At 35.2% G+C, this 120,996-nt stretch overlaps 1 protein-coding gene across 1 annotated transcript; it reads left to right on the top strand.

The window, feature by feature from the left end:
• Positions 1-31,755: 31,755 nt before the first annotated feature.
• eIF3d1 (eukaryotic translation initiation factor 3 subunit d1) lies at positions 31,756-104,428 on the top strand. The gene is made up of 17 exons (XM_090385693.1): positions 31,756-31,964; positions 44,424-44,469; positions 50,875-51,011; positions 58,566-58,654; positions 59,400-59,588; positions 59,803-59,857; positions 60,777-60,940; positions 61,973-62,105; positions 70,990-71,088; positions 79,813-79,861; positions 82,267-82,397; positions 85,073-85,155; positions 91,717-91,846; positions 94,979-95,121; positions 95,477-95,669; positions 98,243-98,338; positions 104,306-104,428. The coding sequence occupies exons 1-17, from the start codon at positions 31,839-31,841 to the stop codon at positions 104,363-104,365; spliced, it is 1,923 nt and encodes a 640-aa protein (XP_090241819.1). The 5' UTR covers positions 31,756-31,838; the 3' UTR covers positions 104,366-104,428.
• Positions 104,429-120,996: the final 16,568 nt, after the last annotated feature.

The following is a 120,996-nucleotide window of genomic DNA, read 5'->3' on the forward strand; positions in this document are numbered from 1 at the left end:
AATTCAGAGGAGCCAAATATGCTGACCTCAAAATAAGTTCAATTTGAATTCCCTTTCCCTTCTTAACTTCTAAAGCACAGTATAATATATTTTATTTTCTCATTTGTAAAAATATGTGCTCTTTACATTTTGACTACAGTGTAAATAGGAATTTTTTTTGAATAAAATTAATTTAATTCAACCTTAGATATATTGTATTAAATATATCATTGCCTTTACCAATAATGAAATGTCACATGAAAGGCATATGAGTAATAGTTTTTGTTATGGATGCTGTGCAGCTTTCTTGATATTAGTTGATTAAAAACCAAAATGGCTGTTATATCCAAAACGTGGATAAAAAAAGGTTTGTGTAATTATCTGATTTCTCTGTTCCAAAGAGCCTAAGCCCAGAGAAATTCATCAGCAACTGCAAACTGCCTATGATCCACCAGTAAAATTGCAAAGGGGTGTTTTTGTTGCATGACACTGCTTACCACATTAAAGATGGAAGTTGTTTGCTCATCCACATTACAGTCCTGACCTTGGCCCTTCTGACTTTCACCTATTCAGGCATTTAAAAAACATGTTGGGGAACCAGCTGGGTGATGTGGTGAAGTTAAAACAGCACATTGACGCTTGCTTGGTTGGGAATGCCATTGAATTTTATAATGTGTGACAAGGTTGAAAAGTAGTGCACTGATGTGCCTTTATTTATGTGTCTTTTTTTTTTTTTTTTTTCTTTTTTCTTTTTTTTTTGTTTTGTGCTTAAATATCTTTTCACTGTTAACTTATTTTCCAAACAGCCTTCATATCTTTTGTAAGTGGTATTAGAAATGTATCCAGGTCTATAGTATTTAGAAGAGGAAATTATTTATTAAGGAAAAGTTGTTAGAGATAAATGCAGTAAATCTTTCTTATTGACCTTAACTTGGTTAAGAGAATTTGGAGGAAAAGAAATTAAGTAATTTGGAACTAGTTAAAGCAGAAATCTAACTTAAAAATGTCTTTTGTTTTTGTTACTGACATTAAAATGCAATAGTGCAGTATTTCATTCTCCAGTGCATATAGATACAAAAGCATGTGGTTTGGTAAAGATTTCAACTGCTCTTCATATATGTATACAGCATTAAGAGAAGTCTCTGATATTCTTTCTAAATTTCTGTTTTAAACTTTTATTACTTATCTATTATTTATTACTTTACAACCTAAACTTAAATCAGTTTCCCTTTGTCAGTATAATTGCCACTTTTGACTTAAAAACACAATAAACATCATGTTACATATGGTGAAGAAAGCACCTCTGTCTGCTCACATATCTTAATAATGTGCAGTCATCCTGCTATGTCATGCAGCATAAGTTCTAAAAAAATACAACACACGGTAGAAGTGCGAGCTATAGCATGCCTATTTTCACAAAATAGTTGGGGATAGTTTCCATAAAAGTCATAAAATGTCAGTACATATCCCATTTTCGAACCTATTTTTATCAGTATACATTATATTATGATTGGTAAATAACATATTAAAACTAAGGGCTATTAAATAAAAATTTATTGAAATAAACATACATGAGCAATATTGTTTTGTTTTAAATGGCTAATTTTTCCATCGGAGGAGGGGGACAATCTTATACTAGCGTGCTGGTTTTTAAAGTTTTTTTTTTTTTTTTTGTAAAACCATTGTCATCAGTTCCAGATCATCCAATTTTCTCTTGAAAGTGCAGCTTCTTTTGATGGCCAGATCTATGTCAAAAACCCTTTTTGCCCAGACTTTAAAACTTACATTTTTATTTCAAGTTGGTTTTTTTTCTTTGATTGAAATAATGCAAAAAAACACTTTTTTTTTTTCTCTCATTGATTACAGTAAGGGTAGTTACAATATGTATATATAGTAACTGTATATAAATTTTATATACAAAATATGCAACATGCACTTGTGGTGAACAAATTGAAATAATACTGGGAAAGACCTTAATATGGCATGTGTAGATTTTCTGTGTGTAATGCTAAACATTGTCAAATAAATATTCATGTAACTTGAAATGTGTACTGTAAAACAATGCATTATAGTAGGATGAGTTATAATTGCAGCCTGTGTATAATTGCATATGATTGACTTTTCCATATTAATGCAAGGAGAGCTAATAGGTGCACAAAAACTATTTGAGTCATGTTATATCAGGAAAAGGCTAGAAAAATAGTGCAACTTAATTAATGTTCTCCCAACTTTTTTTAAATTAATTATTTATATATATATATATTTTCCAACAAGTGGGTCACAATGAAATGTCAGATGCAAGATGATGACTTCAACTTGAAACTGAAATGTGTGTTGAGGCATGAGACATGCCTTGAAACAAAAATGTGAATATACTTAGTTAACTAATCCAATGACAAGATTAAGAAATTTAATATGATAAATACTATGTTGTGATTTAATTTACTAATCTAAATTAGTGCATTTCTTACAGACATTTCCAAAAATTTGAATAACTTGTGTAGTTTAATTAACAAAAAAAAAAAACACACATATCAGAAGCTTTACCCTTTTTAATGGTGATGATAGTGGTGGTATTCTTACTCTTTTTTGGACAGCACACACATGGGGACGTAAACTTAAATTGAAAAAGAATGGCTGCATGATAGATGTGTGCAAATTTGCTTTCAGCCAAATAGTAATTGAACAGAACCAGTTGTTCTGTTGTAGAAGTGGGTAGTTTGAATAAATTTAAGGAAGAATTAGAAAACATATTATTAGTGGGGATGGACAGATGAAGTAGGTAGTGTTTTTTTGCTCTTAGTCTGCAGGTAAAAGTACCTGTTTGGAAAGGGAGGAGGAGGAAGAGGAGTCATAGCTGCAAATACCTAAGTTATGCAGTAGTATGATTTATCTGAGAGCTGCACAAAACTAGTCTATTTACAGCCACTTAAGAGTCACTCGTGTCTCAGGCCAAATATAAGTGCAAATATAATCCATTGAAAAATGTTGTATCTTTGCCTTTTTGTTTTGTTCTGTTTTGTTCATGCAATTCAAATTAAACTTTGCATTATATGACCAAATGAATTTGCAGTTAAGTTACATTGTTTATATAGTATTGATAATCAAATTATCCAGATTTTGAACTGCCATAGAAGCATTTTAACAGTGATCTCTATAGTTGAAAATGCCACTGATATATGAAACTGACTTTGAAAAGTGAAGAGGAGAAATTATCTAATTTCAAATTAACTAGGTTTTCCTGTATTTAATTTTATTTTAACTTTGAACTTTTACTTACAGAATAAATTTATTAATTAATTAGTTTGCACATATTGGAATGGTTGAGTCACTTGTTCACAGTCCCAGAGGCTGTAGGTTATTATTTATTAATTTTATGAGTTTATGAAAACTCAGATTTGCTTTTTCTGTGGTGTTTCTTGTCCACATTCTTTGGCCAAGAAACACCACAGATGGCCTTGAGATTGAGATGTGGCCACCTTCAAGAACTGGAAGTATCAGAGTAATTTCTAAATAAATTTGTATGTTCTGATGCACTTTCACAGTATTTTGGGAGAATCAAGCTGTGATATATGAAGATGTTTTAAGTAAGAAATACAATTTATATAAGATAGAACCACAAAGTAACGAGGCTGACATTTTAATAAATATTCCTGAACATATGCATCCAAATGAGTATTATCCTCTTCAAAGTAGCCACTTTGGGAGGCTGTATACATATTCTAATAATGCTGCCATTTTTCAAAACATCTTTAAATTTTTTTAAACTCTTTTAGGATTCTTTGATCTGTGGAGTTTTTTGAAACATCCAAAAGTCAGTTTGGAAAGTAAGGAAAGTGGAGCATTTTTGTGGTTAAGGGGCTAGTTCTTGGCTGCAGCTCACTACTTTTTATGTCACACAAAATCTCTCAAACACTTCTGAATATCTGCATAATAAGCTTGATGAAGACTGTTTGACCTTGTTGGACGAATTCTGCCTACAAAAGGCTACTGATGTTAAACAAAATGTCTTCACTTATGATTTTAAAAAGAACACTTTCCTGGGTCTCGGGAACATTGGAGTTATCCACCACAGACTTTGATGCTTTGTTTCTAGATCATATTGGAAATATCATGTTTTCTCACCAGTTACTATTTACTTCAAAACATTAATTTATTTGGCTTCCCTTGAAAGTTCAAAACAAAAGGTAAGTCTTTGATGTTTCTGTTCATCACTAAAAATGCATACCACATCCTTCATAGGAACTTTCCTTGTGTAAAGTTTTCTTTCAGAAGAAGTTTTGAGCCATCTCGGTGAATTTTCTGTTTGAACAAACTAAATCTCTGAACCTTTACAATATTTTTCACTCATTAGTTGTGTGAGTAATTGGACAACTGCTTTGTGCATCGTCATGGACATCTTTCCCACCCACTTTAAGCCTTTTGTAGCAGTTAAAAACCTTGCTCTTGATATTACTTCATCATCAAGCTTCTTTTCTTTTAATAGGTCAAACACATATAGATTTGTTTAATTTTGCACAAAATTTTATGTTTTACTAAATAATGTTAAATAACCACTAGATGTTGTTTAAAAAAATTTTAAACAACATAACACTAGACTGACCTATTGATCTTGAAAGTAAATAAATAAATAAATTTTCTGTTTATACTCCGGCACGACAACCAAGTCAGTAGAGTTTACAATAAATCGTCAATACAAATATTTATCGTATTACTGTTTCTGCAAGTGGAGAAACAGTATGTCACTGTCATCCCCCCTCCCCCACTTCTGTAGGCCACATATGAAAGTCAGCCTTGTTACTTTATAGTCACACCTTATAGATGCTGTTTCATGTTTATTATCATTTCTTTTCCCACTGTATATTAAACTTGTATTCTACCATAAACAGATTTATATTTACAGTTAGTTCTTCTATAAAGCGGTACATGCATTCCTAAAAATCTCTGCGTTATGGTATTTCGCCCATTAAAAACAACAGGGCTTATGGGAAAAATAGGGATGGGGCAGACCGCTCAAAAAAATGTTCAATCTGGTAAGTAAAACACTAAAAAAAAGTTAGAAACCCAATAAAATTTCTAACGTATGTTTAAACATCCTAAATTTCGAATAAATAAATAAATATTACAATAAATACAGGTAGTTCTCAACTTTACGAGTTAATTCGTTCCTAGTGTGTGCTCGTAAAGCAGGAATTTATTTCCCATAGACATAATGTTAAAAATAGGAGTTATGTTATCAACAATGAAATTAGTTAGCTAATTAGTTTGTTTAAACAATGATCGATTTATCCAAAGAAATTAAAACGTAGCCTGTAAAATGAAGCAAATTATAATAATAGAGAAATTATTTATGACTTACAAATGTTAAAGAATGTTTATTCTTCATCATCATCATTGACTAAATGCACACTTGTTGATCACTCATTATTGGCTCGGCACTCATTGGTTTGTTGCACAAGGAGTTGTCTTCTTCAGAAATGCTTCAAGAGGTGTTTATTTCCAAGATAATCTTCTCTTTTCTTTACAAATTTCAATAGCATGCATAAGCATTTTTTAACGGAATGCATAAATTGCAAATAACTAACACGATTTGCGCGGAGTAACAAGTTTACAAAGCAAAAAAAAAAAAAAAAAAGGTGAAGATTCTGAAAATTTATTTGTTTTTTATATGATTGAAGATTTCGGTAAAGGGCAAACACATTTCACCATAATAACATAAAAACCCACACAATTACAGCTATCGGTATTTTCACAAATGCAGTAACATCGAGTTTACTACCTGTTTGTAATTGCTTGCAGTAACAGAAAAGCCCAATAAACTGGAAAGTGCAAATTGTTTTTATTGTTTTATGGTCGTTACTTCCAGAAATGTGCTTTAGAAAAATATCACAAAGCCGTTCAAAATTGGTTCATATAACATATGATAACGTTGAAAGTGTAGTGCATTTAATGATTTGAATTGGTAACTAATACAATTTACACTATAAAAACAACCTTTTAGGGAGTTATATAGTGAAAATTTGAACTTCCGAGGTCGCAGAATGAATTATCAAAAAAAACTGTGTTATTGGGTTCATATTACGATATGATGGTAACAGATCAATATCGTAAAGCACGGTACACTGTATTGTATAATTATGCGCGTGGTTTGGAATTCAGTATTTATGAATGTTTAACATTCATTTTTTGCAATTAATGTTCATATTTTCGATTTTTTTTTGATACTTGATACTTTGAAAAAAAACTCGTAAAGTGAGAACTGCCTGTATAGCACTTTACCTTGACAAGATATGTTTTGCTTGATTGATATTTCTGTTCACTGACATTCTTTTTTTTTTTTTTTCTTTTTTTTTATTGTAAAATTTAAAAAAGTAAAAAAGAAAATCAATCAATAACAATGAACACAGGATGCACAAATTGCACCAGCGAGACAAGTTTACAAAGCTTAAAAAATAAGGAATGAAGAGAAGATTCTGAAAATTTATTTGTTTTTTATATGATTGAAGATTTCATGGAAGGGGAAACACATTTCACCATAATAATGTAAAATCCCCAGAATTCCAGCTATCCGTATTATCGCAAATTCAGTAAGATCGAGTATACTGCCCGTTTATAATTAGATTGTAGTAACAGAAAAGCCCAATAAACTGGGACTTTATTGTATTGACCTCCAGAAATGTGCTCTTCTGCTCACACTATCCCGTCTCACGAAATTTCTGTTCGAACAGAAAAATGTGAGCTCCTGAAATCGTGAGTCGACCTACAATATCACCTGTTATCTTGTGAAAACAGTAAATGGGAAATATAACTCTCACACACATTTGACTTTGACATTTTTTAAGCTTTGTAAAATTGTATGTACTGCTGTGCTAGTCAGTACATTCAGCTTGGTGCCAAGTGTTGCATTCATCTGGCAAACGAAATTTTGCATTATGCTTGCATTGTTCCCTAATATATCAGTCGCATTGGAGCAAATTTGCGTTAAAGCAGAACTGACTGTATATAGTTTTCTGCATACAGGAAATATAGTTTTAATATAGTTTGAGCTTTTTCTTGGATAAGAGGCACAGTGTTATATGGGCTGATAGAGAGAATAGTTTCTTACAGTTTAAGTCAAATACTATAAACTTGCATTAAAAAGTATATAATCAGAAGAGCTGTTGAAAAAGTTTAATAACAGAATTAAAGACATTCAGTTGAAACGGCTTTATTTGTTGCACTATATGGCTGCATTATCAGACTTTCGGGTCACTACCTGTTAATCAATAAAACATCTTGTAACGATAACAGTTATACGATGTCTTATTGAATAATATGTAAATAACCTGGAAGCTTGTTATAATGCAGTGACATACTACTCGAGATTTAGTTAAAACGAATAATGATTAATTAACTTTTGGCCTATCTAAAAAAATCAATCAATGATTATTTGCACCAAGGTGCTGGAGAGCATAGGATGGCCAGCATCACTTTTGTTACCTTGAACTTTCCCAACAGGATGTGATCGTGCAATTAATTTGTTATATGATCATTATCAAAGAAACAAACATCCAGATTTGAACCTGAAATGTCAGGCCCTCACACTACAACTACCTTAACCACTGCTCCATTTTCTACAATCTTACATGTTGCAGAAAACGTTAGGATTTTTAGCTATATAGCTACTTAATAATTTTAGTTTTTTTAGTATTTCATTACAATAAGTGCAAGAATAAGATTATTTCATCCTAAAAATAGGAAAGATATGTACCACCAAAATATGAAATTCAATCTTGACATGAGCTAACATTTTCAAAGACTTCTTTAGATAGAGCTTGAATTGCTGTTTAATTAGTGCTTTTTGCTTTTAAAGCTTTGAAATTCACTTTAAAAAGTTCACTAATTTAGATTTATTTTATTGCAATATTATCAAATTTTATTATTAATAAATGTTAAATCAGTTTTAAAAAGGAGATAACAAGATTTAATTATTCAAAAAATTGAAATTTAAGAGGTTAATTCTCAGATGTGCATTATATAACTGTTATTGAATCTGCAGGTAAATGAAAGAAGTTGCTTTTATGTAGTTAATTCTGAGATATTTATAATGGCACAAATTAATGAAAGTGCATATATTGTGTGTGATTGTGTGTCCTAACTAGAAATAAAATTGATTCCTACTTATAATTATTTGTGAGTCTTACCAGCTTGATACGTAATTTTATAGTATTGAATAAAAGAAATGTGCCATAGTTTTAATATTGTATACAAAAGCAATTAGAAGCAAGCGAAAAATTAACACATTGTGTGTTTCCAGTTTTTCACACTAATAATATATGATCTCGAAAAATTTCAGGAAAGTGAACAGTAAGATAAGTAGGTTGTGTAAATCAGAAAGAATTTTTTTTATGAATTTTTATTATTTAAGAGTGTAGATACTCATATGAAGATTCCCCTTACATTCTTCAAATATTTGTTTGATCAGATATATTGATCTTGAGAACAAATTTTATGATGCACATAGCTAACCTTCAAGAATATACTGTGACTGTGCAGTGCAATGAATATTGCTGGCAGTGCAACAGTTAAAAAAAAAAAAAAAATGCTGTAGTGCAAGGGTTAGCAAAATTAGTAAAGGTTAGTAAAGTTCAGAAAGCAGTTTAATCTTGCTTTTGAGCTTATCTTGAGTCTATTGGGATTTGTAATAATATAATAATAATTAAATTTCTGCTTATTCTATTAGTGGCCTAGGCCAGAAGATATTGAATACATATTGAATTATTAAAGGCAGCTGGATTTTCAGTGCCACAGTCACAACAGGCCATGCATATTTTGTGGCAGCATACAAGCTCAAACCTGCACCCTGCTTGCTTGTGGCCTTACAAGGTTACAGGTCTGTGCACACTAACTGTATACCACAGTCAGACCAGTGGTTAGCACATACACAGTGCTTAGCAGATATTAATGGAAGATATATTATTAATAAATTATATTTGCCAGTTTCTGAGCTGGAGATTGTTGAAATTTGTTTTAAAAAAATAGGCTTCGTATCTCAAGTTTTGTTCCTTTTTCATGTCATATTTCTTTTTAAAAAATATATTCAAATTTCATTTTTCTGAAGACAAGCTCAAAAAATAGGTGGTTACAAAGAAATAAATGTTCAGGTTTGGCTCTTCACAATTTCAGTCATTTGTAGGGTCTAACTGAACCTAAATATTTGTTGCAGATTATCCAAGTAACAGTTAAGTTTTGGGATGCATCGTAACTCTTTGAGGACCTAATTGATATTCCATTTGAATACTGGCAGTTTGACAGTTATATCAGTTTAATTTTATATTAAATGAGGGAAGTTTTTTCTTATTTTGGAATAATCAGAAAATATTTTGTCAGTGTCAATAATTCAGTAGTAGTGACAGTTTTTTTAAACTGTAGAATTTTCCTTATGAGACTCTCAGCCCCTTGTTGCTTTGAAATCTCCCCTTCTGACCTCTTGTATAAAAATAACTCGCTCTCTATTCTAGTTTAAGCTGTACCAGAAGTAAAAAACAAATTGAACAGATTATCCAGGGTACATGAGTAGGTGCAACCCTCATTCAAAATCTTCGAGAGAAATTTATTTTTGTTAATTTAATCCATTAAATTATAGTAAAAGTCTATTGCAACGAAAGTTAATAAAACCTATAGATGTGGGGGTCTCACTTTAAAAAAACAAAAAACAAAACAGGTGTTCCAAAATTGACCATCTGATGAGCTTGTTCTTTCTCTGTGTGCATGAATTTATTTGAGACTCATGTATAGAAGATAATTCTGAAGTACCTAGAGGATATTTCTTTCTCTACCCCTTTCCTTCCTCTCTTGCTAAATTCTCTCCAATGGAAAAAGTGGTTTCGCATTGAAGAAACTGAGTATCCTAAAAAAAGATAGCCAGTTTCTTCAGTGTGAACGGCTTAATGTAAAACATCTTAATATAAAAACAATTTACAGACAAAAAAAGAAACTGCACACATTGTCATTTAGTTGAAGTGTTAATTAATTGACCAGCAACACTAAATCCTTAGCAGAATTTTCGAAGAACTGAAAGGTTAATAACTTGTCCTTTACTCAACTCTTTAACAGTTATTTTTTGATAAATTTTTTTTCTTTGCCCATGATAATCAGCACTGCCTAATATTTTACTTTTCCTGGTATTGTTCTGGAGAATAGCAATATTTTATTATATTGTACTTGTTCTTAAGAATGTTGAAAATTATTGGAGAATACACATTGCCTATTTCACTTTTTGATAAAATTGTTGCTATGTAGTTAGATCTAAAAACATTCTTTTCTCATTCATACTTACATGGCATTTTAACCAAATACTCTGCAAGTTTAGATAAGAAGATATCATTGTCAGCTCAATTAGAAAATATATAATTTCCTAAACAACATTATTTTTAACATCGTCTTTATTATATTTTCCTGAACAACATTAGCTTCATTATATATTTCCATTTACTAATGCCTCCGTGACAGTATAGTGGTTTTACCATTTTTTGCACATTTGGATAAGACCTATCCAATGGGTTTGAGTCCCATTGACAATTGGAGGAAATTTTGAAGTCCTCTTCAATCAAGACTATAGTTAACTAATCTCAGGTGGTGGGAGAAGATGTTCCCCCCCCACGAGTTACTGTGGGTTTTTCAGCCTACACCACATGCAAATCAGCCCATGGACACAGATATAGGTTATGCCCCGTGGACCATTAAAATAATGATTATTATTACCTCCTTTCCCCATTAAATTATCATTGGTTTACACTTCTTTTTAAGCTCTTTATAACAGAATTAATACTTGTTATAATGGACTTTTGCTGTAGTTTATACTCAAAATAAACTTTTAAGGGAGCAATTCTAGATGGTGTAAAAGTTTGATTACTTGTTTCTTTAGCAAGGAATGTTTTATAATTATAGTGAAATATAATTTCATTATGATTATATTGATTAGAGCAGACAAAATTTCTTAATTATAAATTAAGAAATTTGTTCACTATAATCATAATTTAAATGAATCTGTTCAAATTATTATTATATCGTAAAACAGAACTATTAGAGGTATGGATATATATATATATATATATATGTATGTATGTATTGAAATAATATTTAACTGTAATATTCTCATTATATTAATAAATTATTAAAATATTAGCATTCCATTTCTTTGAAACTCCCGAAACATTCAGTGTAGGCTGACTTTATTAGTAAAGTGAAATATTCCAATATTTGCCACTATAATCCCTAAATTGTATTTTATTTAGGAAGTTATATGCTGAATATTTGTAATCTTTGTAGATTAAAAAAATGTACGTTATATCTGTTTGCTTCTTTCTTATGTTAATTTATTTTTTGTATTATACTTTGTGATACTATAAGTAACAGACAGTGCTACAGGGCTTGTGATACTATAGAAAAAACACTTTATTGTATGTTTATTTATTGTTATTATTAACTTGGCATTAATAATGTCAGAATATGCAGTACATTATAAAAATAATTTGATATATAAATTTTAACAAATTATATAAGAATTAGGTATACTTTTATTATCTCATTGGAAACATTAATGGATACACAGTACCTATTGATTTCATTTGAATCTTCATTTGAAATTTTTCTTTTGAGAAATTCTTGATTCATTGAGATTTTCAAAGATTTTCCCTGTCAGAATAATATGAACACCTGAAGTATCTTACGTGTAAATAAGATTTATTAACAGTGATATCCCATTGCAAATCAACTTCCAGTAACTCTCCATTGGCCACACCCTTAAGTTGGAATGCATCCATTCTGTAATGTTTTTCAGACAGATTTTTTAATTATAAAAAATTAATTTTTACATTCCTGTTGAATTGAAAATGGTGTTTTATTAATTATGATTTACATAATTTATCCCTCTTTTCGTGTGAAATTTCTTATGCTGTATGCAATTTTTCACTTGTCTTCTATTATAATTCCCTTTCTGGCTTTATATCTGGAAGTTCCTTTGTGTGTGGGGGGGGGACAAGTAATGGATACAAAGCCAAACTGTAATATGCTACAAATACAAATATATTAACTGTAATTCATTTCCCTCACCCTTAAGATGTAATTGATGAACAGTATTTGTACACTCCAGCTAATTCCAAAAAAGATAGATCCAATCACTCACAACGATTAATTATGATTTTATTAATTATGATTTACATAATTTATCCCTCTTTTCGTGTGAAATTTCTTATGCTGTATGCAATTTTTCACTTGTCTTCTATTATAATTCCCTTTCTGGCTTTATATCTGGAAGTTCCTTTGTGTGTGGGGGGGGCACAAGTAATGGATACAAAGCCAAACTGTAATATGCTACAAATACAAATATATTAACTGTAATTCATTTCCCTCACCCTTAAGATGTAATTGATGAACAGTATTTGTACACTCCAGCTAATTCCAAAAAAGATAGATCCAATCACTCACAATGATAACTGTATCCAAACAAGCAACCAATTAATTCTCATAATGCAAGCAAGTCAAAATGAAAACAAAAAAAAATTAGTGTCATCCTTAGAGCAGGCCTGTCAGACTGGCAGCCCTTAAGTGTGTTGTTGTGTTGTAAATTTTTAAAAGTTAACAGTGTCAGATGTATGTGAAAATAGTAGTAAATGCTGATATTTCAAGCAGATACACTAATTTATAAAATTTATGAATTATGTGAGCTTCCATAAATGTTGCTGATCATGAGATTGCATCTTATTGTGCAAGGGGAGACAAAAAAAAATATTTAATATATTTCTTTCAGTAATGCTGCATTACTGAATGTATGCATACTGCTGTGGCCTGCAAGCCCACCAAGGACCAATATTTGTGTGGCCCATGTGGCCAAATGGTTATACTGTTTTTCTTTTGCAGACAGTGAAATTGTGAGTGATCTCATTGTATATATAGTCTGTCCTGAGAATTATTTAACCAAATTAAATAGAATTTTATGTAACCAAACAGTGCATAATTATATATAACTGATATTGATATTTGGCATTCATGGAATTTAAATATTCAGGAAGCATCACTGCGCTTACAGATAAGAAAATAATAGTAGTAATGGCAAATGATGCAAGAAAGCAAGCTTATATAGCATCAGCCAAAAAAAAAAAAAAAAAAACACAGTTCACCCATACATACCTTCCAACAATTTGTCTAGTTCTCCTTGAATTTATTCAACCCATCCACACATCTATCCTGCAACAATCCTTCCTCAACTTGAATTTATGCACCCTCGTATGTAGTCTCAGCAAGTGGAAGAATATCATTAACATTCAGCTTAGTCAATCCATTCAAGGCTTTAAACATCTCAATCAGATCTCCTTGCAGGTGTCTAGTCTCAAGACTCTGCAATTTGCAGAACTGAAGCCTTTCTAGGTAAGAATGCCCTTTTGTTCCTTTTGCTAATCTGGTTACCCTTCTCTGCACCTGTTCCACCAAATCTGCATTACTACCTAAAGTGTGGCCTCCAGACCTGTATACAGTACTCAAGATGCGCTTAACCATGGCCTTATCCAAAGGGATAATCACCTCTTTATCTCTGCTAGCAAAGTCCTGGCAGCATGTCTGCACTGCTCAGAGAATTTCATGTCTGACTGCACAATTCCCCCAGGTCTTTTTCATTCTACACTACTCTGAGTGTAGTACCACACAGTTGATAGTTGACTTAGTTACTCTGGGTTTACTGCTACCCATATGCAGTACTTTGCATTTGTCAGTGTTAAACTTCAACTGCCATGTCTTAGCTCATTGATCCAAGTTTCTTAGATCTTGTTACAGTAACTCACCCTTATGATTGTCATTAACCACCTTGCCAACCTTTATATCATTTGCAAACTTAGACATTAAGCCTGATATACCTTCATCAATATCATTCATAAATATTGAAACAACAATGGACCCAGCACTGAATCCTGGGGAACTCCACTAATAACATTAGTCCATGAAGAGAAGTGCCCATTGATAACCACTCTTTGCTTTCTTCCACTTAACCATCCCTTTATCTATAGCTGTAACTTGCCCTTCATTACCCCAGTTTGTACAGCAGTTTTTTTATGTGCAACGGTATCAAAAGCCTTCCTAAAATCCAAGTATATGATGTCAAAATTATTTTTTACATCCAGTTCTTTGGTCACTGCATCATAGTAACCTATAAAATTGGTTAGACAAGACTGCCCCCTTGACATATCCATGCTTGTGATTGCAGTATAATTGCATGCCTGTTCAAATGGTCCTGCATTACTTCTTTAACTCTTAAGTGTTCGTTTTATTTTGACGGAGAACGATGAACATATCAGTTTTGTCTGGTTAATTTAGTTTCCATTTTTGTCAATCACTTGGCAATATAAGTTCTTTTATTTGTAATTTGTGTCTTTTGGTAGCAATGCATGTAAATAATGAAATCTATTAACATTCATTTATGTACATTACAGAAACTTTGTGCATTCCATTTCAGCTATATAGCATTTTTTGTGGTCCTTAAATTGAATTTAGCTGGGAGTTATCGGAAATGTAGGGTATTAAAAATGTCTGGTAGATCAACTTACTTATTATTATTATTATTATTAGCTGTACGGTGCAAGGAAGCCTGAGGCTTATGCTGCACCAGCCAAAAAAAAATTTCTGAACTACCCAGAGAGACAGAAATAAAAGGGAATGATGATATCTAGCTCAGGACCCTGAGCTAGATATCATCATTCTTCTCTTCCTTAGTGATTCCTTATTAACAAGTAAGGTGTATTCTTTCAAACCATCTTCAAGTGTAAAATATTTATAATTATGCAGTATTCTCGGTAGTATAGTGGTTAGTATCCCCACCTGTCACGCGGGAGACCAGGGTTCGATTCCCCGCCGGGGAGAAGTAAGATTTTCTGATGGTTGTGCAGGCAGATATGAAGTTCTCTGAGCAGTGCAGACGGGCTGCAAGAGTAGCTCATGGAGTATTGTCAATGATATACAGGACTTTTTCCAGCAGGGATAAGGAAGTGATTATTCCCTTGTATAAGGCAATGGTCAGGCCTCATTTCAAGAAGGATGTAGAGCTGGTGGAACGAGTACAGAGAAGGGCAACAAGATTAGTGAATGGAACAAAGGGGAACTCTTACGAAGAAAGACTTAGGTTTTGCAAATTACAGTGTCTGGAGACTAGGCACCAGCGAGGTGATCTGATAGAGGTGTATAAAGCCTTGAATGGTTTGAGCATGCTCAATGCTGATGGGATTCTTCCTCTAGCTCAGAAAAATCACCTGAGAGGGCATAAATTCAAATTGAGGAAAGACAGATGTAGGATAGACTTGCGGAAATTTGCCTTTAGCCAGCGGGTGGTTGGTTGGTGGAACAGACTTCCATCCCTTGTATTGGAGGTTGATAGCCTAAATAAGTTTAAGGCTCAGCTGGACAGGTATTTTGAACGAACAGAGGGGTGAAGTGGAAGTGGGTTTTTTTTTGTTTTTTTTTTGGCTGATGCTGCATAAGCTTGCTTTCTTGCATCAAATGCCTCTACTAATGCTAATGCTAATTCTGCCTTTGAAGAAGTATCTTGGGTTGTTTTGAATAAATAATAAAAATAAATGATTATTTTCTTTCTTGCCATTGTTGTTGTGTTTTTTTTTTTTTTTTTTGTCAAGGACGAATCCAAAGCAATATGCAATATCCTTTTAGGTAAAATCAGTTCTTTAATGGTCATACTTTAGTGCTTATTCATTTTGCATTAAACCGTGGAAGTGACTGTTCCCCCCACCCATCCAGATGATTTTATGCGAATATGTTCCAGAAAACATGTTTGATCTTACACAATTGAATGTTGAACAGCTCTCCTTATAGATTTATGAATTATAATTGAAGGATGTGTTCCAGCATCTTGGAAAACAGTTCCTAGACAACAATATTAAATCATTAAAAAGCATAAAATAATGTAAAACTAAGATACAATTAAAATATTTTAATATGTTAAATCTTTTTAAATTCCACTTACTAAACTTGGTTTCTTTATTGAGAACTTGAAAGAGGAGGGACTACTGACTGGGGAATTAGATGAACTAAGGCTAGAGATTCTGGAGTGCAGCTAATGTTGAAGCTGCTTCTGCTTTGACTTTCCCAGCCTATTGTTAACAGCTGAAAATGCTATAGAGGCAATGTTAATGACACACTGTCTGAATTTCTGATGAAAGCACAGTGTATTGTTACATTTATGTGGAAATTGTGTTCTCTGTCAATTGAATGTGACCCATATTTTGTCTGACAACTAATTATTCCATGTCATGTAGTTCCTAATTGGCTGATTGTTCAGTCTCAATGGAATAAGTGGGCTTTGACTGATCAACAGTAAAATTAAGATTATAATGTACAGTGATTTGAATTATTGAGTTAGTATTTTATCAATTGGTTGCCTGTAATGCATTTCTAATTTTATTTTAAGCCTTTTGATGTGCATAATCAGTTGTAAACTGTTCATCATAAATAGCAAAAAAATATAATTAGTTTACATGAAAAAGAATTGGTACACAAACAAGGAAGAGGCAAGTTGCATCTTGCTTCTCCATTTCAGAACACAGGATTATGCATCTGTTTGTGCCATATAAAATGCAATAAATAACTTTTTAGGGAAAATTTATAGCATATGCAAAATGACTCTGGATAAACTGGGTATTTAAACTAGAAACTTTGGTTAAGATATTAAGAGTACAATGAAAATAAGTTAGCTGTTTCATAAAATTTAAATACAATGGAATGTCATTAATTTAGACTAATTGCAACCAAGGCCAATCCAGATAATATCTAGGTATGTATGAACAAATTCCGATTTCCATGAAAACATTTTTGAGTTTTTACTTTTCAGAAAAAACTTTTATGTTCAAAAAACATTCAGACATAATTAACATTTATATATTTTATCATTTAAGCCATTCAGTATTACTACTCAAGACAGTTATCTCAGTAAGAGATTTTTTTTTGTTGCTAAAATTGCTGATTTTGAATTGGGTGTGTTTGTTGTACATTTTGTCAGTTATCTTGCTTCTCATTATATCACTTCTCGTTACCTTTAGAGCTGAACTGAACTTGCTGAAGTCAACAGTGCTCTACTTAAATTTAAAAAATGAATAAATAAAAAATTCATTGACATCTTTGTTGCCTGGTTTAGTTCATTTTCCCCCCATCCCCCCTCATCCATGGCAATTTTGTCTTCTAATTTATACTGCATGACTTACTTTTTGTAATATTTTAGAGACACCTGTTCACACACTTTTTCCAGAATCACTTCATTTCCCCTTCCCTCCATTTTCCTAGAATAGTATTCATCTTCAATACCCTGCATGCCAAATTCTGACATTTCATCAGACAACAGTTTCTCCCATAAGTTGGAAATAATAGTCTACTTGACTTCTTTGCATTGCAATGTCCAGTTAAAAATTACATTTCAACTGTTGTAGATATTCATGCAGTTCTTTCTCTTCTTGTACCTCTCCATCTACATCTATTCTAAACTAACAAGATGCTCTCCAAGTTGCTTCTGCTTTTAAAGGTGTTTAAAGCTCAGAATTACACTTTTATTCAGTTGGAATTATTATATTACTTAGTATTACAATGTCTCCCATAACCCTTTAGTGAATGGGTGTTGTACCACATGCATGCAACCCAGAGTGAATTTTTTTGTGGTATTTTGAAGTTTTGTAAAAATTGAAAAATTGTTTTCCTATTTTGACTTTATAGCTGAAAGTGAAATCAAAAACCAAATAAAATCAAACTTTGTTCTAAAATATTTGGAAAAAAAATTAAAAAAACTGATGAAGCTGAAAATCATTAATTCATATCCTCTGTGTTTATATATGAATTATTATTTTCAGCTTCATTAACTTCTGGATCCAAATTCACATAATTTCATTAGTTTTTAACCCATGTAATCCCACGTCATCTCAAATCTTGTTGAAAGGATCTGCCTGTGTGCGTGCGTGTGTTCTCTCTTACATAAAAAAGTATATAAACTTGCATACTCGCAGAGGGTTAATTCAGTGATCCTCTACACATTCTTGTGAATCATTCTGAAAACAGTCCTTGTGTAAAACAAGCATTTAAATTTACATTATGTGATACAGACAAAGAATTCAATTTCATATATTTTTTTAATGCTCTTGTTTTTTTTGCTTCCCTTCAGTTATTGATCTCACTTTCTAAGTTCCAATCATATAAAGGAGAGCTAATGCTCATTCTTTTCTTGATTTTCTTACTGGAATGCTGCTTGCCTTTTACTTACCTGAGTGCTTTCTGATGATATTCCAAAAATCCTCTTTTCATCACCATCGTATACTTACACTCAAACTATGCTCTTCTGTAACATCTTAGAGTTTTCTTCAAAGGGCTTGATATTTTCCTCATCCACAGTTATGACAGATTTCTGTAGCAATTTCATGACATTAAAAAAATCTAAACAGTCAAGGATCATCAGCTTTGAAACTTTGATGACTGAAATGTTAGATGAATCTTTCTGTCACAGCCAGAAACTTAACAATCCTTATAGAAACTCCAAAGGAACATTTCCTAGTTTTCTACTAGGAAATGTTCATTTACATTAAACTTTGAAATAAAATCTGCCACTTTTTTTTTTTTTTTTTTCTCTTTTTGACACCATTTGAAGTGAAATACCAACTTAAGTCCTTTTTACAAATTTGATCTTTTCAGTCAAATTCTTTTCCACTTACCTACCTAGCTGTAATAACCACATATTTTACTTTTCAAATGTTTAATCTTTGATTTAGCTATTAAAAATTTGACAAATAGCTTGACAGTACCTGTCAGGCAAATGGTAGTGAAAATGCAAGGCACTGACAGATGCTATTAGGAAAAAAAAAAAGATTATATAACAAAAATCGTATCTAATAAAGCCAAAAATTATTACCAAATTAGTGTAGTGGGTTTGTAAGTCTGCACTGTTTAATATTAACCTTTCTAGATATCACATTTTTAATGAAGCACATAATTGGAATTGTGCATTATTATGAAATCTAACACTCCGCACGGGATGAACATTTATTTATTTTTTTGTATTTACAATATATTCAGTTATATAAAATGAAAGATATTTAAGAATTTCAATCTGTTGTAAAACTGAGGTCATTCAAAGGTAATTATTAAGACCCATAAGTATAGTTCAAGTAGTGTTCTCATCGCTGATTTTGTTGGATACAGTTTTTTCTTTAATTTGAATAATAAATTTTATTTTTAAATATGAAGGCTAAAAGTATTATAATATGCCAATAAGTTGTGGGTATTCTGTGCTTTTTATTTTTTTACTGGAAAGTAAATGGACATTTTGTGGTAGTAAATTGCCATTCTGTAAAAGCAGTAATTAGCAGTAGCCTAATTATAAGCTGTTCTTTTACTGACACAGTTTTACATGATATTTGCAATATAATATGATTGGATTATTGGTGGTTGTAGCAATAATCTTTATCTTAAAAGTAATATTTGGTTAGAACTAATTATGAATATACCATGGATTTAGATAATCACGAACGTAAACTTATACTGACTTTACTATAGTATTGAAAAAATAATCATAGTCCATTACAAATTCTTTCATATTTTTTTGGTTATAAATAGTTTCAAATATCATTAAATATCAAATAATCATTTAAATATCATTAAATATCAAATAATCATTTAAATATCATTTAGGAAGTGTGAAGTTGTAATAAGCATTATGAACGATGTGATTTTGAAGTAACTATTTATTATTTAATGCAGGACTGATGATATTTGGCACTCCTGTGCAAAAAAAAAAAAAAAAAAAATCAGCGTCCCAATTCACCATCAAAAATTTTGTATATGTCACGTTTGCGTGTAAGGAAGAACATGAAAATTACATTTTTACTGCAAATGCAAATACTTAAATTATTTATTAAATTTCTTGAAAATGAAGATCATAAATTTTACAAAACATTGAAAGTATGCCCAGCTAAAACTATGTTATTTAAAAGTTATATAAATATAGTGTTGCTTTACTGGCTTAGTGCTGGCAGCACTAAGCCAGTAAAGACTTGCCCTATTTTAATGCAACAAATAAGTCAGTCAGAAAATGTTTGTCTATTATATGGGCCAGATAAATGCTTAGATATCAAAAAATTATAAACACTTATCTACCATTATGTGTGATCTTTCTGGACAAGGATAACAGCCTCCACTTAATGTCAGTGTAGAATCTACAAAGTGAAATGTTCTCTGTTGGATGGCGTGCCTTATGTTTAGTTCATAATTTTTTGATATCTTATTATATATATTAAATTTCAAAAAATACTGAAACTTTACTTTTCTTTCTAAAAACTTACCTTCCTTAATGAAAGTAATTTTTATATGAATTATTTTGTTTTAAAACTTTGAAGTTATGAAAATTGTTGACATAATCTGCTGCTGGATATTTCACTTTACTAGTAAACAGTTGCATGTAAAACTGTCATATTTCAAATATTTATCAACCTGTGTTATACGAGTGGATTTTTAAAAAGGAATATTAGTCTTTGTACTTTCTCCTGATCCTTTTTCCATTTTAATGATTGCCTTTATTTAATTACTAGTAAGCAATAATAAGAATCTTATTTATATATGTTCACTTACCATTAAAAATGTCATTTTAAGTTATAAAAAATAGTTAATGATAAAAATGGAAAATAGAGAGAAATTTATTGAATATGGAAAAATTTTGTTAATATGTATTTGACAAGTTCTTTCAATGATTATGGGTTTTTGTATCATTTAAAACTTTCAGTTAATTAAAATAATTTAAGAACTTCATTAAACAGAAAACTATTATATTTAATTTTTCTCTGAAATCTTGTTTTGTTTAAAACTTCCAAGGTTGTTTTGACAAAATAAAAAAAAAAAAGTTACCATTAAATTTTTATACTGCTACGAGACTGAATTTAATGTTTTTTAATAATCTTTCAGAAGAGATTGAAATTATGATAAAATATTTGTTAGGAATTCATTACATATGGCTAAATCACTTTTCTGATGTGCTGGTTTTATATAATTCATTTGTTACAGAATATGCAATTTTGTATACTATTACCTCCTGATTCATTCTCTTTTTCAGAATCTCCATGTGTATTTGCAGAATTTGTAAACTACTGTTTATTAATGCACTTTTCCAGCTTAACAGCTTAAAGTAACTTTTCCCTTTTCATATATTAGTCTTAAATTTTTCTTACATTATAATACTTATCGGTTAATAATGTGCTGTGATTCAGTTTGTGTGATTTGTACCAATCCATAACTATACAGGGTCTGTACATCACAGTGCTCACCACAGTTGTAGGAGTCACTAGAATTTTATCTTGGGTTGGGGGGATGGAGAGGGAAGCACTACATTTTGTAAGCCATCAGTTTATTCAGCAGTCTACTAACGTGTATGAAATAATGTTGTCTGAGGTCTATAAATGTTCGCCACTTCTGACACTTGTAATCGCACCATATCCTCATTTACATCCTATAGATAAGTTAGTTACACACCAAAGTGCAGAGAAAATGTTTAATGTAATAAAATAAAAACATATATTCATAACCAAGTTAAGTACTAAGAGCCACATATGCAGCTTTTGAAAGCACAAAATTGGATTGTTACTTTTTAGAAATGGGTAAATTGTGATCGCCTTTTTTATTTTTTTCACTGATGCAGACTCATACATATATTATAAAATAACTAAATCAGATCAAGGGTGTAGGACCTGCCCAGTAGAATTAAGATGCTTCATCAATTTATTAACCTTTTTCTCTGCAGATTGGTGTATTTGATGGAACGAACAGAAGTTCAGGTCTGTGCCAAAGCATGGGTGAACATGGGATACACATCCCAGGTGCACTCCTGCTAGGGGCAGAATTAATAATTAAAAATTAAATAAATTAAATAAAATTGAAGTTTATAGGGTATGAGCTGTAGTCATGGACACTAAATTAGCTTGGCATGGCCACGATTCTGCTGACTGTCTTTCTGATAATAAAAAAAAAACTGATTTATAAGTAGGAAACTTTTGTTGATTGATATTTAATATTTGAAATAATTGTTAAATCTTAACATTTCAGTGATATTGCAATATTTATTCATGATCAAATACCATTTGTTGAATAAAATTATATTAAATGCATTATGATATGTTTGATTATTTGGTAATCAGTACATCTCCTAAATTAGATTTTTGGTTGCATAATATAAAAGTTTTTGCAAAAATTTGACCTGGTTTATTCTGCTAACAATATTATTAATCTGTTATTTTACTTGTCTGGTAAAAGTTAAATTGTTTGCAAGTTCTAAATAAGACTCCATGTAAATGCGATATGGGATTCTTATTCTGTATTAACAAGCTTCAGAATTTATTCATGTAAAATAAAGCATTTCAGTGGTGTTATTTTTAACTTTATTATGAGAATCTGTGATGGAATTCTGTGAATTGTGAGAAATTTTTTTGCCAATTTTTGTGATTAGGAACATTCGATCAGTCTGTTGAATTTTTCTTATAAAAATTGAATTGTTTATATTAGTGTTTTTTTCTTTGGGGGGTGGAAAGTTAGCTGTGGCAGCAAGATTACAAATCATCTTAGACATCCATCTTTGCCTTGTGTGCAATATATTTTGAAATACAACTTTCTGCAAAATATTTATACATCCATTAATGATTTTTTATCATGAATAATTGATATAAGAATTTGTTAAAAAAAAAAAAAAACTGTAGTTGGTTATGTGCTTGGATTTTACAAACAAATATCAATCCAGTCATTAAAGGTGCTATGTTTTGAAGCTGGAGTAAAGTTTTTTGTATTGTATAATTAAAAGTAAGTTGTGTAAATACTATCTCAGACTGATGATTGTTTGCTCATTAATGATGACCTGAAATTTCTTTGTCAGAAGTTCAGTGTAAAAGTTGTATGTAGTTAACTTTCATGGTTAATATATTAAATGCCAAGGGTTTTTTGTGACTGTAGATATCTTTTTACTTTTTTTTTTATTTTCTTTCTCATTTTTAAAAAAAAATTACATCCAGATAAAAAAAAAAAAAAAAAAAAAACACGAAACAACTCATAAAAGTGTTATTTAATTTAAATACGTACACTATTTTAAAAAAAAATAAAATTTTTAAGAAAATCCAAAACACGAAAGGCGTTAGAATCCATAGTACCAGTTGAGAAGATGAAAGAAGATACTTGCTGACATTAGACTTGAATTTCTGTAGATTGTAATTTTTGGGATATACATATGAAGGGATATTGTTCTAGAAAACAAAAGTTGAAGGAATAAATGAGGAAGAAGAAAAGTTGGCTCTGTGAGTCTGAAATTGAACAGTACAAGGATGCTGGATGGTTTTGGCATGTGTTTTGATTGGTTGTGCCTGTGAAAATGTATCTATAAAAATACATGCAGCAGAAACAATGTCTGCAAGACATTAAAACAAGTGGAAAGACTGTAAGAGATGGGTTATTAATTAGCCTAATTACCCTCTTTTGAATGGAGTCTAGAAGCCTGAAAGAGGGTATGGGGGCACTCCCCCAGGTCGGAACAATATTCTGTGATAGGGCAGATTTGCAATTTGTATAGAATAGTAATGTTGAACGCAAAAGAGTTTTAATAGAGAAAATAATATTTGTGATGTCCTTATGTGTAGAGAGATTAGAAGTCATACCCTAATAGAGATATGTGATCTTGCCAAGAAATCTGAGTGTCATTGAAGATGAGCAGAGGAATCCTTTTTTTGCAAGCTATAAGACCACTCAGTTTTAGAAGGATTGAAATTAACCAAATTACCTTTGCCCATTGGAGCAAATATAGTAATAAATTGATAGTGGATATTTGAGAAATTGAAGCTGTGCAAGGCAAGGTTTCTCAAACTGGAAGGTGGACTGCAATGTGCTATCAGCAAAACGATAGGATTTAAAGTCATACAAAAGGAAAAGAATTGGGAGAAAGCACAACCTTGGAGAACACTAGCATTATTGGAGAAGTTAGAAGACTACCATCATCACTGTAGGTGATGGTAGAAGACTACCATCACCTACAGTGAGCAATCAGAGAGAAAATGATACCCAAGGAAAGAAAACAATTGGCAATCAATAAGATGGAAAATGTATTTAGAAGACTTTTATGCCAAATGAAAAAGCATTTGAAATGTCAAGGGCAACTGCTTCAATTTCACCAAAATTTTCCATTGAATTTGTCTGTAGATGGGTAACAAGCTAGTATATTACCAATGGATCGACACTGATGGAATCCATATTGATCCATTGCCATTGATCAGATCCAATGGATTGAAGATGGTTTAGCAGTTGGGGGTTAATGGATTTCTCTGTTAATTTAGAAAGTAAACGTAATTGCAATGGAGCAATAATTGGATGGGAGGGATTTGTCACCCCTTTTAGGTACTGACTGCACATGAGCAGGAGTGAGCATAGGTTTTTAGGACAATCGGAGAAAGGTTGGTTATAGGATTTTAGGTACATCAGCAACTTAGACCATATATAATGTCTAAGTTGCTAAATTTTGATTTGCTGGAAGAAAACCCCAAGTTTCTGGAAAAAAACCATGCTAATGCTACCCTTGCACGAGAATGATTAGCTCAGCCATGAGAAAAAAAAGCCCATAAAAATTCCTTGAATCATTTAACAGATCTGAACTTGGGTCGTTTCCACCCAATGTCGAGGGGAGTGATTACACCAAATGTGCTACACACAAGGGAAAGCCTAGAAATGCTATCAGGACCTGATGCTTTCTTAGCATCAAGCTTGTTCAAAATTCTGATCCTTTTGATGGAAGATCACGGAGGGCATTGAATGGGGAAATGGTAGGAGGGTAGTTCATCAATACAAGAGTTAGGAGAGTAAGATGTGAGCAGATCAGCTTTATCTTTAGCTGATGAGGCAATAGAACCATCAGGTTTAATAGAGGTGGGAGTACAGATGGGTAAAAGTTTTGGCCAATAGCTTGAGCAAGACATCAGAATGCTTGAATACAGTATTGAAAAGGTTTTTACTTTTCGCCTGAACAAAATCTAGGACAAATGTTTAGACATTAATAACAGTTTTACAATTGTTGAGAGCTTTGGGGTAGGAATCAAATGGGAGATTTGGATGCAAGCCCATTTTGATATGCAAAGCTGTTATCTTGAGCAGCCTTAGCACATTTTTGAAAAACCAACATTTAGTTAAAGGATGAGATTTTAAGGTGGAGTGTAAAATAAAGGATTCCTATAAGTATTATTTTACTGACACGATCTGAGCAAATGATAGATTTGAAATAATGTGACCAAGAAAAAAAAAATCTTGCAGATCATCCCATTTGCAATTTTCATTAAGTAGGGCCCCAAAAATGTTCTTTGCCTCCTAACCTGAAAAAGGGTAGCTATAAACAATTTGTGCACAGTCATTAGTAATTTAAAACAGCTATGTCAGTGTTACTGGAAAATAAAAGCCAGCTGGAGTTGCGAACGTTAAAATCAAGAAAACTTACCTTACTGTTAGGTAAGTTGGACTAGAGAAAGTCAAGTTTCAAAGAAAGGAAATTGAAGAGTTCCAAGTGATTTGTGGAGTTTAGAGAACGATAGAGGCAACATGAATTTGACAATGGATTGGAGAGATTTTAAGCCACAAAATATGATTCCAAATTACTGTCAGAACGAATGGGAAATATTAGAGTGGACGTGAACGAATGCCACCTTTAAAGCAAAAAGAATTGTACACCAAATAAATAGTACAACTGAGAATTGGGACTCTCAGAAAAAGTAAAGGGCTTGTCTGACTATTTGAAAATGGACATTGAGATTGGAACTGAGACCACGTATATTTGTGCAATAACTCGTTTGGAAGGCTTAGATCTTTTCATAGATAAGTTGTATTAGTTTGACTTTGACCATTCGTGATATATTAGGTGGTAAAGAAAAGGAAGAGGAGTATATGTTGTATGAAGTAATGAAACTTTGGGATATGACATCACAGCAAAAATATACCCAGCTCTTTGACAATGTGACCAACAATTCCCATCCCCGCACACACTAATTGGGCTCCCTTCAGTTACTAACTGGCAGAGTAGAAGCAGCGAGATTATCCAGATGCTGCTTAGAGAGTTACTAAGAGGCTTGGTCTGGTGGACTATGAAATTTCTGATCTGTTATCACTATTTTAGAGCTGTACCCTCGAAATGCAAGGAAGATTGGATCTTGCCATGCTGCTCATCATAACGTCAAGAGATTACTCATACTGCATGGTGGAAGAGATGAGGGATTGCTGGAGCTTTTCTCTGAAGACTAAACATTTCACCACTTCAAGCTTCCAATAAAAAAGTGGCATTACACTGGATGATGAACGCCATCTACCACCTAGTATTACCTGATAATGTAAAGGGGCAGCATTCTATGCCGTGTGGATGCCATGCCTTGACCCCTGCTTACTTTGGTTTGCACCTGGGTATACCTCCAGTATACTATGTGGTGTATTTCAGGACATGCACATGGAGTTTATACCCAGGGTTACTAACAGTTCCATCGTGATAATGCAAGCAGGGGATTTGGTTGTCACAGAACGGCAGAAATTTGATCCACTTGACAAGTGTCACCTGAATATCAGTCATCATCGTTTTAAATTCCCAGGAAGCAAGCCCCAGTATGTTATATCTGTGATGGCCTCAAGGATCAAAAGAAGTATATCAACAATATATTTTTGCCACAAATTTATTGAACCCTCAGTTCAATGGACCTCAATTTGGATTGTGGACTTTAAAGTACTTTGGAAACATCCATTGAGCTATGCTTAAAATATGTATAGAATCCAGTGATATAACTGTCTGTCTGATGATTTTTACCTTCATTTAAAATATTTTCACAATGAATTATCAAGGAGTTACCACACGTTCATCTTTCATCAGTCTGCTGACCATTCAGCAAGGTGTCATCTGACTATGCCGTGAAGGTTCTGGAAAGCTCTTCAGACTCCAAACAACTTTTATACTGCCACTATACCTTGAAAGGATGGCCCCTCCGTAGCCAGGTGGGAAGGAGCAGCAGTGCGTAGCACACGCTTCTTGATTAGACCGTGATTTGAGCCCGTGACCACCAAATACGAAGGATGCGGAAAGGTCAGGGAATGACCTGTGGGGGGTTGCACGGAGTTTATTGTGGGGGGTTTTGGGTATTAATGTTTTTCTTGGTTGCCCTAATTTTCTTTATATTTTAATTATTGTAATTTATCCCCCTTTTTTTTTTTTTTTTTTATGTATATCCCCGTAGTCCAATCCTCCCACTTAGCATCTGAATTGTTTGTTCTCAGAAGATTACCAGACACAAAGGGGACCCCAATTAATTTAGGTATTTTTCCGCCGGATTGGCTGAGTTTCGGAATGACAGACTCCAACACATGAATGAAAAATAAAACAATGTTTATTAACATATCATACAGAAACTAGCAATAGTATTTGGTCAAACCATATTTGGCTGGTGACTTGTTATTTCATTAACCTTTATATGTGTAAATATCTTGTTCAAACTCAATTGTTTCATCATCAGATATCCTATTCTAATACACATTATTATTCATTATGACATGGTGTCTCTTCATGTTCTTTACAGGGACTTCAATAGGTCGTGTCATACACTTTACATAGATTCCTCCCACTCTTCTTCTGAACAGTCTGTATAATAAACCAACAACTACCAGCCAATGAACTGGCTCACAAAAACCTTCAGAGTTCGTGTCTCAATTTGTAAAAAAAAAATTGCATTTTATTCAATTAGACACCCTTTCTGCATTCAGGTCAACAGGAAATATCAATCAATTCAATTTAACATTACCTTTCAGAACAGTTAATCCTCTATACCTTTATATATCACTTATTAATTAGCCCTTACTTAAATCAGAAATACTCTCCACAAATCACCTCATAATAAATTGAAATTTCAACCTTCAATTTCATACATATTATAAAAACCTTTCCCAACTTTAAACAATTCTCAGTTATCTATTATAACCTCTCCTTCCAGCAAGCATTAATATGAGGAGCTTCACTTCAAATTATAGGCTACGTCCGTCTTAAATACCTTACACTTTTATTCATATATTCATTACTTAAACCTCCCTCCTTAACTATATATATCTATTTATCCTAAAGTCCTCTCCTTAATAAATTAAGTACACCTATGTCGGTAAACTCTCTAGCACTTACGTGTTAGGCCTGGAACTTTCCTCCCTGCTCGGTTTCCTTTCATACCGGTCATTCAGGTACTGGAATGCGGGGGCGCTCATTTGGGGATCTCGGTGATCATGGTGTTTCCCTACCGGGTACTGCACGGCTGGAATCAATCAGTGTCGCATACTCTTTACCGGTCAGCATTTCTTCTTCCGTGGATAGAGGGGTTTTCGAGTAGGTCAATGGTTCGATCACTCATTCGACTGGCTTTGCCTATATAATTCTCAGGGTGTGATTCTTCCTTCTTCCTCACTACGGCTTCCATGTTAACAGGTGAACATTCCTACTGGCTGTCGGGATATGCAGAATTTCTATCACTGCTTCCATCTACCTCAGGTCTGCAGCTATCACCCAAACTAGACTGCTGCTCTGCTTTGTATCGTCCTCCAACTCCTTCAAATCATCCTCCAGACCGCTCCGAGAACTTCTTCCGACTCCTCCGAAAACTTCTTCCGAATCTCACGAAAACCTTTTCCGAATGCCACGAAAACCTTTTCAGAATCTCCCTCTCAAAATTCCCTCTATTTTCTTCCTGGCCAATAGGAGGTCTGCACATCCTTTTTCCTGCGTTCTGATTTGTCTCCTCTCCTCTTCCGTGGGCGGGTCTTCTTTACTCTTTGTGTCCCAACTTCCGTGGGCCTCGAACATGCGAGAACAATCCAGAAAGAGAGGCCGAAGTTCCGGTCAACTGAGAAGCGTCTCAGCTCCTCCCGTGACCTCACGCGCGCACACCTGGTGACGTCGCCCACCTCTAATAGCGTTTCACCGTGAAATTTATAAGAGGGTCAGTTAAGCACTCTTGGCCCTTACTATGGTGCATCTGCCTCTGTCTTAATGGGGATTTGTCATGGTATATTACTTTCACTGACTCGTCAAAGAACTTCCATACAAACAAGCTACAACTAAACAAGGAGTGACTGGAAGGTATTTTTGAATTCCAGTGCTTCTTAACCCATGTTGTTTTACCAGAAAACCACTATTCGTATTACAGTTAAATTCTCATAATATTTAACAAATTTTATTAATTAATGTAAGGACGGGTCCTTACAGACCACTGCATATCCCCGGAGCAATATGGCCTTAGTTGCTAATGCTCCTAAAAACCAAATAACAAACATACAAACAAACATTGAAAGGATAGAATTCGTGGGGTTCCTGGGCAATGCGACGCTGTCACCACTCTCTCGCTAGTGGAAAAACCCACAGCTTGGCAGGTATATAGGTACACTGTATTCACGTAGACGGTAAGTCGATGTAAGTATGGACAAACATCGAAAATTAACAGACTTTGAAAGAGGGATGATAGTGGGAGCCCGACGCATGGGTCACTCTATCGCGGAAGTGGTACAGAAATTGAACTATCCTCGTTCGACAGTACCAAGAGTGAATCGGGAATACGCCATTTTCGGAATAACATCACATCGTGGACGGCGCTGTGGGCGGAGAAAGGTGGTGGATGAACGTGGCCATCCATGCCTGTCACGCATTATTTCAGCCAACCAGAGAGCGATAGTGGTACAAATCACCACAGACTTCAATGAGAGGGGTGCCAGAAACATCTCCACCTCGACGAGCAGGTGATCATATAGCCACAATAGGTTATGGGAGCCGCCGACCCACCAGAGTCCCATTAATAACATCATGACACAGGATTCTACGCCTCAACTGGGCGAAAGAGCATCGGCACTGGGCCTTGGATAATTGGAGTCAGGATTCCTGGTCCGATGAGTCCCGTTTCCAGTTATTTCGAGCAGACGGAGATGGTACTTATTTGGCGGAAACCGCACGAAGCTATGCACCCGTCATGTCAACAAGGAACTGTTCAGGCAGGTGGACGGTCGGTAATGGTCTGGGGAAACTGGCACACGTTGGGAACTCTGGTACGTCTACACGCATCTCTGAACGATCTAGGTTACGTGTCCATCCTTGCAGACCATCTGTATCCCTTCATGGTTATTATGCACCCACAATGTAATGGACTCTTGCAGCAGGACAATGCGCCCACCCATAGAGTCGTGGTTACTAGAACATGGTTCGACGAGAAGGCTATTCCATGGTGGTAAAATCTGCGATTACGCAGATTTTACCACCATGGAATAGCCTTCCCGTTCATCGGCCCTGTGGGGCATCTTTGGGATGCTGTGGAAAGGTCCGTTCGAGCTTTGGAGCCTCTACCCAGGAACGCGACGGAATTATGGACAGCGGTGTAGCAAGCATGGATGGAAAATATGGAACCATATTATGGTTCTTTTCATAACTTTGCTGAGTTAGTCGGCATGGGTTGCATAGTTTTACGTCCAGAAAAAAAAAAAAACTCCAGACGAAGAACTCACAATTACAATCGCAATATGTTCACACCTCATTACATTAGTATTACGTTAAGCTCCAAAGCAGGCGTTTAACATGTTATTTATTATCCTTAAGATTCTGGATTTCCTTCGTGTGTAAAGGATTTATATTATATACCATTTTTTCTACTATTCTCTTGTTGAGTAAGTCACTCTAAAGTGAGGACAGCAAGGTCGCCAGAGAGTACACAATTTCGTGTCCTCCGGAGAGTACACAATTTACGAATGTAACACACATGGTTCGATCAAATATCTCTCTCACTTGCAATCATTATTATTATTAGCCATATGGTGCAAGTAGGGCCTCCGTAGCCGAGTGGGCAGGAGCGGGAGTGCAGTAGCACGCGCTCTTTGAGTGAGGACAGCAAGTGAGGACTTAAAGTGAGGACAGCAAGGTCGCCAGAGAGTACACAATTTCGTGTCCGCCGGAGAGTATACAATTTCGTGTCCGCCGGAGAGTACACAATTTACGAATGTAACACACATGGTTCGATCAAATATCTCTCTTACTTGCAATTATTATTATTATTAGCCATATCGTGCAAGTAGGGCCTCCGTAGTAGGGCCTCCGTAGCCGAGTGGTCAGGAGCGGGAGTGCAGTAGCACACGCTCTTTGAGTAGACCGGGGTTCAAGCCCCTGACTGCTGAATACGGTCGATCTGCCAACCCGCACTGGACCAGCGTGGCAGATTATGGTCCATTTCCCTCAGCATGAATTGTTGAGGAGGCTTCCATCCTGCAGTGGGTTGATAATGGCTGCACTTTACTTTTTTTTTTTTTTATGGTGCAAGAAAACCTGATGCTTATGCTGCACCAGCCAAAAAAATTCCCCGAATTACCCTAAGAGAGAGAGAGAGAAAATTAGAAGGTAATCACCAAAAAAGAGAAGAATAATGATATTCAGGTCAGAACCCTGTGTGTGCCAAGCCCATACTCACCAGATGTGATCCCCCCGGGTTAAATTACTAATTACACTCTTAAAATGTTATTAGATTTAGATATCCCGTTTACTTCTGCATTCTCCAACACCGTCACCATGTTTCTGCCGAAAGTGGTCTAAAAACCAAAATATAAATGGCAGCCTTAGTTGCAAAAAGGAAAGAAATAAAAATACGATATTTTCTGTATTTTTCTTAATTTTCAGTATAGTTATGTGTCGTATCTTTTCACATAGGTGGCGATGTAGTATCGGTTCTGTACTGTGCGGTTTTAATGCGTTTCTTGGTGTATCGTTTGATTTTATTAAATCTAAAAATTGGATCATTGGAATAATGTATGCACATTTCGTTCCTCCGGTTATTCAAGATAATGAGAGTGGATGGGGGCCATGTACTATTCCAGACCAGTATAAAGATATACCATATCAGCCCTTTTGTAAAAGTGATCGTTTAGGAAAGGTAATATCATGAGTAGGTTTACCATTTGTTACCGCAAGGAAACGTGTTTCTTCCATATGTTTCTTATGATATATCGAGAAGAACTGTTCTTTTCGTTATTTAATTCTTTAAATTGTAACTGAATGTTACTAATAGCATAACTGAGAAATCCGTAACCTGCGCAAAAACGATTAGCCCTCTTGAATGTCACTGTGGTTACGATCACTAATCTTCCCCACTGATTTTTATTATTTTTCATACCGTGGCCGAGTTGGTTTTATCTCGAAAACAGATTTTTCGCCTAGCAAGCAGGCAAACTAATGGAAGAATACACTCCAATGCAGACACACTATGCGAAAGCCTCATGGCCTTAGCCTCCGTGGCTCTTAACACACACAACAGCAAATGTTTAATTGGTGCTTATTAAGGTAATCCAAGTGAGCCTTTGCTTAGGGAATTGAATTTGCAAATTTATTGTCAAGTATTACTAATCTTAATTGTGTGACCAAAATGAAAAATTTTAACATAAATTTACTTATACATACCTGTTCTTTATTATTACTATTATAGTTATATTAGCCCTATGGTGCAAGGAAGCCTGAGAAAAAAATTTCTGAGTTACCCTGTGAGAGAGAGAGAGAGAGAGTGAGTGAGCTAGAAGGGAATCGCCAAGAAAGAGAATGATGATGATATCCAGCTCAGGATGCTGGGTGTGCTAAGTCCATACTCACCAGATGTGAGCCCCTGAAGAACGTAAAATTACATTAAAGTTATGTCCCCCCTCCCCCTTTTTTAGCATTTATGATATTAGCAGATTAAATGATAACTATTAGTAGATTGCTATAAGTTATGCCATTGACCTTTATGTAAAATTTTGCTTCACATATCTTTGATGTTGTTAAGCAGTTACTACTACATCATATGTAAAAATATACCTTTTCTTTATACAGTAGCATTAGCGTTAGTAGAGACATATGATGCAAGAAAGCAAGCTTATGCAGCATCAGCCAAAAAAAAAAAAAAACCCCATTTCACCCCCCCCCATTCATTCCAAATGCCTTTCCAGCTCAGCCTTAAATTTATTTAGGCTATTAGCTTCCACAGCAAAAGATGGAAGCCTGTTCCACCAATCAACTACCTGCTGGCTAAAGGCAAATTTCTGCACTTCTATTCTACAACTATCTTTCCTTGATTTGAAACTGTGTCCCCTCAGGTTCTTAGTTTAAGCAAGAGGAAGAATCCCATCAGCATTCAGCTTGCTCAACCCATTCAAGGCCTTATATACCTCGATCAGATCACCTCGCAGGGGCCAACTCTCCAGGCACTGCAATTTGCAGAACTCAAGTCTTTCTTGGTAAGAGCACCCCTTTGTTCCCCTCACCAATCTTGTTGCCCTTCTTTGTACACATTCTAGCAACTCTACATCCTTCCTAAAATGAGGCTTCCAGACCTGTACAGAGTAGTCTAGGTGTGGCCTGACCATTGCCTTGTATAATGGTATAATCACCTACCTGTCCCTGCTAACAAAATTCCTATATATCATTGACAAGACTCCATGACCTGCCCTGGCAGCCCGTCTGCACTGCTCAGCGAACTTCGTATTTGACTGCGCAGTTACCCCCAGGTCTTTTTCACTTTCCACCTCCCTGAGTGTAATACCACACAGTTGGTACATTTCTCTTTGGTGCAGTACTTTGCATTTGTCAATGTTAAACTTCAGTTGCCACTTCTCAGCCCATTTTCCCAACTTATCTAGATCCAGTTGGAGTAGCATACTGTCTTTTACTGTTGTTAACAACCCCGCCAACCTTTGTATCATCTGCAAACTTGGACATTAAACCTGATATACCTTTATCAATATCATTGATAAATATACAAAACAACAGTGGCCCAACGCTGAACCCTGGTTAACTCCACTGATAACATTTGTCCACGAAGAGCAGTGTCCATTGATTACCACGCGCTGTCTCTCACTTAACCATCCCTTTATCCATTGTAGCAACTTACCCTTAATACCACACTGCTCCAATCTGTACAGCAGTCTTCCATGTGCAACATTATCAAAAGCTTTCCTGAAATCCAAGTATATGATATCAAAATTATTTTTGGCATTCAGTTCCTTTGGGACCACATCATAGTATCCAATCAAATTGGTCAGACAAGACATCCCTTTAACAAACCCATGCTGTGTCTTAACTATTACTGCAGTCTTGTCTAGATGATCCTGCAATGCTTCTTTAAACAGTTTTTCCATTATTTTCCCTGGAACACAAGTTAAACTACAGGTCTGTAGTTACTTTTGTCACCTTTTGAACCCCCCTTTATGAATTAGTATTTGTTAACTGCCAAAATAGGTTTATACAATAATATTACACCATACTGACATTAAGCTCTGTTAATGCACATCACTGCCATCATCTCAATCAATCAATCAATTGCGGGAGAAGACAGATTGGTAATCAGTGGATACTTCTCTTCATGGAGTAATGTTATTAGCGTAGTCCTCCAGGGTTTAGTGTTGGGTCCATTGTTCTTTTCTATATTTATTAATGATATTGATGAAGGCATATCAGGCTTAATGTCCAAATTTGCAGATGATACAAAGGTCAGCAGAGTGTTTAATGAGAGGAATGAAGGTATGCTATCACAACATGATCTAGAAAAGTTAGGCAGATGGGCTAAGAAATTGCAATTGAAGTTTAACATTGACAAATGCAAAGTACTACATATGGGTAGCAATAACCTCAGAGTAATGTACCAAGTGTGTAGTACTACACTCAAGGCAAGTGGAAATTAAAAAAGACCCGATAATTATGCACTCAGATAGAAAGTCCTCTGGGCAATGTAGATAGGCTGCCAGAACAGCTCATGGAGTTTTGTCAATGATATACAAGAATTTATAGTCGTAACGGTGACTATAGTGGTCTATGACAGTTTATAAATTCTATACAGCGGTCCCAACTGATGATGTTACCATCAACAAATTCTAAATGGGAAGCTTTCAAGGAATTAATCATAGAAGCTACTAGGCTTTTCATACCAACTAAGAAATACTCTTCAAGGTATAGGGCCTAAATAATGTCAGAGGAACTGATGAAACGTACAGCAAAGAAGAAAGTGCATGGGATCACTGGCGGATCCAGAAAAAAATGACAGGAGGGCCACCATTTGTGATGGGGGGAACCATTTTGTGCCTTGTTTGTGCACCAACAAGGCACAAAATAATACACAGAACAAAACAAATACGACACTCAAATGTAATGTGACAAGCACACAGATAAACTCTGAATTACTTTGGAGTAAACATGCACGACCAAACTGCATGATCCTTCGAACTAGAATGATAATCACATCAGCATCAGTGTTGCCAAATGTAGTCAGCTGAAAATAGCTGAGCCACGATGCAAAAATATATAAAATCCTGTGTGAACAATGAAAAAAAAAAAAATTTTTTTTTTTGTATCTAAAGGGAATTTAAACGATTCCCTGAAAAAAGATAGGGGCACATACCCAAATGCCCCTTCCCTGAATCCGCCTATGCATAGCATGCATATAAATTATCACGTGACTATGGTAGATATAAGCTAGTCTGTAATCAAGTCACAGAGGAGGTTAGAAAGCAAAGGCAGATTACGAGAAATCTGTGGCAAAGGATGCAAAGATAAAGAGCAAAGACTTCGTTAATTATGTAAACTGAGGCACCTCCGTAACCAGGTGGGAAGTAGCAGCAGTGCGTAGCACATGCTTCTTGATTAGACCGGGGTTCGAGCCCGTCACCACCAAATACGGATGATGCGGAAAGGTCAGGGAATGACCACCGCATATCCCGGAGCAATATGGCCTTAGTTGCTAATGCTCCTAAAAACCAAATAACTTACTAACTAATTATGTAAACTCTTGAAGGAAGTGGATGAATCAAATTGGTCCACTTGATATCGATTGTTCGACTGTTGATAATTCTGCTCCAGTAGCTGACAAACTGAATGAGCATTTTGCATTTACATTCATTCATGAGGAATTCTGTAGGGAAGTGGAGGCCAGTTTATCAAACTCTAACAAGGAGCTAAATGATTTTGTAATAACTGAGAGGAAAGTGAAGGAAAAATTGTTCAATTTAAATATAAGAAAGGCACCTGAGATGGATGGGATCTATCCAGTTATATTGAGGGAGGCAGCAAAAGGAAGTAAGCACACCCTTAGCCATAATTATGAGAGCATCTTTGGATTCAGGGGAGGTCTCCACGGATTGGAGATGTACAAATATATTCCCAATTCACAAATGGAGATCAAAGGGTGACACGAGTAATTACATACCTGTTAGTTAGCATTAGTAGAGGCACACAATGCAAGAAAGCAAACTTACACAGCATCAGCCAAAAAAAAAAAAAAGTTCCCATTTCACTGATCCATTCATTCAAAATGTTTGTCTAGTTGTACCGTGAATTTATTTAAGCTATCAACTTCCACAACAACAGATGGAAGTTTGTTCCAGCAATCAACTACCTGCTGGCTTAAGGTAAACTTCCACACATCTATTCTACAACTATCTTTCCTCAGTTTGAATCTATGCCCTCTCAGGTTTGTAATATGAGCAAGAGAAAGAATCCCATCTGCATTTAGCCTGCTCAATCTATTCAAGACCTTATACTCCTCGATCAGATCGCCTTGCAGGTGCTTAGTCTCCAGAAGCTGCAATTTTCAGAACTTAAGCCTTTCTTCATAAGAGCACCGCTTTGTTCCCTTCACCAGTCTTTTGCATTTCTCTTACTTGTTCTAGCAACTCTACACCCTTCCTAAAATGAGGCTCCAGACCTGTATGCAGCACTCAAGGTGTGGCCTGACTATTGCCTTATACAAGAGGATAATCACCTCCTTATTCCTGCTCGCAAAATTCCTTTATATCATTGACAAAACCGCACAACTTAATCTGGCAGCCTGTCTGCACTGCTTAGAAAACTTCATATCTGACTGCACAATTATCCCAAGGTCTCTTTCATTCTCCACTACCCTGAGTGTAACATCACATAGATGGTACATTTCTCTGGGGTGACTGCTACCCATATGCAGTACTTTGCATTTATCAATGTTAAACTTCAGTTTCCATTTCTCAGTCCATCTACCCAACTTTTCCAGATCCTGTTGCTGCAGTATACTGTTATTAACAACCGTGCCAACCTTTGTATCATTTGCAAACTTTGACATTAAGCTTGATATAAAAAGGTAAAATGCAGCCATTATCAACCCACTGCAGGATGGAAGCCTCCTCAACAATTCATGCTGGGGGAAATGGACCATAATCTGCCACGCTGGTCCAGTGTGGTTTGGCAGATCGACCATATTCAGCAGTCAGGGACTTGAACCTCGGTCTACTCTAAGAGCATGTGCTACTGCACTCCCGCTCCTGACCACTCGGCTACGGAGGCCAGTAAGCTTGATATACCTTCATCAATATCATTGATAAATATACAAAACAACAATGGGCCCAACACTGAGCATTGAGGGACACCAATAATAACATTAGTCCACGTAGAGCAGTATCCATTGGCCACCACTCTGTCTTCTCCACTCAACCATCCCTTTTTCCATTGTAGGAACTTGTCCTTAATGGCATACTGCTTCAATTTGTACAGTAGTCTTTCATGTGCAACAGTATCAAAAGCTTTCCTGAAATCCAAGTATACGATATCAAAATTATTTTTTGCATCCAGTTCCTTTGTGACCACATCAAATTGGTCATACAAGACTTCCGCTTGACAGACCCATGCTGTGTCTGAATTAGTGCTGCAGTCTTGTCTAGATGATCCTGCAATGCATCTTTAACCAGTGACTCCATTATTTTACCCGGAACAGAAGTTAAACTAACTGGTCTATAATTACTCTTGTCACCCTTCGATCCACCTTTGTGAATTGGGGACACATTTGCACATCTCCAGTCCGTGGGAACCTCCCCTGAGTCCAAGGATGCTCTCATAATTATGGCTAAGGGTTTGTTTACTTTCTTTGCTGCCTCCTTTAATATAACTGGATAGATCCCATCCACCCCAGGTGCCTTTCTTATATTTAACTTCGACAATTTCTCCTCCATATTGCTCTCAGTTATTACAAAATCAATCAAATCCACATCAGAGTCTTATAAACATCTGGCCCTCTCCTTCTTGAATAACTCCTCATTTGAATGTAGATGCAAAATACTCATTTAGTTCAGCAGTTATATGAGAATGATTATCTACAGTCAAACCATTGATATCAAGTGGACCAATCTGATTCATCCCTTCCTTTTAGAGTTTATATAAATAAAGAAGTCTTTGCTATTTTTTTTTGCATCCTTTGCCAGAGATTTTTCATAATCTGCCTTTGCTTGCCTAACCATAGACTACCATAGACTTCTGTGCCGCCTGACAATTTATGTTCATCCCATGCATTTTTCTTCTCTGCCATGAGTCTCATTAGTTCATCTGACATCCATTTGGGCCTGAACCTAGAGCAGTATTTCTTAGTTTGGAAGAGAAAGACTAGTAGCTTCCAAGATTACTTCCTTGAATGCTTCTCATTTAGAGTTTGCTGTTGGTAACATCATCAGTTTAACTTCTGTTCCAGGGAAAATAATGGTGTCACTTGTAAAAGAAATAATGCAGGATCATCTTGACAAGACTACAGTTATAGTTCAGGCGCAGCATTGGTTTGTTAAGGGGATATCTTTCCCGATCAGTTTGATTGGATACTACGATGTGGTCACAAAGGAACTGGATGCAAAAAATAATTTTGATATCATATACTAGGATTTCAGGAAATCTCTTGATACTGTTGTACATGGCAGACTGTTGTACAAATTGGAGTCATGTGGCATTTGGGGAAAATTGCTGCTATGGATAAAGGGATGGTTGAGTAGGAGAAGACAAAGAGATGTAATCAGTGGGCATTGATCATTGTTGACTGTTATTAGTGGAGTCCCCCCAGGGTTCAGTGTTAGGACCATTGTTGTTTTCTATATTTATTTTATTTTATTTTTTTTTTTTCCACAACTCAATGCTAATGGATTCTTTCTCATGCTCAGATTATGCACTTGAGGGGGCATAAATTCAAATCGAGGAAAGTCATTTGCAGAATAGATGTGTGGAAATTCGCCCTTAGCTAGCAAGTGGTTGATTGCTGAAACAAAATTCCATCCATCATTTTGGAAGTTGATAGCTTAAATAAATTTGAGGAAGAACTGGAGAAACTTTTGGAGCAAATGGATAGGTGAAATGGGAAGGTTTTTTTTTTTTTTTTTTGGCTGATGCTGTATAAGCTTGCTTTCTTGCATGTTAATTTTGTTAGCTGGAATAAGGAGGTGATTATCCCACTGTATAAGAAGGATATAGAGCTGCTGGAATGAGTACAGAGAAGGGCGATGAGATTGGAGAGGGAACGTAGGGACGCTCTTGCCAAGAAAGGCTTCAATTCTGTAAATTGCAGCATCTGGAGACTAGGTACCTGTTAGGTGATCTGATTGAGGTGTGTAAGGCTTTGTACAGATTGAGCAAGATCAATGCTGATAGGATTCTTCCTCTTGCTCAGACTACACATGAGTTGACACATTCAAATTCAGGAGCGATAGTTGTAGAATAAATATGAGGAAGTTTGCTTTAGCCATGGGGTAGTTGATTGCTGGAAGAAACTTCCACCTGTTGTTGTGGAAGTTGATAGCTTAAACAAATCCAAGGTAGAACTAGACAAACATTTCGAATGAATGGATCAGTGAAATGGGAACGTTTTTTTTTTTTGTGGCTGATGCTGTATAAGCTTGCTTTCTTGTATCATTGCCACTACTAATGCTAATTAGATTCAGAGTTTAATTAGCATTAGCATTAATAGAGGCATATGATGCAAGAAAGCAAGCTTATGCAGCATCAGCCAAAAAAAAAAAAGCCCACTTCTACTTCACCCCTCCATTCGTTCAAAATACCTGTCCAGCTGAGCCTTAAATTTATTTAGGCTATCAACTTCCACGACAAGGGATGGAAGTCTGTTCCACCAACCAACCACCCGCTGGCTAAAGGCAAATTTCCATACGTCTATCCTACATCTGTCTTTCCTCAATTTGAATTGATGCTCAGGTGATTATTGTGAGCAAGAGGAAGAATCCCATCAGCATTGAGCATGCTCAAACCATTCAAGGCTTTATACACCTCTATCAGATCACCTCACTGGTGCCTAGTCTCCAGACACTGAATTTGCAAAACTTAAGCCTTTCTTCGTAAGAGTACCCCTTTGTTCCATTCACTAATCTTGTTGCCCTTCTCTGTACTCATTCCAGCAGCTCTACATCCTCCTTGAAATGAGGCCTCCAGACCTGTATACAGTACTCAAGGTGTGGCCTGATCATTGCCTTATACAAGGGAATAATCACCTCCTTATCCCTGCTAGAAAAATTCCTGTATATCATTGACAAGACACCATAAGCTACTCTTGCAGCCCGTCTGCACTGCTCAGAGAACTTCATATCTGCCTGCACAATTAACCCCAAGTCCTTTTCATTCTCTACCACTGTCAGTGTAGTACCACAGAGTTGATACGTTGCTCTGGGGTTGCTGATTCCCATATGTAGTACTTTACATCTGTCAATGTTAAACTTCATTTGCCACCTCTCAGCCCATCTGCTCAACTTTTCGAGATCCTATTGCAGCAGCGTAGTAGTAGTAGTAGCAGTGGTATTTGATGCAAGAAAGCAAGTGTATGAGCTTATGCAACATCAGCCAAAAAAAAAAAAAAAAAATCACACCATTCCCTCTAAATGCCTGTCCAGTTCCTCCTTAAATTTATTCAACCTATCGACTTCCACAATGACAGCCGACCGGGCTAGCCGAGTGGGTAAAGTACCTGCCCGGCAACCCAAAGGTCGCGGGTTCGATTCCCGCCTCGGGCTTGGATCAAAGTACTGCAAAAAACCTTGGGAGGTGCAATATGGCCACAGAAGCCGATGCGCCAACAACTACCAAATCAAAAAAAAAAAAAAAAATCCACAATGACAGATGGAAGTTTGTTCCAGCAATTAACCACCCGCTGGCTAAAGGCAAATTTCAGTAATGTCAGTAGTGTCCTTGATAACCCTGCCAACCTTTGTATTGTCTGCAAACTTGGACATTAAGCTTGATATACCATCATCAATATCATTTATAAATACAGAAAACAATAATGGACCCAACACTGAACCCTGAGGGACTCCACTAATAACATTAGTCCACGATGAGCAATGTCCATTGATTACCACTCTCTGTCTTCTCTCCCTCAACCACCCCTTTATCCATAGCAGCAATTTGCCTCCAGTGCCACACTGCTTCAATTTGTGCAGCAGTCTTCCATGTGCAACAGTATCAAAAGCCTTTCTAAGATACAAGTATAAATATCAAAGTTATTCCCTGCATCCAGTTCTTTTGTGACTGCATCATAGTATCCAATCAAATTGGTCAGGCAAGACTTCCCCTTAACAAAACCATGCTGTGTCCGAGCTATAACTGAAGTCTTGTCTAAATGATCCTGCAGTGCTTCTTTAACCAGTGCATCCATTAATTTTCCTGGAACAGAAGTTAAACTCACAGGTCTATAATTACTCATGTCAGCCTTTGGTCCTCCTTTATGAATTGGGGTCACATTTGCACATCTCCAGTCTGTGGGTACCTCCCCTGAGTCCAAGGAAACTCTCATAATTATGGCTAAGGGTTTGCTTACTTCCTTTCCTGCCTCCTTTAATATAATTGGATAGATCCCATCCACCCCAAGTGCCTTTCTTGTGTTTATCTTCAACAGTTTCTCCTCCACTTTACTCTCAGTTATTACAAGCTTATCTAGCTTACTGCCAGAGTTGAATACACCTCTGGCATTCCCCTCGCTGAATAACCCCTCATGTGTGAATGTCGATGCAAAATATTCATTTAGCTTGTTAGCTACCTGAGCAGGATCATCAACAGTTGACCCATCGATATCAAGTGGACCAATCTGATTCATCCCCTTCCTTCTAGAGTTTACATAAGTAAAGAACTCTTTGCTGTTTTTCTTTGCATCCCTTGCCAAGGATTTTTCGTAATCTGCCTTTGCCTGCCTAACCTCCTTTGTAACTTGGTTACAGATCAACTTGTATCTATCATAGGCTTCTGTGTCACGTGTTAATTTATATGTATCCCATGCATTTTTGTTCTCTGTCATATGTTAACCCCAGGGGCTCACATCTGGTGAGTATTGGATTGGCACACCCAGGGTCCTGAGCTGGATATCATCATTCTTCTCTTTCTTGGTGATTCCCTTCTACTTCTCTCTCTCTTTCTCTCTCAGGGTAATTGAGAATTTTTTTTTTTTGGCTGGCGTAGTATAAGCCTCAGGCTTCCTTACATCATATAGTTAATAATAATAATGTCTCATTAATTCATCTGACATCCATTTAGGCCTAAACCTTGAACAGTATTTCTTAGTTGGTATGTAAAGCCTAGTAGCTTCCAAGATAAGTTCTTTGAATGCTTCCCATTTTGAATATGCTGTTGGTAACATCATCAGTTGGTCCCACTGTATAGAATTTAAATACTGTCTCAGACCATCGTAGTCGCCTTTACGAAAGCAGTAACCCTTCTCTTTACCCCTGATGGTAGTTTCCTCTTTGAGTAAATCCCACTTCAGCACACTGTGATCACTGCCACCTAGTGGTTCCTCTATCTGCAGATTCTTAATGCATGAAGAATCACTACTGATAATCAAATCAAGAGTATTACTCCCTCTAATTGCCTCCCAAACATGCTGATGTAGAAAACAATCATCCAATAAATCCACAAAAGCCTTGCTAGTGCGTGAGTGACCAACCCACAAATTCCAGTCAATATCTGGGAAATTAAAATCCCCCATTATAAGACTCTCTGATTTACTGGCCCACTCTATTACCCTGTACAGTTTCTTATTATACTCATCAGAGTCTATTGTTTCTGTAGACGTTGTACTCCCCAAATTCCAGTTCTGCATTCCTTATATCTGTGTGACAATGTCTCTGATATCCCAATAATATCCACCTTTGATGCTTTGAGCAATACCTCAAATTCATCAAATTTATTTACCAAACTCCTAGCATTGGTGTACAGGCAAGTATACACGCACCTCTTCCTATTCTTAGCTACCCTAACACAACCCATATGTTTACTTGTACTGCAATGACTCCCAGCAGTCTCTGAAATATCCTGCATCTTGTTTTCCAGGCTTCTGCTCATTCCAGTAGAAGCAGTGCAAGAATCACTTTCACCTCTGCCTGTGGCTACTGTTAATCTATTAGTCCTTGTAATCCCCCCCCCCAAGCTAGCAGTTTTCCGACCCATCTAACACTGCCTCGATAGCATCAGCAAATATTCTTGCACCCTTTCTGTTTAAGTGTATCCCATCCCTGTAGAAGCCGTCTCTCCTGTTAAATTCGAAACGATTTTTTTCAGAATGGTTAACACACTACTGGCAGGAATACCAAATTTTAAAGCAATTATTTTTTTTTTTAATGCTTTGATCTGCACTGTTAAGCACTTCCACTTTTCACACTATACTCAAGTACTCTTAGACACTAAGGGTACTTGCATAGCAGCTAAAACAAAACTAAAATTAGGGACCACTTGTACCTACCATGTAAAGGTGAAATTTAGTGAAAGTGTGGATGACTCATTTCTTCAAAATAACAGATGAATTTCTGGGGTAAAGGAAAATCACTCCCTCCTAATTCTCTAATAGGATGCTTGCAATAGAAAACATGTTGATCAGACCCAATGTCCGTGTTGGAAATAGGCCTTAATCTTTGTCAATGGCTGTGGACACAGATAGCAATTGACCAGCACAACTTCTCGGTATAGGTATTACTTCTTTTTAGCCATTGCTGACCCACTGCTGGGCAAAGGCCTCTTCCAAAACCGTCCATCTTTTTTTATCTCGGACCGTGGTTGGCCAGTTTCCTCCTGCAAGGTTTTATGGGTACCACTAAATTGTAAAATGTTTTAGTTCTTAATTCGTGGAATTAATCTATTTTTTAGCTCTTAAAAACTAAAGGGATTAATTCTTAATCCTTTTAGCTCTTAATTCGTGCTTTCTACAGCATCAGCTCTATTGCCTAAAGGCCAGAGGTGCGAACAGTGTGTACCCAGGCCTCTCGAAATCAGTTCGTTATATGGAAATTTTCTTCATTATACGGAAACAATTTTCAATGTAATGACCAAGGGAAGATCAAAAAAGTTCTCTACATAGAAAAATTCACTATATGGAAGTTCGTTAAAGAGAGGTTCGATTGTATTTAGATCTGGTAAAGTAACACTTACACTGCATTGAATAGAATGTAAAGGGACCTTATATTTTAATCTTAATTTTTTTAATTAAATCACCATTTAGCATTATTGTTAAACCTTATTGTATTAATATCAGAATATTAATAAATTAGTGGTTATTTGATTTATATATAGATGGTAATTTTTATTATTTGTTTTCTATTTTTAGGTAGCTGACTGGACAGGAGCCACATATCAAGACAGGAGATATGCAAGTAAGTATTTAAGTGCTCGAAGTTAACGCCACTTCTATTACAGACTAAAAATATTCAAATGTTTTACTTCCTCTTTTATCACTTAGCTTTCAAAACTGAGGTGATTTAAAATTAACCTTGTGCAAATAACATAGTAAAATGGGATGCTTTTTTTTTTTTTTTATAATGCTCGTAGACAGGACTTCAGGAGTTCTGACAGATTCCTAGTAACATAAGCAGTTTTCCATTCCCCCACCCCCTTCTCCCATTAATCATGTAGCTCCAATCCACTGATTGGAAAATTCAAACTTTTTGAATGTTTATAACATTTGAGGAATTAAATGTATTAGTTGTAAATAATTTAAAATCTTCATTTTGAAATATTTTTTTAATTTTAAAATTAAAATTAGATTAGTAAAAATTAAAAATAGTAAATTTTATTAAAATTAGCTTAGTAAAATTGTTTATAAATTAAACATGCCAATCTCTTTAAATAATAAGAAAAATTAATAAGCTTTTCATTTCCTATTTCTGATTTTTTTTTCATGGTTATTTGCAATTGCACATCGTGAAAATATTTCTGTTTTTGGAAAAAATGTTAAGTTCTGTGTTATTAAAATAAAGCAATAATTATAGTTCAACATAAACATTTGATTTGATAAATTTTTCGAAAACAGTATTTTTTAGACTTCTATCAAATGATTTTAATCCTGATAGGTTAAAATCATTGGACAAAAGTCTGAAAAATACTGTTTTCAAAAAATTTGTCAAATCAAATAGTTACTTTGTAACTCTTCCATGATATTCTTGTCCACAATTGGTACTACTCCAAAATCATTCATCAAAATCAGTGCTGATGACAGCATGCAACAAAAACTGTATTCACTTGCCATTTTTTTCAAAGGAACTTGAACTAAGCATAGAACTCATTACAGAGAACTCATTACAGAGAACTCTTGAATTGTAAAAACATATCGAAGTTAAGAGATACAAGATTGAAACAAAATGTTCAGTGAATTTGCAAAAAATTAACTTTATCATTGAATAGCCAAAAGTTATGTTACTAAATCAGAAAAATAAGGTGTTTGTAGCACAATGGGAAAGTTTTTGCAAATATGCAAAAATTGCTAGGTGACAAGTGTGTGACAATGCATTGTCGTGGTAAAGGAGTCAACCATTTCACCATTTTTTAGTCATTTATGGTAATTACATCTCTTAAACATTTTAAAACTTCTTAACAGCAAACTGCATTAACAGTGACATCTCCCAGATGTCACTGTTAATGCAGTGATATTACCCCCTGAGGGGCAGGCACACTTGGTTTTTTGGGTGCACATGTGTTTGTACAAAATACTTTTTTAATTAATTTTTTTAAAAATCCTTTGCTTGGAAAGACAATTCGGTTAAATGTAGTAGTAGTAGCAGTGGCATTTGATGCAAGAAAGCAAGTGTATGAGCTTATGCAGCATCAGCCAAAAAAAAATCACACCATTCCCTCCAAATGCCTGTCCAGTTCCTCCTTAAATTTATTCAACCTATCAACTTCCATAACGACAGATGGAAGTTTGTTCCAGCAATTAACCACCCGCTGGCTAAAAGCAAATTTCCGCACATATAATCTACATCTGTCTTTTCTCAATTTGAATTTATGCCCCCTTAGGTTCGTAATCTGAACAAGTGGAAGGATCCCATCAGAATTCAGCGTGCTCAACCCATTCAAGGCCTTATAAACCTCGATCAGATCACCCCGCAGGTGCCTAGTCTCCAGCCACTGCAATTTGCAGAACTTAAGCCTCTCTTGGTAAGAGGATCCCTTCATTCCCCTCACCAATCTTGTTGCCCTTCTCTGTACACGCTCAAGTAAATCTACATCCTTCCTAAAATGAGGCCTCCAGACCTGTACGCAGTACTCAAGGCGTGGCCTGACCATTGCCTTATACAGAGGGATAATCACCCCCTTTTCCCTGCTAGCAAAATTCCTATATATCATTGACAAAACCCCATGACCTGCCCTGGCAGCCTGTCTGCATTGCTCAGAAAACTTCATATCTGACTGCACAATTACTCCCAGGTCTTTTTCATTTTCTACCACCTTAAGTGTAGTACCACACAGTTGGTACGTTTTTCTGGGGTTACTTCTACCCATATGCAGTACTTTGCATTTGTCAAGGTTAAACTTCAGTTGCCACTTCTTAGCCCATCTGCCCAAATTATCTAGATCCTGTTGCAGTAGCACACTGCCATTACTGTCATTAACAACCCTGCCAACCTTTGTATCATCTGCAAACTTCGACATTAAGCCTGATATACCTTCATCAATATCATTGATAAATATACAAAACAACAGTGGACCTAACACCGAACCCTGTGGGACTCCACTAATAACATTAGTCCAAGAAGAGCAGCACCCATTGATTACCACCCTCTGTCTTCTCGCACTTAACCATCCTTTTATCCATTGTAGCAACTTACCCTTAATACCATTCTGCTCCAATTTGTACAGTAGTCTTCCATGCGCAACAGTGTCAAAAGCTTTCCTGAAATCCAAATATATGATATCAAAATTATTTTTTGCATCCAGTTCCTTTGTAACCACATCATAATATCCTATCAAATTTGTCAGACAAGACTTTCCCTTAACAAACCCATACTTTGTCTGAATTATTGCTGCAGTCTTGTCTAGATGATGCTGCAATGCATCTTTAACCATTGACTCCATTATTTTACCCGGAACAGAAGTTAAACTAACTGGTCTGTAATTACTCGTGTCACCCTTCGATCCCCCTTTGTGAATTGGGGATACATTTGCACATCTCCAGTCTGTGGGAACCTCCCCTGAGTCCAAGGACGCTCTCATAATTATGGCTAAGGGTTTGCTTAGTTGCTTTGCCACCTCCTTTAATATAACTGGATAGATCCCATCACCCCAGGTGCTTTTCTTATGTTTAACTTCAACAATTTCTCCTCCACTTTGCTTTCAGTTATTATAAAATCATTAAGTATCCTGCTACAATTTGATAACCTTCTGCCATTTTCAAACCTTAATAATTCCTCATGTGTGAATGTAGATGCAAAATACTCATTCAGTTTGTTTGCTATCTGAGCACGATCATCAACAGTCGAACCATCGATGTCAAGTGGACCAATCAGATTCATCCCCTTCCTTTTAGACTTTATATAAGTAAAGAAAGCCTTGCTGTTTTTCTTAGCATCTTTTGCCAAGGATTTCTCGTAATCTGCTTTCGCCTGCCTAACCTCCTTTGTCACCTGATTACAGACTAGCTTATATCTGCCATAGGCTTCTGAGTCGCTTGATAATTTATGTGCATCCCATGCATTTTTCTTCTCTATTACAAGTCTCATTAGTTCATTAGATAACCATTTAGGCCTAAACCTTGAACAATATTTCTTAATAGGTATGAAACTTTTAGTAGCTTCCACGATTAATTCCTTGAATGCTTCCCACTTAGAATTTACTGTTGGTAACATCGTCAGTTTATCCCACTGTACAGAATTTAAAAACTGTCGTAGACCACTGTACTCATCTTTACTCACCTACCGTATAGGTGAGTAAAGGTGACCACTGTACTCACCTTTACGGAAGCATAAGTTTATTGATTGCAATGTATTTAATTTTTTAGTAATGTTATTAAGCAGAAACAGAGCTTTGTTTCTGCTTAATAAATGATAATCAATTTTTTTGAAAGAAATCTATCTTAAAGAGAGAAAACATTAATTTCTTCTGTGAATTTGTCTTTCTCTTGCAATTTAAAAATAAATATACAGTGGCAGACAAAAAACTGCATCACCTTAAAAAAAAGTAACATTTGTAGTGAAACGTATAAGATATTGTTTGAATACAGTCATTTTGTTTGTCGAAAAGCAAAGGTATTGCATCAGGCAGTAATTGCAAGGCATTGCATCAGCCGTTTCTATAAATGCAGTGTTGGAAGGGTATACACGCTCATTACTATCCTGTTTTGCAGAGGTGTAACCATGGCTCCATATGTTCAGTTGACACCAAGAAAAAAAAGTGTAGCTGTTGCTCTGTCCCAGGAAGGGCTTCCTACGCGTGCTATCACTGATAAAATAGGCTGCCACCAGTCAACAGTATCCTGGGTGCTGAAATTAAAGTGTGAAACCGGTGATGGGAAGAGAAGACCTGGATCAGGCCATAAGTGGGTGACTATGCCTTCCCACGGCGCCTCCGTAGCCAGGTGGGCAGGAGCAGCAGTGCGTAGCACACGCTGCTTGATTAGACCGGGGTTCAAGCCCGTGACCACCAAATATGAAGGATGCGGAAAGGTCAGGGAATGACCACCGCATATCTCCGGAGCAATATGGCCTTAGTTGCTAATGCTCCTAAAAACCAAATAACAACAACAATAACAACACCTTCCCATGATAGATATTTGAAACGGCTATGCCTTTGTAATAGCCATGCTAGTGCTCTTGATCTAAAACTGGACTTTGAGATGACCTCTGGTGTTGAAACAAGTTCACGAACTATCCAAAGACAGCTTTCGGAATGTGGTCTGCATACCTATCGGCCCAAGAAGAAGCCTTTGTTGACCCAACAAATGAGGAAGAAGCGAATTGCTTGGGCTAAAACACATGTTTCACGGACAAAATAACAATGGGATACTGTCATCTTTTCTGATGAATCGAAATTCAACCTGCATGGCTTGTATGGGAAGCAATATGTCAGAAGATGAAAATTGGAGGCATACCATCCTGACTGCATAACACTGACTGTAAATGCCCCCGCTGGTCAGATGGTCTGGGGATGCATAACAAGCAAAGGGGTGGGGGCGAATTAAGTTTATTAATGGAACAGTGAATGCAGAAACCTACACTGCTATCTTTAAGGAGTGCCTGAAACCTGTTATTAGGGATCACCACACAAATATCCAAAACTGCATTTTTCAACAGGACTCAGCACCTTGCCACGCAACAAAATTAGTAAGTTTTATGCTATTTAGATTTGATGATGAGTTTGTCTTCTTGTCTCACAGGGCTTAAAACATACTTATACCAATGTTTTCTCTCTTTTTCTCCCTTAAGGTGCAATCATACCTCAGAAATGCTGGCATTAGTGTTGGACTGGCCCGGCAATAGTAAACATTTGAATCCTATCTCTAAGGCTATACTGCACTCACTGCATAGAATAACCCTTTGGAAACAAATAATCACTACTCACAATATAATGACCCTCTCCAAGCTTATTTCGGGTAGACTTGATACTCCCATCATCAATAGGCTCATCATTCTACCCAAAGATAACAGAAGCGCAACTAATCATCAAACATTTAGGATACGATCTGCCCTCAACCAAATCAGCTCACTCAAGTCATATGTTTCCAGAAAACACGATTGGTCTCCTGAACGACCTAAATATTAACCTTGAGGCGATTTGCGTAGACAAGACATACAGATCAAAAGTCTTTGCAGACACCTATGCAGTACTGCAGTTTTAGTTGTTTCAAGTCTCCTCTGCTGTCCGTAGGCTTCTGTGTTTGTGGACAAACTGCACTCCTTTCCTGTTCTGGACAGCCTTTTACAACTTGCCTGCTCCTCCGCACTGTGCTTCAAGGAATGCTAAATTTATTTAAAAAATTTATCCTGAATATTGTCTTAGCTTGCTGTAATAAATTTGAGCTGTATCCTTTATATTAATGTATATATTGTTAATCTGTTATTGTTATATTTACCCTTCCAGCAAATGTTTGCTGTGTAGGGATAGATGTAACTTCTCCTTTTCCTTTACTTGAATAAATAAATAAATAAATCCTATTGAAAATTGCTGGTACATAATGTCGTCTAAAATTGCTCAGGAGAAGCCAACAAGTAAGATTCAGCCGCAGGAGAGCATTGTAAGGTGTGGTACCACAAAATTGGGCAAACGTATATCCAGAAGTTGATTAACTCTGTGCCAGATCGTTGCAAGGCTGTAATTGCAACTCGAGGAGGAACAACAAAATATCGAGGACTTATTTTTCTGATTTACAGTACATAATGCTATTACGTTAACATGTCATTTTAGTTTGTACATGTAAATGCAATAAAATGTATGGTTGGTTGTCATGATTGCCATTCGCACGATTTCTCATATTTCCATTAATTTTGCATTTTACCCTTTTGGAAGATATTTATGGCAGTTAGGTATATCAGGTGGAGTCTTTTTATTGGGTTTCATTCACAGAGATATATATCCCATCTAACAAATGCATTTTGAACATTTCTGCAACCCACAATGCAGCGCAAAACACATTATTTGCAAAATTCACAAGTAATGCAGTTTTTTTTTGTCCACCACTGTAGCAGTGATGCCAGATCATTTCCGTTTAATTACTAGGTTAAAAATTTTATTAAGATCAGATTTATTTATCTCGTACTTTATAATACTAAGCAAATCTATGTATTTAGATAAGTACACTTCTCAGTTTGGAACTGGAAATCAGTATGCATATTATCACGAAGACGATGAAACTACTTTCCAGCTCGTTGACACAGCCAGAGTTCATAAACCCTTGCACCAGAGAGGTAGATTTCGCATGAACCAGGTAAGGATTTATGCATTTACCTAATTATCTTAACTAAGATTTTATTCTTTAAAATTTTAATTGTCCTACTTTTATTTTGAATAATCAGTTTGATGAAAAAGCAAACATTTTTCAGATAAGGCTAAAATAAAAATGGTTAATAAATGCAGTTTCTACTAATTAATATATTTGTAATTTTTTCCCTTTTTTTTTTTTTTAATTCCTTATATTAAACTAATTTATTAAATTTACTCATCTCTCTCTCTCTAAAGTAATAGAAAAATCCATCAACTTTGCCCTACCTTGGAACTTTCCATCTGATTAACTATTGCCAGTATGAATTTCTTCAGTGTCAATACACTGATTGATATCATGGTTTATATTACTCATTTCTGGACAAATTTCATGGAAAAGCTCAAGCAGTTGTTATCGACATTTCTAAGGCTTTTGATCATATTTGATATAAATGAGTCGTCTAAACGAGCTTCCATCTTATGGTCTGATTTCTGTTTTTCGTAATCAGATAGCCAGTTTTCCCTCTAATTGTTCACTGTGTGCGATAGTGGATGGCTCTGTACAAACCCTGTTTTGCTTGAACAGGTGCAACTTGTTGAATATCCGACACCATCAGTTCTTTAAATGCCAATCTCTGGATAATTTTTCACTTGGGAAAGAAAAAAAAACTTAGTTAACTTCAGTCCTTTTGAAATCCAGTCCTGTCTTTATTTCTGTGAAAAAGGTTCTGCTACTCCTGTACCCATCTTCAGCAACACTCAAATTTCTAGACAAATCACTTATCTTTGCTAAAGATAACTGTGGCTTCTAACCTTTCTTGCCATAAGCATAACACAAATATTGCTTTCCCTAAATCAAAAAAACTAGGTTTTCACTTTTGCTCTTATCATTGCCTTTTTTCTAAACAGTTACTGATTTTTTACAAATCACAAATCCACTCTACCATGAAATATTGGCCCCAAAACTTTTCTTAAGTGCACCATCCAAAAGAGGGCATTCGGGTTAATTTATGATTTGTCAATTAAAATCTCACTCCATTCCCTATCACACATATGTTCATGTAATGGATGTTGACTAGTTGAGGCAATGTTGCTCTCAATATTTTGTCTCAGCTACTCAACACACATTCACAGTTCAACTCCACACAACAAAATTAACTTTTAACTTTTCTGATTTCCCTATTATGCCCTTTACTTCTGTTCTTTGGAATAATGTAAATATTATTTTGTTGTCTCTGTAGGTTGCAGAGAGTCATTGTGTTTAGTTGGCTAACTGTTTTTGTTAATTCACCTTGTTCTGTTGATGAATTGTTTATGCTAATTATTTTTAGCTGGTGATTCGGAGTTTTAGTGGGTCTTTCACCCATAGCTTGGGTCATATGTCTTTGGCAGCAGGGGTTCTGCTGTCTTAATAGCCTTAATAGTCATTTAAACCTGAACTTATTTAAAATATTTTGTTTTTATGCGAGTTGCTGCACAAAGGGTTTTAGATTTTATGACCTGTTTTGTCATTTTAACTTCTATTTGATTGTTCATGCTTATAGTTTCAGCTGAACTTGTATATTATAGAAGTTGTTGTGGCTGTTTAGTAATTTGCCATCAGTACTGGTTGAGGATTCTCAACATTAGTGTTTTCTTCTTGTTTTGTTTGGATGTCTCTGTCGTAACAGCCTGTATTTATGTGTTTTCTGGCTTTGACCCTGATCCCAGTTTTCTGGTGTCGGGGTTGTGTTTAGACTATCACTTGTTAAAATGTAAAATACTGTTTGATTAGTGTTAAGTTAAATTTTAAGTTGCCTATTTGGACTTTCTGATTGCATCTTGTTTTGGAAGTGGAATTAGATTAATTACCTTGTTGTGTGTTGTTATCTGGCGTTAATCGTGTTGTTGGGGGTTTTGCTGATTGATTGGCTGTTTTAGTTGTAAGTTTTTCAAGGTTTTGTAATCTTATTGATTTGCAGTCTTTCGATTACTTATTGGTATGATTCTTGCCTTGTTGTTTTTGGAGTTTTAAATTTAATTTTAAGTTATTATCTGCCCTAATGGTTGATATCATGACTGGGTTTATTGTGATTACTGGATAAAATTGATTGTATGTATATATGCATAGCTGTTGGTAATTCATTTTTAATTACATGTTCCTTGTAGTCTTCTTACTTTTCTCTTTAATATTCTGCTTATATTTCTAGAGGATATCTCTATTCCTCTTCTCTTCTCTTCTGTTCCTTTTTCTTCATCCTCTCTCCCCTTTTCCCTTCTTCCTTTTTAAATTATTTTGAGGTTCTTCTTGTGACAACCTCAGTACATGTCTCTTGATAGTAGAACCTGGCTGCCTCCTTGTGGCTTGGGATGAGATTGAGAGTCGGGGGGTAGGGGAGCCTTTGTTTTCCTGCCCCTGACTGCTAAATGCCAGGTGCTGGCTTACAACATACAACAAAATACACATAAAGATACAAACATTTCATTAGATCTCTTCTTTTTTTTTTCCTTTTTTTTTTTTTTTCTTTTTTTATGCCGGCCTTCGCACTTTGCTGTTAGATGACTCGGTGGCATATAGGAGAAACCCTGGTTACCGCCTTTACATACAAGAATACTTCGTTCTTTGGAACAGTTTCCTGAAAATTCCATATATCTAGTTTATAACTTTTGCATATATCGAGTTTATACAAATAGTCCTTGTTTATACAAGGACTGTGTTGTGTTTGTATGAATGAACTATAAATACTGATGAGCCAAAACATTATGACCACCTACCTAATATGATAAATAAAATAAATAAATAAATTTTCTGTTTATACTCCAGGACGACCAAACAGTCAGAGGAGTTCACAAGATAGGCAGAATACAAGAAACAACACCGTATTCAGCAGTCACGGGCTTGAACCCCAGGCTTCAGGGCAGGAGGCAGAGAAATTTCGTCCTAGAACTAGGAGACATAAATTCAAGTTACGGGGGAAAATGTTTAGATTGGACTGCAGGAAGTTTTATTTTAGTCAGCGAGTTATAAATTATTGGAATAAGTTACCTACATGGGTGGTAGAGGCTGACAGTTTGGGGAAATTCAAAGGTCATCTGGATAGTACCTTTGGGTGAGGGAAGTGCATAGGATGATAGGTTTAATTTCCTTTTCTTTTATTAATTATTTTTATTTATTATTTTTTTATCATTGTTTTATTGGGGTTTTTTTTTTTTTTTTTTTTTTTGCTGGTGCAGCATAAGCCATAGGCTTTCTTGCACCATGCGGCCATTACTAATACTAAATACTAGTACTAACTCAGTGCACGTGTACTTATGCACCCGCGCGCCTGACCACTAGGCCGGTATCAGCATCCCACGCCGTGCTGCCGCCGTGCTGCTTCTTAGGCAGCACGGCGTGGTATCAGCATCCCACGCCGTGCTGCCTAAGAAGAGCAATCAGCATGGTGTCAACAAGGGCAGTAGGAGAACTTCTAAAATTGACTGTTTCTCCAACTGCAGTCATGATCTGGGGAGGTGAGTCTCCTGGGCGGCCTGTTGATTCTCCACATGCAGCCAAAACAGCTCATACCCGGTAAGGCATGGAAGCTACAAGATTTCTAAATGTGTCTTGTGGTATCTGGTACCATCACGTAACCAGCAGATCCTTTAACTCCTATAAGGTCCTATCCGTGGTTGAAACGGAGTTGCTGTTTCAGCACAAACAACAGATTCTCGATGGGATTGATATCTGTGGAATTTAGAGGCCAGGGCAATATCTGGAAGTCTTCCTCATGTTCCACGAACCAGTCTTGAACAATTCAGGCGCTGTGGCATGGCACATTATCCTGCTGAAAGACGGCACCACCAAAGGGGAAGACCGTTGGCATGAAAGGGTATACCTGGTCAGCAATGAAGTTTGGGTAGGTGGTAGACATCAGAGTGCCCGGCACATGGATGACTGGACCCAGGCTATCCCAGCAGAACATCGCCCAAAACATGACACCTGCCATCGGCTTGTTTTTGTCCCACGGTGCATTGAGGTGCCATCACTTCCCCAGGTAAACAGTGCACGCGTACCTGGCCATCCACATGGTGCAACAGGAGACGTGATTCGTCGGACCAGACGACCTTCTTCCAATTGCTCAAGGTCCAGTTTCGATGCTTGCATGCCCATTGTAGGTGCTGTCGCCAGTGAACCATGGTTAGCATGGGCACTTGGAACGGCCTGTGGCTATGCAGCCCTATTTTCAGCATCGTTCTATGTACTGTGTGTTGTGACACATTACTCCCATCACCAGCATTCCAATTACCGGCAAGTTACGCCACAGTCTCCCTTCTGTTGCCAACGCACCATCCGAGGGAGCCTTTGCTCATCTTGAACATCGATGAGCCATGGTCGTCCAACACCTCGCCAGTGGTTTGTGAGTTTCCCCTCCTCAGACCACTTTCGGTAGGTACTAACCATGGCTGACCGCGAGCACCCCACCAGCCGTGCTGTTTTGGATATGCTCTGACCCAGTCATCTGACCATTACAATTTGGCCTTTGTCAGACTCGCTTAAGTCCACTGCCTTTCCCATCTGAAGAACAAGAGTAACACTGATTAACAGAGCTGAGTATCAGGTGTTTTTTATACTGTGTCCCTGCACATGCTGTAGTTCACCTGCAGTTGCTTCGATTTGCGTAACGACTCACTGGTCATAATGTGTCGGCTTATGCATAAGATATATTATTACATACATATTATTATTGTATATATTATTATATGTATTATTACATGTTTATTAGATTATGTAATGTAATGATAATGAAAATCTTTACACTTGTAAATATATGTGTATAAGATATACAGTAAAACTTGGTTAATTCGAAGTTCAAAATATTCCCTTTTTGATTTAAATGGGTTAGAATTTCGATCATTCTCTTTTAAACTTTTAATAATCTTTTCATTTCGTTGTGGTGATAAAAATAACAATTGCTGTGGTGAAATTCAATAAATTTCTCACACACGATAACAAAGATTGCAGTTTTGTATTTGCCACCATTATACAGTTTGTATAGTGTTTAAGCTGTATGCTAAAATAAATGTTGCTTAGTTTGTTATGTATGATTGTACAGGTATATACAATTATACATAAAAGGCAAGAGAGCATTCACATCTTTGGGATGTTATTTGATGTTTAATACTTGCATTCAATGAAAAAGGGCGATATTTCTCTCTTTTAGCATTATTACTTTCGGTGAACTTTAACTCAGGCAAACTGGCCTTGCTAATTACAGCTGTATAAGCTGGTAATATCCCTGCTTGTGTGAGCCAGTGGCTAGCTTGATGTCACTTTAGAACAGCTGGCAGTGATAGACAGCAAATGTCTACTGTCTAAGTACAGCTGGAAAATGATTATATTTTGAAAATTTATCTTAGTTGTACAGAGTTAAATCTGTTGTTTTGTTAATGTTATGTGACTATTTACAGAAATGATTAATTGGAAAGTGCTTATATTCTAAATCTTGGCTGTGTAGAATTAAACCTATTTGAATTCCACACAGCCAAGGTAAAATTTCACAATTGTAATCAAACACATTTTTCTGCACACTAGGCACGTGATATCTCTCACTCTCGACTGTTCTAACTAATGTAACTGGTCATCGGTTCATGAAAGCACGCTGTGATCAGTAGTGCTAAAACAGAACAGGGATTATACTACAAATATCTGAAAATGTGGATCCTCTCTCTCTCTCTCTCTCTCTCTCTCTGTCTCTCTCTCTCTCTGTCTCTCTCTCTCTCTCTCTCTCTCTCTCTCTCTCTCTCTCTCTCTCTCTCTCTCTCTCTCTCTCTGTGTTGAGCTACATGGCTATTTTGGTGGTATGAATGAAACTCAACGAGCTTTGTTATTACACGCAAGACATGGAAAATGATTACCCAAACCTCATGAATTCCTTAAGAAGAATAATTAATTTTTTTTAATCCATTGCAAAAGTATTAATGTTAGTAGTGGCAAATTATGCAAATAAGCAAGCGTATACAGCATCAACCAGAGGGGGAAAAAAAAAAAAAAAAATCACATCACCTACCCATCCCTTTTAATACTTCGTCTAGTTCTTTGAATTTATTCAAACTATCCGTTTCTATAACAACATGGATGTTGTCCCAACAATCAACCACCCACTGACTGAAGGTAAACTTTTGCACGTCTATTCTGCAACCATTCTTCCTCAATTTCAATTTATGCCCCTTTATATGCACGGTCTGAGCAAGAGGAAGAATCCCATTAGCATTGAGCTTATCCAAACCATTTAAAGCCTTAAACATCTCAATCAGATCACCTTGCAGGTGTCTAGTCTCCTGATGATGCAATTTGTGAAACTGAAGCCTTTCTTGGTAAAAGGACCCCTTTGTCCTCTTCAGACTAAATATATATATATATATTTTTATCTGAAGCACATTTATTGTCATTCTTTCTCAAATTAAGTGTATACATATGACGACTTGAAGATGCACATTGCTTGCATTGAGAAATCATGCATTTTATATTGTTAACAATCAGCATATTTTGGTTTCAGCAGTGTAAATAAAATAGAATACATACGCACTCATAATGCAAGTTTTAAAGTTATGTGAATTCTCCATTATCCTGCACTCAGTTTTTAGGGAATTGAGTAGAAATATAAAAATTGCAGGTGCCATATATCATATAATGATACACTGTATGCAGTCCACTATCAAATTTTTGTTATAACTCCATTCAATCTCATTATAATGATATTTGCCTGTAGTTGGTTTCGGTAGTTTTTTGAATTAGACAAGCTGTTCCCAAGTTATGTATACCAATTCAGACTTTGAATTTCATTATATTTTTGAATAATCCATACTAAAATGCATATAAAATACCTTATATTGTTATAAGGTTAGTTGATCCAACTAACAATATAAGATAGCAACTTCGAAAAACATCACATTTCATGTTTAAGGCACATTTCATTGAATCGAGTAAACTAAATGTTAGTGGCATCCTTATTCTCTCTCAGACAACACACAAATTTAAATTTAAGCGGGCATAAATTTAAATTGAAAGAGGAAACAAAAATGGTTGTGGGATAAATGTGCGAAAATTTGCTTTGTTAGAGAGTATTTGATTGTTGAAACAAACATTCATCTGGGGTGTGTGTGTGTGTGTGTGTGTGTGTAAGGGGATAGTTTGAATAAATTTAAGGAACAATTGGACATATTAGAGTGGATGGCAAGATGAGATTGGGTAGTTTTTTGGCGAGGTGATGCTGTAAAAGCTTGCTTTCTTGCGTCACTTACCACAACTAATAATAGTTTGACAGTGTCATCACACATTGGGATTAGTTTAGCTTACTTCAAAAAGCTAAACCTAGCAAAATTAGAAATAAGATAAATTAGATACCCAGCAAAAATTAGAAAAAAGAATGAGAATCAGTTTCATTTTTGAGTAACAAGTGTGTACGTTATATTGAAGTAATTTGCAAACTTCTTTTGCAAGTTTTCTGATTTGTTTGGTGATGAGTGTATCATCATTAACTTTTAATTCAACAAACATTCTTAATCCTAATGGGTGTTTTTTTTTTTTTTTTTTTTTTAGCAACGTAATCTTCGTAATAGGGATAGACAAAAATTAGTTCAGCAACAGCAGCTTCAGGTACTTTCAAAAACAGCCAAAGGAAGAGAAAGGTAAGCAGTTTTAATGAACTTAAGTGAAATATTTGTAAAATATACAAATGTAAAAAACTATTGTTTGCACATAACTGACACAGTGTTATATTATTTCATAATTTTATTTTTATTAATACTTTTGGAAATTGTGATTTATTCAAAAAATCTTTGAACTTTGATAATATTTTTTGAATAGGCACGTTAAAATGCAACTCTAGTTACAATATTTTTATTAGATTATCTGAATTCTTTTTTTTTTTTATCATATTTATTTATTTGATAATTCATCTTTAATTCACATAGATGGTAGCACTTGTCAGTATGGCTATGTCAGCTGAAAAAACATTTATGTTGCTCTCATCTCATGAATCAAAATTCACTGTTGCCATACAACATTATTGATTTAACTTTAAGAAGGCCTTCTTAGTAGAAAATCATTTATTTTTAGTACCAAGGACTAACAAAGATTGGATGTCTGGATCTCTTGACAAGAGCATACATATCCAAAATAAATATTGTTATCTGAAATATTTTTTCCACTGGGGATTTAGAGGATTTAAAAAAACTAGTTTCTGTATCGTATTTTGTATTACATGCTGAATTAGAAATTTAGGCCTGTTATGCCATAGCATGCAGGCTGCCAAAGTAGTAAGTAGCTACTGATAGTTTATTACTTTGACATTTAATATTTTTGAAATTTAACATAATGCTGTTATTATATATTTAGTTGTAATAACTTTATTCATATGTTTAATATTTTCAGAGATCGCATGCAGCAAGTTCGTAAGTGGCAAAAGCAGCTCCGTCAGAAGTTTGACCAGAAAGGTCAAGTACCTGTTAAAAATCGTGATGCTTCTGTGAGAGTAAGATCAGCTTGGCAAGTAATTGAAGAGATGGATTTTCCAAGGCTTGGAAAACTTTCCCTTCCTAATGTTGGAGAAGGCAAGGATGTGTAAGTATTTTTTAGCCATATTTTCTGAAAATGGAAAACAGACTAACAAATCACTGCCTGTGTGCATGTGTATGTCTCTTAACACATAAGATGGTAGATCTTATTTTGATCTACCATCTTGGAATAGGATAGCCTTCACTCAAATTATAAGCATTTGCCCAATTTAGAAGGCTTGTGTTATGTTTACAGTCTATTTGAACCAGACTTAAATCAGGGATGATGGAGAGGTCCTAGAGTATTCTGATGGAAGTGATTTTTATTTCGATCTGGTAATCCTCTTGAAACAAAATTAACTTCTGTTATTCACTATGTTTTAAAAAACGGAAAGTAGTCTCCATTACTCATACTTAGAACTTCTGTTACATTTTATATTTTTTTAATATTGATTAGCCCTGTCTATAATACATAAATGTACTTGCAGGCACTTAAGTGTAAAAGATTGGGAGATGTATATAGCTTATGGAACAGATGAGTCTGTTTTTTCCAAAAAATTAGCATATTTTAAAAAATTATATGAAATACGAATGACATTAGAATCAAAATTGATTTTCATTATTGCAGTAGTGATAAGAATGTTGTCATTGCTCTGTGTTTTAACTGTCATAAAGTTTGCCATTTTGAGCAACAGGCAGTCTTAGTTGTCAAAGGTGAAAGGCTGATTTGTGTACATGAACAAAATCAGTGTATCGTTACACATCACAGGAAATGGGACTTGGATGCACTATTTGAACCAAAGTCTAAGAAGCTACTGATAGAATGATACACCACACATGTTCTTTGTGGCCAAGTAAATTCAAGGTTCCACCATCCATAGCAAAAGTAAATGGCCACAATTTTTTGGGATAAGAAGGCGTAATTCTTGGAGACTCCTTGCCTTCAGGAATCATGGATGTGAGCACAGATGTTACACACATTGAAAATTTACATTTGGTAAATTCATCCCACAAGAGAAATACCTGAAACGTTGCTCCTCCATGACAGTGCCATGCTTCACACAAGTGTGTATACTGCTGGGGTCATTGCAAAGTTTGATTAGATCAATTCTCCTCCACCCTCTGTATCATTCAGACCTGGCCTTGTCAGGCCGGCATTTCCTTGATTCTTTTGAAGAAATAATTGCAGGAACATTTTTATGAAGATGACACAATAAAAGATGCTATGTAGCATCTTTTATTGTGTCATCGTAAGTGGCAAAAGCAGCTCCGTCAGAAGTTTGACCAGAAAGGTCAAGTACCTGTTAAAAATCGTGATGCTTCTGTGAGAGTAAGATCAGCTTGGCAAGTAATTGAAGAGATGGATTTTCCAAGGCTTGGAAAACTTTCCCTTCCTAATGTTGGAGAAGGCAAGGATGTGTAAGTATTTTTGTGTAAGCAGTACGGGGGGGGGGACTATGAATATGGGCTCTTGTTAAAATGTTAATATACACCATTGTTCGGAAAGATGGAGTTCATTGAAAAATACTGACTACATTAATATTATGACTGTATAATGCAGTTTTCATATGTACCTTGTAAATGGCATAATAATAAGGATGTAATTGAATGCAAAATAAGGGTGCATTTTTATTTCAGTATTGTTATTTCATTGTTAATATTGCATTTTAACATAACTGACCTTCGTAACCTGTTTGGTTGGACTCTATATAAAGTCTAGCCAACAGGTTGTACTGTATATAGCCAAGAACATATCAAATTAATGGTTTTTTTAATCAATTTCAGACTGAGTAAAAAAAACAAAAATAAAGCTCTACCATTGGATTATTTATTCTTTTATGAGTGAATAAAATGGTTTTAAATAATAAAAACTATTTATTTATTAAAAAAATAGTAAAATCTGGAAATTCTTTTCAAGAATATCCAAACTTTGCAATGTACATTAATGTACAGAGTTATCACAAATAACAGAAGTGATTTCAATATTATTTACAGAAAAGGTTGGCATATTTTTTTACAGTAAAAATCTTTAGTGGAAAATGTTTCATCGTGTTCTATTCCTAACTATCATATAATACAAAAAATAGATTTTCATAGACTTCTCTCCTCCCAATGACAGAAACAATTTATGGTTTCTCTCGTACTTATTGTTTGTTTACACCCAAGCAATACCTTTCAAATTGTCCAGTGTTTACTCAATTTCAAATTTTGTACCAAATTAATAATATAATGTTTGAAGGAATATTCCTATATTTAAATTCTCATTGATAATTTCTTTATACCTGAATAATACTTTCATACTTAAAGGTCTTAACAATAAATCTTGCTCCATTGTATATAACTCATTTTGAGACCTGTAGTAGCCAGTGAAAACTTCCATAATTATTAATGTTTGTATTGAATTTCTAGAAATCATAATTTGTAGTTGAATTAATTCATTTATCTTTATAGCTATACTTGTGGTGCAGTAGAATATTATGATAAGACATATGATAGGGTAACCTGCAAACTTGAAAAACCGCTCCAGCGTATTAATCGTATATTTCATAAAGTTACTACCACAGATGATCCTATAATTCGTCAGGTACTTTTCAAGACAAATATCTTAATATACTATAATATTAAATGTTTAGAAGTGCTATTAAAGAAATTTTAATACAGTAGAGCGTAAGTTATCTGGAATAATTGATGTCAGACCTCTTCCGGATAGCCATATTTTCTAGATAATCAAACCGGATAATTTTTCTGGTATCTTACCTTATGATTAAATTAAATAATTAAAATTAATTAAATAAAAAAAATTATAATCTCAGAAAACAGAAACATCCATCAGGCATTTTTACAGTTTTTATACAAAACAGGAAAATTAGAAAGATTTTTAAATGCTCTGTTTTTTCGACTTACCGATAATGAGCACAGACAATCTGTGCATTCCAATGACATTTGCACACATAGCAATTGTAACTCATTATCTTCTCGTCTTAAAACTTGGTGCAAGTATTTCTATTTTAGTGGTTGGGGTTTTTCTCGGTAATGCTTTCCATAATAAGCCTGTCTAACGTTTTCTTCCTCGTAATTTACTTAACTGAAGTAAACATACTTTTAAGGGACACCGCTACCTAAGTTTCTCACCTTGAATATCTAGTTCACATATACCATGTCTTCAGTTTAAAATTTTTCAGCCAACCTGTGCTTGCCTTAAAATATTCATTACCTCTTAATTTTCAATTAAAATCTAATGCTTTTTCGGACAACATTAGGCCAGACACTGGTTCACCTAAACTTCGCTTCTGAAGAAAACAAAAAATAAAATTCTACTCTCTAAAGTGGCATTTTCAGGTTTTAACATTGTCTTTTTCATGCTAGATCCTCCTTCACTAAACATAATCAACACAAATTCTGTTATAGCATTGGAATTTTTCTTGATGTCGTAAATTGTTGAAGTCCCTACATTAAACTCTTTGGAGAGGTTTCCTAAATTTTCACCTTTTCTAATTCTTTTAATAAATTCAGTTTTTTTGTTGCAATGTTAAAATTACACATTTTCTTTTCATTCACATTTTACCAGAAAAAATTGAGAAAAATAATAAATCACACAGTTTCAGGCCGATATTATTCTTACCGAATCTGGAGCTAAACTAATCTGAAATTCACTCATGTTTTCAGAGAAAACCCAGTAGTCTCTGTGATATTTTTCTAAAGCACATTTCTGAAGGTTACTAAGAATTCTAGAGGTCACATACCATAAAACAAAAACAATTTGCAGTTTTCAGTTTTTTGGACTTTTTGTTGTACAATCTGTTATAAACGGGCCGTAAACTCGATCTTTCGCTTATTGTAATCAAAATTCAGTTTGCAAACTTAATCACTATAGCCGGCACTTACTGTACTACCGTCAATAAAAAAAAAAAAAAAAAGAAAGAAAGAAAGATCAGCCTTTCAAATTATTCTGGATAACCAACATTCTACTGTATATACACTGGTGTTCAAAGAAAGTGCATCACATTAAAATTGTAATTGTTGTCTGTATAACGTAAGTATATGGCAATATTTCTTACAGATGTCATCAGATAAGATTGACACACGTAGGTGATGACAATATTGCATCAGCTGTTACTTTCAGCTATAAAAGCATGCTCTGCAAGAGTTGCAGTCATTCCTTGCTTGTGTCAGGATGGCTAGTTACATGCAGTTGATGCCACAAAGAAAGAGTGCTATTGTTGCTTTACATGAGGAAGGATGTTTTTCACCGTCATATTGCTTATAGAGTCTTGTAATCAGTCACAGTGAGTAGATTTCTTTCCAATCTCAAGAATACTGGTTCTGCTGATAGGAAAAAAGGAACCGGATGCAAACGAGTCTCTACGGCAAAACAGTACCACGTTTTGAAGTGCTTATGCCTTAAAAACCGTAAAGCTTCTTCGTCTGAGCTGAAAAGAGAATGGGAAGAACATACAGGAGTGATAGCAAGTGCAGTAACAGTCAGAAGATGCCTCTTCAAAAATGGACTTGTAGCCCGTTGTCTTAAGAAGAATCCCCTTCTCACACAAAAATGAAAAAGGCCCGATTAATTTGGTGTAAGAAGCATGTCAAATGAACCCCTGAGCAGTGGAAGTCAGTTATTTTCTCGGATGAGTAGAAATTCAACCTACGTGTTCTGATGGGAGACAAACGATTTGCCGTAGACATGGTGAAGAATACCATCCAGACTGTATGGTGTCTACAATGAAATTCCCTACCAGCCAAATGATATGGGGGTGCATTTCGTATCCCGGATGGAGTAGGTCACCTGCAATTTATAAAAGGTTCCGTAAATGCCAGTGGATACCTGGCTATATTGGAAGACAAATTGCTGCCAACCATTAGGGACTATTCAGGATGACACTGCTCCTTGTCGTCTGGTGAAAAGTGTAAGTAGGCACTTCTGTAGTTACTTTAGCTTCATTTCTGCATTAGATGTTCGACAGTAATGTGTTTGTATTTGTTACAGGTGAAAAAATGGTTGGAAAAACGGTCCATTACAACTTTCAGCTGGCCAGGAAACAGCCTGGACCTGAATCCTATAGAGAACTGTTGGCATCGTGTGGAATCTGCAGTTGCCAGAAAGACCCTTCATGAACTTCAGGAAGCCATAATTCATGTTTGGAACCAGGAACTATCAGTTGATTATCTTCAGAAATTGATCTTGTCAATGCCTCAACTGTGGGCTGCTGTCATCAGGGCCAGAGGCTGTTCAACTAAATATTAATTTGCACCTGGTGAACTTTTCATTTTGTTTTCCATTTAAAATGATAAACTGAAGCAAATTGAGAGCTTCTGATAACATTTTGGCCATAATTGTCGTGTTTACCAAAACTGTTGTATAAAGGTTGCAAATGCTCATTTTGGAATATTTTGAGAGCACCTCTCAGATATTACTTAGCTTTCCCTTAACTATTAATAAATATCTTTTGTTTATATTTCTATTTGTGATGCTAGTCACTGATGTAACATTCCATCGCAAAAAAGGGTTAGAAATATGAAATTCCTAGGTGATGCACTTTCTTTGAACACCACTTTATGAATATTTCTGTAAATATTGCACACTTTAAAATGAGCACAAAATTAAATAGTAATATAACCTGTTGAAATTAGTTTATTATATTTTTCATTATAAAATGTATTTTTATAATTAATGAAAAACAACATATGAGGGCTGTTTGTAAAGTAAGGTGATCTTTTTGTGAAAAAGACATTTAATTACGAATCAGTGAAATGACAACAAATGAAGGCACATTAGTGCACTACTTTTCAGCGTAGTTGCCCATCACATTGAGGCACTTGTTTCACCATGCTATCTGTCATAAAATTTGTGGACTTTCCTGTCATTTAGGTTACAACAAACTGTTTCGACTTTATCAGTATCACTGAATTTGTTTCCTGTCAAATGATATTTTCAAAGACCTGAACAGATAAAAAAAAAGTTGGGGCTCTGTGATGGATGGACAAGCACCTCCCATCCATTACTGATGGCAGGGGTGTAATCTCATTTGAACCAAAAACAGACTTGCTTCTTGAACACTATGCAGAAATGTAAACACTTCATGTTCTTTTTCATTTTTCCATGTTTCAAGTAGAGCAGCCATTTTGGTTTAATTAACTAATGTCAACAAAAATATATAGCATCCTGTAACAAGAAGAAAATAAACATTAAATGTGTTTTTATTTATGTAACTTTTTGCTATTGGGGGAAAGCTCAGTTTCTCTCCAAAAACATCTGTTACCTTACTTTTCAAACAGTCCTTGTATTAAGTCTGTATTCTCTTTAATAAAAATATTTTTCATTATTAAGGTACTCTAGTTTTAAGATCCATTGGGGGTTTCAGAGTCATGATATAGCTGCATTTACAGGTCCAACAGACTTAAAATGATGCATTATCCATCATTCTTAATCTCTGGAACTGGAACTATGGAAAGCAGTTTTGTGAAGCAGTGAATTGTGCTACACTGTACAAGTCACACAATCAAGTATGGGTCTGCAGAGCAAGGTGCCCCTCTTTCTGCATGATGTTGTAAGATCAGTACTCTATAATTTACAGGGTATTTGCCCTAATGGATCAAATAAATTCCAGAGTACTAATCTTGAAATTCTTGAATATTTAACTTGATGTGTTTGAATGTCTTGCCTGTGTTATTGCAGCCTATACTTATCCTTCTTAAATATAATGAAATTTTAGAACACACACACCACACAGTACCAGTTCACTACTTCAAAGAGGCGCCTCCGTAGCCAGGTGGGAAGGAGCAGCAGTGTGTAGCACACGCTTCTTGATTAGACTGGGGTTCGAGCCCGTGACCACCAAATACGGAGGATGCGGAAAGGTCAGGAATAACCACCGCATATTCACGGAGCAATATGGCCTTAGTTGCTAATGCTCCTAAAAACTAAATAACAAACACTACTTCAGAATTGGCTGTTAAATAGTTGCTTTTTTGTCCTTTATGAAGTAGGACATTTGTGTATTTAACACTTAATTTTAAGTGTTAAATACACATTATACACTGATGTGTAAAACTTAAGAACCAACACTATTTCTAAAGGTTACAGCCACAAAATCTTTACTTAAAGTACTCTTTATTGATGAGAGTATATTCAGTCTCAGCAGCGATTCTGGATGTCAACTAATTTGGCGAGAGGTTGGCACATGGTATCACCCTGCAAACATCACTGAAAGGGTTCGATATTACGATCGAGGTGTTCTCGTCTGGGGCGGCGTTATCTTGGATGGACATACACAACTCCAGATACTGGAAGGCAGTACTGTAACCAGTGCACGCTATTGTATTCAGGTATTCCTTCCCCATGTGCTTCTGTTCCAAGGTGCCACTGGCCCGAGTTTGTGTTTATGGATGATAACGCCACATCTCATCGCACTGCAGCTGTTGATATGCTTTTGGAAAGTGAGTGCATTCGTATGGATTGGCCTGCCTGTTCCCACAATCTAAATCCCATCGAACACATATGGGACGCTCTGGGGAGACGCCTAGTGGCATGTTCACCAACTGAAGATGCCGCTCACAGAGGAATGGACGATGTTACTGCAAGAACTTATCAACAACATTGTTCTAAGTATGGACAGGCGATGCAAAGCCTGCATCGACATTAGGGGTGGCCATATCTCCTACTGTGGACCACCTCTTCCCTTTGTGCCATCTTTGGCAGTGATGCATCTGTATCATGGAAGCCAGTGCTATGTTGCCATTTTTGAATAAAGTCCCTCTGTACCGTTTTGTTTCTGTTGTTGTGTCAGTGTTGTTTCCTTCATCATTTCTGTACCTCACAATGTTCCTTTGGTATTCTTTTCCCATATCCAGGCCACACCTATGAGAAGCTACAGGTGAAAACCTGACTGGTGCTTAAATTTTGCATACCAGTGTATGAGATGTGACTGAAAAGTGTCTGGGTCAGCTGTAAGATGGCACAATATATAGGCCCATCCTTAGTGCAGGGACAGTGGCAGTTGCCTTTGGCCTTGTGCTCCAACTGACAAAAAAATTTTATATATGCAACTTGCAGGCAGAAATCTGGATGTACAGTGTTCACAAAATAGTAAGAAAAAGTTGATGAAAAATACAAAAACTTTTAGGTGCAGTCAAATGCTTCAAGAATATGTTAACAACTTGGCTTTTCTGTTGATTTAAAATGATACTGCTAGCAAACTGAACTATATTGAAATTATAGCCGAAATTTCATTAAGCTCACAAGATTTCCTTTAAGTTAGAATATCAACTATGTAGATTTTTATACCTTTCAGTTTTAAGTTCAAAATACTTGAAATTAAAGCACTTCACCTGTGTTTAATTTTAACATCAGAAGATCCAGCCGACCCAAGGTCAGTTTGGTCTTTTGGTATTTTTGATTCTTAGACTCTATTAGTAATAAATAGATTCTAAACTTTACCATGGGTTAAACTTAAATGCAGTTGAAGCACTTTCATTTCTAGTATTTTGATCAAGGTAACCTAGTAAAAAATAAAAATAAAAAAAAGGAAAAAGTGAATGGAATAATCCTCCATTGCAAGTGATAGTGCAGTGACAAGGTCAGTTATATTTTACATAAACTGTAGTACCCATCAAAGGCCCGCCCCACTCAGTATTCTGCTGTTTTGGGCCATGAAAAGTGTAGGGCTGACATTGTAATTAGGACAAAATTCATCTATTAGGTGGTGGGAGAATGCAGTCTGCTGAATAAGTTGTCATATATTTATAAACTGTTGGATGTCACCCAGAGGTTACATTAAAATAACATTTTGTGTAGTGTTCTCTGCAGTTTGTGGTTTTCAGAAAATGATTTGCCATAAACAATACCATATGAGCATCAGGTTCTTTTTCAAATTAGGCAAAACTGTTATGGAAAACTATGACATTGTAAAACTGGCTGTTGAGCCCTGCTTCTCTCTGAGAGAAGTAGAGCTCATTAGAGCAGTGCTGTCCTGTCTAGCCTTTCTGGCTGGTCTTTAAAATGTTTTAAAATCTCTTTTATTTTAAGAAGTTAGCATGTGCCACCTAAGAAGAATAAAAAGCTATATTAAATATCAACCAAAAATAAACACACACTTACATTATTTTTATTTTATGTAATCATCTGTAATTAGTCATATAGCAAAATATGTGCAGTTTTCCACACAAATGCTAAACTTTGTAGAAATTATTAAATTCACTAAATGAATTTCAACTCACTACTAGTAAAGCTGTCCAATTAACTGAAATTAATTATTTTTTAAGTAATTTAAATTATTTCTGATTCTTACAACCATCATTTCCATCAAACACATTCTCAGGAAAGGTGATTGTTGGTCTGTTGGTCTTTATATAGCTCTACACTAGAGTAGGGTTTTCAAATTCAGAAGTGCTCATGGGCTATACAGATGATTCTGGGGGCTTGTGGGCCACATTAGTGTGCACACAGTACACTAATGGCATTACCGAGAGAAATATTATTTTTACATATTTTCTCCTTGCATAAAAGTATGTCATATGACCATCAACATTTATGACGGTTCATATAAGTTATGCATTTTGTTTAAATCTTACATTAGTGTATCTACTTTAAGTATTCCTTTCAACTTTCACAGATTAACCCTGTTAATCTGTGAAAGTCGACCATGGGCTGCATGCATGTTACCAGTTCAACATTGTTACATTAAGAATAGTATCATTTATTTATGACTTTATCAAGAATATTGATGATCACTTCAGATTTAATATAAAATATACATTTCAATACTTTATATGTAAATGAGATGAAGTATACAGCAGACTCTCAATTTACCGGGATCGGATTAACAGGGACACTTCAAGACTCTAAAAAAAAAAAAAAAATCATAAAATCATAAAATTCAAGTAATAACTAGAATAGGTATAAACATATGTTTTGCAAGTCGTAAATAAGCGACAAGAAGCAGCGTTATAGGTCGTAATTGGGAGATTAATGTACCTATTATCTTGCAACCCCCCGCTGTCTTCACACCTGCCACTCAAAAAAAAAAAAAAAGACCAAATGCTTAGTTTGTTTTAGTGCGTCCCGTTGATTGTTGTGTTCCGTTGCCCCGCAAAAGGACAAATTTTGTTTTGTTATTTATGTCAGGGATGTCAATTTTTTTTATAATAAATAATTTTATTTTTTTGTTTAGAAATCGCAAAAATGATGGGTAAACGCAAAGGAGTTGCACTTTCAGTTAAACAAAAACTTGAAATTGTTGAAAAGTTTGAAAATGGTGCGTCCATTAAATCTTTAATGATGAAACATTATAATGTTGGTGACCAAACCATATGCAACATCGTAAAAAATAAAGGGATGCTAATAGATTTAATATTGACATTGCAAAAAATAAAGGGAAGATCGTATTGGACACGCAAGTAGTACGTGGTAAGATTTTTCATCTATTGCCATATTTTTTACGTAGGTTGCTGAAAATTTTGCGATACAGTTAGTTTTGGATTTACGTAAATTTTTTTTTCACTCAAATTTTTTTTTTTTTTTTTAGGATTGTAAAATTTAAAACAAAAAAAAAATCCCATAAAATAAGCAATCAATAACGATAATCACGGCAGGCACAAATTGCACAAGTGAGATACGGAGTAACAAGCAAAAAAATAGGAAAGGAGAAGATTCTTACAATTTATTTATAGGTTTTTTTTTTATATGACTGAAGATTTCAGTGAGGGGGACACACATTTCACCATAATAACGTAAAACTCCACAGAATTGCAGTTATCAGTATTTTCGCAAATGCAATAAGATGAGTTTACTACCTTTTATAATTAGATGCACAAACAGAAAAGCCCAATAACACAGAAAGTGCAAATTGTTTTTATTGTTTTTTGGTAGTGACCTCAAGAAATGTGCTTTAGTAAAATGTGAACTCGCGCGGGGTGATAATAGTGAGTTTTCACCGTAACCCTGTGAAGTTCTTTACAGAAAATGAATTTTCTGTAAAGAAAATTCAAAGAAAATTGACTATTATCTTGGTGCCGACTAAGAATAAGTGACAGTGATACTAGTAAATCTACCAAGAAAAGGAAAGCGATCGATTTGGATCAGAAAATTAAACTAATAATCAAGTATCATGCTGAATTCAGATTTGTCAATAATAATATAGTAGCAATATGTTATTAGTCATTCCATAGTTACGTAAAACTCGACGAAGTAAGAAGTCCTGGAACGTATCTTTTACGTATGTCGGGGATTTCTGTATTTTTGGATTAACCGGAAAATTGATTATCTGGGATTTGTTTTTACCGTCTATCCCGGAAAATCAAGAGTCTACTGTATAAGGATATATTTTGTTATTGCATATCACAAGAAAATAACTTGAATTTATTTGAGTAAAATTTCTTTTTTAAAACAATTATGCTAAAATCGTGTTCATTATTCAGAGACCTTCTGTGAAGCTTGATATTCTTTCTTTTTTGTTTTTCAAATTTAGCTTACCAAAACTGAAGGAAATGTATTTGCAACTGATGCAATTATAGCTACATTAATGTGTGCCACCCGTTCTGTTTACTCTTGGGATATCGTTGTTGAGGTAAGATATTTAAAATACCAACATGCTCTTTGAATTAAAGAATAATATGTATGTTGCCCACTATTGTAACCTGTTTCGTAGAGCTGGTTGGTTCTAATTAAATTGCATTACTCTGGAAACAATGTTGACTGAAAATGGTTAATCATGCTGAGCTGAAATAGTTGAAACAGCAGTATTAGCGTGGACACTGTTCTTAACTAGTGTTACTGTTTCTACAGATTATTTCTAGATCTACAGATTTTTAAGGGCAACAGTTATATGTGAGCTATTGATATAAAAAATTCAGTTACAATAGAAGTTAAGTAGATAAGATACAGTTTTCAACTTCTGTAGAAGGTGAGCTTTATTAGTGTCATTATCAGTGTTTTTGTAGTCATTCACACTCCAGCTGTTGTGTAATGCATTTATTGTTGAAATTATTATAAAAGAAAGTAAAAAGAAAAATTTTAACGAAAATTGGAATATTAGTATTAATAGTGGCTTATATAGCATCAGCCAAAAAAAAAAAAAAACTGCCAACAACAACAACACACTTCCCATATCGCCCATCCATTCCCTCGAACAGTTGTCAAATTTTTTGAATTTATTCAAACTACCCACTTCCACAATACCAGATGGAAGTTTGTTCCAACAGTCAACCATCCATTGGCTGAAGACAAATTTCTGCACATCTATCCTGTAACTGCCCTTCCTCAATTTTGAATTTATGCCCCCTTCATGTAGTCTGCACAAGGGGAAGGATGTCATCAGCATTGAGCTTACTTGATCCATTCAGAGCCTTGAACACCTCAATCACATCTCCTTGCAGATTCCTTGACTTAGAAGCTTTTCAAAAATTAAATCATTAAGATTCCATTAGTTGATTGTTAAAGATCAAATTTTTTGAAAAGTGACATGTTATCCAAAAATCAATTTATGCTATTAATAAAAAATATTAAAGAAAATGAGAATCTTTTCAAAATTTTAATATGAAAATTGTTTATAAAATCTGCAGATTTTGTAAATTATGGTTTCCTGATGAATTGTGTCCTTGAGATAATCTACACAGCCAGAAGCTGCATGAGTTTCAGTTCAGGCAAGAAAAATGACAAGCAGTTTGGAAATAGTTGCATACTAGACAATATAAGTTGGGAGGGATATTTTGCATATGAGGGTGACTCAAATGAAATAGTATTTCAGTATTCTAAATCTAAATTATCACCTTAGGTGTAAATTTTGAGATTGGCATAAATGTTTCTACTGAACAGTTATTCTTCTACTTCAACTATTAAGATTCTTAGTAAAGCTTATTATCTTAGTACTCAACTCTAGATCCGTATTGGGGTTAAATTTACATAAAGGAAAGTAAAGAGGGTAAAAGTAAGTTTTCAATTATATTAATTAATTAATTATTATTATTATTTTTTTTTTTTATGAAAACTGCAAATGCAAGAGGACTTGCTTGGGTTGGAGGTTGAGAAGATGAAAGAAGATATTTGTTGACATTAGACTTGGACTTCTGTAGACTGTAATTTTCAGGAAATACGTATGAAGGAAGGTTGTTCCAGAAAACATCAGTTGAATGAATAAACGAGTAGGATGAAAAGTTGGTTCTGTGAGTTTGAAGTTGGACAGTAAATGAATGTTGGCTGGTGGTGGAATGTGTTCAGACTATTTTGAAAGAGCGAGCATGAATTATAGAAACCAATTCAGAAGAACAGTGCCCATGGACGTATCTGTAGAAAAGGCATGCAGCAGAAACAGTACATCTATGAGGCAGTGAGTGGAGAGACTCTGTTAGAGAGGAGTCATTAATTAACTTAACTGCCCTCTTCTGAATGGAATCTAGAAGCCTGAGAGAGGTTTTGGGGGCACCGCCCCAGATATGTGAACAATATTCCATGGTAGGGTGGATTTGCAATTTGTACAGAGTTATCCAATTTTCTTCCTGAGAAAATTGGATAACCAATTACAAAAAACAGTTGGCAAATTATAAGATGGAAGCTTGTTTAGAAGACCTTTATGCCAAACACGATCGAAAGCCTTTGTGATGTGAAGAGCAACTGCTTGTGTTTGACTGAACTTTTCCATTGAATCTGTCCATAAATGGGTAACATAAGCTACAATATCACCAATGTATCAACACTGATGGAATCCATACTGGCGATCGTTGATCAGATGGAAGGATTCTCGGTAGTTTAAGAGTTGGCAGTTAATTGATTTCTGTATTACTTTAAAAAGAGTAGAAGTAATTGCAATGGGACGATAATTGGATGGTAGGGTTTTGTCATCCTCTTTAGGAACTGGCTGGATATGAGCAAATTTCCAAACCGAAGGAAAAACACCTTTGGAATAAGAAAGCGGAAAAAAGGCGGCAAAGAACAGGAGTAAGTTCAGGAGCACAGGTTTTGAGAACAAGTGGAGAAATACCATCAGGACCTGGAGCTTTCTTAGCATCAAGATTCGTCAAAATCCTTTTGACATCCTTTTGATGGAAGACTATAGGATGCATTGAATAGAGCATTTTGGGAATGTGGGAAGTGTTTTACCAAGATCATTAAATACATGAGTTGGAAGAAAAATGGGATGCTAGCAGGTCAGCTTTATTCTTGGCTGAAGTGACAATAGAACCATCTGGTTTTGAAAGAGGTGGGAGCAGAGATGGACAAAAGTTGCAGCCAATAGCTTTGGAAAGAGACCAGAATGCTCGGCAACCATTAGGGCAAGAAGCATGTTTTCTATGCTTAGCTTGTTCAAAATCTAGTTTGGACTGATTAATAAATGCTTTACAATTGCTGCTAGCTTTGCTGTAGGCAGAAAATGAAACTGAAGAATTGGAAACAAGGCAATTATGATATGCAACATTCTTCTCTTGAACAGCCTTAGCACATTTATTGGAAAACCAAGGTTTAAATAAAGGATGAGATTTTAAAGTGGAGTGTGGAATAAAGGATTCCATTCCTACAAGGATAATTTCACTGATGCGATCTGAGCAAACGTTAACATCAGAATTTTTGAAACAGTAATCCGACCAAGGAAAAGAAATCTTACAGGTCATCCCGTTTTGCATTATTTAATGCCAAACAATATGAGGTTGGAAATAGCCATGAAATAAAGGCTCCATTGGAGAAGAGACAATCACCAAGTTGTGATCTGAGGTGCCTAATGGACCACTCACTTTGACCGTGTACTTAGAAGGGTTGTTTGTGAGAAAAAGATCAAGCGTGTTGGCTGTATGGTTAGGATTGTCCAGTATTCTGGCAGGTAAATGAACAATCTGTGCGAGGTTATTAGTAGTTGCAAAAGCCTTAACATCTTGACCAGCTGCATCTGTGTGACTAGAGAATGGAAGCCAGCTGGAGTTGTGAACAATAAAAATCACCAAGGAAAATTACCTCACTGTTAGGAAAGTTGGACTGGAGAAAGTCAAGTTGCAAAGAGAATAAGTCAAAGAGCTCCAAGTGATTAGTGGAGTTGGGAGAACGGTGGAGACAACAGATGAATTTGACACAATGAAGTAGAGAGATTTTAAGCCAGAGAAGTTCGAAAAGAGAAGATTCAAAATTATCAAGTCCCTGGCAGGGAGTATCGGAATGGACATATGCACAAGTAACACTTTTGTGACGAAAGGAATCATACGGCAAATAATTTGAGCGTTGGTTGAATCAACTGATAACTGAAATTCTGTCAGAAAAAGTACATGGGGTTTGCCAGACTGCAAGAGGAAATGGACATTGTTGAGATTAGAACTGAGACCACATATTTTTGTGAAATGAACTAGGAAGTGTTTGGGAGGTTTGGATCTTTTCGCAGATAAGCTTACTTTATTAGTTTGACTATTCATGATGTATTCGATAGTGAGAAAAAGTGTGGGGGGGACCCCATGCTGTATGAAGTAATGAAATTTTTGGATATGGCATACACATAGTAAGAATATACCCAGATCCTTGATATAACATGGCGTCAACAATGCCCCCCCCCCTGCATACACACTACTCGGACTCCCTCCAGTCACTATCTGGCAGACTAGAGGTAGCAATATTATACACTAGCTGATCCGGAAGCCTTCTAGAGAATTACCAATAGGTTTGGTCTGGTGTACTAACTTGCAGCCGGCCTGCGAACATCGTTTTAGAGCTGTACCCTTGAAATGTAAGGAAGTTTGGATCTCGCCATGATGTCCATCATAACCTCAAAAGACATCAGTCATACTGAATGATGAAAGAGATGGGGAAGGTTTGACTGGAACTTGGCTCTGGAAACTAAACATGGGTTCCACCACTTCAAGCCTCCAATAAGCAAAGTGGTGGTATTGCACTGGTTGATGAGAGTCATCTACCACCTAGTATTGCCTGGCAACACAGAGGGGTGGCACACCTCGACCCCTGCTTACGTTGGTTCACACCTGGGTGGTCACCCACAGTGTGCTTGTGCATGGAGGTTATACCCAGGATTACTAACAGTCCCACCATCGTGAAGGTGCAAGCAGAAGATTTGGCTGTCACAGACCGTCCGGACTTCACCGAAATTGAGTCCACTTGACTTGAATGTCACCCGAATATCAGTTCCATCAGCGTTTTAGACTCACAGGTAGCAAGTACAGCTTGTCTGGCATATCTGAGAGAATGTCTGTGACAACCTCAAGGACCGTGTCTCTAGGAAGAGGGAGTGCACCATCTTTTTCCTGGTTGTCATTTATAAAATTATATGAAGAAGATTCGCGTTTTGAAAAACCAAGAGCTGAATGAGAAGCTTTCGATGTCGTTGTCATCAGTTGGCGAATGACACGAGTTGTAAGTGTTGATTTATAGTATTGTGGTACCCAGGTTGCATCACGTTAAACACGTAGAAATTTGATTTGTGTGATCTGCCATATTGGTAATAGATTTGTGAGTAATTTAGTGTTTAAAATTTCGTATGAGCTATTTTGGCAGAACCATTCTATAGCTAGGGCTTCGTACTGGAATATCTTATAATTCAATTTAAGTTTAATTAGTGTAATTACGTTATCTATTGATGGATCACGATTAAAAGATTGTACGTGCTGACTGAGTTCTGTTCCTGGTTGGTGTGATTTGAAACTATTATAATGATAGTATGCTCTCATGGTGACTGTTCTGGAAGTTCCATATTTTGTGGTGGTGTAACTTTATGTAAATCTAACCCTAACCAATACAGATCTAGAGGTGAGTACTAAGATAATAAGCTTTGCCAAGAATCTTAACAGATAATCAACAATACATCAAGCTTTCAGGTGTAAAATTAGTCATCTTCTACTTAACACAAATATAATTTTAATGGATTAAGAAGTAATAAGAGCACATTCATTGTTTTGCACAGGAATTGATTGAGTGATCTCTGTACAACATGGACTTATTTCCTTGCAATTTTCATGTTTCTAGAAAAATGATGCAGCAGAATTTTGAGTCCATGCAGATGATGAAATGAAGAAAACTATCAAAAAATGGTGCCAACACTAAACTGTGGTGTTGCTGTAAGTCTGTGTTGTACAGCGTATCTTTTCTACAACATGGAATTATTGCCTTGTAATTTTCATATTGATGAAGTGAAGAAAAGTATCGAACAGTGTTGTCAGCAGCAACCAAAACATCCTTATACAGATATAAACAAGCTAGTTAATGTCCATATTGCATTACATTTCAGGTACACTTAATTTTTTCTTAAATTAAATGATTTTTTTCATTTTCTGTGATTAGTAGAAATGAAAAGTAAATACAGTAGACTCTCGATTAACTGGGATTATATTAACCGGGACACTTCAAGACTCCAAATTAAAAAAAAAAAAAAATCAACCAAAAATCAAAAAATTCAAGTAATAACTAGAATAGGTATAAACAGATATTTTGCAAGTCATAAATAAGTGACAAGCAGCATTATAAGTCATCATTGGGAGATTAGTGTACCTATTATCTTGTAATCCCCACTGTCCTCACTTCTGCCGCTCAAAAAAAAAAATAATAAAAAAGACCAAATGTTTAGTTTGTTTTAGTGTGTCGCGTCGATTGTTGTGTTCTGTTGCAACGCATAAAGAAAAATTTTGTTTCGTTATTTATGTCAGAAACGTCGGATTTTTTTTTTTTTTTGTTTAGAAATCACGAAAATGATGGGTAAACGCAAAAGAGTTGCGTTTTCAATTAAACAAAAACTTGAAACTATTCAAAAGTTTGAAAACGGTGCATCCATTAAATCTCTAAAGAACCATTGTAGTGTTAGTGACCAAACCATACGCAACATTGTAAAAAATAAAGGGAAGCTATTAGATATAAAATCGACGTCGTAAAAAAATACAGGAAAGCTATTATACGTAAAATCGACATCGCAAAAAATAAAGGGACGCATTGTATTGGATACGCGAGTAGTGCGTCGTAAGTTTTTTTATCTATCGCCATATTTTTTACGTAGGTTGCTGAACATTTTTCAATACAGGAAATCCCCCAACTTATGCAACTGTGGATTTACGTAAATTTTTTTCCCTCAAATTTTTTTTTTTTTTTTTTTTTCAGGATTGTAAAATTTAAAACAAAAATAATAAATAAGATAAGCAATCAATAACGACAATCATGGCACGCACAAATTGCACAATATATATATTTTTTATTATAGATTTAGTAAAATAGGTACATGCTATTTTATCGGTTTTAAGTTATCCATGTTGGTAAAGGCCGAAAATATATTAATATAGATTTTTGAGTTAGCTATGTAGGTAAAGGCCGAAAATATAAAACCTAAACTATATAAATTTAGACCAAATTTTACCTGTAGATTAAATCAACCAAGTAACTCTAAAATAGCCGATACTGGCCTCAGTGGTCAAACCTAGTGAAGAATAATAATTAGCAATACATGTAAATATAATAATACAATACCATTTGTTAATTGTAGATATAAGGATACATTGAAAGGGACTTTATCAAGGTATTCCTTGATAAAGTCCCTTTATCAAGGATTGAAAGGGATACTTTTATCAAGGTATCCCTTTCAATATATTCCACCCATAATTAACAGAGCTATCTGTTTCTTACCTCATGAACTATTAGAGTAATTCGAGGGGGATTGAGGTACTATTACTATACTTAAACCTTGCTTCCATTCGCCTTAATTTAGCGATTGCTTCTTTTGTACTATTTTATATTAAAATTATAGATGGAAATTGGTTCTCGCTTCCTCTTTATTCTAAATAATTGCTTCTTCTAGCTTTCTATATATACGTGTTGTAGCTATCGGTCGGGCTAAATGGCATCTTGCCTGTTAACAGCTAAATTACCATCTAACTACTTATCAACTTAACCACTAAACTTTTAATATTACATATTTGACCTTGTTATACAGGCAGATGACAACAGATACAGATAGCTCTGTTAATTATGGGTGGAATACATTGAAAGGGTTAGCCCTCGATAAAGTCCCTATCAATGTATCCTTATATCTATAATTAACAATTGGTATTGTATTATTATATTTACATGTATTGCTAATTATTATTCTTCACTAGGTTTGACCACTGAGGCCAGTATCGGCTATTTTAGAGTTACTTGGTTGATTTAATCTACAGGTAAAATTTGGTCTACATTTATATAGTTTAGGTTTTATATTTTCGACCTTTACCACCATAGCTAACTCAAAAATCTATATTAATATATTTTTATATTTTCGGCCTTTACCAACATGGATAACTTAAAACCGATAAAATAGCATGTACCTATTTTACTAAATCTATAATAAAATATTACCACGGATGTAAGGTTCAATCTAATACAGATGGCTTTAATCCGAACGGGAAAATATTGCATTATATTATATTACTTTATAAAATATTTTCATAAATTGTTCCTATTATATATAATATATATATGTGTGTGTGTGTGTGTGTGTGCAAATGTACCTAAAAATGTGCATAGATGGGATACATACCTATGTATCCCATCTATGCACCACAACCTATTGCAGTACCATAAACTATGGTACTGCAATAAGTCCACGTTGTACAGAGCAGTGCTTCTCAAACTATCTGTAGTGAAGGACCGGTACTTTTGTAAAATACAAATCTCGCTAACTGGTAACGGACTAATTGATAGGGACCAGTAACATCCGCGACCAGTTTTCAATTATTGCAGACCGGTAACAAACAGTTCGTGGACTGGCACCGGTCCGTGGACCACACTTGGAATAGCACTGGTATAGAGTATCCTCTGTACAACATGCTTTTATTGCTTTGCAATTTTCATATTTCTAGAAGACTGAAAAATGATGCAGCATGATATTGATTCCATGCAGATGGTGAAGTGAAGAAAAGAATTTATAGTTACATCACATGCCAGCTCCTTCATTAATTTTGCATAGCATTTTGGTTTTCCTTTAATTTTGCCCACTTTGCCACCATGAGATTTGGTGTGTATTAAGTAGCTGGGAATTTTTTTTTTTTAACCTCACTGAAGATATCATATTCTCTTATTATTCAATATAGAGTCATCAGAATTAAAAATAAAATTTTTAATTGAGCCTTTTTTATTTTAAACTTATTCGCATACTTTTTTTTATCACTACATTTAACTGTTTGCTAGTTGGCTAACAGCTATTAACCAATTGGGAAAAAAAAAATTGACAAAACCAGAGATTATACATCTTCAGCTATACTTTTTAATTTGTAATTCACTTTTAAGTGTGCAGATAAGATTTTGGTGATATAATTTTCTTTTTGTTAATTATTTGTTTATTTATTTGTAGCGAGTTGGTAATAAGCTTTTCTTTGACAAGAGAGACAATTCAGAATTTGGTATGTATTTATTTGTTATTTTATATAATCCACTTTATTTAACCATTAAATGAACATGTACTTTTACAACAAAGAAGATTAAAACCCTTAAAATTTTCAATTGAAATTATAGTAACCACTCAATTTTAGTATTAGAAGGCCTTGTTCATCATAGTTGATGTTTTCTTAGAACCTGACAATCAACTGGGCTGATCAATCTCCATATGTACTGGTATTGACTTGCATGTGGCATGAATTGCACAAGTTGTTTCAAAGGCAGAAAATAATTACTTTATGTGCATAAAAAGTGCAGATGTTCTTTAAGATCATATTTATCACTTTTAATAAAGTATAAAAATATTACTAAATAGAAAAACAGTTGGCGGCTCAACCCTCCCCTCCATGTATATCTTACCCTCTCTCCCACATAATTTGTGTTCTTGAATTGCCAACTGTTTTTCTCATTAGTATAAACTTCATGTGTAATGCAAGATATAAATAAACAAAGTCACTAGTCACTACTGCCTCATTTTTGTTAAAGAAAGAAAACTGATTTTCAGTTGTTTATTACCCTCCGTCCGTCCGTCCGTCCGTCCGTGCGTGCGTGCGTGTGTGTGTGTGAGCAAGCAGTTCTCACTGAAGTTTATGACATGGGTAAATCTTGTGCAAAGTCCATCTTCAAACTTGCATATAATGTTTGACTTTTGTTCTAACTGAGTCATGCATTTAGCTTTTTTGTTTTTAACACAAATTCAGTTGCTGTTGCAGGTCACTTAGATGTCAATTAAGCAAGATATAGTTTTCATGTTTACATATAAAATTCATTAGAAATTTTATATTAATTTAATTAATAATAGCAGGAAGTATATCTGAAGATATTTTTAGCTTCTTTACATTATTCTTTAAAATATATAAATAATTGAAATTAGTGAAAAATTCAGAGCTGCAGGGCTCAATAACTTCCACGATTTTTTAATATATTAAAAAGTAAGAGATTACCTCAGTTTTTTTCGTGGAATGCTTCCAGTCAATTCTCTCTCATATGTGACAAATAAAATAAGATGAAAAAAGTGAAAAAACCAATTAATGAATTCCCTCACTCATAGAGATATGACCAAATCCGATGTGCAACAGAATCGAAAGCCGAGAGCCCCAACCGGACCCCGAAACACATCAAACCACCGCAGCAAGACCATAAGTGCGAGAAGACATTGTGTCGTAATAATTAGTTAAAACTGGTTCCAATAATAAATAATTAAAAACACTTAAAATCACAATTAAAAAGATTAAAAACTTTAAAATTAAATGGATTAAAAGTTACAATTTGGATGAATACTCAAATTAAACGAAATGCACAGCTGTTTCCCTTCCTTAAGCAGACCACACTTCGTGATATTCCCATCCTGTGAACATGGTGATCAACCAAAAAGCATGGTCTGCTTAAGGAAGGGAAACAGCTGTGCATTTTGCTTAATTTCAGTATTCATCCAAATCCTAACTTTTAATCCGTTTAATTTTAAATAGTTGTTGTTGTTATTGTTAGTGTATGTGCAGTGCAGTATACCAATGTTCCACTTGCTTAAATATTTTCCATATTTAACTTTATTAGAAAGTCAAAATCATGTTAAAATAATGAAGAACAACTGTATTTCAGTTTTTCTCTCCCCAAAAGGTATTGAATAGTGTATAAATGGTGTCCAGAAAGTATCATCTGGACACTCCTGTTTTCATAGTCCTTTGTTCCTGAATGAACAAATGACTTGGACTGGAATATAAGAAAAACATGAGCCGCACAAGTTAGTTGCCTATCATGACAGTACTGAGAGGGGGGTGCGTGTACTGTCAGATGTCACATTGTTGTCTTGTTGAATTGTGAAATGGCTAAATAGCCTTTGCCATACAAAGTTGACTGTTGATGTTATTATGAAATGGAAGTGTCTCACCACCATCCAGAAACACAGGAAGATCACAGAAGCTTGTTCCATATGAATAGTGGATAACTGGAAGGTGGTATGACAGGCTTATCAGACATCCCTGAAAAACACCAACCATGAGTTTAAGCCATCAACAAAGGTTGAGGTCTGTGTGCACATTATATATTAACTTTTAAGAAGTGTTAATAAAATTGTCTATTAGCAATTTTTTTATTGGAAAAAATTTTTATTACTATATCACTGCCATAATGATGTTCATTCCAGTACAGGTCTGTTTTTATATATATATATATATATAGATTTTTAGAAGTGTATTTACAACAAACTACAATCAGATTAATTACACCAGGCCCATTTATCATAATACAATCAGATTCTTTTTATTTATGCCATTTGTTCTCTTTTTTTAGATAATTTCGTAATAGTTTCCTTCTAAAAATACTTTGCTAATTGTTTTGGTGGAATTTCTAAATTTATTTATTTTTTAAATAGATCTGCTCACTGTAAACGAAACTGCTGCTGAACCACCACATGAAGAAGCTAACAGTTTAAACTCTCCAAGAAACTTAGCATTGGAAGCTACCTTTATTAATCACAACTTTTCTCAACAAGTTCTTAAAATGGTAAGTTAATCATTGTTATTTGTTTTGCTATGAAGAAATTATTGGTGGATAAGTGCAGAGTAGAAAATGCTAGCTATACATTGTTGTAATGGCACATTGATAGTGCATAAATCCAACAATATTTGAATTCCTTTGGATGGTTATCTGATATGAAAATATGGTAATTAACCGTATATTTTTATACCAGTGCAGTGCAAAACAACAGTCAATAGTACCAAAACAGAAAGGCATTCATCAGTGTTGGATTTGAGTGGTCTTATGGTCCTGGCGCACATATTTTTAGAGGCCCAAAAAAGGTCACGTGAACCCTGGAACAACAATAATTGCATTATTCCTAGGCCATTGTGCCTTGGTAAATCCAACCTTGGCATTCATACTATATAACTGGCAATTTCCTATATTGCAAATCATTTTTGCATAGCCAGGGAGGTGGAGGGACATGGGTGTCCAAATTCAGTAATGCATGTTTGCTCATAACTAATAAAGATTTGTCAAATTTTTAATAAAAATCAAATAAAACAACTTTCCTTGAACATTGCGAATTATAACTGGGTGAATAATATAGTTGAGAGGACAAAAGGACCCAAAATACCGGAGGCAAAATGATCTTCATCCCTGACAGTGGGGTAAATGTTAAGATATGATGTAAAACAATTTTTATTTTTGCCGTATTAAGTAGTGATGTAATTTTTATATACAGAATGCTTTGTGGCATATGAGCTGTACTTTCGGAATCAATTCAGGACTTGAAAACAACGAAGAAAAGTTCATATAAACATATCTGATTCTGAATGGTTACAGAGCTAAAATAAATAAGAATAAGCAAACATGTATCCAGTATGAATAAACATTTTACTAGCTGTGTGTGCTTATTCTTATTTATTATTATTTTTTACCATTTAAAAAATATTTTTTAATTTTTTTTATTTAAACAGCTACAGGTCTATGACCATTCAGAATTTATCATATTTAATGTAAACTTTGTTCCTTGTTTTCAGGTCCTGAAACTAAAATTGTGTGTGTGTGTGTGGACAAATGTATTTTATCAGTGTTTTGAATAGGGATGCTGACCTGTCAAATGTAATTACAATGGAAAAAATTGAGAATGCCTGCAAGCTAAAAGCAGATTACCTGAAATTAAATGAAATTAAGATTAACATAAAAATAATAATGATAACAACAATGGTACCTAATGTAGTGGGACTAGGACGTTAACTACTTCTTCACGGGGTTGGCAGCCAAAACCGTAGGAGCCACCGCAATAATCAGGGTCTCTGTTTCTGTTATGATGTATCCGTACGAAATGTATACATCCTAGCCAACCTGACAGAGACCAATAGGAAGGAATAAAATTCAAACGTAAATAAAGTAAAGTTAAAAAGCTAATATAATGCCGATTAAATCCTGTTAAAGGAAAATTGAATGAAAGTTTGAATTAAAAAATGAAGGCAAAATTCAGTATGAAATTTAAACAAAGTAACTTAAGATAAAGGAATAAAGTCAGGTTTTTGACAACTTACTGTATGCTTAGACCGGAATCGGTGAAATTAGCTGGGTTGTAATGTAAATTACTCAGCTAATTTGCGATTCTGGTCTAAGCATACAGTAAGTTGTCAAAAACCTGACTTTATTCTGTTTTCTTAAGTTACTTTGTTTAAATTTCATACTGAATTTTGCCTTCATTTTTTAATTCAAACTTTCATTCAATTTTCCTTTAACAGGATTTAATCTGCATTATTTTAGCTTTTTAACTTTACTTTACTTTATTTTTATTTATGTTTGAATTTTATTCCTTCCTTTTGGTCTGTTTTGGGTCAGCTAGGATGTATATGTTTCGTACGGATACATCATAATAGAAACAGAGACCCTGCTTATTGTGGTGGCTCCTACGGTTTGCCTGCTGATCCCATGAAGAAGTAAAGTCCTAGAACCCACTGCATAGGTACCATTGTTGTATCATTATTTTTATGTTAATCTTAATTTCATTTAATTTCAGATAATCTGCTTTTATCTTGCAGGCATTCTCAATTTTTCCATTGTAATTACACTTGACAGGTCAGCATCCCTACCCAGTACACTGATAAAATACATTTGTTTATATTTCGTTATGGTTGCCGGGTATTTCTGCTATAACTCTTAGTGCCCCGGATCCATAACCCAGTTTAATAATTTAATACTTTTTCTTGCTTGCTTAGACATTCAGTAATGTCATTATATCCTATTATTTTTATCAATGTTTTATATATATATATACATATTATAATAAGTATAAAGATGTAAGCATGAGTTACATGGAAAGCAAAATGCCAAAAAAGAATAATAGCCGAAACCAAAAATATTTTAAAGGAAGTGACCTGTAAAATAAAATAACGATAGCTGGCATCATATAATGGTGGATAAATTTAGCTGTAGTTAAAAAAAAGGGGGAAATCTATTTCCCCTTTTTTTTGTTCTAACTTTTATCTTGCAGGCATTCTCAATTTTTTTCATTGTAATTAATTGTAATTTTGTTCTAACACAATTACAATTAAATCCGATGTCAGCGAAAATAAAAGTTATTGAAATACATGATCAAGTTTTTCATATTCATACTTATTAAATACTATTTATCTTAGCTGTTATCAGTTATGAACTATTAGCAGCTTATTACCATAATAGTGTATTATTATTAATAGGGTGAAGAAAAACATTCATTCCAAAATCCCAACCCTTTCCTTCAGGAAAAAGAGGAAGGAGAAGTTGCATCAGTATCTTACAGGTAATGAACAGATTCAGTTGTCTTTTAGTTAGGAATTTTTATTTTAACATTTTAGATTAGGATTTTATTTTATTAGTTTAGGATTTTTATTCTTGATATACAGTTGGGGACTTAAACAAATTATACTATTCTATCAAACATATCTTTAAATAACCTTTTCTTCTAGCATTCTTCTGTATGCTCTAAAATAGTATAATTTTACAGCATATATATGAAAGAAATTCCTTTTCTTTGTGATATTTCACCAGTGAAAACACTGTATACTGGATTGGATGGCAGGTGCACGGCAGCTTTGGTACCGCTAATCACTCGCTGATGTGCACACGCATGCACACACACACACATACTAGATATTATCAAAAAAAAGTTTCTGGGCAGAATTTTTATTTAAAAAATATACATTTAATTTTCATTTTCAGAAATAAATATTGGCTGTTTACATATTTTTTCAATTGGTTGTATAACTTTATAAAAACCTTCTTTGAAGTCGTTTCTTGGGTACATTTGTCATAACTACCATAATTTTTTCACTGGAAACGTTCCTTTCTTCTATTTTTTTTTTTTTTTTGTAAAGCTTCTTTCTTAACACAGTCAGAAAGTTCAAACAAATAAAGGATAATGGAAGATTATGAATTTTAAGTTCGAAGTCTCAAAGTTTTGTTGGAAGCGCGCACACACACGCGCGCGATAATTTGATATCTGCTGTAATATACGTCAGACATAATATCAGTTAATTTTGCCCGATTAAGTTACAAAATACACAAATAATAGTGTGTGTATATGGAATAAGCCCAAGCAGGTCCATACTGCTTATATTAAATACATTAATGATCGATCCTGTAAAAATATTTCAAAAGAATGGTTAAAATGCTTTAAAACTCACAGATAATGTAAAGGATGAAATACAGATTAATAAATAAAACAAAGGATGTGGGTGAGTACTCTAGGGTGCAAAAACTTAAGTACAGGTAGCCCTCGTTTTACGCTAGTTCAATTTGCACCGATTCGCAATAGCGCCGATCACTAACCACAACCATTTTTATTTATTTTTTTATTTTTTTGCAATTCTTTTGTAAATTGAAAGTTTTAAAATCGTCAGACAAAATTTATCGCCATCGTACTGTACTATGTATCATGCACTGTTCACGTGATTTAGAATAATCTGAGCCAATCAGAGACGAGAAAGATTACCACCCTCAAATTAGCCACTCGTGGATGTGGGTGGTAAAGGTCTATGCAGTGGAGCATTCAGTTGGTTGTTTTTTATGCCATTTACACATTGGAAATTTATTATGCTGACATTTTTTATTAATTGTGCTATTAATAATAGTGATAGCCATGTGCAGTTTTAGCCAATTGTATTATAAAGTTTTTAATTTAATAGAATAAAAAGACACATCTCTGGTAAAAGAAGTTCATTAAATCCTAGTGCAAATGAAAGCGTGAAAAAGGCACATCGATCTATCACATTGGAAAATAAGATGGAGGTTATTTGGAGGATGGAAGCTGGTGAAAGCCGCCTTAATATTTGTAGGGCGTATGAATATGTCTCCGTCGACTATTACTACAACTATGAAGAATGCTAATAAAATAAAACAATCAATGCAAAGTGGTAGGTAAAATTTTTGGTGCCCGGAACCAAATATTTTACCCTGTGACGATAGACTACATTATGTAAAGGGTTCCATTTGCACCTATCTCCCCAAGAACCTAATCCCAATGTAAATCGAGGGCTACCTGTATTTATTGAATATGGACAGTTGCATGCTACACTGTAGATGAGCTATGTTAATCACATGAATCTGCCGTATGGACAGCCATAGTTTTTAACATGCAGTTCTTCACAAATGTGTATTTTAAAATATTTTTACACTTCCAAATGTTTATATTCGAAAATTAGTATTGCCATTGCACAATGTACATACATGCCACCCAAATATCAACATGAAACTACTCATCATACAACACTTCTTTATACTCCAGTAATGCTGTTTTATATATAGAAGGAAATGCAGTTAACTCCCTCAAAACAACAATTAAAATAACGTTGATTAATTAATTGATAAATATAATTTAAGTAAATATATTTGATTATTTAAATTGTTTAAAACTACAGTCTGGAATGGTCACTGGTAATTGTATACTTCATGGCAACTTCACTTGCAAGCAACACACTGTATCCATGTGGCACGTGGCATCCGTAGTGGAAACCAGCAAATATCTGCTGTCATCTGATGACGCTCAAAAGTTAACGTTCATTTTTATATAAAGAGGGAGGTAATTTCCTTAAGAAAGGCCTGAGTGGCAGGTTGCTTATAGATTTGTATTAATTTGAAAGTGTCTTGTAATTTGAAATATGTCCCTGAGAGTTTCTGAAGAAATGTATCTACAGTTCACATAAATAAAAATGTGCATCTCTAACTCACCAAATCCAGGGATGCCTATATTCAAAAGTTATTGTCACACAATGAGGAGCATTGATGTGAAATAATTTATCATTTTACTTATCCACACGTCAAGTTTCTTCCATCTGATTGTCTCTCAAATGTTTAATGTCTAAGTATATGTAGTCTTATTGCAAATGTGATATGGAATAAATGCATAATAAATTATATCAAAATAATTCTGACATAGAAAGCTATGTCTAAAACTACAGTGTGGAATGGTCACTGGTAATTGTATACTTCAATTACAGATTGATACATCAATCTGTATTTTTTATTCTTAGGAGATATGGGTGATTTTATTGAGAAGATTGGCATTTTGTCTTTGGATTGTAAAGATATCACTGCACTTCATCTCCTGTCATCATTACTTTTAGAACTCCTGGATTATTTTCATAAATTTCAACTGCTTCTTTTGAAAGAAGTCACAATCTTCATTCTTTAAAATATGAGATATAATGGCTTGACAACTTGAAAGTTTTGTGTCTTGAAATCTTATTTGATGATTTAAAGCACTTTTGCCATTTGGTTACATATAACTCTTAATATTTTTACTCTTGAGTGACATAACTCTTGATAAAGTTTTTTCATGATATACTTCAACTGTCATTTCTAGTCTCTGAGGCTGATTTATTCAACAGAAAGCAAAATTTTATAGATCTTTATTCAGAAAACGATATTTTTGCCAAATACACCTAATTCTGTTTTTACACGATAGATACATTCCTGAAAAATATGTGTAAAAAAAAATTCGTGTAAAAAAAGACATTGTATTTATGGAAGAAAAGAAGATTGGTTCCGAATCTAAAAAAATCAGTAAAAATAATTAAAAAAAAAACACGTAAAATATTCGTTCGTTTTAAGCTTATATTTTATTTCAACAAAATACACATGTAATAATATGTAATTAAAATGTACTAAAATAAATTTGTATGCATATGAAATGAAAAAAAATTCTTCTTGAACAAAAAAAATCTGTTTTACACATAACAAGATTTTATTCATTTTCACTTTCTGATAATAAACGGCGCATACGCTTGCGTACGACTGGAATATCACTGCCATTACTAGAAATGTTGTGGACATTGTCTTCTTCCTCTATTAATGAAATTCTTTCTGTGATCTCTTCAGCAAAATCAGCACGAGTGTCCTCTGGTGCTGATGTTTCACCGGTTTTACGAACGAATTCAGTTATTAATCGTTGTGTTCGTGTTTTGGTTAGGCCGTTATATAATTCTCTGTAAGAGGCTGTCAACAACTTCAGTTCACATTGAAACTTCCCAGCGCGTTCCTCATTAGGGTCATGTTTGACAAAATGATTACCTAATTTTCTGGCCAGTTCCAGACCTTCTTTTATTAAATCTGCATTTAGAACAGGATCATTTTCTTCATTATCACTACGTTCTGTGGGATAAGGAGTCCCAAGGACAACCTCTAATATTTCATCTTCGCTTAGGGCTTTGTTGGTTAACAATTCATCGATATCTTCAAACGATAGATCATCGAATCCTTCTCCACCAATTTTGTGTGCCATTGTAATGATGTTGGGAAATTCGGTCGTATTAGGGATGATGGGATCTTTGCTTTTTACACATTGTGGCCAAACCGCTTTCCAACACGCATTTAAAGTTGCTGGTTTTAATTCAGTTAACGCTAATCCAACTTGATTGATACAATCTATAATTGAGAATTTCTTCCACACATCAATGACTGTTAGTGTTTCATCATTCAGTTTGTCCAAAACGTGTTGGAATGTTCGTTTTACGTAGTATGTTTTAATTGTCGCAATTATACCTTGGTCTAGCGGTTGTATCAAAGATGTAGTATTAGGTGGCAGAAATAAAATTTGTACGTTTGGGTGTTCCAAGACAGGATGGCCGGGTATTGTCAAGAATCAGAAGAACTTTAAATTCGAGACCTTTCAAATTCATATAACGTCTGACTTCTGGGACGAAACATTTGTTGAACCATTCTGTAAAAATAGTAGTGGTCACCCAGGCCTTCTTGTTTGCCATCCAGTGAACAGGCAGTTTATTGATATCTACACCTTTCATTGAACGTGGGTTTAGGGCTCGATTTACCAGCAGTGGTTTCAACATACGATCTCCTGAAGCGTTGGAGGAAAATAATAAGGTCACACGATCCTTAGCTACCTTAAAACCACCAGCAGTTTTCTGCAATTTGGCTACATACGTTCTGTTCAGCATTCGTTTCCAGAAGAAACCAGTTTCATCTGCATTCCACACTTGATCAGGAGTGTATCCTCCATCTTCAATAATTTTTGCAAGTTCCTGCGGGAATACTTTAGCAGCCGATTCATCTGCAGATGCAGTTTCACCTTTAATTTTTATATTATGAAGAGCATTCCTTTTAAGAAACCCTGTCATCCAACCTGTACTCGCAGAAAATTCATACTTTCTGTTTAACTGAGATGAAGTGCTTGGCTCCTTTTCTTTAATCTGTCTGTAAATTCTTAGTGCTGTTTGCTTGATGGCATTTCCATCTACTGGTACTCTTTTTTGTGACTGATCTTCTATCCATATTACCAGGGCCTTTTCCATTTTTTCCTTGACAATATCTCTTGTATATGATGATGAATTAACACTTACTTTTGTTCCAGAACATACCGACTTCCTAATTGCAGCTTCATTTTTCTTAATAGTTCTTACAGCGGTAGCTTCATGTACACCAAAATGCTTTCCTACAGACGTAGCCCCTTGTCCAGTTGCAAGACGATCTAAAATTTGAATTTTAAGTTCCAAAGAAATCGCTTTCCTTTTCATTTTGGTAATAGGCGAATTATTCGACATTATATAAGGGCTACCGAAAAATATCTCAGTTATAATTAATAAAAAAAGGTATGAAAATTTTGTAAACTTACAATTTATTGACTATCGGCAAAATTAATAAATTTATATGTGCACAAATTTCACTAAAGATTCTTTCACTTTGAAATAGAGCTTACTACTATATGTCTGCCGAAGATACAATGCACAAATACCGTAGATGTGCACCAAATTCAATAAAAACGTTGATGATTCATAGATACCTAAACTTACACATTGGTAAGCAAAAGCACGCGTTTCAAAACGCATACACTAGCTGTTATCCAATCTATTGGTGCGTGTAATATAGAAATGATACTAATATGCCACAAATAAAAAAATTTTTCTTAGAATTTAGGCAAAAAAAATTCATAGAAATCGTGTTAAATCAAAATGATTCGCGTAAAAAGAGAATGAAATATTTATTTTGAATTCGTGTTAAACCAAATTCGTGTAAAAAAAGTTTGTGCAAAAACAGAATTAGGTGTACTTACATTCAACAAGAGTAAAATAAACCTTTGCATAGATGCAACCAAAACACCACCTACTCTAAAAAATTATAGACATTTTAGGTTACAAAATAAAGTTTTTCTTATTTGATGCTCAGATATTTTTAACAAATTTAGTCAGGCTTTTGTGATCCTACCTTATATAAGTGTTTGTTAAAATATCATTATTTATATTAAATCATTCTGGATTATTTTTTATTATTATTTTTTTTTATGTAAGGGCAATTTTCTGCCTTTACCTAAATATTCTGCTCTGTGTTGAACATGCTGATTCAGTCTTATGTATACTTTGCTCTTGTCTTTCATTTAATTCCATATTTATAATATGAAATGAATTACATATCCTGCTGTGTGTGTGTGTCTTGAACATGCATTGAACTGACTAATTCAGCCTGATTTATATTTTATACTTGTTATGTACTTCATTCCATATTGTAAATATGGAATTAGATAGTGCAGTAAACCTGTTTACTGAAATATTTGACCTAGAGAAGATTTTTAAATATCAAAATAATGGAAAATTTCATCCAGCATATGAACAAATATTGCTTACAGTTTTTTAAAAATTGTTTATTATTGTTTTGAGTTGGCTTCCTTTTATTTCATTTTTTTTTCTCTAAAACTTTAGTGATATTAATAAAGTAACTCACTAATTGCTGTACATGTAAAATATGTATAACATCTTATAAAATGAGCATATTCTCATCTTTTAAATACATATATACACACACGTCTGTATGTGTACATATGTACCTAACACACGTTTTTATATCTTTTCTACAGATATCGTATGTGGGAATTAGGAGATAATGTAGAATTAATTGTTCGCTGTGAACATGATGCTGTAATGCATGGTCCAAATGGAGAACTACAATTTATTAATATTAGAGCCTTGACAGAATGGGATCCTAGGGTATGTTTCTACTTCATTCAGCAATATTTCATATGTTTGATTAATATCATTAAAGAGTCACCTTGGAGAATAATTGGATTTTTAAGTTTACTGCACATTGTGACTCCTCCCTAGGGTTATACTATACCAACGGCAGGAACCCAAATTTGAAACTAAGGTTTATTATAATTCCATGAAAAAACAAGATGTAAATTAAGATAGGAAATTTGGAATGTAACATAATGAAATATTGGACTTTGAACCAAGATTACTACAAACTGTGACTCCTATCTGGTAGTATTTATATATTCTGGTATTTGATGATAGAGAGCTATTAAGTGCTCAATAATTCCTATATTCTATTATATTATGAAAAACAACAGGGATTACCTTTATTTTTGATATAGGATTGATATTTGATATATCCTATATCAAAAATAAAGGTAATCCCTGTTGTTTTCATAATATCCTGGTATGTACCCAAAGAATAAATCCAGTATTTATTTATACAAAATAATGACCAAAAACATCTAAATTAAAATAAGGTAATATTTTTGACATAATTAAATTTTTTTTCAAATGCTAATTACTTCAGAAAATCGGAAATTTTTTATTTTATTTTATACATTTATTTTCCTTGGATATGTAATTAAATACTAGATGTATTCTTTGTTTTAATTTGTAATTAAATGAAGCTTCATTTCATTTAAGCAGAAAAATGAATCACCACAATGTTCGTGTACGGGGCACTGAAAACTAACATGTCACGATTGAATACGTAAAGGATTCATCAAAAGTTAGTCTTTTGTGCCACAGGTCTTTGGTCCATTATTTTTTCAGAGAACACAGTGACGGGGATCAGTTATCTGGATATGCTGATGGAGTGACTTTTTCCACAGCTACAGGAAGTTTCCAACAACATTTTCCAGCTGGGTGGGTCTCCGCCTTACTTTCATCGCGCTGCTGTGGAAGGTGTTCTTAATACGGCATTGGATTGGGCACTCTATTCAAAACATTGACCTGCCTCTGGAACAGTGTCACCCAGATATCATACCATGTGACTTCTCCTTGTGGAGATACGTCGAGAACCTTGTGTTTGTACCACCTCTTTCTTGCAGCCTTAAAGAAATGAAGGAACGTATTGTGGCTGCTATTTCAACCATCAATGGTAATATGCTACAAAGGGTCTGAGATGAATTAGACTACAGGATTGATGTGTGCTCAATATGTGCACAAGGGGCACATATTGGGCATTTTTAAGGCTATAGAAATAACTGTGATAGTTCCTTTACAAACTGGTTTTGACTACATGTTCATATACAGGGTGTCCGAAAAATACACGGCATAACTTCAGGAATGAGTTCCTCATATTCAAAACTCGGAAACCAATGCTTGGTTTCTGAGTTTTGATGGTCTGTCTATGACACTTAACTGTTCACATCACCTTATAGTAATTGTTCAAAATGTCCACCTTCTGCCTGAATACAGGCCTCACATCGACGTCTCATGGACTTGTGAAGACATGCCAAATTCCTGGCATATTTCGTATTGTCTCACAACCTGCCACAATTCGATTGCGGAGAGTTTCCACATCAGCTACCGGAGTCGAATACACCAATGACTTTAAATGGCCCCACAAGAAGAAATCTAGTGGGTTTAAATCAGTGAGCATGGAGGCCAGGTAGTTGGTCCACCTCTACCTATCCACTGACCAGGAAACCTTTGATTCAGATAATTGCAGGCTAGGTGGCTGAAATGTGCAGGAGCGCCATAGTGCATGAAGTGTGCTTGTTGATGAATGATCAGTGGCGTGTCGTCCAAGAAATCAGGCATGTTGTTTTCCAGAAAGTTTCTGTATGCCTGCCCTGTGAGTTTGTTTGGAAGTACATGGGTCCCAAATAACTTATCACCAAAAACACCTGCCCAGATGTTGGTGATGTGATGGAAGAATTGCATGTGGGTTTTCCTCAGCCCATACATGCTGATTGCGAAAGTTTTGGATTCCGTCTCGTGTGAACTGTGCTTCATCTGTGAATATCACTAAGGCAGGAAAGTGAGGGTTGTACCATACTGCTGCAAAAACCACTGGCAGAACATTACTCGTGCAGGGTAATCTGCTGGTGACAAGGCCTGTACCCTTTACAGATGGTAAGGATACAGTTGGTGTTCTTGCAACACTCTCCAAATAGTTGAATGTTGAACAGCCAGTTGCATTGCTGTTCTGCATGTGCTGATTCCAGGAGTCATAGATCTTGGTCATCCTCTGTCGGCAGCATGAGGTGTAAAGGTCCCATGTTCACAAAGGCGGCGATGGATACCTTCAAATGTTTTCCTGTCTGGACATCTTCGTTCTGGGAACCTTTCGTGGTACAAACAATGAGCCTCCAGAGCATTGCCGTCTGCCAAACCGTACATAAAGTGCTTATCCGCTTGCTCCTGATTTGAGTACATGGTCGGAATGGAAAACCACCAGATTCTGTCAGTACCTTGTGATGAAGGAAATCACCTGCAGGAGATAAGACATTCTGGTTAATAACTTGGGAACCAAGCATTTCCGGAACTATGTTGATATGAAATATTTTTATTGTCTACATACGAGGAACTCATTCCTGAAGTTATGCTGTGTATTTTTGAGACACCCTGTATAACCTAGTTACTGAGTAATAAATTTTTGAAACTGTTCAATTCTTTTTGAATCACCCTGTATATTGGAGTATATAAATACCCCAATGAGGATGTGTAGTAATCATGGTTTTGGTTATTTTCAGTTATTTTACCTGTGGGTATAAAACTGAATTATCCATTGGATGCATGTTGGAATATCTAAATATACCTAGTGTCACTACAAGCACTAAACTTGGTTTAAAGGCTGATTTTTACTTTATTTCATTTCCATGTCTTAATTTTTTCACAGTTTGGGGGGCAAGAGTGTTATAGCAAATGTTGAGCGTCAGGTCTAATTTCCAGCAGTTTTTTATCATTTGGGGAGGTCTCACAACATACAGTGAATTTTTGTACTGTTTTAATTATTTTTCATGTTGCAATTGAGTGCTAAGTATTTTTAATTACAAAATACCTCCATGTAGTATTTTGTAATTAAAAATATTATTGGTGCATTATCAAACTATTCAATGTTTTTCTTCCTAACTTTAGTGTTCAGGAGGAATAGACTGGCGGCAAAAGCTTGATACTCAGCGAGGAGCAGTGCTTGCAAATGAATTAAAGAATAATTCTTGCAAGTTAGCAAAGTGGACTGTCCAAGCATTGCTTGCAGGTTCTGATCAACTTAAATTTGGGTAAGTACTACATTACAGAATGAAGAACATAGAATTCAATTTGAAATTATGAACGTGAAAGAATAATTAAAATAAACATTTAGTACTAATAATTTTTGAAGGGAACAACATTTGGGCCTCACCACTTTCACAACAGTGCAAGTTGATTGTAAAATTCGTGGTAAAAATTCCAAGTCAAATTCGAAACCCTATCATATAATATAATTTGAGTGTGTTTCATTCTGTTTCAATTGAAGCATTGTATGAATTTTTAAATTTCTAGAAATAATTTTTTTTTTTTTTTTTTTTTTTTTTTAATTCCAGCATGTGCCTGTTTATTTACTTAATTATTTATTTATTTTTCCTCCTTTAATAGGTATGTATCCAGAATTCATGTCCGTGATTCTGCTAAACATGCTATCCTTGGAACACAGCAGTTCAAGCCAAAAGAATTTGCTGATCAGATAAATTTGAACATGGACAATGCTTGGGGTATTCTTCGCTGTATTATTGACACATGTATGAAACTAAAGGAGGGGAAGTACTTGATCTTAAAAGATCCGAACAAGGTAATTATATTTCCGAACTTCTTCCCGATTCTTAATATTGTAGATGAAACTTTGGATTTTAAAAATATTATAGCTTAATTTCATTAGATAGCATCACAGGTAAAGTTGATTTTTTTTTTTTTTTTTTGATTTTAATGAATTTTCCTATGACTGCTGATTTAAAAGATTAAAAAATTTGATGGTTCTGAATGTAGTTTAGATTTTTAATGTAAAGACTCAAAGTAAGTAATTTGTTTTATAAAGGCAGTACCAGGAACAACTATAACATTTAAGGGCTTGGGTAAAGAAAGCCTGCACGAGAACGACGACAAACATCAGATAACTTACGCGGTAAATTAGTTTGCCGATACGGCACTCTAGCGCTGCTCACTCGGTAAACAGACGGTAGGTGTTATCGGACTGGAGCAAAGTCGAGAACGATATACTGATTGACAGGTAGGCGTGGCAAACAATGAAATGATTGGTGGTGGGCGCGACAGACGACAAGCTACTGTGTAGTCATTGGTTGGCATTATGATGTGTATTTACCAGTAAAGAACGGTGCATAATAGTTTTGTAATAAACGGTGAACAGGTAATAGTAGCGATGAATCTTTTAAAGATGGAAGAAATTTGTAAGGAAAATGAAACGTTGCTTGATTTTTTGATGAAAACTAAATTGATAAGACCGAAATTGTACTGTTTTAAGTGCAATGATTATTTTAAACTAATTGAATCACGAACAGAGTCATGTGGAAAGTTGTGGTTTTGCAAAAAATGTTCTTCACGAGTTTCTTTATTGAAACATAGTTTTATGGAAAATACAAAAGTTTCATTGAAAAAGATAATGTACATTATATACTTTTGGTCAACGTGCACGCCAGTAACTAAGACAGCATTCCATCTGGAAATTTCGAAAGTGACAGCAATTAAGTTTTATAAGAAACTAAGAGATATTTGCGGATTGCAGTTAATAAAAAAACCCATTAAGTTGGGTGGATCGGGGAAAATTGTAGAAGCAGACGAAACTGTACTGGTAAAACCAAAACATCACAGAGGACGAAATTTAACTGCTAAGAAGAAATGGGTGTTTGGTGTGTTCGAAAGAGAATCTAAATTCGTCTTCATGAAATTGATAAAAAATCGGAAAGCAAAAACTCTTTTGCGCATTATTAGAAAAGTAGTGAAGAAAAATACTACCATCATAATAGATGAATGGCGTGCATATAGCCGTATTACGGCCTTAGAAAAAAAGAAGTACAAACATTTAACGGTGAAACACAAGGAACATTTTGTAGATCCACATACGAATAATATCGAAGCCCAGTGGAAGAAACTAAAAAGTGTAACTAAAGGAGTAAATGGCAGCTGTAAACATATGTTGATGGGTCACATTAATGAATATATGTGGCGTCAAATTTATGGGAAAAATCATGAAGATACTTTTCACAATATTGTTACTCAAAATGCGAATAGCTATTCAGGTCCAACTGTATGATTTGTACTCATGAATTTTTTTTCTGAGAAAGTTTCGTTCCGTTCATTTTATGTTCTTCATTGTGTTTTTTTTTTTTTTTTTCCTCATATTAAAAGCAGATTTTTGGAGTTGATGAGTGCTTTTACTGTATTATTGATTTAGGTTTGGTTACGAAAAAAGGAAAAGGTTTCTTTGTTTTTCGTTGTATTTCATAACCTGAGCTTAAATGGTAGGTTAGGAAATAAAAGAGAAGGTTTCCTTGTATTTCGCGACCTAAACTTAAACGTTAGGTTGGGAAATAATAGAAAAAGAAAGAAAGATTCTTTATATATACAGTATACTGAATAGCTATTAAGGTGCTGATTGACGTTATGATACGTGTGTATCCGCATGAGTGTCTTTAAAAATAAAAGTACATTAATAAAAAAATTAATATTTTATTAATAAACAATTTATGTGCTAGTCCACTCATGTTTCTAAAGAAAAAAGGTTAGGTTACCCCCTCCATTTCGGGAGAGGTTCAAGCTCCCATGGGATTCAAGTGGAGGTAACCTGACCTATTTTCACCATTAGGGCATATTATTGAACAAGAAAATAAAAATACGGTCATAAAAAAATTTATTTTTTTATGAATGTATTTCTAAATATGACTGATTCTAAAGAAAAAAGGTTAGGTTACCCCCTCCACTTCGGGAGGGGTTCAAGCTCCCATGGGATTCAAGTCGAGGTAACCTGATCTTTTTTCACCGTTACAGTAAATGTTAGGGCATGTACGATTAGGACAAGTTACCATTAGTGCTGCTACAGTGATACTAAACCGATGTTATCGTGTGTTGTGTTCGCGCACCAATCAGCACGTCGTTTGCCATGCCTACCTGTCAATCAGTATATCGTTCTCGACTTTGCTCCAGACCGTTAACACCTACCGTCTGTTTACCGAGTGAGCAGCGCTAGAGTGCCGTATCGGCAAACTAATTTTTCGCGTAAGTTATCCGACGTTTCTCGTCGTTCTCGTGCAGGCTTTCTTTACCTTCGCCCATTTAAGATTTAATTTTATTTAAGAGAAGAGAACCAAAAATATAATAGAACTTTTTTTTTTTTTTCTTATATCTGTCTAGCCTGTGATTCGTCTTTATGATATCCCTGATAATACTTTTGAGACTGAAGAAGAGGAAGATGGTGAAAGGGAAGAAGAAAAACCGGGTACTAGTGTGGTAAATTCACCTTGTAGGAATGCTCTTATGTGTGTTGGTTAAATGTAGCAATGTTTCTGTGTAAGCATGTGCACAGAAAATGTAGGCTTACATAGAAAAAGTTATATAGAATTTAACGTTCAAACATTATTTTAATGACATTTTTCATTTTAAGACTTTCTAAGACAGTTTTCTAATTTTTATTTCAGATATTTAGTTATTTATAGTGCCACCTCAATATAACTTTGGTGTCAGGGACAATTTTGACACCTGTGCGTACGTTATGGTCAAAAATGAAGTTTACTTACTGTTTCCAATTTTTTAAAATGAATACACAATGACCAAAAAGACAATCAATTAAGGAAGCAGTTTTATATAGGCAAATTTCATTTTAGATTTTTTTTTTTTACTATTTTTCAGTGAATGAAATGGATTAAACATTTTATAAAAAAAATTCAAAATTTTCAATTTCTTATAATGATCCCACACTCCAAATGAGACATTTTTACAGAGAATCCAATTTACAGTGCATAAGGACCAACTTATTCACATAATCTAATGGTTGCCATAATTGAGTAGTCAAACACAAGGGTACAAAAAGAAAAGTTGTTTTTAAATAGCAGGTACCTCTTGAGAGTTATGCAATTAAGTTATTCCCGATAAACATCATGTAGGTGAAAACCAGTACCTCAGAAATCATTTTCCATAGAAAATAATGTAATACAGCTGGGTTATATTGTGGATCTGACTATGGGATTTCCCCCCCCCCCCAAGGACATACTAACTTTGGATTATAAACAACACAAGTGAATTTTGTGGTACTGCAATATAATTATTGGAGGTCAGCAGTAGCAAGTTATAAAAAATATACAAACTATTCGTTGATTCATGTGCACTTTGCATTATGCCTTTAGCAGTTTTTGCCTTTTATAAATGTGATTTAATCCCTGAAAAGAATGCCTCATGCTGTTATTTATACAAAAAAATTTTAACTGATTATATTGCAACTGAGAAATATGATAGCTGGTTCTTCTCTCAGAACAAAATGTTTGGTTTTGCAAGTACCCCACGTACATCAATCATTTTATAGGGAAAAAAGTTCAAGTATAGATATTATATACAGATCTGAAGGGAAACCTTTTCCCGCAGTGAGTAATCATGGCAATTACAGAAAATCTTTCAATATGCCCATTGCTAAATTAGCATATTTTAAATTTCTAAATTTACATATAGAATTCATTTAAACTTCAGTTCTCCATTATATTGTAGTGTATCTGCCACTTGTTACTCATTTGGAGAGATCTACATTCAAATCTTGTAAGAAACTAGAAAAATTGTTTCAGTTTCTTACAAGATTTAAATGTAGACCTCTTCAATATATGCTATAGTTAGTCAATTTCAGAAAGAGGTAGTGAGAGTTATGTATTATTCTGTTTTTCATCCCATGCAGTGTGACTGTCATTGTGTATGTGCACACACAGACTATTTGAAAAGGTGCACTGTGATCAAAGTAGTTGGTGCACTAAAAACTTAAAACAATTAGTCAACTTAAACTTCAATTCTTCATTGTAGTGGAGGACTTTTATCTTATTATCCCAGGATTGAACTCCTAGTACATAATGAGAAAAACAACATTTATATCACAAATAAAAGGCACTGCTTTTATTTGTAATGTGTAAAGGTAATACTACTTTTATTTGTAATGTGTTGCTACTGCTATGATAACTGTTTTAGTTGTGTTGTCATCTCATCTGAGGTCAGAAAGACAGCTATTTTGGCCATTTATTGATATTCTTACTCTATTTGTATGTCACTACTGTTTAATAGTGTAAGGAAAGATGCACTTAAATGATTTTTGTTCAATGCATATATGCACAAAGTGGAAGTAGATTTCATTGATGTTCCAAGAAGGAACATTGTACTGAATTTATTCAGCCCGCTTTTCTTGCCATCCTTGTCATTGCCTATGTGTTTGTCACATTTGCTCTGTTGCTGCATAATGTGTAAAGTCCTTGACAATATATTAGTTTCATTGCTAGTTTGGAGTCCTGTTAGGGGCTGGAAACATCCTTAAAGGGTTCTTCATTCAAGGATGTAGTTTGTTGATCTCAGGTGGAGGGGGTGGGGTTTTTCTGATAATTAATCCAGGGTTGTTGACTTACACAACATGTAAATCAGTCCATGAGTACATGGATTGATTTTTCAGAGTATCAAGCAAATAATTATAATTTACATGCCTATATAATTTTGCTTTTCTAAAGTAGTTACCCTACTTAAAAGAAAGGAAAGACACATTTCTTAATGTATAACTAACTAAATTTATAAACACACTAACCTCTCCTTATTGGTTGAATTCTGGTGGCACCACTTCTGCTTACACATGGCACAGCCAAAAAACTGAAGAAAACCACTCTTTCCTGGCTTTAAGGATCCATGTGGAAGTTATCCATCACACAAGCCTCCAGGAAATCAGAAATCTCAGAATGAATTGTATGTAAAAAAATATTTCTTAAGAAATCACTCTCATTCTTCATCATCCACTTGTAAACTAGCCAATCTGTGAGCTCCCTTTCCCCTCCTCCTCCCTCTCCCCCTCCCCATTTCTTATACAAAAATGTCTTCAGAATGTTACTATATACCACCTAAAATGGTGAATGAGTTCATTCTGGTGATCTTATAGATACTCTAAATCTTTACTCAAATTTTGCAGCTATTCTTGTAAAAGTTAGTTAGTTATTTGGGTTTTTAGGAGCATTAGCAACTAAGGCCATATTGCTCCGGGATATGCGGTGGTCATTCCCTGACTTTTCCGCATCCTCCGTATTTGGTGGTGACGGGCTCGAACCCCGGTCTAATCAAGAAGCGTGTGCTACGCACTGCTGCTCCTCCCACCTGGCTACGGGGTCGCCTCTTGTAAAAATACACACACCTTATGTCACTATAAATTCAAAAGTTGTCCTCTCTGAATGGGCTTTCTAAATGTGCCTGAAGAAGACCTGGTTCAAGAACTACAGGAACAGGAAGTTGTGCAGGCAAGAAGAATTAATATCAGAAAAGATGGTGGCTCATACTGACATGCAATGTAATTCTCACATTTTCTACTCCAGCCTTACCATCAACAGTTAAAGCCACATACCTCAATTGCCATAAATACCATATTTTTGACACTTTAAGTGTCAAAAATTTGGCCATGTGCAACTAGTACAAGAGAGACTCAGTGTGTCTCAGTTGTGGATTTAAAGAAACATACACATGCAAGCAAACTCCAGTCTGTACAAATTGTAAAGGCAGTCATCCAGCTTATTCCAAAGGTTGCAAGCAATTTTTGGAATAAGCTGGAAATATATGACTGAACATAAGGTAACCTATCAGGAAGCAAGGAAACAAATTTTAAATTTTAAAAAGTGAGCCAAAATATTCATATGTAACTGCAACTGAGAAATAGTGTAGATTAGTCTTGGACTGTCTTATCAGTTCCCCATCAGTCGCTTTTAACAATCATGTCATTAATCAAGCCAGTAACACACCATTTACATATCTCCATTTCCTACATCCCATCCTCCATCCAGAAACTGTGAAATTGAAAGGATCATACCCAACAAAAATGGCTTTTCAATCTTCTCTAAACATGGAGATTGATGTTACCACCAATCTTGATGAAACCATTTTAAAAACAGATGATGTGGACACTCCACATCCCATTTTCCCAAAAAAGGAGGAACTAAAATGTCATGAAAATAAACAGAATAAAATTCCTCTAAAATCCAGCCAGAAACAAACTTTTATTCTAAAACAAAATAATGAAACAGATCTTACAATGAAATTGCAGAGGTATGTGCATTTCTGTTGTAAGAGCTGGCCAAGTCATGTATATTTGTCAATATGTTATGCATTATTGAAGACTTAATTAATCAGTATAGCTCAGTTGGCATCTGTCTACAAGAGAAAACGTCTTACACAACAGATATCCCTCTCAGTCAAAAACTACACAATTTTCAGGCAAAATAGGATCTCTGCTTATACTACACGTGGCATAATAGCCATCTATTAAACTATGAAGTCCCCTCCAGACATATACCACTGCAAACTATTTTAGAAGCAGTTGTGGTATAGTTTGACATTTGAAATCACTCTAGTATCTATATATAAATTGCATCAAATCAGCTATGCTCAGTGGCTGAACTAGATAATCTCGTCTTGTAACTTACAACTCCCTTCTGCCTGTTAGATGACTGATGGACATCATCCATTATGAGGATCTCTTCAGCCATACATCTGTGGATATATAATAGAATCATTATTTGACAAATACAATCTCATGCTGTTAAACACAGGCTCCCTAACTTATGTACTTTTTCCTACAGTCTTAACCTCAGCAAATGTCTTGCTATTATACTTTCCTATGTTCTTTTCATGCACTGAATTGGGAATTTTATATAATTGGCTAAATAGTGAATGTATATGAAGGTATGAGCTTTCCCTGACATGCTGCCATAATGTTAGGTAACACACTATTGTCCAGGAAATCTAGATAAGGCTTCAGTATTCATGGTTTTGTTCAAAAAAACCAAGAATCTCAGATCAAACCATGAAAAACAGCCCCCAGACCATCACTCTGCCCCTGCTAAACTTCATTGACAAGGTGATGCAGTCCAGCAGATAGCTTTCTCTGAACATCTGCCCTACCCAGGCATCATTGTCAGATTAGTAGCCCATGTACTGTCACCCCAAACACAGCTTTCCATTGGTTTACAGTCCTAGAACGATGGGCCTTACACCAACCTAGATGGCTCTGGCATTAGTTGAAGTAGTTAGTGGCTTATGGTGGACCATGGTAACCCATATTATACATGGTCCTGCACACAGTATTGATGCTGATGTGTCCCTGTCCCAATCATCTCACTGAGGGCTAGCACTTGCTGTGACGATTATCTACATTACAAACAGATGATTCTTGCAGGGCTCTTCTGTCATGTTCTCTCAGCTTTAGAGGTTTTCTGAGTCCATTCATGACAGTTTCAGAACCAGTCCTCTTCCATTTGATCCGTCACCAGTTGTTAATCTAGGGATCTTCAGTGCCATTGAAATGTCACATAATGGATTGATTGCTTATGTGACACCCCTATTATCATTCTGTGCTGGAAATCTGTTAACTCGTAACATCCTGCATTCACAGTGTACTACTGTCTCCTCAAAGGCCTCTGAGCATATTTATAGTTGTCTGATATGTGGTGCTTGGGTAGGACTTGACTAGATATCAAGCGAAGGGTGTCCAAATATTAACTGTAAAGCAGTGCACATTTCTTATAAGAATTAAAATTATTGTTGCAGAATGTACTTAGAGTATCCCTCTCACTCATGTAGTCATGTATTCACTCTCTTTCCATTTTAGTGTTGGATACACTCTACAAAGATCATGTTCACCAGTGCTGTGAATGATGCACTTACTGTATTTTGTTTTAATTTATCTAGAATATGTGGGTTATTTTCATAAGCCTTATTCTTGAATGTAGCCTGCAAATAAAAATCCAGAGGTGACATCTGGCATCCAGGGAGTCAATAAACCCAGCAAAATATAACACTTACGAAAGATCTTTGATGGAATCTGTATTATATCATTTGGTATAGATTTGTGGGCATAATTATTACCGAATGTCTTGTGATTTTGTAAATATAATTTGGGTGCAATGTTGCAAATATATATATTATTTTTGGGTGAAAACTGCTTATGTGCCACACTAATAAATGTCATTGCTGTCAAATAGAAATGACTTTTCTGCTACTTGCCAAAAAATATCTATACCTGATGACAATGTCATCAGGTATAAAGATAATTTTGTCTTAGTTACCTTAGTACATATAGTTGACTAATAGGATTAATAAATGTATATACTCTCAATGTATGATTTTATTTTTATTAATTTGTCATTATTTGTGTTTTGTTTTTATTTTATTTATTTATCTATTTGTTTTTTTTTTTTTTTTCAGAGCCAAGGGGTAGCAATCAACCAGTTCCCTCAAATTAATTTACAATCTAAAGACTGTTAATATATGTATTAAACTCTTTCTTTGCCCAACTGACATATAATAAAGGCTTTGAGATATTTTTAATTAGTTTGCTCTTTGTGCTTAAAACAAAGTTAAATGTTCATTTGTGTGAATCATTAGCATTCATCTATTGATTTTAAAAATGTAAATATATACCTTTTCTAACTGTAAATGAATGATATTAAGTTTTCATAATTCAAACACATTACATAATTAAATAAGTTGAATATGAACATCTTTAGTATTGGTGGAGCACTTCTCATTGGATTATTGCCCTAATTATAAAAATTCCATTTGAATTGATAAGGCAAAAAATTGTATGTACCAGATGAAGTAAAGAGTGGATTGTTATTTAGAGACAAGTTTTTTTTTACAGAAAACAAGTTGTGTTATATTGAAGAAAATAAAAAATATTACAAGAACCAAGATATTTTGCATTATAGGTTGCTAAAGGGTATCAGATATACAGTCTTGTGCAAATTCATTATTTCATTAATTGTTGGTGGGTTATTGCAGGTTTAAAAACTGCTTTTAAAAGTTGTCTACCTAACATTGCATTTGAGATTTGGAGCTGATTGGGATCCTACTGAAATATCGTAAATTTATTAAAATTAATAAATTTGTGATAATCCACTATATCCTTTCTAGAGAACCAACCTTAAAGAACACAGTGTGGGTAACTCCCTTTTTTAGGGTCTATTTTTCAATATTTTGGTAGGTAATGTTGATTTATTTATTTTTCAGTGTTTGTGGAGAAATGGTTTATAAGGAAGTTAAAAACCTGAACACTTAATGCACACACAAACACTGATTACTGTACTAGCAAGGATAATGGACAAACAATGTTCAATTTACGATAAACTGAGAGGACCATACAAATATATTGATAAATTGAGAAGACACTGAGTTGTAAAGATCAACTTTTCTACCTTCAAAGCTTCAAGTTAAATATGAAATAAAGAACAAACGTCGTGTGAAGTTTAAATGATTTTTGTGATTCAAACAAATTGCTCATAAATAAGTCTTATAAATGCCTGTTATGCCTGTCCCAAAACCAAAAATCATGGAAGGAGGGTTATATCAAGGTCTGTTTCTTCTTGGGATATTCTAAAAAACAATGTAAGCAGAAAAGTAATTCAAACTGGGCACTGTAGAGGTTAAAAAGTGCTACTTCGTAGGATTTACCACAACCAGAAAATATTAAAAGCGGGAGTGTTATGAAAGGAGTTTACTTTATGTCAGTCTATTAACTGAAAGGAGAAGAGATGTCATTAACTTGTTTTTTATTGCATATTATTTAAATAATTTGCAAAGTATATTCTCTCTTACCTGCTCGTGGTGCTGATAAGTCTGTTACACCAATAAATTTTCCGATAGTGATGATGTTAACGTTTGTTATCATACCTTTGTTTTTGAGTTTTGAAATACATGCATCTTTTTAGTTTATTACTTCAGTTTTTCTTGGCTGGTTTCATAGATTTTATTATTAGTTTCAGATTTTATAAACAGATATGAGGGGCATTCAAAAAATAAGTTATACCTGCCGCCATCTCTTGGTACAATTGCGCAACAAGTGTTGTGCCTGTACAGAATGGAGTTCATATCATGCATCCCCTGGTAGGTGAGGTTCGTTGACTTAGCGGCAACAGTTGTGTAGGAACAAGCGTTCATAATTGCATGTCAGCTAGAATGTTACTCCAAGTTCAAGGTATGCGGAACAGTATGATTTTTGTGGGCGAAACATCTGAATTGTTCCGAGATTCATTGTGAAATGACGGCAGTGTATGGGGAAAAATGCCATGAGGAACAGCCGTGAAAAACAAGAGGCCTGGAAAGTTAAGATAAGGTGTTCTCATTCAGGACAATGCCACACAATGCACATACAACACGACACTTTGCTCCAAAGTTTTGGATGGGAGGTATGGTAGCATCCGCTGTACAATCTCGATCTTTTGCCTTGTGACTATCACATCTTCGGCAAGCTGATCTAGGGGAACAACGATTTGTAAATGAGCAGGGGCAAACAGCAGTTCAATGGTGGCTGAATGACCAAAGAGTGAATATCTATCATCAGGGAATCGAATGTTTAGTCACACGTTCCAAGAAGTGTTTACTCCAATTTGGTGACTGTGGAAAAGTAGGGCAAGGTATGTGCTTTCTATTGCATAATGTTACATACCTCAATAAATGTCTCTTTGGTTACAATGGTCAAGTGTAACTTATTTTTTGAATTACCGTTCTAGTTTCGGATTTTATTATTAGTTCAGTTTAACTACACCATTTTCTTTGCTGCTTACTAATTTCAGATTAAGTTTTATTTAACAATTTTGATTAACATCAGGTAAATCTGAATGCACCAGTATTTATTATTAGTAGAATAATATAATTGGTGTCTTATGATTGATGCTTCAACATATTCAATTTATTCAGATAGCACTGCTCTTCATCATGAGTGGCAAATACATGCCACCTATGCCAAACTTGGCAAACCAAGAAATTTTGTTGGTATATTGTAGCATGTGGACAACTTAATTAAAAAATAAAGCTATTGAGAGTCGCTGGCTTTTGCTTTGACTTATGTCGACATGTCAGGTTATAACATGCAGAGATTACATCTCTTTTGGTTAAATTCGTGTAGGATTTAACTTTGATATTTCCAGTATGAAATAAATTTAACTGATGTTTTTATTTGAAATCGTGAAAACAGCCTCCATTTTGTACATCTATTGCCATTATTTTGAAAAAAGATTTCCCTGTGGAAGACTCCAACCAGGCATGTCTGAAAATATTTGTTGGGTATTTTTTACTTATTTTGCATGCTGGCTGAAACCTATTTGCCATCCCTGCTGTACACCATTACTTTTCATTATTTCCAATCTGTAACGGATCATCTTTTTTTTTAATACAACTCATCCTGCTATAATGTGAACATTTTTAAAAATCTGGCATGTAGTAGAAATGCATGTATAGCATACACATTTTCATATAACAATCAGGGATAGGTTTCATAAAAGCTGTAAATTATTAATACTTATCCCAATTTCAAACTTAATTTTATCAATACATATTTATGCAATGATAGGTAAATAACATTAAAACCCAAAGCTTATTGAAGTAAAACACATAATCAATATTGTTTTTGATGGTTAATTTTAAATTGTAGTGTGGGAAGAGAATTCTAAAATTTAGAATTCCCTTATAAAATAAATTGAAATGATTCTCAGATCATTCAGTTTTCTTTTGAACTTGCAGTGTCTTTTGATATTTGGATCTGTATTTGAAGCCATTTTCACCAATTTAAGGCTGAGCCAGACAGGTATTTGGAACGAACAGAGGAGTGAAATGGGAGCAGGTTTTTTATTTGCTGATGCTGCATAAGCTTGCTTTCTTGAATCATATGCTTCTACTAATGCTAATAACGATGCCCCAGAGGAATGAGAAAAACGGTCATTATATCAGGACATAGTATAATCTTATACAACAGTATTAAACAAGAAAATTGTGATTGCAAATTTTGTATTGATTGTAGAATGCAGTAAGGTTACAATTAAATTGGAAATAGGCTACATACTTATCAAGGTCTAACAGAATTCTTTCATACTTTAAAATAATCTGTCAAAACATGCTGTTTCAATGGTAGAGAATGTTTTAAAAGAGATTTATGAAGATGCTCGATAGCAGTTATTTCACTTTTGCAGTTAAGCTGTGCTTGAAAAACTACGTACAAGTTCTAATCCTCGACGAGCATCTTTCACTGAAACTTCTTGTTCAACCACAGTAGGTTCCTCATCTTCACTACAAATTTCAGATTCCATTGTCTGCAATGAGTTGCTCGTCATGTATATCATGAAACATTCAATGTCTGCATCCACTTATGCATAATCTTTGAAGCTTAAGTTTACTTGTAAATTTAGGTGATGATGCACGTGTTCAAATATTTCTTCCCAGTTATGGGACTATTCTGAATTAATAGAGGAAGAAGCATGCGAAGCTTCATTCATTGCATCGTTCAAGGCAGTAAATTCAGCATGTTTAAGCAGTTGATCACTTTCTTGAATTTTTTTTTTTTTTTTTTTTTTTCCGAAACCACAATTTTGTTTAATAGCTTTGGTAGTTTTTCTTCAAACCGTGGATTACACCTTGATCAAGTAGCTGACAAACTGACGTCATATTTGGTGGTAGGTACTTGGCAGTGATTGCCCATAGGTCGTGTACTTGACAATAAGGGATCAGTTATCTACCAACAGCAAAATTTTTCTATTCCTCACTCATTCTGTGCTCTAAAGTCTGATCCATTCATAGATTTGTGATGTCATCCATGCCTTTTGGTTTGCTTGATACAAATCGGTAATGTCTTCAAACCTTTAAAGAATCGAGGCTTCTGGGCTTTCCCAATTATAAGAGTCGTTTCATCAGCAAAACATTTTTTAAACGATTTTTTTTCCATTCATTTGTAACGTCAAAGCTCACGGCTGCATTTTTGCCACACTTTTTTGAAAGACAGGCCATGATGAGTTAAATTTCTGGAACCATCCATCTGAAAATTTAAATTCTATGTCTATTCTATGTGCAAATGATTCAGCCTAGCTTTTTAAAAAAATACCATGTACGGGAACGATTTTTGCACGCATCATTAGCCATTCCAAAAGTACCTTTTCAAGATCTGGATACGTCACCTTTTGTGCTTGAAACCTACCCAGTCCAGCAGATTTCTCTAAACTTTCAAACTTTTTTGGATCTTTCAAAGTAGTGTGTACTCTTAAGAATGCCGAACTCTTTGGCAATGTCAGTCTTAGAATGCACACATCTACAGCTTGCAAAATGCTAATTTTATCTGCGATTGGCAAAGCTATCTGCTTTCTTGGAGTGAATAACCAATAAGCACACACTCCAACTAATGAAATGAACTAGTCGATGTTCATCTTATTATCGCACAGAAATCTTAGCAAATGATTTTTCATGGTCCAGCTGCAAGCTGGTCACTTCAATATATTTGAAGTTCTGTCATTTTTAAACGGGAATATTGTAATAAAGTAAAAATTCAGATTAAGAGGTCGAAATTTATGGTTATAAAGCAATCCTTTTATTTTCAAGGTTATCTTGAATGTAAAGTAGCAGGTTAATCATAAATTGGCCGAGACCGACTGCAGAGGATATTAAAAAGTGTCGATGTAAAGAGCTTAGATTGTGTAATACAAATATATAGCTAACCTCAGCATAAATGTAACTTGATTCTGAATTTTCATGCTAGGTGCAAACAAAAGACAATGTGAACTGCTAACAGTTGTCTTCGCTTCTTAATAGGGCAACATTCCTTTCATCCCCTTGCAACTAATGTTGCACGAGTATGATTGCAACATTCCAAATGGGAGTTATTGTAATAACCACAGTTCACAAGCTTTTCAGTACTCTGAACAAGTATCCATCAAAACACTTGATGGATGCTTCTACCCATCATGTGAATAGAAGTATCCCCAGAGGAATGTACCAACTGTGGTACTACACTAAGGGTGGTACAAAATGAAAAAGACTTGGGAGTGATTGTGCAGTCAGACATTCCATTGCTAAGTACTGTATTGACTTGTGGAAGGCATCGCATTCCATTAGCAGCCTCGTTTTGTTGAGATTGCGATCTGCTACTCGAAATAACTTATGCAAAGCATTGAACCTCTGAATGACTCATTCACCTTGCAAAACATATCAGTCACATAGATTCCTGCAGCTATATATGCACTTATAAAAATTGCTATACAACTGTCCTCTTCATTTACATAATCTACACCACGTGATGTTCACGAGTTCGTGTACTTGGTAATGTTGCCACTACTTTTCCATCAACTCTTGTATTGTTCTAGCTTTGAGCTACCATTACTGGATCAAATTTATATTCTCATTTTAGATTAATTATTCGTTAACTTGCCTCAGTATGCACAAAATGAGCCTTTCCAGATTCGACCCTAATCAAACAAGCACCCTGTCATGTGGGTTATGGAAATCAAGTCAATAAGTATTTTTCATCGGAAAAAATATATGGACAAGATAAATCTTCGTACGCTGTATCCAAATCTGTACTTGGTTTTCTTCTACCACATCTATTTTTTGTGGAGACATTACATGAAAATCACTGGAGCTGATTATACCACTCCCATATCTAATCAGACAACCTACATGAATAGAATTATGTTTTATTATTGTTTATGCATGTTATTTTATGAATGTATCCTTTTTATTTCATAAGTTGATTATAAATTGTTCCAGGTAGGTTCTCGTTTTTCATTTTCGTGAGTCAAAAGTGTAAAAATTACCACAACAAATTCTGCTATCCAATGAGACGGTTTGGATAGAGGCACACGCATAATTGCGATGGGTATTCGGATATACCAGTTATATTTTGGCTGTCCTCTAGGTTAGTCGGCACTGGTAGCATAATGGTTATAATTATTGTCCTCCCCACACTGGGTAGAAAGACCCGGGTTCGAATCCCGTCATTGACGGGATTAGTGCCTTCATGTTCGAATCCTGTTAATGACAGGATTCGAATATGAAGGCACTACTTGATACAATAACATTATTATTATATTAGCCATATGGTGTAAGAAAGCCTGAAGCTTTTGCTGCTCCAGCCAAAAAAAAATTTGTGAGTTACCGTGAGAGAGAGAGAGAGAAGTGGAAAAGAATCATCAAGAACCGTGAGAGAGAGAGAGAGAGAGAGAGAGAGAAGTGGAAAAGAATCATCAAGAAAGAGAAGGATGATGATATCCAGCTCAAAACCCTGGGTGTGCCAGGCCCATACTCACCAGATGCGAGCCGCTGATGAAGATACTACTCGAAACAATTCAATACAGTACTTAGCAATGGAATATTTGCAGCAAGCTCAAAATCATTGCTGTGTTAATTAGAATGCAGGGAGGTTCACAAAATATTGCTCTTTCCTATGCTTAAGAGACAGTTGTTCTATTGGAGCTGTTCAAAGTGCATATTCGTCTAGTGCCCAGGTGGTCCCCTCCTATACAGTCAGTCCCTTTAATGACGCGAAGAATTTTTATGAACTTTTTGTTTTTTCACCACATGAACACTCTCAGGAGTGGATAGCAGAGTCCCTCCCACCCACCACCGAAAACATCGGCTTTTAATCAAAATAGACAAATCGATCCAAGAACACACGTAATTTATATACATAGGGCATATAAGTTAGTTCTTGGGTGGTCCTAATATGACATTTTTTGTTGCTTAGGTGAGTTTCCCCAAACTTGTTTTCAAATATACCACATTTATATTTAAAGTGGAAACTATGGACCACAAAAAATATTAAACTATACATGCAAATATATTAACTATTTCTTAAATATGGTGATATGTACTCATACTTAACATATACAGTACACAGTGCTGCCATTTTATTAGATACACCCCTGCTGTGCACACAAATGGTTTGTCCCACAACGTTGCAAGCCATATGTGGATATAAATGCAGCAGAACAACCTTTCTAGTATCAGTTAAGCGTACAAACTTTAGCAATGGGGAAAAGGAGTGACCAACGGACTTCGAACGTGGCATGGTAGTAGGTGCAAGACGTGCTGGACAAAGCATCTCTGAAATGGCAGTTCGCCTGAATTTTTCACGCAACACAGTTTCAAGGGTGTATCGAGAATGGTGCAAAAAACAGAAAACATCCTTTCAACGGCACTCCTGTGGAAGAAAATCGTTTATTGATGAGAGAGGTCAAAGGAAGATAGCTAGAATTGTGCAAGACGGGCTACAATGTCGCACATCACGTCAGAATACAACCTTGGTGCGCAGAACAAAATATCGCAATGGGCCATTAGTCGCACTTTGTCGCGAACGGGCTACAACAGCCGACGACCACATCGCGTACCTTTGTTATCAATGAAGAACAAGAGAGCACGCCTCCGATGGGCACAACAACACCAGAACTGGACTATCGAGGATTGGAAATTAGTTGCTTGGTCTGTTGAGTCGAAGTTCCTGGTGTATCATGTTGATGGAAGGCTCAGAATTTGACAAAAACAACATGAATCCATGGACCCGTTATGTCTGACGACTACTGTGAAAGGGGTGGAGGGCAGTGTTATGGTGTGGGGAATGTTTTCTTGCCACACGTTGGGTCCATTGATACCCATAGATTCACGTCTGAATGCCACATCGTACCTAAACATCGTTGCTGACCAAGTGCATCCGTTCATGTTGACAGTTTATCCTTAGTCAGATGGTTACTTCTAGCAGGATAACGCGCCGGTGCACAAAGCCCGAATAACTATGGAATGGTTCCAGGAACATGACTGACTTTTCTTTGCTGCAGTGGCCTGCTCAGTCCGTGTATCTCAATCCTATTGAACATCTTTGGAAAGGGCTGTTCGTTGCAGGCCTCACCTCCGTCGAATCTCAAGGAACATGTCTGCATGGTACTCCATTCCTGCACAACGTTTTCAGCATCTTGTTCAATCCATGCCTAGACGAATTCAGGCTGTTTTGAAGGCTAAAGGAGGCTCAAAACGCTACTAGGTGGGTGTACCTAATAAAGTGGCAGCACAGTGTACGTTATACGGTAGTATACGTTAGGTTGTTGTTGCATACTTTTATTTCTCTTACTCTTAATAGATTGTTGCCTACCAAATAAGTGGCCGTTCTTACCTGGGACTGCCAATGAATGGCTCTCTTTAAACTTTGCAAACCAATGAAAAAGCCTTCGCATGACATAAACCATCTTATCCGAAAGCTCTTTCTAACATTTCATTGACTAACTCTGCCACGTTGTGGAAAAGGCCCATAAAAATTCCTCCTGTCATCGACAGAAAGTTTCAAAACAAAAATAAAAGCTATAATGCTTCAATAAAATAAATAATAGCAAAATATATGGTATTGATAAAGAACAGAAGATATTATATTATGTAAGAATGTTATACTTATATAATTTTTAACATAATGATTTTTAACGAAATCCAAAAAATAAAACCTTCGGTTTAAAAAAAAAAACATGTCATGTTAGGGTTACCCAAAAACAACGTCATCCATCCACGTGTATTATGTTCTTAAAGTGCACCTGGTCGGTTTTTTGCTTGTTTTGCTGGACAAACAAATCCGGGAAGGGAAAAAAAAAAATCCTTGCTAAACTCAGCCAAAAAGTGGAAAAAACCAATAGCTCATAAAAATTCCTCGCATGATTGACGGGATTAGAACCCTCGTCTTTAACGTCTGGTGTGGGGAGAACGGTGATTATAACCACTGTGCTATCCGCGAGGACTAAGATTGTTGTTCAAACCTTTGACCAGTCGCATGAAGGTAGATCAGTGGAAAATGTGGGTCAAGATTAATTTTGTTTAATACGGTGCTTTCCTCCCTAAAGTTTTAAAGTTTCAAAGTGTTGCCACACCTCCTTATTTTCTGACTTCGCTCCAATTGACTATCATCTTTGTGAATCACTCAAAGAACTATTGGGGAAAGTGGGAACACTTCCACTTCACTGACAATGTCCAAAAAATAATCCTTTGCCGAATACAGCCATATTTATTCATGATAGAAAATGCATTGCAAGATGGGAAGACTATGTCATAAAATAACGAGGCGCACAGACTTGAATGTAGAATTGCTTGTAGAATGTAGAATCACCAGAAAAAGTATTATTGAAAAAAATTTGGATTTGGTGGTATCAGATGCCATGTAATTTTAATTCTGATGTAATCTGTCACACAAAATTGAATGAAAAACACTTTTTAAATAAGAGTAAACAAAATCAACCTGATATCTTCCTCTTCCTCTTCCTCTTGCTCAGAACAATCACCTGAAACGGCATAAATTCAAATTGAGGAAAGAAAGTTGGATAGATGTACGGAAGTTTGCTTTTAGCCAGCGGGTAGTTGGTTGGTGGAACAGACTTACATCTTTTGTTGTGGAAGTTGATAGCCTAAATAAATTTAAAGCTGAGCTGGGCAGGTATTTGGAACAAACGGAGGGATGAAATGAGAGCAGTTTTTTTTTTTTTTTTTTTGGCTGATGTTGCATAAGCTTGTTTTCTTGCATCATATGCCTCTACTAATGCTCATGCTAATATCCTTTGTCTAATCCTCCTTATCAGTGCTCATGGCAGGAAATTTACCTATCTTTTTTCGACTTCTCACTGATTGTCTTGACTTCCCTAAAGTCCACAACGTGCCCTTAGGTTGCCTCGTTGCCTTCACGATGGCGAGTAGATTTCCCAAAGAAGCTAGTTACACAAGTTAGAATTTTCCTCTATTAATACCCTCCAAACGTGCAATATCCTGCAGTTTGACTCGCATAAATTGAGAAATGATAAAGCTTACAGAATTCAGAAGATACAAGACATGTATCACCTTATACAGCTATGGCAGTTACAAATCCCTTCAAGATAGGTTCCAACAATATCTCTGGTCAACCCCTCTGCTGAGGAGGATATCATTCTATGTTTAATTATGATGTGGTTTATCTGTATGTACAACTAATGTTGTTCCTATATGCAAGTATTTATATATAAGAAATACATATATTTGGTATTAGTATTAGCAGTGGCATATGATGCAAAGAAAGCAAACTTATGAAGTGTCAGCAAAAAAAAACTTCCCACATCACCTTTCCATCCCCTCCAATAATTTGTCTAGTTCTTCCCTGAATTTATTCAAAACTACGCACTTCTACAACAAACAACAAATGGAAGTTTGTTCCAACAATCAACCACCTGCTGGATGAAAGCAAACTTCCGCACATCGATCTTGCAACAATCCTTCCTCCTGTGAGTTGTCTGAGAAAAAGGAAGAATCTCATCAGCATTGAGCTTTCTCAATCCATTCAAAGCCTTAAGCATCTCAACCAGGTCACCTCGTAGGTGTCTAGTCTTCTAACGCTGCAATTTACAGATCTAGAGCCTTTCTTAGTAAAACCACCCTTTTGTTTCAGTCACCAACTCGTTGCCCTTCTCTACACCCGTTCCAGCAGATCTACATTCTTCCTAAAATGAGGCCTCCAGACCAGTATGCACAGCTCAAGATGCAGCTTAACCTTGTACAATGGGACAATCACTTCCTTATCCATACTAACAATGGTCCTGTATATCATATTCTTTGTATTTTCTGCAAACTTAGATATTAAGCTTGATATACTTCACCAATATCATTGATAAATATTGAAAACAACAATGGGCTGACATTGAACCCTTGGGAACTCCACTAATAATAATTTATTGAAGCAAACTTCAATAAATTGATTTAACAATCCACCCTGGTCTTTAATAACCACCCACAAAGCAGAGGAGGAAGAAGATTATTAAAACACTTACGATTGTTCATAAGGAAAGAAACAAAAAATTTGAAACAGGATTCTACAAAACAATCCTTATATAATTTTGACTAATGGGTTTGCAAATCTTTTATACAGGCTGTTTCAATTAAAAGACACCAGGGTTTATTTCGCTTATTTTTAGGTTTAGGTTATTTGTCGTCTGGACTTTTTTTTTTTTTGCCATAATTGGGATGAATAAATCGATTTTATTTAAATTAAAAAATAATAATTATTATAACACAACATTTGTAACGCGAGGAGACTGGAAACAGATGGCTTGTTAAATGTGCATAACGTATAGCGAAATCACATAAAACCGTTCTTTCCCCCCTTCAAATAAAATTCGTTTTATTTGAAGCGATGATGTGAAAAATTCACCTAAATTTTTACACTATCCGCGATATGGCTATGAAGTTCCAGAATGCCTTTGTTAAGTTAAAACTGAACTTTATCAATTACTGTATTTGGTTCTTTACCCTTCAAAATCCCTTGGATAGCCCCACGTGAAGCCATCCTCCCCTGCAGCAATTGGAAGTATAAGCTAGTTTACTGATATCCTTTGATACTTGGAAATAGAGAAAATTCAGACCGAGCCAAATCGAGTGAGTAGGGAGGATATTATTATTATTTATTAACCATATGGTGCAAGGAAGCCTGAGGTTTATGCTGCACCAGCCAAAAAAAAATTTCTGAATTACCCTGAGAGAGAGAGAGAGAGAGAGAGAGAGAGAGTCAGAAGTAGAAGGTAGAAGATCTGCCAAGAGTATACTCATCAGATGTTAGCCCCTGGGTTTCCATCTGAAGATCAGTTTTTCCTTCAGAAATTACCTCGTTGATAATGGGCCAGGGTTCATATTGTGTTAATGGCAACGCAATTTCTGGCAGAACATATTCTTCAAATGCAAATTCTCTCTACTTTCGATTTGGATTTGACTAAGTCGGACTTCTCTCAATTTCCAATTTTCAAAAGATGCCAGTAAGCGAGTACAAAAATAAAAAATTGGCAAATTTAATTTTAACTTATAAAAAATCATTCCTGGAACTTTATAGCCATCGTAAAAACGCTTTTTACTTGGCTCTTATACAATCTTTAGAGATTGTATAAGATGAATATCAAATCAAGAGTAATATTTTTCACTACACGTTTTCAGATGTATAAGCAGGGCCATGTTTAAAATATTTATGTAGGGATGAAATCCTATATTTCGCATTCCAACTTAAAATCTCGTTCGTTATATAAACCGTTTTTTTTTTTTAATAAATGTGCTAAGACTGTTCGAGATAGAATGTTGCATATTGCAATTGGCTTACATCCAAATCTCCAGTTTCATTTTCTGCCTACACCAAAGTTCACAACAATTGAAAGCAGTTATTAATCAATTCAAACTCGATTTTGAACAGGCTAAGAGTAAAAAACTTGTTTCTTGTCCAAGTGGTAGTCGAGATTTCTGGTATCTTGCCAAAGCTATTAGCCAAATTTCTGTCCATCTGTACTCCCACCTCTGCTACAACCTAATAGTTTTACTGCAGAGGTCTCAGCCGGAAGGGTAAGGTCCTACTCCCCTTCCCCTTGAGGTGTTTCGTGATTTTCAGCTGAAAAAGATAATAAGACCTGTAAACACACCTTTCCGAAAAACTTAACTTCCCATTTATTGTCCTTGCAATAAGTGCATAGCAAAACAAGATTCGATTTATACAGGAGTTGTCAAAAAAAAAAAAGGATACCTCTTAGATCATGACCTCTGCTCTAGGTGTGATTCAAGTTCCAACTAGGTTGTTCTTGAAGCAGATAGTTTCTCATCAGTACATAACGTAGTAACGTTTCTGTGTAGTTCGATTAATTACAAGTTACAATTCTTTAAATTGAAGCTTCTTTGAACACGCTGTTCAAACAATGGGCGTGCAGTTAGTAAGTTTGTTAGTAAATGTTAGACGTTGGAATTCATTGGCAATTACTAGTAACATGTACCCGTTGAACTCAACACTGTTCGGTGGTGTGTTTCGCGAGTCAAAGGTAGTGAATCAAAGGTAGGTACTGATGAGGCGTATAAACTTCAGGAATTTCTAAAGAACGTGTTCAACTCATTGTATCTGAGTTCGAATACGAAGGATTGATCACCAGCAGGTTTGGAAGAATAGAAACACAGTTAGTGAGGGTTTGCCGACTTTTGTTCAGTTGCGAACACGAAAAGGGTACATTTTTAAAATTCATTGTACCTAGAAACGAATATTGAATTCTCCACTATGTTCCGGAAAACAAGAGATGGTCTAAAGAATTTCACTGTAAAGTATCTCGATAACCCACATTCTATGGTGGTTATCCACACCATATTTTTGGAAAAGAGGATCAAAGTCAATTCAGTTCAGTACACTGAGAAGACACTAAACAAGTTTAAAAAAAATATATCATCAAATGAGAAATGCCTGGCAACATAACAACCATGCTTCAGCACGATAAAGTGTGACTTCGCTGCAGCAGTACAACGTTGGCAAGAATTTTGTCGCTGATATTTGAAATTGTCTGGCATCCTTCTTATAGTTGAGATTTGCCTCCAGGTCACTTTTTTGTACCCAAAACGGGACGAAATGTATCGAGTTAGATGGAGCGTATGTAAAAAATGGATACATAATGAATGATACGTTTTATATACAAGTATGTTTTTAAATTATTATTATTTATCTCTGTTCCTTCAGAAAATTATGCAATAAGAGGCATTATCTTTCCAGTCCGTCTTTGTACTGCACAATTTCTATATGAACGATAAATTTCAGGGACATATCTGTCCCAAATCGAAGGCCCCTTTATTAACACCCGGGCTTAGTGCAGTGACTAATATAAGAAAGAGGGATTTAAAACAATAATTTAGAAAGACATGTATCTACATGAAAATAATGCGGCACCATAGATAAAATCACATTTTACATGATAGTCATCACATTAATAAATTTTCTGTTTATACTCCGGGACGACCAAACGGTCAGAGGAGTTCACAAGATAGACAGAATACAAGAAACAGCACCATATTTATTAGTCACGGGCTTGAACCCCGGTCACTCAAGGCACGTGTACTTATGCACCCGCGCACTTGACCACTCTGCTACGGGGACCTGTAAACGTTACAAGAGTGATCCCAAATACTGTGCCCACGAGCCTATGGCATCGCCAAGGCTTTCTTGAGTACCCGCTTTTTTTATGGGAAGAGCTCACAATGAATAACGTGGGTCGTAATATAAGTAGGGAACGTACATAATGTTATAAACTCGCAAGGTACGCCAACGTTATGCATGTGCAGAGACATATCAGAGTTTGTTTGTAAACAGTGCTCACGTCTGGTGAGTATTGGGCTTGGCAAACCCAGAGTCCTGAGCTGGATATCATCATTCTTCTCTTTCTTGGTGATTCTTTTCTAGTTCTCTCTCTCTCTCAGGGGGTAAGTCGGGAATTTTTTTTTTTTTTTTTTTTTTTTAGCTGGTGCAGCATAAGCCTCAGGCTTCCTTGTACCATATGGCTAATAATAATAATAATAATAATAATAATCTCTTGGACGTATTCTCATATGACGTGCGCTAGGCAACTAGAGAGGGTATTCTACTTACCAGTAAACTTGCAAAAGTTTACTGGTAACGACTGTAAACCAGTAAACTTCACGGCCGGCTTAAGGCACGATCGAGCGGTTCTCCCGAACAGGGCGCCAAAATTTAGGGGCGCAAAATTCTCGGAAAATTCACTGATTTGCTGTAAATATCAAGTCGGAGAGGGCGCACCAAAAAATCTCACAGGGTTCTGATAGACCTGGGACTAGTTCTGCTTGGAGTTATTCTCTGTAATAATTGTGTCACTTCTCCCCACCCCCCACACCAGAATGAGTGGCTAGTGCCTGTTACTCTCTCATAAACCTTCAAATGTGCCCATAAGTACAAAGATTGGACCACTGCGTTACCATTATTATTCAATACAAGTATTTGTAAATTTGCTAAAATGATGAGGATGGGGACTTAGTTACAGAACAAATTAATTAACAATTTAGTTTGGGAAACGTAAAAATACACATCATGACATCTTTGCAAGGAAATCGAATTAAAAAAAAAATGAAATTCTCATCAGGAGACAATTACTGGGGACTCCATGTCAAATTCCTTGAGAATTTTCAATGATATTCCTTGCCAGTCAAAAACCTCAGAAAGTCAGTGTATTTGAAGCGCAATGAAACTCGCTATTGATACTAGCTGAATCCATTTATTAGATGAGCTTCAAACAGATTGATCCAGGTAATGATGATGGCCTTTTGAAATTCTCCATATACAGAAATCAGGAAATTCCTTACTTTAGGGAAAGTGATCATTAAAGATCCCGATAGTCGTTATTTACTAGATTTCATTAATTTTTGACAATCCTTTTAAGGACTCATATAGTTGTACTGGAACGTTATAACCCCGGGGACTCACATCTGGTAAGTATGGGCTTGGCACACCCACACCCAGGGTCCTGAGCTGGATATCATCATTCTTCTCTTCCATGGTGATTCCCTTCTACTTTTCTCTCTCTCTCTCTCAGGGTAAGTTAGAAATTTTTTTTTTTTTTTTTTTGGCTGGTGCAGCAAAAGCCTCAGGCTTCCTTGTACCATATGGCTAATAATAATAATAATAATAATAATAATAATTATAACCAAAACAGTTGTAGTGCAGTCTTATAGGATTTGGTGTTTATAAAGAGCCTTGCAGAGCAGCCAGTATTCAGCTGTGAAGAGACGTTTAATGGCGGTGGGGACAGCTAGAGCCCTCGATTTCTACTTCATATAGGAGCGCAGAAAAATTCTGCTTGTGCAGATAGAAGGTAAATATTATAATGGAGTTAGAAAATTCCGACTGACGTATTTTTATAGAAATATTGCAAATTTTTAAGTGTTTTTATTATTATTATTAGCCATATGATGCAAGGAAGCCTGAGGCTTATTCTGCATCAGCCAAAAAAAATTCCCGAGTTACTCTGAGAGAGAGAGATAGAGAGAGAGAGAGAAGTACGACGATGTCCACCCTGGATTTGCCAAGCCCATACTGACCAGTTAGCCCCTGGGGAGCTATTGGCTACCTTCTAGATGGCTAATATGGCGAAGAATGAATAAAATTTGCAACAGTATTTGCTCATTTTTTTAGTATCATTTATATTTAAAGCATTTTTAATTTTCTGGTATAAAATTGCGTTTGCTGATCGAGTTTCCACCTAGCTTGCGCAATTCAAATTGGAATAAAATAATATAAAAAATTAAGATTTTGATCTATATATTTTTGATATATTCTATATGTATATTATTTCACCTTG

This window comes from Mastigoproctus giganteus, chromosome 12 (genome assembly GCF_048544385.1).
Source record: "Mastigoproctus giganteus isolate SK-2022 chromosome 12, ASM4854438v1, whole genome shotgun sequence".
NCBI lineage: Eukaryota > Metazoa > Arthropoda > Arachnida > Uropygi > Thelyphonidae > Mastigoproctus > Mastigoproctus giganteus.

Excerpts from the sequence above, each read along its gene's own strand:
- eIF3d1 (XM_090385693.1), top strand. The coding sequence starts at position 31,839 with ATGTATGCACATTTCGTTCCTCCGGTTATTCAAGATAATGAGAGTGGA. Across the intron at positions 44,470-50,874 it reads TCAAGACAGGAGATATGCAA|ATAAGTACACTTCTCAGTTT; the intron begins GTAAGTATTTAA and ends CTATGTATTTAG. Across the intron at positions 58,655-59,399 it reads ACAGCCAAAGGAAGAGAAAG|AGATCGCATGCAGCAAGTTC; the intron begins GTAAGCAGTTTT and ends TAATATTTTCAG.